The 115,122-nt window shown below is 36.9% G+C and overlaps 2 protein-coding genes across 3 annotated transcripts; both read right to left on the reverse strand.

The window, feature by feature from the left end:
- Nucleotides 1–13,736: 13,736 nt before the first annotated feature.
- LOC128556012 (circumsporozoite protein-like) lies at nucleotides 13,737–14,204 on the reverse strand. The gene has a single exon (XM_053539896.1). The coding sequence runs from the start codon at nucleotides 14,202–14,204 to the stop codon at nucleotides 13,737–13,739; it is 468 nt and encodes a 155-aa protein (XP_053395871.1).
- Nucleotides 14,205–30,816: 16,612 nt separating this feature from the next.
- LOC123523770 (stimulated by retinoic acid gene 6 protein-like) lies at nucleotides 30,817–89,908 on the reverse strand. 2 transcript variants are annotated; one of them, XM_045301417.2, is made up of 18 exons: nucleotides 89,765–89,908; nucleotides 79,010–79,145; nucleotides 78,108–78,193; nucleotides 77,737–77,870; nucleotides 75,869–75,989; nucleotides 73,384–73,444; nucleotides 68,393–68,527; nucleotides 63,690–63,775; nucleotides 63,210–63,318; nucleotides 61,381–61,456; nucleotides 60,295–60,370; nucleotides 59,514–59,595; nucleotides 58,648–58,696; nucleotides 39,618–39,735; nucleotides 38,131–38,247; nucleotides 36,913–37,076; nucleotides 36,059–36,244; nucleotides 30,817–35,301 (listed from the first exon to the last, which is right to left on the reverse strand). In XM_045301417.2, exons 1-18 carry the CDS (start codon nucleotides 89,824–89,826, stop codon nucleotides 34,955–34,957), a joined length of 2,145 nt encoding a protein of 714 aa, XP_045157352.2. In that variant the 5' UTR covers nucleotides 89,827–89,908; the 3' UTR covers nucleotides 30,817–34,954. The 2 variants fall into 2 exon arrangements, with proteins under 2 accessions (XP_045157352.2, XP_045157353.2); XM_045301418.2 differs by lacking the exon at nucleotides 89,765–89,908 and adding an exon at nucleotides 89,477–89,639.
- Nucleotides 89,909–115,122: the final 25,214 nt, after the last annotated feature.

Below are 115,122 nucleotides of genomic sequence, written 5' to 3' on the forward strand. Positions count from 1 at the left end.
TTTGTTGTTCGTAATTGTGCCTTAATTACCAGTTACTTGTCGATTTATAATCCCTCAGTCTTACGTGCTCTGTTTTTAAGGTGTGCTGTTTGCTTAGATAGAAATTATGAGCTTTTGCCACTGAAAATTATTATGTTTTGAATAAGTGCTTTGATATGTGTATACTTTTGCACAACCAGTTTAATTAAATCATTTAGGTATAATGTACTGTGTTATTCTTCAAACTATAGTTTTAGGTTGATCAATCTGATTTTGATCAAGTAACCAATTTGTTATAAACTTAAACATATGAGTATTGTGCTATTTTTTAACCTGTCAAATGCGCATACATTGCACGCTCTGTGCATTCGATATTATAATATTCGGCCCAACTTCGGTGTTACCCGTATGTTTTTTTTTGGAAAGACATTTTGGTTAAGTGTCCAAATTTCATTATTCGTATTTAAAGTGAAAGATGTACTCGTTGTTTGTATCTGTGGCCCAGTGGTTACAGCAAATGAGTCAAATACTGGAAATCGCTGGTTTTGAAAACCAGACAAATAATGCGAGTTAAATAGCTATTGTACTTTTTAGGTTTTCACGACACATGGGCCGTACTCATAAAGCATCTTAAGTATAAGTAAAAGAAATTGATTATTTACTTACGTATTACTTAGGTTAGACATTTATTTTGCTTAAGTATATTTTTTATTCATAAAACAACTTAATAAGCAATCGTTGTTGCTGTTTTCTTTTCTTTCTTTTTTTCTTTTTTTTTTTTTTTTTTTTTTGGTGTGACAACATGCACAATTATGTTTAAAGTGCTTTTATCTGAAAACAACACTTTAATCGTACTCACCACGCTATTTTATTTTTCTGACTTAATTCATTTCTTACGCGTGTTAAGTTTTAGCTGTTTTATGACTAGAACTGAAATATTTACTTAGACTTAAGTTGAAATCACCACAAACTTAAGTAAAGTTTTAAACTTAAATCAAAACTTTCACTAAAGATGCTTTATGAATACGACCCTGGTTTATGCAATTAAGGAAATATTAATATGTTTTATGTGTTGAAACATGACTTTGCAGAAAACTTGTAAACTCAGAAGATAGTAGGGTACTATTTCACACACTGATTTCATGTTTTAAATTCAGCCTTGTCTCAATTTGATCACTGTTAAGAAATATTATTGTGAACTAGTACCAGTGAGAGTAGCTTCTCTTAGAATACATATTAGCATGTCTGACTTAACATTTTGTTCAGCATATAATTTCATGCTGTGTTTCAAGACATAAATTGTATTAAAATGTACATACAATATACTGTTGCGAAAGAAAAAGTTCTAGCTTTTATTCCAAATTAGGCATTTTTGTTTGAAATGTTAGAAATCATTTACCGATATTTATGTAATTATTTCATATATCTAATATAATATTGACAATGTAGTATATGTTTACCACTACTCTTTGTTCATACTGATACCTTTTTCTCACTATTATTCTAGTGATGTGAGACAATTGACTGGCAGTATCGCCAAACAGTTTTTGTAAACATACACGTTTTGTTACAAGTATTAACACAATAATACAGTTCATTGTAAACTTTCTACTTAGGAATATTTACACTTGTGACAATATCATATGGTAACATGCATTAGAAATCTAATCAAATTCTTCTCAAATGTTGTTTCTATTTGTAATTTTAACAACATAACCATTAACATTGAATAACTTAAAAAAACTACTATACTGACTTTTTATTGCTAGTACTTGTTGTTGAAATAAAGTTGTTTCACTGTTTATACATTACGTTTTTTCTCAATTCATCCCTCTCTTGTTAAAGCCATCACTCATCTAACTCCCATTAAATCCTTTTGTGCCATATACTTAAAATTAGATATCCTCTTGTAAAAAGTTAAACAAATATACAAAAATATGTACATATTTACTCTAAACCATAGTAAGAACAGAAAGTAGAAAATCCTGTGTCCAAAAAAAAAAAAAAAAAAAAAAAAAAAAATTGACAAACAAGTATGCATCCTATCACCAGACTGAAATTTAAAACACTCGAAAACTGCAATACCCACAACTTAGATATTTGACATGTATCGTTGTATAGTGGTCCTCTTCTAAGTCTGTTTTAATCAGTGCCCCCTTTGCAATCGCCCACGCACTGAAATATACCTTACAGTTTGTTCAAATCATGTCCCAAAAAATCAAATTATGTTACTGGTTGAAAAAGACATTATTTACAATTATGGTCTGTGACAAGTGTGCCGATAAAAATATGAAATAAAAAACACAAACATCGAAAATGAAACCACTGCTTTCGTACTTTTCCAATTAAAAACAGCTCCCTGGTTTCTTTTAGCGCTAGAATGTATTAACACTCGTATAAAACTCTAGAAGTCACTTTTTTTTTGTAATTGATCTTCATAAAACTATGTCAAAATGTTTCTCTCGAAGAAATCAAGGCCATCTTTGATTCTAACTAATCAGGGGTTCGAATTAGGTCAAGTGAGCGATACAGGGTCCTCTTGTAAGCTTTAACGAAGAAATTTATTCAAACAAGCAACTTGACTCAGGTGAGCGATATAGGGCCATCATGGCCCTCTTGTGTTCAGTTCAGCTTTTCGTTCTTTCATGTTTGTAAGATGAAAGAGTGTTAATCAATTTACAGCAAATCTGATTTCAGGTGATACGTGTATTAAGGCATTTTTAACCACCAAACACTTGTGTCCTTTTTCAATGTCAGCTCTTATTTCTTTTGGTTTTTTTTCCGATCAATTGCAAAACATTGGTATATTTTGATGTAAATGACCGCGAGCGGGTCGATTATCCGCTTTAGTAATCATTTTAATTAATTTCCCCGCCCCTATTGATTAAGGTATTTTAATGATTGTGTTATATGTTGTATGCAAATACCTTTTGAAATAATAGAAAAATGAACAGAATAATAATTGTTTTTACCATTCATTCAGGATAGATTGCAAAATTTAGGTATATCTTAATGAAATTGACAGCGCGCCGCCGAGTTGCCGGTTATAGTACTTACTTTAATTAATTCAGCTGACCCCATTTATGAAGATATCTTAATGATTTCTGTTTTATGTTGTACCCGAATGCCTTCTGAATAATAGGGAGAAAAAAAAAAACAAAAGAAAAAATTACAGATTTTCACACATTTTAGCCATACGCGTATAGGTTTGATCGGTCCTGTGACCTCATTAGCGTTCCTGTATAGATGGTAATGGTCTCAAATGGTAGCCAGGACATATACCTACACACCTATCTAACATGTATGTACATGTCCGGGTCATAGGGGTTAATATAAATAAATCATATAGCGAACGCGGTAAGAAATTGACGATTTTCGAACATTTTAGCCATACACTATTAGGTTTTAACACTCCTCTGACCTCATTATTGCCTCTATATACATGGTAATGGTCTTCATTTGTAGCTAAGACACGAGGAAAGCGTAAGATGGAAGTAAAAATGGGAGTTAAGGTATATATTTGGAAATAGCGATGATCATCCCATTGCACTAAGCGAGCCTTCTGCTTTCTAACTCGGGACTTGGGACCAGACGACGGCACAATTACTGTCAATGAGTTCAGAGGCTCTTGTTATCACGTTTTCACTATTATAAAACAGTCCGAGTGTCCATGAGTTCAGCGGTTCACTTCTCACTATTACAAAAACGATCTTAGTGTCCATGACTTCAGAGGCTCGCATTATGCCGATGAAAAATGTCGGTTCAGAATCTCAGCTTTGGATAGTGTCTGTATGAATAATGACATCTTGTTTTAGTGGTGCTACACAGGAGCAGTCACACTTCATACTCTTAATACAGGAGTAAAGCTTCTTTTTGAAGAAAAAAAAAAAACACACACACACACACAAGAAAACGTTTCACGTTCGGGCTGGAATGACAGACAAACAACTAGTGGCTTAATGGCTTACACAATGGACCAGTTGGACGGGCTGAACGAACGCTGATAGCGGACAAAAGGAAAGTTGGTTGGTCACCGAAATAAGTATAACCTACACCATTACAAGTGAACCCAACATTCAGTAATTTTATTCTCATCATCGGAGGTGTCCTATGCGCTGTAGTGTAATGTTGGAGTATTATAAAAGGCGTTTTAACAACGGGAACATTTTAGAAGATATCTATTTTAACAGTCTTTATTCGACCGTGGCGCTCGTACACTTGTTACTTCGTGACTAGTGAGATTAAAACAAATTCGGGTAACATGTTCATGTACGCACATAGGTAATAAGAACAGGAACATCACTAATTTTCGGATGTGAAACCAGTGACTTCCCCGTTCTATGTAGGCAGGAAGAATTATTAAACATGATGTATAATGTAAAGTATTTTGTGAAACGAAGAAAGAGCACGTTACAATTATAAATGATTTATTGAAAAAATTACAAACAGTACCGGTTTACAGCAATGTCTTTTAATGCAATGGACAATACCCTTATTGCTACGTGTTAAAAAAATATTCAACATCTATACCTTCGTACAGACAATTTTTGAATATAGTTTGTTCTGCTTTAATGCCAGTTACAATGACTAAAGCGCGGCAAAATGTAACAGATACACGTCTTCAGTATAACACATTTATTTCTCTACACTTTTTCTTATTAACTCTTTGTTGCTTTTTTTACATCTATACATTTGTCCAGACAATTTCTGAATATATTTTGTCCGGCTTTAATGCCAGTGACAATGACTAAAGCGTAGCAACTGTAACAGATACACGTATTCAGCCTAAACATCAATTTTATGAAAACTATTGTAAAATAGTTCGTTTCTCCACATTTATACACGTTTTAACTCTAATCGTAATTATATACTATGAAAACTATTTTTTTGCCATATCATATCGATTTTGTCCACACAGTTTTTCATTCCATTTTGTCCTGCTTTAATGCCAGTTACAACGATTATAACAGATACACGTTTTCTGTACTAACACGTATTTAACGAAAACTGATGTAAAAATATGTAACATTTCTAAACGCGTTTAATGATCTACCAGAGTTCGATTTTGTTCAAAATGTATACACGTTTTAACTCCCAAACATATATACTATGAAAGCTACTGTAAAAATTACTTAAGAGTTCTAACTATGTTTAACGATCTACCAAAGTTCGTTTGTCCACATACAAATTTCTCTACACTATTTTTCAATATCTCTCTTGCTTTCTTAACCTTTTTATTCAGCCCTACTCCTTGGATTCTTCTCATTTCTTTGCATATCAGATCGATTTCATTATGCACAGTTGACAACATATCTTTGGTCCACAAATCTCTCTTCAGGCCAGCTTGGAATATCTTCTCTCTTGCAGGCCTCCCTCTAGAATACCCAAACCCCGCACACATACTCTTAATGAGCTGCAGTTGTCCAAATTTTTGCACGTTTTAACTCTAAACAAAATACTTGTCCACATACAGATTTCTCTACACTATTTTTCAATATCTATCTTGCTTTCTTAACCTTTTTATTCAGCCCTATTCCTTGGATTTTTTTCCACCAGCCAATTCTGGACTCTCGCCGATTGAACTTCTCCTTTCTTTGCATATCAGATCGATTTTATTATGCACAGTTGACAACATATCTTTGGTCCACAAATCTCTCTTTAGGCCAGCTTGGAATATCTTCTCTCGTGCAGGCTTCCCTCTAGAATACCCGAACCCCGCACACATACTCTTAATGAGCTGCAGTCCTTCACGGTTTTTGCTCCAGTCATAACGAGGTCTTTTCGACGACTTTTCCTCTTGTGTAGCGAGGTCAACAGGCTTCACCTTTACAGTGAAAAAAATTTTTAAAAAAATTAATGGTGTTTAACTGTAATGATTATACAATCAGCACAATCCTCATCATACATATTACTACTATCCTTTACAAATAACAATTTGCAGACTTGAAACAAATATTTACAGTATGTATAACGTAGGAAAGACAGAGCAAAAGATATATGGAGAAATAACTGAGATATATCCCTTCTCAAGATGTGATTACATCTGTAAGAGAGAATTAGACATTTCCAGGAACATGAATTTTGATGAAATAATACGACATGAAAAGTAAATACTAACTTTAAATGATGTAGGCGTCGTGGCATACGTAGACACACTCTCTGTCACTGGAGAATCCTTTGTGAATGAACCTGGAGATGTGACGGTGTGTGATGGCCCCGATTGAGGAACACTGTGCATGAGGTTCATCACTTGTTTCCACCATTCACTACTGGGGTTTTCTTCCTATACAGAAAACTTCACATAATCATTCTTCCGTTAGGTTTTTCCAATTATTACATAAATATATAAATATATATAAGTCCAATCACAAGCAAACGTATATATAAAAGCATTAGAATAATTTTTAATTCTTCTAATTATCAATGCTAACCCTAAAGTGTAATTTGCACACCGAAATGAAGTACATATAACAGCAGTACTTGCATGATTTACTCATGAACTTTGGAGGAACAAAGCTGCAGATAGTTGACAAGCAGCGACATAGAAACGTAATTTATTTAATACAAGCCATTTCGAGCCTAGCTGAAATACACTGATCCCTAGCTAGAGTTCAGTTCGAATTTCGGCTTTGTGGTAACAAAACATGCATTCAGTAGTCATGTAGGCCAAGTGATTACAGTTCAAGCAAAAGATGCACAGGCATATAAAAAAAAAGGCCTTACCTTTACAGCCGCAGCACCTGTAGTAATTTGTTCTTCCTCTACCTCTCCCTCTTTGTCATTGTCTTCCTCCTCGCTGCTACTAATCACAGCCGCTTCCAATTCATCGACTTGAAAGCTTGCATCCTTCGTTTCTTTTCTTTCATCCTAAAACAGAATGATTTCAATAACAACGTTAACCTATTGACGATACTAAGTCATTAACAGGAACATAAACATTTGCAAACACACACACTGCACATAAGCGAAAGGATTGCAGGACATGTATCCGCCGGTAAGAAGTGGATCATAAAAATATAAACAATTGCTTGAAACCTCAGAGGCCACTCTTGATGTTGAAGAGGTCAAATGAAAACCGGCTCACAAATGTATGGAAACCAAAAATATATTTTGCATCAATGCAAAATTTAACATATTTACTATTTCATTTACATTTAACAATGTAAAACGAAAATACACTTACAGAAAGAACATTCTTTATTTCGTCCAGTGATTGCGTTATTGCTCTAAGCTCCTTCAGTTCGTCTTCTCTCGTGGCACAGGCGCAAACACACCTTAGAGTAACGGTATCCATGACAGCTAGTACTAGAATGTCTTCAACAACATATTCAGCAGCATCTTTTATAGACGCCGTTAGCCGGTGGCTAACTCTTGGAAAACAACCGTAACCCGGTGGCTAATGGTTTTGCATTGGCCAGTAGCCTGTGGCTAATGGTCTGCCTTACCCAGTAGCCCGTGGTTAATGGTTTGCCTTAGCCGGTAGCCGGTGGCTAATGATTTCCGTTACCCGGTAGCCGGTGGCTTACGGTTATCGTTAGCCGTAAGCCAATGGCTAACGGTTGTTTTACGTCAATTAGCCACCGGCTAACTTAGCTTATAAAAGGTAAAAGCTGAAATTGTCGTTTAATCAAATCATTGACGAGCGGTCATAAGTACAGTTGAAATTGTTGTTCAAAGTTTTCATTCAAACAAATCTATTAGTGGAGGTCATGACAGGATACATTTACCATAAAGTGTTTTTGTCTGAATCCAGGCCGTCGGGCAGCAGAATGCTGAACACTTCTTGAAGGAATTAAATACAACAACAACAACAACAACAACAACAACAACAACAAAACAACAACACGGACACGTATATTTTTTTTTTTTTATATCAGTGCTGCTGAATTTGTAGTGCACAATTTCTAGTTCAACCAATACAGTTACTCCAGAGTGTTGTAGTGCAAAATGGATGAGATGGACAAGTTTAGAAACTATCTGAGGCCGCACTTGCATAGCATGGATCCAGGAACGTTGAGAACCGTTATGCAGTGTATGCTATTCCGTACAAACCCTAACCCCGAAGGTAAGAAGTTGTATACTTAGCTAGCGATAGTGCTTTAAATTATCATTGCACATTTATTACACTGACTACGATGATATATGAGTATTGGACCATCATATTGGACCATCTCCGCTGTAGTTGTGTTATAATTTTATTGCCCAATTTATGAAATTGTTTCGGAAATTATACGGTTTTAAACTGATAATTAGACCTTTCCAACGTAAACGTAATTACGAAACGGAATACTGCATCCGTAAACTTACAGGCTAACTTGTGGTGTATGGGAGACTACTTCATCCAATAGTAATGCTATGGTAATATGCTTTAGACCATAACTTGCAAAAAACATTTACGGATTCAGTAATCCGTTTCCGATTTACGTTTACGTTATAAATGTCAATTAGTAAACTGAAAATAGTGCAGCACTGTCAATGTTGAGGTTCGGATACACTGTTGGCAGCCACAGCACGGCTCATTTATTCCGAGACTGAATGATGTTAAATATATTATAAAGTAACGGTTTCCTTTGCTTACACTTTGTTGCGAATAAAAGTTACATGAACTATTCTTTACTCCATTTCAGACGAATTGCGCATGTTTGCGTTCACGACGTGTGGGCAGGAGAATGCTGAGGAGTTCTTGAAGGAATTTGAAAAATACCACGGAGACATAAATGCCTTCCTACACAGAGATAGCTACATTGGTATTCGCGCAAGTTCAGCTACCATGTTAGACAGTAAAGCGTTGCTGCTATACGAAACTGATGTAGATGGCGTTGTTATTGAATGGAATAATATTGCTGGTTACACTGAACCCATAGACCATGTGCAACTGTTTCCGCCTGTAAATGTGCGAATGAAATACGCGCGTCCGTTGTTGAAGAAACACTTGCCCTTGCACCAGTACTGCGAAAGTGCAATAGAGATGTTCCGTAAAAGTTTCTCACACCAGCTGTGGTTTACTAATGGCTGGTCTACTGAAATTGCATTTATTCCAAATCATGATTGTACCGCTGCATATGAGATGCGAGACATTACACGAAATTCGTTGCGGATGTTGCAGGCAATGAAAGATAATATGCAAGAAGAAATGACACAGTATCGCAGACAAGGTACTCGCATGAACACTATCGTAAAGAACAATCTACACGATTTACGAAGGATGTTTGTTCTCCCAGATGACAGAAAGCATGTTTTGCGTGCATTACATAACGCGATAGAAGGCATCCAAATGAGGCTGCCTGGTTTCAGGACATTGGTCTTCACCTACCGATTCGGGGAAAAAACACGGTCGACTGTGAAATTGCCAGTAACAGACGACGACATAGCCAGTGTGCGAAGCGTGACCGTGCATGCAGCCGTAAACATCCGCGGCAATCATCCGAATGAACGTGAAAATGCGTTAAATCTATTCTGGAGTAGGGATGGAGTAAATGCTTTAACTGGCGGCTACGGTGGTTCCAGCAAAGCCTACTCGTTCACGGAAAGTTGCAATTTCCAATCGGAATTGGGGAGGCCTATACTCCATAAAGATCTCAAATCAGTTTGCTATTACCCAGATGGTATACGGTTTGTACAGTTGTATGCGGACACGCCGCATCGTGTGCCAAAATGTCGGATGCATGCCGTGTCTGCTGCAATAATTAATGCTGGAGGAGTATTAAGCCATTCTACACTGATTTCGGAAGATGCACGAACGTACATATCTGAGATGCGTAATAACTTTGAAAATCTCACTGACTGCAGCTGTCGTTTAGAAATGGTAGTTTGTCTCCCTAGAGTCAAAAGCATTGTAAAAGCGGACGAGATAATGAGTGTCGATCAAACGACTCAGCTTGTGAACCGGTATCCTTTATTCACTCCCTTCAATGATGCACGATTAGTGCCAACCCTCCGCGCCATCGGGTTACATCTGGTTGATGAGTTGCAAAGCCAGTTTCAGCAGTTTCGTGAAACGGGAGAAAGTAATGCCGTTTGGCAGGTGTATCAGAACGAGATTGCAATTGAGAAATTGATATTCGGTAGGCCTGCATGTAGCAAGTCTAGGCAGTACGCGATAAATCTTGGACCCGGAGTGGAATACGCATCCCGTTGCAAGACGGATTATCAGGGATTTCTCACTCTAGAGGAAAGCACTTCGTGTTGCGAAGACGAATGGACGACCCCTCCGTTAGGTATCTATACCGGAAGTGAGATTGTTGCTGGTCAGCTTAGTCGAATGTTTGGCATGTATGATAACATTGGGTCGAGCACAGTTGTGATCGGGGAAAGACTGTTACATGTGCTTTTGAAAGACCTTCACGTTGTTGGTAAGCTTTATGACGGGTTTGGTGAGTTTCTTTCACACTTGAAATCTCGTCAGAGTATACCAGTCCGATATCGTGTGGTCGGCGGAATCTCGGGAGAGCAGTTTACCGACTTACTAATGAGGCCGACTCGTGGACAATACCCAATGGTGTTTGTCCGTTTGAGGGAAATGCTAGTACAAAAGGGCATTGACGTTAAGACTGCTCTTATGGAGGGAGTGAACAGAATTGGTCTGCGGTTCGTACCTGCCGTGAGGCCATCTGTTAAGGGCGATATGGTAACCTTATCTTGGACATTTGCTTATGGTCTATGGCGTATCGTTGATGCTAGCGAAGCTCGAAACGATGTAGATAGGTTATGCGAGGAGATGACGCCATTGGTATCGCAAGAGATGATTCAGAGAGACCTATGTCACGCATATACAGTAAGAAACAAGAGATTCTCTTGGATGCGGACAACTATCGAACGCCTCAAAGATGAAAATTTGAACAACAACGAGCTAATCAAAGTACTATCATTTGTGTCTTGTGTTGGACTTCTCATGATGTCATTGTACGTGGATTATGACAAACTTGAACAGTTGAACAAAGAATTGCCGATGAACCAGTATAAATTGAGGGATTTGGGAATTCTTCACAAATTCGAAGTAAGCTTCTGCAATAAATTCCGATTATTTCGGCTTCATCCGGACCTTTCCAAAAATCTAAGCATCCAGGACAGCGAAAAAGTGATGCGAGCCGACAATAAAACGCCAGCACAGCCATTAGTGGAGATGCCGGTTGAACCTTACAGTGTACAGGCACCATTGAATATGCCTGACGAAATGGACCCTCCTGAACAGTCTGATCTAAGTAGGAAACGTAGACACGAACCAGCTTCCAGTATGCGGAAATGGTCGCCTGCTGAGTTGAGTATTCTAGGAACTGTTACGTCACGCTTTTCTGATAAAACGGTTATGGAACAGTATCAAGAGTATAGGAATGAGTGTAGTCTTATGGAATTACCTGATCGTAACTTTGGGAGCTTTAGGATGAAAATTAGATACCTGCGTCAATAAAAACCCCGACTTGTGCAGTTCGCAGTATTCCGGATGTCATGAGATTATCAAGAATTGATTTTCAAATTCTGAACTATATTTAAAGGAACCGTTCACTTACGCTTTCCTAATATAACGGTAGCGAAACAGTAACAAGAGTACAGGAAACAGTGTCGTCTTATGAACATACCTGATCGTACCTTTGGAAGCTATATGAACATTACATACATGCGTGAGTAAAAAATACCGACTTGTTCAGTAAATCGTGTGCCGGATATTATACGATTTTGAAGGATTGCTTTTCAAAAATTCAACTGTAACTGGATCAGTTTTATTCAATAATTTCTGATAAAAAAAAGGATGTAAAGGATTTATAGTTTATGAACTCTTGGAAAGCTCTTATATATACAAGTTTCCATTTAAATCACATTTGGACTTATACCAAGCATCATGAAAGTGGCCAATCTGTATTTTCTTTGACTTTGTACATTGGTGATAATATAAAGCGTAGCAAAAAGCTGTGAATGGAGTTGTCAAAACAGTTAAGAGACATGTTTACATGACAAAACATCTATATAAAAAAAGGAAGGACAAAGTTTCATTAAGCATTATATACCTTACGTATGTAACGTATTCTTTGTTTCATACATCAATGCTTATATTTATTCTTGTATGTAATCTTTCTGCAACAAATTCATAAATCCATTGATGACATTTATCTAAAATTTGCTTATATCAAAGTTCGTTCTTTGAGAAATTGGTCTTTTTCTATTATTTTAGGTATATTTTTAATGTGTAAAGCAAAGAGCAGATTGTAGTAACACATTAATATCTTGACCGCAAGTCCAGTTTCTTTCAAACAACGTATGGTCAATTATTGTTTATATTCGTTATAGCATTCTCTTCCTTTAAAGAACATTATCTCGTATTTTGGCTGTCTGTTTTAAACCTTAAGCTCACTGACAGCATTATCATTCTTAGGAGTTCAATAACAGCTATAAACTAATTTCGTATCTTACACTTAAGCAAATATCTCATTCAGCTGTACAATTTTTTCTGCTTACTACCTTCACTTCTGATTAATACCGTAACAATAAATAGTGAATTGCTACTGTTAAATGCTTGTTGAATAAACGCATCATTTAAACTGAGGCAGGCTTTTTTATTATTTGTGGTTAGGTAAAGCAGAAGTATCATTTGGTACTTAGTCCTTGTTAAACGTGATTCCGGATTCCAGTAGATCTTTTCTTGTGTGTTTCAGTAATCAAATTCAAAACTGTCATTACTGAGCGAGTCTAGCCTCTCATCAATTTCGTTCAATGATTCCAGTAGATCTTTTCTTATGTGTTTCAGTAGCAATTCCTTACCTACTTTATCGTTTTCACACGTGGCACAGGATTCACCTATAATATTAAACAAAGTCTTTTTCAACGGACAGTGACTTTCAGCATCACACTCGCTGACCACTATTGATGCAGCAACCGTTTTCCTGACTGCTTTACATTTCACGCAAGCACATTGCCGGGTATCATGCGTAGAAATGGGAGGATTATCACGACCTCCATCCCAATACGGGGCACATTTCCCTGCTGGAGGCGACAAGTGACCTTTCGAAAAAATCTTCAGCACCTCCTCGCCCATATCAACCGCTTTATTCACAATGCCATTTAGGATGCGTGATACGGCTTCACGTGATTCATCCATCTCTGAAACAGAGTAGTACGTTAAGCTCACGCCAAAAATACAGAAACAAGTACATAAGCATAACCTTCCATTTCATTTTGTTTTGGTGGTATTCAGTTGGGGTTGGGTTCTGATTCAAGTTCGGTTTTGCTTTTGGGTTTGACGGTTTCCGTTGGACTTAGGTTATGAATCGAATTTCGGATGGGTTTGTGTTTGTGTTTAGGCTTGTGTTTGGGTTTCCGTTTGTATCTTTAGTTTGGTTCGGTTTGGTGCAGTATCAAATGACCTGGTGTCTTGCTCAATATACTGTTTGGTTTGGGCTTGAGATTACGGTTTTGAAAGGGTTTTGGTTCGGGTTTATCGTGGTTTGGGTTGGATTTTGGGTTTTATTGCGGTTTGGAATGTCATTCATCTTTAGTTTCTGGTCTGCATTTGGTTTGACCAAAATAGTGGGTCTGTGGTAAGGGTCATTATCAGTTGACAGCTCAGGTTTCCTTTTGGTTTGGATTAAGTTTACTTCGGGTTTGGTTTACATTTGACAGTTTGGTTTCATGTAACGTTATTGTTCATGATTGGGTTTCTGCTTCGGGTTTGGTTTGTATTGGTGCAGGGTGTCTCGATCAATTGACTGATGGGTTTGGGTTCGCGTTTGACATTAGCTTTCCGTTTGTGTTTTGTTGGGTTTGGATTACAGGGTTTGGGTTAAGGTTGTGCTTGGGTTTGGGTTTTCATTCCGGTTTGGATTTGGATTTGGGTTTGGTTCTGACTTTGGTTCGAGCAAAATAGTGGATCTGGGGTAAGGGTCATTTTTAATTGACAGTTCGGGTTTAGTTTGGGTTTGGATTAAGTTCACTTCGGGTTTAGTTGGAATCAGAGAGTTTGGGTTAGGCTTTGGTTTTTGTTTGGTTTTCACTTGAGTTTGGGATTGAATTTGGGATGGGTTCTGGTTTGGGTTTGTGTTTAGGTTTGGATTTGTGTTGAAGTGTGGTTTGGGTTTGGGTTTGAGGGTTTGGGTTTGAGTTATGTTTCGGATTGAATTTGGGTTGGGTTTAGGTTTGGGTTTAAGTTTGGGTTTGGGTTTTTCTTCGGGTTTGGGTTTGTCTTTGGGTTCGGTTAGGATTGGTGCAATATAAAAAGCTCGTGGGTCTTCATCCATTGACTATTGGGTTTGGGTTTGAGTTCGGGTTTGACATTAGATTGGTTTTGGGATTTAATTCTGGTTTGGATTTGGGCTTGGGTTTGGCTTAAGTTTACTTCGGGTTTGGTTTGGATCTGTGAGTTTGGATTTGCATTTGGGTTTTCTTTGGGTTTCAATTGGGTTTAGACTTGAATTTGGGATGGGTTTAGGTTTGACTTTGTGTTTAAGTTGGGATTTAGGTTGAAGATTGGATTGGGTATGGGTTAAATCTCTTCGGTTTAAGTTGTGTTTTGGAATGAACTTGGGTTGGGTTTAGGTTTGGGTTTAAGTTTGGGTTTGGGTTTGGCTTCGGGTTTGGGTTTATCTTTGGGTTTAGTTTCGATTTGTGCGTTATCAAAACGTAGGGTGTCCTTTTCAATTGACTATTGGGTTTGGGATTTAATTTTTGGTTTAGGTTTGAGGGTTTCGGTTTCACTTGTGTATGAGATTGAAATTAGCCTAGGTTTAGGTTTGGGTTTAAGGTTGGGTTTGGGTTTGGGTTTGGGTTTCTCTTTGGGTTTGGTTTGGATCGGTGCATTATCAAAACGTAGGGTGAACTGGTTAATTGACTTTTGTGTTTGGGATTTGGTTTTGGGTTTGGGTTTCAGGGTTTCGGCTCCTGTTGTGTTTGGGATTGAAATCTGCCTAGGTTTAGGTTTGGGTTAGAGGTTGGGTTTGGCTTTGGGTTCGGGTTTGGATTTGTCTTTGGGTTATTACGTAGGGTGTCCTGGTCAATTGACTATTGTGTTTGGGATTTAGGTTTGGGTTTGGGTTTGAGGGTTTCGGTTTCAGTTAGGTTTGGGATTGAAATTTGCCTAGCTTCAGGTTTGGGTTTAAGTTCGGGTTTGGGTTTGGGTTCGGGATTGGGTTTGTCTTTGGTTCTGGTTTGGATTGATGCAATATCGAGAGGTCGGGTGTCTTGATCAATTGACTATTGTGTTTGGGTTTGACATTAGGTTTTCGTTTGTGTTAGGTTTGGGTTTGGATTATAGGGTTTGTGTTTAGGTCTGACTTTGGGTTGTGTTTGGGTTTGGGTTTTCATTCCGGTTTAGATTTGAGTTTGGCTTTGGTTCTGACTTGGGTTTGAACAAAATAGTGGATCGATCTCGGGTAAGGGTCATTGTCAATTGACAGTTCGGGTTTTGTTTGGGTATGGATTATGATTACTTCGGGTTTGGTTTGGATCTTAGAGTTTGGGTTAGGCTTTGGCATTTGTTTGGGATTCATTGGGTTTCACATTGAATTTTTGATGGGTTTAGGTTTGGGTTTGGGTTTGATAGTTTAGGTTTGAGTTGTGTTTGGGATTGAATTTAGGTTGCGTGTAGGTTTTGGTTTAAGTTTGGGTTTGGGTTTGTGTTCGGGTTTGGGTTTGTCTTTGGGTTCGGTTAGGATTGGTGCAATATCAAAATGTCGGTTGTCCTGGTTAGTTGACTATTGGGTTTGGGTTTGGGTTTGACATTACGTTTACGTTTGGGGTTCGGTTTGGGGTCGGGTATCGGTTTCGATTTAAAATCAGGGTTGGGTTTGAGTTCGGGTTTTCATTTCGGTTTGGATTTGGGTGCCAGTTAATAGTCAGTTGACTATTTCGTTTCCGTTTGGGTTTGACATTAGGTTTTCGTTTGGGTTTGGGTTACAGGGTTTTGGTTTACGTTTGACTTTGGGTTGGGTTTGGGTTTGGGTGTTTCTCCAGTTTGGTTTTGGGATTGGGTTTCGGTCTGACTTTGGTTTCAGCAAATTAGTCTGTCTGGGGTAAGGGTCACCGTCGATCGAAAGTTCGGGTTTGGATTGGGATTGGATTAAGTTTACTTCGGGTATGGTTTGGATCTTAGAGTTTGGGTTAGGCTTTGGCATTTGTTTAGGTTTCAGTTGTGGTTGTGATTGAATTTGCGGTGGGTTAAAATTTAGGGTTAAAGTTTGCGTTTGGGTTCGAGTTTGGGTTCGGACTGGTGCGATATCAAAAGGTCGGGTGTCTTCCTCGATTGTCTATTGGGTTTGGGGTTTGTGTTTGACATGAGATAAACGTTTGGGTTTGGTTTCGGTTTGGGTTGGCATTTGGGTCCGATTGAAGTTCGAGCAAAATTTCCGGTCTAGGGTAAGGATCGTGGGTTTGGGTTTTCTTTCACTTTCAAGGTTTGAGAATATGGTGTAGTATCACACGTCATGTGACATATGGCATCTATTTTTAGCTCCAGAACGCACGTGACCTTATGACGTATTCTATATGCAATGAGACTACTCGGGTACGCACGAACGGACGGTGAGTTCGTTCGGACAGACCTACGGACGGACAATGGTCTCACAAGTGCCATTTTCATCCCGAAAACGGGTTCGAGCTCTGATTTCCTATATAAAAAATGATTAAAACAATCGAATCACCATTGCTACCCGTCATGCATGTACACTCATTAACACATGCGAGCAATTTTAGGCATATTGATTATATTTCTTTCAGAAATAAATGCAGGAGGTATATAAATGCATTTGTGCTCGTAAGATTCCGATAAATAATAAACTTCTCACCTATTAATTCATGAAAGTATCCATGTAAAAACAATTCTAAACTCGAGCTGTATTTCCTTGTAAATAAAAAATGGCGTCTTCTCTGTCAATGACTTTTTGAAATCAGCCAATCAGAGAGCGCCATGACTTGATCATGTGAATTCAGCCAATCAGAGTGCGCCGTGACCGTAACACGTACTCTATATGCAACGAGACTACTACGAACGCACAGACGGACGGCGATGTTCGCTCAGGCAGACAAACGGACGGACAATGCACGCACAAGTGCCACTCTCGTCCCAAAAATTGGGTTCGAACACTGATTTCCTTTATAAACAATGAGTTAAGTAACATTGCTATATGCTACTGCTCGTGCATGTGCAGTCAATAACACACATGAACAATTTTTTCCCTATTTATAATATTGATTTCACAAATAAATGCAGCGGACAAACAGAAACATCTTTGCTAGTAAAATTCCAATTAATTATACATTCATTACCTTTCCATTAATGCAAAAAATCCAAACAATTATACTTACATATTTCTACTGCATTCGCTAGGTAACAAAAATGGCGTCTTCTTTATCAACAACTTTGAATTCAGCCAATCAGAGCACGCCATCGCATGAGGACATATTTTACCGATAATGCATTTCTCGCGCATGCGCAAACATACTTCCGTGAACGCTTTTATGCACGGAATCTTCCTTTCACTAATACCCTAACCCTAACCCTAACCCTAACCCTAACCCTAACCCTAACCCTAACCCTAACCCTAACCCTAACCCTAACCCTAACCCTAACCCTAACCCTAACCCTAACCCTAACCCTAACCCTAACCCTAACCCTAACCCTAACCCTAACCCTAACCCTAACCCTACCAACCCTAACCCTAACCCCTAACCCTAACCCTAACCCTAAACCCTAACCCTAACCCTAACCCTAACCCTAACCCTAACCTAACCTAACCCTAACCCTAACCAAACCCTAACCCTAACCCTAACCTAACCCTAACCTTAACCTAACCCTAACCCTAACCCTAACCCTAACCCTAACCCTAACCCTAACCCTAACCCTAACCTAACCCTAACCCTAACCCTAACCCTAACCCTTAACCAACCCTAACCCTAAACCCTAACCCTAACCCTAACCCTAACCCTAACCCTAACCCACTATATGGGATTTTACGTTAAAGGCCTAGCCTCTGTATAGGAAACCCGAGGGCCTCTATACGGGATAAACACTGACCCTAACCCTAACCCTAACCCTAACCCTAACCCTTGAAATTTTTCTACAAGTCATAAAAACTGTCAATGCGCATGTCCAATCTATATCACGTGATATTTGTTTACATTTTTCCTCAAAACTCATTCCCCAGGTAGTCATTTTGCTCCTACCCTAACCCTAACCCTAACCCTAACCCTAAACCCTAAACCCTAACCCTAACCCTAACCACATACCTTTCCTTGATGGTATGACACCTACCCATCCTTCCCATCCGTGTTCGTAAAAGAGCTGCAAACCTACAATGTGCTTCAACATTCTGAATTCACCCTTACTGTAGCCAGCCAGTCAGTCAGTCAGTTTCACATGTTTCTTTAGGAATGATACAATTGACAGAGGATAATCATTGGTAAAAAGTTAGTATAGAAGGTGTATACTAAGACGAAAAAGTCTTATACATAACTGTTTCATCAAAGGCACCTGGTCCCTCTGCACTTGCATTACTGTCAGCATTACCTTAACATAGGAAGTGGTATCATTGGTCGCCACCCAACTCATTGTTGCCAGATTTGCTTTTAATTCAGTTAAAGAACTAAAGTAATAACTAATAAGCAAGAAAGCTCAGGCACCTAGTCCCCCGGGTTCCAACCCGTATTAGCTGCACTGCGGCAGGGGTATCATCGGACGCCACCCGACTCTTTGTTGCTAGGTTTGGCTTCGTCCTCCAATAATTGATTGCAACTATCTCAGTGTTTGTTTATGTATTCGGAGGCACGCATTAACCTGAACACCTTCTATGGCTTGGCCTGACCCCTACGGCTACCCCAGGAACTTGGGAATGGTCTTAAATGTAGCCAGGACCCCCAGCTACACAACCATGTATCATATAGTTATATGTTATCGTCATAGAGGCTCGAACCAGGTCGAAAACCAATAAAAATCCTTTAAAAAAGGCCAATATTACAAGTTCGAGCACTACCTTAACACTTTCTATGGCTTGGCCTCATCCCTACGGCTACCCCAGGAACTTGGGGATGGTCTTAAAATGTAGCAAGGACCCCCAGCTACACATCCATGTATCATATAGTTATATGCTATGGTCATAGAGGATATATCCTTTTCATACTTGCGACTTTGATGACAATTGTTTACATGTTTTCCGCATGGTCTAAGCTCTATGGCCATTGCATTTACCAATATAATACATCGTTCTATAGCTATGCCTCCTGGCTATTCGTTCCCACCAAGTTCCATATTCTACACCATCCCTATGTGTCAAGGCATCCCCTGAAGGTGACCTGCAAGTGCCGACACTATGAAAATAACACTATTTTCACGTGTTTCCTATGTTCTGCACCTAGTTCGAGCACGTACGACTACGTCATCTTCTCATGTGATACATGCTTAAGTACATGTTGTTCCCTGCTATCATTTCATACCAAGTTCGACACCCTGCAATAGCACCAATAGCACCAAGTGTCCAGGCAGTTCAAACATAATATATGTATAGTAGGACACACTTAGAAATTTCACAATGTCAAGTTTCGCCTAAAATCAAACGCAACTCAATGTTTACCACAGTATATCTTAACAACGCTCACTTATACGATTAATGTCATCTCAGCAAACTTCTTCAAAAATGTTACAGCTACAAAATGAAGGTAGAAGCGTCTCCATATCTTTATCAATGACCAAATGACGGCTAAGTGTCCAGGCAGTTCAAACATACATGCATCGTACGACACGATTCATTTCACCGTTTCAAATGTCAACCAAAATGTTTAGTACATAATATCTTACAACCGATAACTTATACGATTAATGTCATCTCAAGACAGTTCTTCAAAAATGTTACAGCTACAAAATGATGGTAAAAGCATCTCCGTATATTTACAAATTATCAAATGACGGCTTTCCAAAAGCATGTCAAATAGCAAAAATTGCAACAATTTTGAAATTTTTCTACAAGTCATAAAAACTGGCAATGCGCATGTCCAATCTATATCACGTGATATTTGTTTACATTTTTCCTCAAAACTCATTCCTCACTTTCGTCATTTGGCTACTACCCTAACCCTAACCCTAACCCTTTGCCCCCCAGTTGAAATGGCAGATAGGACATTTGCCCCCCCCCCCCCCCACTTCTTACTTTTAGAATGGACATTTGCCCCCCAATATTTTTGTCCTATGTGCCAGTAGATATACTGTGTTTTATGTTGTTTAATTATCAAAATTAATCTAAAAGGCAATTTTCAGTAAAAAAAAGTATTTTATTGATAAAAATTTGATGAATATGTTAATTACATTCAGGTGTTAAGGTAAATAATAGCCTATTATTGAGTGATAAAAGTGCTCATAACAATGTTATAATTTTTTAATTTGTGCAATGTTTTTAACACTCAAACTTGTTAATTTTGCAATTATATACTAGAAAGATGTAAGAAACAAAGACATTGTTATCTACAATATGATAATTATCTTCTACTAAGTTCCTAAAAAAAATCACTAGGGGACAAAAATATTGGGGGGCAAATGTCCGTTTCAGAAATAAGCACTGGGGGGCAAATGTTCTATCTACCATTTCAACTGGGGGGCAAATGTCCAGCAGTCCACTTTTTTATTGGGGGGCAAATGTCCTGGGGGGGCAAATGTCCGGATCCCGCTCAGGATCCATGCTTTTCGCTAACAGTTTCTCTAATTCCAATAGGCTTTGAAAATGAACAGGATGGATCCTGACCAGACTGCACGGATGCGCAGGCTGGTCTCGATCCATGCTGATCGCAAACCCACTATGTTGGTTTTCTCAAGGCACGGCATTATATTTTTTTTAGATATATGGAAATTAATGGTGTATATGCTACGTATACTGACAGACTATAATGTTGCGGAAACACATGAGAATTAGATGTTTTAAATAATTTTTACGATAAAAAATGTATATTTAACGCGCATTAAACACTAAACCCTCCATTGCGTTATTGGTAACGACAGCGGAAAACTTCTTTATTGCCGCTGCGGTCAGGGTTCGTTTCCCGGCGCGACCATCTTTTTTTCTATAAATGACATTTTTTTAATAGTTTATAGAAACGAAAATTCCTATTTTAAGTTTCATAATGTGACAACTTCAGCTTAAAAGGTATCCTTGATGAACTTATAATTCTGCTTTTTAATCGAACCTCCTTTCAGTATTTTACTCCGTAGATGTCATTTGTAGAATTTTATCGTCAAGTATATCCTGTGCATTTAAGGAATATTGATTAAGGAATATTAAAGCCGGTTTGCCTAGGGTCTATATATTTCGAAAAAAAAACTGTGAGAACAATAAACATCTCGCGGGAAGGTCTATCTTTGCATGTCTGCCGTTTTTCTGTTACTCTAGCCAGGCCTGTTCACGTGCACGAATAGACATGCGCTCGTGCAAAACCAATCATTCTGAAAACAAAGTGGTCATTTGTTAGGAATGAAATCGAGTATGTCTGTAAATTCGATCTTCAAACATTCAATCAAACTAGTACTATTTCTTTCATTTTACCACAGATTAGACATGTATACACTGTTACATAATTATTATCGAATATTTAGCAACTCTAATATGAAATAATGTAAATTATATTGATACCCTGATATTATTTATTATATTTTAGTAAGGTTAATCTATGAGATTTGGATAATTTTAAATCCAGATTTACAGTAAGTTTTCTATTTTCATACTTTAATACAGGATTGCTGAATTAAAAACCGAGATGCATTATATTTATTTGAACATAAAGATATGAGACGTTTATGATGAATATTTTACTTGTCTAAGAATATTATACTGACCGCGAGATTGGAAATTCTGGAAACTCTTCAGACTGTTTAACCAAATATTAAAACGTTTAGAGGCAAATATATCGTTCAGAATTTGTTCAGTCACAAAGTTTAAAGAGATGTTTAAAAAATTAAATAAAAAAAAATAAAAAAAACGCGACTGTTATGCATTCTCATCCATCAGATGTTCGTCAAAATCCCGGGGAACCACGGTAGACCTCTGGTATGCGAGAATGCTGTTTTGTCACTCTGATATATTTTATCCAAACTGTACAAAAGATTCATTTTGAATAAGTTCTAACACGGAGGACTGCGTAATGGCGGACAGGTTAAGGAACACTAATTTAGCATAGTTTACGTTAACGCTAGCGTTGTATTAAATTATACCGTGGCTGTAGTTTTGACATTTTGGTAGGAGTAAAATCAATGGGGAAGTGTTATTTAGATCCCATTACCGCACTTTATGTGCTTTTGAAGTTTTGTGACAGGTAAAATCTCTCTTGAAAAAAGTCTCTCCCGTACTTATGTTATTACTGTATGTCAGTTTGAAGACAATCCTTCAAAATGAGGTGAGGATTGGCCGGACAACGTGTGACGGCACTATGAACACCATGCATTTTATATTAAATATAATTTGGGAGATAGATTTTAACGTAATATAACCATAAAATGCAAATAAAACACTGTAGATAACTTGTATTAAATATCAACAGGCACATTTAATGATATCTAATTTCTTTTCGCGACGAAATAAGTGTGGTGCGTTCTGACACTTAATGATGTCGTCATCCCTGCCCACATGTCATTTTATTCGTCATCATTTTCACATCATTTAATAGATATAATTATCAGTATCTATGAATTGCAAGAGTCCATTTTTTATAACTTTTAATGCGTGCATTTTTTTATTCCAGGTTGACACAAGAGTTGTTTACTGGAATCAGAAAACGGGACGACTATTTATTTTCACGATAAAGAATATCCTTATGTATGAAGTGTCTACTAGTTTGATCAACAGATGCAGACAAACAGCCCGGATGAGCCATTCGTTCTCAGTGACATTCGTAACAACAGATAAAAGCTTATACTTATTGAGATCAGAAAACTGAATATTTCCATGTGGTTCATCATTTGTAACCTGCTTACATATCGTGTTCCAGCACAGAACCAACATGCGTCTTTTTAACGCGCTCGTTTTGAATACATTTTCGGACATTAGGAGGGGTGTACTGCTCTTCTTAGAAGACGGCAAATCGAAAAGCCTATAGCGGTAATCAACATTCATGGGAATAACGAAAACATGTACAGACAGTAGTAAAAGAAGTGATACTCAACTGATTTGTTGAGTCAACGGCGCAGAATTAAATGTGCGAATTGCTAGTTTTTCAATTAGAAATGAACATAATAATATTAAGAAATGCTTGATGTTATTGATTACTCACATTTTAATTCTGCTTATTTCATTTGGACAAGAAATGAAAATGATTCATAATCGTTTGAAAAACTGATTTAAAAAGTATTTAAGTTGAATAAAATGTTAGTTTAATCTGACATGTCTCCAATTATTAACAATATGAATTTTTTCTCATACCCTGTCTTTGTCTTGCTTTTTTCTAACATACCGTATTCTGCTGTAGGTATCACTGACATTCTATTTGTCATTTTTCAGTGTGTGCCCATATACGAAATCAGTTCACATAAAAGAAAAATACGGAATTTGTATACTACACATAGTGCATATACGGGAAAAGTGTGGTAAATGTATCTTTTAGAAATACTGGTCCGTGAATTCCCCGAATACGAAAACCAAATTCAGTCCAAATGTGACACAAATATGGAATCTGTATACTCAGCATATCTTGCATAAACGGGGAAAAACCTGGCCCGTATATCAAAAACTACAGGTTCGTATATCCCCGTATATCAGATGCAAATACATTCCGTATATGACACAAGTACGGGATCCGTATATTGCGTATACCATGCATATACGGGACTAGTCCGTAGCCCGTATATTAAAAAATAGTTTCGTATATTCCCCGTATATGACACAAGTACGGGATCCGTATATTGCGTATACCATGCATATACGGGACTAGTCCGTAGCCCGTATATCAAAAAGTACAGTTTCGTATATGCCCCGTATATGACAAAAGTACGGGATCCGTATACTTAGTATATCATGCGTATACGGAAAAAATCCGAAGCCCGTATATTAGAAAATACAAGTCCGTATATGCCCCGTATATATGATGCAATCACAGTCCGTATATGACAAAAATACGGGATCCGTATACTACGTATATTCGGAATATACAGGCTCGTATACGTGTTCTGTATATTCTAAAATACGGAAAATATACGGGAAAAAAGTCTCAAGACCCTTTGAATACCTAAAAATGAAACTTATGTTAAAGCAGGACATGAATAAACACCATTTCTAGGGATTTTTTAAAAAAAGTTCGTATATTGCATATATACGGGAAATATACATTTGTGTATATTCGGCGTATACGGGATCCCGTATATGCATGACAAATATACGGACTTCCCGTATACTAGATGTTCCGAATACGGGATCGTATATTAGGTCCGTATATTTTGTAATATACATCCCGTATACTCCCGTATTTTCGAAATATACGGGACCGTACACTCCCGTATATTAACCCTTTTATCGCAGTGTTAACCACAAAGTGGCCACATGTGAATAGTGATGATAACGTGACAGTAAAATAGTGATAACGCGACAGTACGGTGATAATAACATAACAGTACGATGATGATAACGCGCTAGTACGATATTGAAATTGCAAAATTACGATACTACGATAATAAAAACGCAATATCACGACATAATGACTGTGAAAACGCAATACTATATCGCATTATCATCATCGTACAAGACCTTTCTAACTTAAACTGAAACACAAACGTAAACAGAAATCAGGGACTTTCTCAACTGTACTGGACTATGATAAACAAAGTAACAACCACCATAAAGACTTGAGATTTTTATGCATAAGCTGTTACATTTTTTTGCGTCTCACCAAACAATAACAATAGTTGAGACATATTCGATTTTAATGCATAGAATGGCAAGTCGACTTATATTTCTTTTCTTTTTTCCTAAAGCATCTTCAACGAAGGTCCTATATCATTAAATCATTCTATTTATCTTGCGAAAAATTGTCGACTCTCTCTGAAGTTACGTTTTTTTCTTACATAAAAGATAGGTAAGAGTAGATTTCCCGGAAGCACTGAGCGCAGCAAACGCAACCACACTCGTACATTACAAAGTAGATCCGCCGAATAGAAAATGTAGCGGAAAGATATAGCAGATTTTTTTAGGATTATTTTGCGCTGGCAGGATCATTCTAAATTGATGTAACAAAGAAAACGATCTGTATTAATCACAATTAGAAATAAATTATAATTGAAAATTACAAGTATCGACTTGTTTTATTTTCTGAATTAATTTTCATTTTTTTACTTTCCCGCCAATATTTGTGTGTCTAAGTTTGGGAGGGGGGTGGGAGAGGTCACTTCGATTTGCATTTGTCCGCTTTACAATCCGTGCGTCCGAATGTGTGTTTTGGGGCTTTATGTGGGGTTTACCCTATACTCTCACCTCGCCTCCCCCCTAAAGGAATTCTCAGTTCTCCTTTTTTTTTCTTGCGTTCTTTTATTATATATTGTAGTATCCATACCCCAATCCCCTGATGACTCGTACTCCCAACCCAAGGTAACATAAAAGTTAACCTAATCATGCATTGTCAACAACTAACATATGACGTACAGTGACATGATGTTGGGGCACCAGTATGCTTTGGACATATACATGTCTAGAATTTGGTTGTGAACGAAATCTGTGTACATTCCAGATTTGATTGAAATTAAAGGTTTCACATACGCGCGTGTATAAGTGCTTTTATTTGCGCCAGATGTTTTCTTCAGTAAATTAATAAATTGCAAAATAGTTCATGCAGTTTAATAAAATGATAGTTCTTGATGCAGAGGCTCATATTTTAAGCAACGTCAGGGCAAAGGATGAACGCTCTCTGATTATGTTACATCTTTACATGTTTGTCTAATAATGTTAGTTACAATGTTACAATGTTTACAATGCAGTAAAGATCAAGAAAAAAATTGCTGCACAATGTTATAATAGCGGACACATGTCGATTAGACTTTAGAAGTTAGGGATGAAAATGTATATACCTATATAATTATGCAATAATACAATGTCATTATGTATTCAAACATTTCTACATGTCTGATAAATCTACGTAAATACAGTTGTTGCCAAAGCACGCTTTGTCGCTCCGAAAATTGGTTAATCCTAAGGATTTTTGATCTTGTCTCGCAACATTTTCAAAAGTTAGCAAAATAGGCGCTAGAAGAAGAATAAATGCAAATGGATGCTTTCGTAAGTTGTCAAAACTTCAGCACTGACAGTTGACATCTACAGTCTACTTAAAGTATATACCTTAAACGAAACATTGTTAAGGCCTTAGGTATGCACGTGTGCTACGAGGGTTTACTAATCAAACGCAATGCACGAGGAACCTACATTTACCTTTTGCCACAATGACGTGGCGAAGATATTGTCAGTTCAGGTAAGACTAGAACTTCTTAAAGAGCAACTATAAGCCCGTCACTCTAAGAACCTGACATGAAGGATTTTGTTAATATTTGGACGAAGTGACTGAAACTGACACTATCGCTATTCATTTTAGCTAAAATTACTGTAAAACGTGTATAGCTTTCCGGTCAATCTCGTAGCACCGGGTAATGGATTTCATGACTTTGCAATCCATATCTTACCAGATTCAGGGTTATTTCCGCCACATCACTGCAACAAAAAGTCAAATTGAGCCCGCACTTTCAACTATGAATTACGCAAAAAGTTTCAACAAGATTCCAAAACATTATCTGGGAACTCAGTGCCACTAAAGGCGAGGATTATGTTTAGCCCTAATGCAATGAAATGAATTTCATAATGGTAATTATAAAGAAGAAAAGAACAATACATTGCTGACTTATTTTAATGTACACGAATAAAAATTACAATGCATTGCGGAATCATATACTTAGTAATGAGCGTTAATTATAAAGCTCAACTATTGACACACGAATGTGTTGAGAAAACCCCCAATTATTTCCGAAGTACGCATTCAGTTTATGAAGTCCGCTTACGTTAGAAAGGTCTACAATAGTATTATTGCGTTTTCGTTATTGTAGTATTGCAATATCATCACCGTGTTGTCACGTTTTTGTTATCGTAGTTTCGTGATATCGCGTCTTCATCATCATATTATCGAGTATCGCGTTTCAGATCAACACATTCAAAGGCGATGGCCCTAACGGCATTGCGTAGTATTAAACAGTCCACGAAAATAATGAACAAGTGCGGCTGTCAAAGATAAGATAAAATAGTTCTCGAGTAATTGGTGGACTGCTTAATGCAAGAACCAACTTAAGGTTGTGACAATCGGCAGTTTTCGTTCCTTTACGTATTCTCCATATGTCATTTCTGCATTCTCCGCTTTTTATATAAAATGAGTTTCAGTTATGGCGGAAGGATACCAAAATCGAATACGGAGAACACGTTATTGCACGGAAATTGCCAATTTTCATTACAGGTCCATTACTTATTCAGATATGATAAGATACGCTATATCTATCACAATCGTTTGCACGACGTCAGTATAAATAATCTTCAATTATTCCTATTAGCGTACAAAAACAACACAAAGAGCTTGAAGGTTGATAGGAAAAGGCCGCGACTTAACAAGTTTAGATTTATGGAAATTAATATAAAAAGAAGAAATATCATTAGCCTTATTGCTTGGCGACTTATAGAAAATGTCAAAAAGTAGAAACTTCTGGTATAACTGATAGTGAAGATACTTGCAAAATGTAGACATTTCTTCGTTTATAGTTAATGGATAAGTGTTGCGAATTGTTAATCGCTATCCCGTGATATTGTTGGAATTACAAGCAACTAGATGTGATTATGCAACTGTCTGTGTGTTTGCCTCTTAATGTCATTTACTTTTCTACATATTTGCTGATTGTTCAGGCACGTATGATTATATATGGGTAGGGTGTTTCTTAATCTACGTTTTTGCTATTCTATTCTATCTGCTATTATATTGCTTGAATGCGCTCTATGCTTCCGAAGAGTCTTTTTACAGATCTTATTAACTATCACAACAGTAGTCTTTAAGAGACGCGTGCCGGCTGAAAAAAGTCTCCACGTACTTTTGCTCAGTGGCTGGTACTTTCTGATAATTGAGATTATTCATTTTCTCTAAAATAGAAATCCGCCTAAGCCGGTGCTAGGAAGCGGGAGGGCTGTTGCACATTTCATTACCTCTCCCGTACAGATTCAGTCAAATCGAGTCTGCTATTATGTTGCTTGGTTGCCTTTTTATCTTTCCAAAAGATCTCTTTGCAGATTTTATTGTTTGTGTCTAACATCTCCGTATTGAGTGGTGTACTTTCTTGTGGATTCTTTTACTGTGGCTTTTCATGTTTGACTTTGTCCTTTTTTTTTATATAAATAACTTATACTCTCGAATTACATTTGTGGATAAAAAGTGTATGACAAAATGAATTTTAGACTGTTTTGATTTATGGTTATTATTGTTGTTGTTGCTGTTGTTGTTGTATTTAAGGTATTTTCTAGGTATAAATGATATATCTGACCCAACATTATGCCGCCGTCACGGAATTTCTAGCAGGAATAGATTATTATTGAAACTGTAATAATTTTTGTTTCAAAAATGATCACTATATCTGTAAGAGTGTCAAAACCCATTTATATCTCACACACTGTTCATATTGATATCATTTAGAAATTGTCTTATCTGATTTTATTTTCTAACTCCAAAAAGTGCTTATAATGTCACAATCGACTGTAGAGGTTCATTGAAAATACACAGTATCTGTTAATTATGCTTTGATCTTTGAAGCGACCCGACCGCAATATTTTCCCACTAAATTTCTTTCTCTTGCGGGCCTAATTTGCGATGCATGACTGGCTGTTTGTGGTGCTCTATACTGCTGGGAAATCTGGTCTTACCATTTATGTTTTCATTTTACGCGGGTCGTGAATCCAGTCCTCTAAACTGTCTTTTCCGACGGCAGTTCCATTCCAAACTTTTACAGATTTGCCTTCAAAATATTGCCGCAAATGAAGGAAATATCAATTACAAAACCATGATATCGCAACATATCTTTATAGAAAATAATAACATCTAAAGGTGTTCGGAATGAAAATGAACGGCATCTGTGAGTCCGTCAGATGAAAGCTGTCTTCACGCGCTTTTCTGCACGGAAAAGATAATTTTTCAGATTTTTATAGAAAGTTCCGCAAAAGAGATATTTTAATGAATTTATCTGATACCAACCTAACATGTATAAAAGCTTTCCTGACCACTATTTATTAATAACAGTGACTATATAAAACTACATTTTAAGCTGATACAGTTTAAGATGAATGTCTGGTACCTGGGTAGCCATAGAGGTCAGAGCAGATCTTACAGGGTAACCAGATAGTCTTCTAACTTAGAATATAACACCGTTTTGGCCATATTTGGTTAGGGTTAGGGGCTTCAAGCAGAAAGCATGCCAAAACGGTGTAATATTCTAAGTTCGAAGACTACAACGAATTTTAGCAGTAAGATCTGCTCTGACCACTATGGCTACCCCAGGTTAGTACCAGACATTCATCTTAAACTGTATCAGCTTAAAGAGTAGCCAGAACATATAAAAGTTCCAGACTGGAACGTATAGCCGTACTAATATAATTATGTACGTTTAGGTATTTCCTTCAGTTCGAAACCAAGATCGGGCACATTGAGTAAATTTCAGGCAAGGTTAAATACATTTGAGGATACAAAAATTAAAAGGTAAGCGTAAAGTTTCTGAAGCACAGAGCACAGAAACACCGCCGGAGCCATAGATCGCGAAGCAGGCCCGCCACAAATAGACACTGTAAAGGAGACACTATCATACGTTACGTTCAAGTCTCAGCGTGCGTTATACCTACACTTACCATAAATATAGCTGTTTTGGTGTATAGAAATCAATATTATGCCTTCCAAGCTTAGAAGGTATAGTGGCGAACGGGGAGAGGGTGTGAGGTACTGGTCCCGGCTAAGCAGGCTTGACACGAACCGGCTAGGATGGCACCATTGTATCGTCGGACTAAATAAAGTACCTGTAGTCATTTTGTCCTTGTCATAAAACTTCCTTGTAATATTACCGAAATTTGACGTATGACCGTTGACGTATCTTTTTAAGTTTGTCCCTTGACGCTAACCGGTGAGTAACGAGAAGCTTCGTTAAAGTAAAACTAACGAATACGTAGATGTGTTGGTTACGACATCTTGGGTTAAAATTCTTACCGAATGTGTTGTATAGATGTTATGCTTGATGATAATTGTGTTTTATAAACAAATACGATAGATCTGCTTAAGGGAAATGCGACAGAATATATCAATACTAATTACTTAAGTGTCTATACCCGCTATATATGATATGATATGACAATCTGACATTGCCAAATTTGGCACAAAGCGAACATAAAGAGAAGCTAATAGAAGCATACAAATAGGTGTATTGAAGCATCCAACTGCTATTCGCTGGTATGAAATGTTATATAATTTTGCATAGGAAAAACGATCAGCGTCAGCACAAAGATAATTTGACCGTGATTTTTATGTGTTTTTGGGCTTAAATTACTGAGAACAGTTATGCGCGGTGCTATTTTATAATCTTCTATGTGCCAAATGATAACACTGAAACTGAAATTCAATTCAACATCTTTCTGCAAAGATGACATAAAGTGAAGCCGATTGAGATAAAAGAATTTGCTCACATGAACACACACTTCAAATTATTCAATATTTTCTTTACTAATCTCAATTAATCATCCAGCACAAAACGGGCAATACACTTACTGTTTTGGTACTGCGCTTTTAGGTAGTCAATATGTAACCACACAAACACAAACTAAAACCTGCATGCATGAAAAACAACACAAAAACATATGAAAATTTACTTGATTATAAATTTGATAAGCCATGATGCAATTGTCGTAATCAGAATGCATATCCCATTCACACAATACACAGTCATACTTAGAGAAAACGTAATTAGTAATTAAAATGGCATTATGTGCATCTTACCGCATATAGTGTGTTTTGGTAAATGTTTTATAAAAAATATTTTTGGTTGGTGTGCATTTAAATTTGTTAAATTAACGATAATGTCGCATAATTATTTGAAGTTGGTGCTTTAGATTTAAAGAAATCGGACTAATAAAATAATAGTTCTTTTCTTCAATCTTCTAAGAAGTGTTTCTCCTTACCTATAGGTTGATGTTTCTGAAGTTGAAGGGAGGCAAATCCTATGTACAGTTTAACTTTTATTAAAAGAGACTGCCCCAGTCAAAATAAGAAAAGTCGTATTTGGATTTGTTTTCGTACAAGTAACAGGAAGTATTTTGTACATTGGATTAAAAGCTGTAATTTCCTCCACCTTTTTTACACATACATCTATTTCAGCTGGATTTGTACTTTAAAATGCGCATAATTCCTCTTTAAGTAAAACTGTGTTTGTAGTAATTGATTTTAAATCAAGTGCAAGAAAGGACTGTTTGATAAATATGTTACCTAATAAAATATATACTCAAACGCAAAAGAAAGTGTGCACTCAGGTTTTCTTCAACTGAAGTAGATTATGTTGTTTGAAGTAGATTATTTTGTCTAAAAGTATGTCATGTTTGGTGCCAAAATTTAGTGCAGGTTATGGCCAATTTGATGTGTTTCGATTATTTTCAAAATTTTGACATTTATGGGGGTATGGAGACGCTTAGGCCTAACATAACAGTAGAATGACGTCGCGAGGAATTTTATTCCATTCATGAGTAGCGGTTATCATCCGAGGTCTGCTGGGTCTATGGCGTACAGCAACTCGGCCAGTTTGCTGAAAATGCTGGTGCAAAGAATTATGACATTACTTTGGCACCCAAACGTTCTGCTGACGTAAATAACGTTGTCACCCCGTTGAAGCATTGTTAATGCTTCAATTCGCTGAGTTTCACTAAGTCATGGCATTTTATTACAGCACAGATTTGAAATCTAATGTGCTTTTCCTTTCACAAAATGTATAAGAAAACTGACAAACACGTTTTTGTAGACATGTACATTTCCTATGGGCAGCACGTGCAAATCGTACAAAATTCCACTATCGCTAGTTATCTTGACTCCACCCAGTTTTTATCGTAAAATTGAAGGAAGGTCAATAGTACATGCTTCGAGCAAAGTATGTTGCAAATTGTAGACGGATACTTATTTTAGAACTGAGAATATTCAAATTTAAAAAGTGCACACTTTCTTTTGCGTTTGAGTATATATAAAAAATAGTTATTGTTGAAGAATATAATTTAGAATATAGTACTACTGTTTGCAGATCAAATTGCCCTTTCGTCTTTTCTTAAATCGATAAACTTGTACCTTTACAGCGATGCTGGAGCTATTTTTGGATCTCGTCTATACAGGTAACTCCGCCTTTCCGATACGAGTAAAAATTACTGAATGAACTTGTTTACATAGGCTGCCTGACCGAGAAGGTGTTTAACTGGATTGTAACAGATGTACTAGAACTAATCTTCATTTAAAATTTAAATGAATCTTGCCACAATGCAAACTACATTTAGGTAGCGTGGATAAGAAAAAAAGACACCCTCTTGTACATTACAGGCCTTTTTCTGCCTAAATTTTAGTACCTTTTGCTGCATACTTTTAAATAATGTACCTCGTGTTTAGTTTTTTAACAATAATTATAAAACGTGACTGACTCGAGTTGTTGGATTCGCTCATCGTTGATTGAAGGGCATAAATTCGATTCCCGGAACCGACCATGCTTCCTTAATTGAAAAAAAGTCGGCAATTTCTTACGGAATATGTGAGTCTTAGTCTAACTAATTTGACGCGATCCTAGGAAACAGTTACGAGTAGTTTTCTCCACTCGAAAGAAATTGTCGTCGCCAGATTTGGGTTTAAATGCTGATATTGTTGCGAATATAAGATAAATTCAAATAAAACTTACATTAATCAAAAGGTAGTCCAAATAATTTTACTCAAGAGTTGAGTTTCAGATTGTATTGAATATCGTTATATTTTTTGACTGGTTGATATCCCCTTTAGGTAGACAACGTAATATATCAAAATGTAAAATCGGTCTACTCGAGGTCTCATTATTTAGACTAATCAAAAGTGGGATTCAATTCCTCATTAATTTATGTAAAAGTTAACATAATTCCCCTTAACACGATTAACGTTACATATAATGTGCAAGCGATAAAACCAATAACTTTACATGACGGTGTACTGTTATTCATCCTCAATTATTTTGGTCCTTTTAGAGTGACCGTCACAAATACATGTATACAACAAACTAAACGTCGAATATTTTGACTTACGTGTGTCTATAACTGGTTCTTTCCATGAACGAAGACAAGGCTTATCAACTGCCTGTATGTAAATAACTGAAATAGTATTTAAACGACTTCAAATAAATAGGCCTAGTAGATAAATTCATACAAGTAGAAGCTAAACCCCACCAAAAAATAAAATAAAAAAGTAAATCTATAATCATGGAGCTGGATTTGCGATAGTTAAGCTACGGAAGACTCTGCAGAAGTTTGAATATCAAATAAATCAGTTTTATGGATATGACAATTAGATCTACAAGTGTTGCGTAACTGGAAGGTTCAATGATATTTTTCTATAAAACCTTATAGGCCTATACCTTGCGTGGATGGAAATTTCGTCGATAATAATTGTCATAACAAACAAAAAACGCTGTTTTCATTTGAACGTAGTTGAAATATTCAACATTCTACTTTTAAAACATATCTATTTATCACCTTATTGCACTTTACAATGTATGCAAGTATAGAGTCAGCGCGCGCGCTTTGTGTGACGTAAAGATAAAGAAAAAAAAGTTTTACGACAAGGTGAATGAATAATTTCTTGCGGATGAGGCGGGGTTAACCTGTCAGGATTACTCCAAAAATAGCTTCAGCTTCACAGTTTTTGTGACGTAAATGTACAACTCTATCGATCTGAAAAATGTTGAAGGGGCAATTTGATCTGCAAACAGTAGTATATATTTATACACAGTAACATACTTTCTAATATCTGGCAGCTGAATATTATTTAACATAAGTGCAGCATCTACTATTTCATACCTGTGCAATTGAGCGAAGCATACAAATATTAATTAAAGTCCAAGTTTGTATTTAAATCAATCATTTTGTTTATCTCATTCAATGTGAACAAAGTGTGTCTGAAAAGGCTGCAATTCTGAAAACAGAAATATAATAATGTATTTATGTATGGTGTCCCTAATTCCAATGTATCTCTGTTTATAATCACTGTGATAACAGAATTTATTTTCTAATTTCTGTGATAAAACAACAACAATTTGACTTCTCAGAATGCTGAAACTTTTTTTTTATATGTTTTCGTGTACATTGATTTAAACTACATTAGTCTTAAGGTAGTTTTACACGTTTGATAACCCGGAAGTGATGGCGTAACGTCATTTATCCGGAAAACGTAGAATAAAGTCTGGGTTCAGCGTACGGAAATTAAAATCATTTTATGAATTAATCGAAACTTGTGAGTAAATTTATTACAATGGCACTGTTCCTATATTTCTTAAGTCAAAATATGATATTAAAACATATGACACGTCAAACAATTCAAAATAATGTCTTGAAATTAGCGTGAAATATCCGGTCCACTTTAATCATGGTCAAATATCTCAAAAATAAGCACACGGACCTATATATTTATTTCACCAATTTATAGGTCATGTGTTTATTTATCATTGTGAGAAGTTTCATTAAAATCTACATTGTAGAAAAAAATTTATTTGCGAAAATGTTATGAAAGTTATGATTTTCCCATAGATTCCCATTATGAAATATTGCGTGAGGTTCAAATTTTTCAATTCAGTCTAGCAAAAAATCAAGCACACGACTCTATCATTTTTTTTTTGCTGATTTTTCTAAAATTTCGATCCAAAAGTGCAGAACTACCTTAAGGCAAGACGTGAATGCAAAAACTCAAATACTTATTATCTTGACAGCTACATAAATTCTACAACATTTTACAATTCTCTTGCTACCTCTTCAACCATATCATTAATCAACAAAGGCAGACCGGTGTAAATGACAAGCACTGACAAAAGTACAATCAGAGCCATGAAATTGATCACAATATTTGGCGGGATCTTAAATTTGTATCTTTTACAACACTTTATAGAAAATCCCCAGGTATCCGCTGATAGGTCTTGATCTACAGTAGCTGTTTTAGGAGAATAGGTGATGTCTGTAAGCTCTAGAGTAGCTCCACGCGGAGATTCATTCTTAGATTCATGAATTCGCGTTGCCATTAGTGACGGGTTTCGAATCAAAGTATATGCAAGCCACCATCTCCTCCTTGCTCTGCTGTTTCCTAAAAATAACAATTCCGCGAGAATACGAGATGTAAGTATTTTCAACTTGAAAACGTTATCCGAATTAGCTGTTCGCTGTAAGTAGAATTATAAATAAAATATATTGTACGGTTAGTATAATATCAGTGGAATTCAACAATAACATTGAATGAAGAAATTATCTGATTTAAAAACATTTATTATTCATATTATCATATGTTTTGTCGTGTGGGATCCTGAAGTTCATTCGATGCTTTTCTTATAATAGGGTTCCGCCAAACCAAGGCTAGCTGGTGTAGGGGATGTTGCATTTTGCGTTTACTCCAACGAAAATCTTAATCAGCTCCATAGAGCCTCCGTGGCTAAGTGATTAAGGTCGCCGATTTGGAATCACTTGCCCCTCACCGAGGTCGGTTCGAGCCTCACCAAGGGCGTTTGTTTTTTTGAGGAAGCCATCCAGCTGGCTTACGGAAGGTTGGTGGTTTGACCAATGTGCCCGCCCGTGATGAAAGAATGCACGGAGGTGTCTTAATTCACCATCAAAGATGGAAAATCGCCATAGACATAATTTATTTCGGTGCGACGTTAAACCCAACAAAAACAAACAGACAGGTCGGCCGTTGTTTTGCTCAGTTGCGTTTTGTATCTAAAAGATGTTATACCAATATCGTGCTACGAACAGCAAGTTCTTTCTTTCTGTCTTTCAGGATTCTGTTACTAACGCCGTAAACGTAAAATTCAGTTTCTTGATTGAAAACTTTTACTTTCAATACTTACCCGTTTCTATAGGAATATGTGCAGAAAAGCTCAAATTTCCATATTCAGCATTTTCTACTGCGGACCGTAACGGTTTTCTGTCCCGTCTGTCTTCCACATCAGATTTCACCAGAAAACAGAAGACGCGCATGATGGGGTGATTGTGAGATACGTCTACCATTATCATGCCGACGTAATTAACATAACCTAAAAATAAATTCACTGTTTTAAATAGAAACAAGTGATCAAACATTTGAAAATTATTGTAAATGTATATAACAAGAATTTCTAAAACAAAGTGGTATACTGAGTTCCAGGACGTGTTTGTTTTATAACTGCAAAAGTAAATACAATGCACTGCGTTAGTTACGCAGTAGTCAACTGCCTGAGAAACAGAATTATTATGTTTTTCATTATATTAAAGCTAATATCTGTTTTAAAATCTTGATATATATTATGTAAATCTGGCATTTTGTAGACCTGGCATTATGACCTGGTATTATGTAAAACTGGCACCTTTTTCATCAACGTTTAAAGTCTGAAAACTATACTTTAAAATGCTCAGTTTTCATTTTCTCTCGCACTGTCAAATATGCATAGATGACAAGGAAACTTGGCGGCATCTACTGATGGCTGAGCAACATTTAAGTATAGTATAAATATGCTATAGACAAAGTTATGGCAAATATTTAAGTTGTCGTTTCACATTTTAAGTGTTGATGACTACGGAGACATTTTAAAGTCAATATAGACGACTGAGTCACAGTCATATGAAAAACTTCTGATAATTGAAATACGATATCGTTACCAAATAATGTTTGAATATGTTTAAAAATCGAATTATTCTAAATCTTTTACAATAGAAATACACTAACATTTATCCATTGCTTCATAACCTCGCATTAGCAAACTTCTGTCCATCCGTGGAATCAAAAACACACCAAGAAAGGCACCGACCAAAATTCGTTTAAGGAAAGCAAACAACCCAATACTGGCATTGAGAAAAATCATGAAGAAACTAAAGACGTCGTAAGCATTCCTGAAAATACAATATAGTTGTCAGAAAGAAAAAAACTTAACACTTTGTGAACATTCCTGAAAGTACAATATAGTTGTCAGAAGAAACTTAACAGTTCGTATGTATTCCTTCCTGAAAATGCAATATAATTATCTGAAGAAACTAAACACTTCGTAAGCATTCCTGAAAATACAACATAATTGTCTGTAGAAACTAAACATTTCATAAGCATTTCTAAAAATGCAATACAAGTAAGTATTTCTAAATATACAATATACTTTTCTAGCGAAACTAAACATTTCGTAAGCATATCTGAAAATACTATATAAATGTCTGAAGAAACTAAACAAGTACAAATACAATATAATTCGCTTAATAAACTAAAAACTTGCACAGACATTCCTGCAAATACAATATCATTGTCTGAAAATGCTAAATATATCATGAGCATTCTTTAAATACAAATAGAATTATTTGAAGATGCTAAACTCGTCGCAGGAATTCCTGAAATACAATATAACTGTAACAGATCGTAAGTATTTCTGAAAATAAAAATATTCTTGCCTGAAGAGCTTAACACCTCGTACGCAATCCTGAAAAAGGAGTATAATTGTCTGAATTGCTCAAAACGTTGGTAATTCAGAAAACAAAATTATAGCTATCTGAAGAGATCAACTCGTCGGAAGCACTTCTTATAGATAGGGATATAATTGTCTGAAGAGCTTAATACTTCGTAAGCACTTCAGACTATACAAATTAAATTGTCTGAAGAAGGTGGACATATTTGACTTACAGCTAACATGTTACATGTTATTTAAAGCTTGCACTGGTCCTCTTGTTTTAGTTATAAGCTTAACTATTACATGTTATCTAAATATTGCAGCTAGCATACATTCCGCTTGTTTTAAGTAATGGGTGAAATATAATCTGTTGTCTAAACAATTGGGAATATATGACTTACAGCTAACATATAACATGTTATGTAAAGCTTACAGTATACGCATATTCATGATATTATGTATAGTAAAGATTGAACATTTATGCATCTTGATAGTAAGTAACAACTAATCATTACCTATTATCAACAGCCAAAGGCCTGTACTTGTCTTCAACATCAAGTTTCGGTTGAATGAAAAATCGACCAATTAAGAAAACTTGCAGTTTGAAAATGAAGATCATACAAGCGGGATAACTGAAAACAAAGAAATGTATATGAAAAATAAAATTCGTTCAAAATACAAGCTGTAACTTGCTCAAGAAATACTCACAGATCATATAACACATATCATTTTACTTGGCGTATGCGTGCAGGGTCTTTCTTCACTTAAAGACATTATATATATATATATATATATATATATATATAGAATATGAGAAAAAATATATGTTCAAACAGTGTCAAAAGTTTAATTATAAACCCGAGCGCTTTCGGCTTTTTAAAAAAGCCTTTTTCAAGGGTAGCATAAATCAAAACAACACAGCAACGGCGTAAATACCGCCTGTATAGTTCGATATATAAATGCTCAATGAACATATCGATCAACAGAATTAAATCACTTCAGGCAATCGGACATAGTTTTTAATTAACATCGACCACAACATAGATTTTCTTTTTCCGCTACCTTCTCTGTTGAAAACGGCGTTAAACACAAAACCAATGAACGAAATCCTCAGGAAAAATACAGGGAACCAATCAAAAACGCTCTATTTTTATAAAACCACTATTTTTATTTATCACTCATTCTGTTGATCGATATGTTCATTGAGCATTTATATATCGAACTATACAGGCGGTATTTACGCCGTTGCTGTGTTGTTTTGATTTATGCTACCCTTGAAAAAGGCTTTTTTAAAAAACCGAAAGCGCTCGGGTTTATAATTAAACTTTTGACACTGTTTGAACATATATTTTTTCTCATACTCTATAATTTTATCTTTATGTTCTTGTATCCTTCCGGGATCCAGTGTGTTTGAAAGGCATTTCGTTGATGTTTTTTCTTTAATATCTCACTTATATATATATATATATATATATATATATATATATATATATATATATATATATACCTTTACCAGCTGACCAATATATATGCCCGTCCGCTTAGCTCAGTAGGTAAGAGCATTGGTCTACGGATCTCGGGGTCGCGAGTTCGATCCTCGGGCGGGGCATATGTTCTCCGTGACTATTTGATAATCGACATTGTGTCTGAAATCATTAGTCCTCCACCTCTGATTCATGTGGGGAAGTTGGCAGTTACTTGCGGAGAACAGGTTTGTACTGGTACAGAATCCAGGAACACTGGTTAGGTTAACTGCCCGCCGTTACATGACTGAAATACTGTTGAAAAACGGCGTTAAACCCAAAACAAACAAAACAAACAAACAATGACCAATATGTTTTAATAATCAGAAAACAATATATTAAATATGCTATTACAAAGAGTCTTTTAGATTACATTGTATATACATATGAACTCTTCTCCTTACTCTTTCCTTTTTGGTTTAACGGTATAAATATATCAATGTCTATCAAATAGCTAATAAAATGATAGTTTAATATACATGAGCCACTGGAACTGTTTCCACATGTCGTCAAGTTTCTCTCTCTGACCAAGGAGTTTGATAATCATCATCATTAACGCTAATGGTACATATACCAGTAGGAAGCAAAACACTGTACCTGTAATATCATAGATATACCGCTATAATCATCATCATTAACGCTAATGGTCATACACAAGAAGAAATCAAAAGGCAAAGTACTGTATCTGTACCTGTGATGTTATAAATATACCAGTATAATCATCATCATTAACGCTAATGGTACATCGCCAGTAGGAAACAAAATGCTGTTCCTCCAATATTATAGATGTGCCAGTATGATAATTTTCATCATTCACGCTTATGATTTTGCACATTTTTGTGTGTCTTTTCATGTCTTTCCACGTCTTAGCAGTGTTTAACATGACCGGTTGAGAAGATAGATATAAACACGTGTATCATTTATAACTGATATGGTTGAACACATGATTATATAGTTCCTAATTTGATCTGTCAGTAAATAAAATGTTAGCATTTTTGGACTGGTAACTGTTTACTCCTATTGAATGATAAATGTGTTTATATCGCAGCGCTTAATTGGCATGTTTTCTTATCTTATATTATTATTATTATTATTATTATACCAGATTTATATAGCGCCCTTTTCATGATCAATTTCACGTTCAAAGGTGCTTTACATAGTTCAAATGCAGCCACACAGGGCGCATAATTCATCCTCTACTAGTACAGACACAGAGCGATCTGACCAGAGGGACAGAGTAGGACAAAGCCCCCACGACAGAGAGATCAGAAATCAGATACAGGCTTGTCCGGCTAACTTAGCCTAGCTCGTTGCGAATAGACAGCCTGGTTCTTTAACGTGTCCAGTATATAGCACTGATACACGCAAGGATTGCCTGGGTTCCTGACCAGTACACCTCTAGTTGGGTGGGAAACACTTAAAAGCGTTTCTGAAAATTCTCGAGTAGCTGCCGGGGATCGAACCCCGACCTCAGGATTGGAAGGCCAGTGTGCAAACCACTGAGCTATCCGTCCAATCTTATATCATGTGACGCCGATGAATAGTCAGTACTGATCTTCATATAACACTTCGACCTTCGTAAATATTTGTTAGTTTGCCTGGTCATTATCGTACAAGTTATCTTTAGATGGGTTTTTGTGAACACATGTGTACCTGTGCCTCAAAGATATGTGTACTGATGCCTCGATTTAACCCTAGTGTATACCTTAAATTTTCAAAACAATCTGTAAAAAGATCCATTGGAAACAAGGAATGCAACCAAGAAGAATAATAGCTGACTCGGTTTAATTGAGTTTGTTCATGAGAGGTAATGAAATGTTCAACTACTCTCACGCCCCATAGCACCGACTTAAGCGTAAGTCTATCACACATATGTTGAATGAACTCCATGATCCCAAAGGACCAGAAACTATAACAACACTGAATCCAAGTACGGGGAGACATTTTACAGCCGCCACACGGCACTTAAAGATTGCTGTTATTATAGTTAATAAAATCTGTGAAAAGATCGTTTAGAAGAAAAGAATGCAACAAAGAAGAATAATGGCAGATTCGGTTTGACTGAGCCTGTTCATGAGAGGTAATGAAATGTGAAACACATCTCACGCCCCCTAGCACCGGCAACTTGTGCTCAACAGGGATTTTTTTTTATTTATCTCAGGCAAACAATGTCATAAAGAATAAATGTGAAGTTTGCTGACTACAAACGTGTTTAGCATCTCCAGTTCTCTTCAGCCAAGGCTACTGACCATATGAAGACAATATCTGTATCTCCATCCTGTGTTTACCCCTGTCATTTCAGATGTTAGGACAGCTTTTGTATATTTTGTGACCTTAAAATTATCTTTACGTGTCGTGTTCATACGTAATTTTAATATTCTGTTAATTTACTTTGCTTCGCAGTGTTGATGTGATGTGGGTGTGACTAGGATTGCGGTCTGAAGTTTAGGATGTAATGTGTAACTCATATTAGAGTATGTAGCTCAGGATGTGACTTGTGGCCGGTTCGCGGTGTGTAGTCAGGATGTGACTTGTGGTCCGGTTCGCGGTGTGTGCCTCTGAATGTGATGTAAGGTTTGATTCGCTTTTGTAGCTCAGGACGTGACGTGTAGCTTGGTTGGCGCTGGGTATCTCAGCATGTGACATGTGGCTCGGTTTGCGGTTTGTAGTGCAGCATGTGATGTGTGACTCGGTTGGCGGTATGTATCTCAGGATGAGATGTGTGTGGCACAGGATGAAACGTGTTGCTCAGATAGTAATGTGTTGCTCAGGATGTGATATGCCTCGGTCTGCAGTGTGTAGCTCAGGATGTGATATTTGGCTCATTTTGCAGTGTATAGCACAGCATGTGATATATTCCTCAGTTCGCGGTGTGTAGCTGAGGATTAGATATTTGGCTCGGTTTGCGGTGTGTAGCTCAGGGTGTGACGAATGGTCTGGTTTGTGGTGTGTGTGACGTGTGGCTCGGTTGGCGTTTTGTAGCTTAGGATGTGATATGTAGCTCGGTTGGCAGTATATAACTCAGGATGTGTAGTGTTCCGCGGTTTATGGTTTGTAGCTCAGGATGTGACGTGTTGCACGGTTTACGATGTGGAGGATGTGACTTGTGGCTTTGTTGGCAGTATGTAACTCGTGATGTGACAATTTACAGTGTGTAGCTAAGGATGTTATTTGCTGCGCGGTTTAATATGTGTAGCTAAGAATGTGAAGTGTTGCGCGGTTACCAGTGCGTAGCTCAGGATGTGACGTGTGGCGCAGTTTATGGTGAGAAACTCAGGATGTCACGTGTTGCGCGCGTGTAACTCAGGATATGACTTCCTGTGCGGTTTATAGTGTTTAGCTAAGGATATGACGTTTTCCGCTTTTACGAAAAGTATCCGAAAAACTTTCGTAACTTATTTATTTATTATTAGAATGAAAATTCTAAAAGTGATACTTTGATATATTTTGTACATAATCAAAATGACAAAATGATACAAATTGCACTCTTGCAAAATCCAAAGTCATTATGGTAACGTTGCGTAACGTTGGGCGGGGCAAACTACCCATGACGGGAATATGGCATTTAAAAAGCCTTTCTGACACCTCTAAATTTTACATCTTTTCGAAATATTTGCCTTTGCATGATACACAATTCTGCCATGTCAAAGAATGACTTGAAATGCTCCTTTGAAATTTTACGGAGTGCTTCCCGGACAACGGTGGGCAAGTCATCAACATCATTAAACCTACTGTCGCGCAACTCTGATATCAAGGTCGGAAAGAGCCAGAAATCGCACGGTGCTAGATCCGGCGAATATGCAGGATGCTTCACTGTTTGTTTCAATTCCCAACTCTCCCAGTGTTGCTTTGGCGACCACAGAGGAATGGGACGTTGCATTGTCGTGATGTAATAGGAATTTGCCAACAAGTTCCTGTCTTTTCTTCTTAACCGCTCGTACCAGATTACGTTTGATAACCTGAAATTGAGATAAAATTATCGTACCAAATGCTTTTATCATAGCATCAAATATTTAGTACAGCAATAAAATACATTTTCATATATACATGTATCAACATTCAAGTTCTACAATTACCTTCGACTAATAATTTGCTGTGACCGTCTGCCCAGCTGGTACCGCATGACACAGAACAACGCCTCTCAAATCAAAGAAGAGGATGAACATTAGCTTCCTTGTTTAGCGGTTCACTAAGGCCTTTACTGGTGATGGTAAATCTGGATGTTTCCACATGCATGAGTCTTTTTTATTTTCTGGGTCATACACACTAATCCATGTTTCATCTGCAGTATATATTGAGTTTGTGAAACGGTAGCCATGGTTACGATGCTGGCTAGAATATGACTTGGCGTCTTCTATTCTCTGATTATTCTGTTCAAGTGTTAGAATTCGAGGAATCCATTGAGCGCATATCTTACACATACCGAGTGTACTGGCTGTTATAGGGACGTACAAATCATCTAAACACCAGTAGAGTTTAACCATTTAATTACACATCAATTGGTAAGAAGCTGAAATATACAGAAAGAAAGAAAATATTTAGTATATGCGTTATGAAAAACAAATGTGAGTATGCAACTAATTTATATAGAACGAAAACACATTGGTTCGAAAAGGTAAGAGGACGAATGTCGACCCAAAAATAAATTCGACAAGGGATTCTTTAATATTGGTCGAAATTTTATACAGTAAAGTACGGGAAATTAATATCTAGTAATAAAAGAATAATAGAAAGTCAGAAACCTACACCGTGGGGGGGCTACAAGACCGAAACAAGTTGAACATTTGAATTAGCGCCAGGAAAATCGTCCAGCGAGTAAGTACAATGAGCAAATAAAATAACCCAAAGTTCCGAAACAAAGGTAAAGCCGGTAGGCAGAGTTTAAACAAAGTTACTTCCCTGTGTACACACGAAACTAAAAGGAGCCATTTACAGCACACTCCCCGTCTGATATGGTAACATATCACTACATATTCTAAAACAATTGGAACGAATAATCTGAACAATATTGAAGAAACATTAGCCAAAGTCAAAATTCCAGAACGTAGCAACATGTTAAGGAATAATTAAAGTTCGACAAAAATGTTCAAATTTAGTAATATCCGAAAAAGACAAAATCTCAAGTACACCCACATATCTGTGTTATACAACATTACGTAAGGCAAAGACATAGTAAAGCCTTATACTTCACTGAAATGACTAACAATACGTAACAAATTCCAAGGTTAAGTCTGTATAAAATATATCAATACAAATCTAATGAGTACGATACTTAGGCTTCTAAACAAAGGCAAAATATACATGTACATGTAGATACCTTAAGACAAATGCCTTAACCATTCCACTAAGTATTCAATCGTCTCTACTATTCTTAAAGACAACAACGTAAATAAGCATTTTCAAATAAAAAAAAAATAATTTCTCAAACGATATTTTATCATGAAGTTTAGCAGCAAAATATTAAGTCTCCAAAAATACTTAATATGTGTTGTCCGACAAGCTACACAGGTACATTACATACCATTGTCAGTGGTATATCAAGTAACTTTTTAGTTTAAACCACAAGATTACTGAAAAAATATACTAATGACAAGTGAATAACTATATTCAAAAAATAAAGTTAACTTGAACTTGACTAGGCAAAACTTGACTAGACAAAATATAATGATAAAAACTTAATACAAACATATTAACAAATCACCAAACAGAATTTCAAATTGAAATTACGCCTTATTCCGCTAATCGTTTCAACAGACAAATACAACCCCTTTTTTGGTTATATCACACAACTAGACGAATGTTAACATCACTTATCTCCTTTAACACTCTGAAACAATATCTAAGAACTTATTCATTGCACAACAACAGTACAATTTCCGAAATTGGCCTTGTTAGTACAACATTTTTCATTTCACGACGCATTCGTACACTCAGTTTTCTCACTCTACCATCTTTACTGGGGAAAACTTCTTCAACGATTCCTAATGGCCACTGGTTTCGAATCACTTCAACATCTTTGACTAAAACAACATCTCCTACATGAATATCTTCCACATCCTGTTGCCATTTTCGTCTAGGCTGGAGACTCTGCAAATATTCGTTCTTCCACCTTTTCCAAAATCTGTCTGCAAGAACCTGTACGCGTTTCCATTCAGTTCTGTAGATGTCCGTCAAACACATATTTTCTAAGTCAGGAGTACTGAAGTCAGCCTTATGGGTCAGTATTGAGGAAGGGCTGAGGACTTCCGGTTCACTACTATCTGTCGATATAGGCACTATGGGTCTCGCGTTCACGATAGCACACACTTCCGCCATGACAGTTGTTAGAACGTCGTGAGTCAGAGTTTTACAGGATGCCTCCGACAGAATAGAATCTAAAATGCGTCTGACTACACCAATCATCCTCTCCCATGCTCCGCCAATGTGCGAATCATGGGGTGGGTTGAATACCCATAATACGCCTTTCTGTTTTAATAAGTTGTTCACACAGCCGTCTTCAACGTTGATGACATTCACGTTAAGATCCGTCGTGGCTCCAACGAAATTTGTGCCTCTGTCCGACCTGAACAGTTTGACGTTCCCATGTTGAGCTATGAATCTTCTTAGCGCGTTCATAAATGCAGAAGCTGACATCTCTTCTACTACCTCTATATGAATTGCCCTGATCGTGAGGCATGTAAACAATATACCCCATCGCTTACTCTTAGCTTTGCCACCTCTGGTTCGACGAGCTGTAAGGTTCCATGGTCCGAAGGCATCGACTCCAACGTAAGTAAACGGAGGTGCTGGTTCTAAGCGATCTTGAGGCAAGTCACTCATGATCTGTTGGGCATGTTTACCCCGGAGTTTTCTACACTGGACACAACTATGTATGATACTGGAGATCAGACGTTTGGCTCCGACAATCCAGTAACCACTCGACCTAAGGGCTCCTTCTGTCAAGTGCCTGCCTTGGTGTTTAACATGTTCGTGGTAATGCCGTACAAGTAGAGTTGCGATGTGATGTTTCTTTGGAACAATAGCGGGGTGTTTCTCATAACTAGTCAAGTCGGACCTTTCTAGTCTACCGCCCACACGTAGAACTCCTTTGGCGTCAATAAACGGATTTAGTGTAGCTATCGCACTTTTCTTTGGTATGGACTTTCCTGCATCTAGGCAATGATACTCTTCTGAGTAAGCTTCCATCTGAACAGACCGGAGGATCAGACTTTCAGCTCTATCTTGTCGGGTAAAGTTCATTATTTCTTCATCAGCTTTAGACGACGATTGACCGCTAACTACGTTCACTCTTCCTTGTAGGAATGAGATAGCACGCTTAATACTAGCCCAACTAGAGAAACGTTCGAACCTTTCAGTCTCTAACATACTGCGTTCTATGTTCTGTTCAGCGCAGGTTACTTTAGACGCTGCGACATTTACGCGAATTTCCTGATCTAACTCTGGGTTAACCAAAGGAAAGTCACTATCTTCTTCAAGATGCATCTGAGTAGGACCCTTTAACCACTGACTTTGAACCATATTTATCGCTGCAACACCTCTAGTAGCCCAGTCAGCTGGATTCAAGTGAGTTGGCACGTAATTCCATTGTTCCGGACAAGACAAGCTACGTATCTTCTCTACACGATTACTAACGTAAGTATAGAACCTCTTTGTCTTGTTATTAATGTATCCTAAAACTACTTTACTCTCAGAGAAGTATTTTACTTGATCGAAGTTTATGTCTATTTGTTCTATGTCAGGATACTGGTTATATGACCCAGGGAAGTGCCTACGCCTTTAGTATCTTGAACAATGGTTTGGGTCCAATCGCTAAGGTGACTATGTCTTAGACTAGCTGACAAACGATGTAGAATGTCCTTTGTTAAAACGTAGAGCTGGTGAGACCAAATATCTCAGATATAGAATTTTCCTCTGGCTACCTTGCCTAAATGATTCGTGTACCAATGATTCGTAAATGATTTCTTATTATGAGCTAGACAATTTCAGGGATCAGGCAAATCACTAAATGTTTCAAACTAACAATCTTCAATTAAAAATGATTAGCTCAAACTCCTATAGACTGGAAACTCTATACTTGACTGGTCTTTTTGTTGAAGTTCCCGTCAGACAATGTCTTTGAATCAACAACATACGAGTCCTATCGCATAGATGCTCGGCCTCTGTCTTCTCAAACTCTGTAAGATTGCCCTGACTCCTGGATGCTCAGCGCCTATATGCTATCATATATAGCATTCAACTACCATATAGGTATTATCCCCGATGCCTTGGCTGTACTTCGCCAATAATGCTGAACCGTCTATAAGCTGGAACTCTCCTACTATCTCAGTAGATTACCAAACTCTGGGTCTCTGTCTCAGCTTCCCGATGCTCAGCCTATATATGCTATCGTATATAGCATTCAACTACCCTTATGCGCTGGCCCTATAGCTAGAAACCTTATCGAAATTCTGCTACTCTTCTTTAGTCTACGAACTTCTATTTTTTTCCTTTTAATAATTTATCCGCCCTGACAGTGTAGTTGCAATAACTTCCTTATCAAGGTACTGGGATAAATTATTAGTTGAATCCTCGATGTGTCTTCTTCAACCGCTGGATACCGAATGCCTTCTCCGTCATCCATCTACCTATTTATACCCCAGCAGACGTGCTATTTTTAGAACTTGTTTCTGATTGGTCCAAATTTAAACATAGCCTTTCACAACGAGTACTTGCTCTATCAAATATCTGGTTCCCTTTAACTTTTGTATATGACATAATGTGTGATGCTGGGACCCAGCTATCCACATAATGAACCAAATCAGCCACAAATGACCCAAATTCTATTATTTACAGTAATTCAACAATAATTATAGCAATGCCGACCTGAAAAGGGAGTCAAGCACTATCTGTGCTTATGTGTTACGTTATCAATATATTAAATATACAAATTATTCTGACATTCTAGAATAGTACTAGTAGTCTCGACAGCTAGCACAGCTGCAAATAATTCCAGTCTTGGTATCGTATGTCCGCTAGTAGGTGCAACTTTCGCCTTTCCCATCACAAAACTAGAGCGATCTTCGCCTTTAAGGGCCTTGCAAATTATGTAAGCTGACGCAGCGATTGCTTTCTCAGAAGTGTCGCAGTAGACATGCAGTTCTATCCTAGTTGCATTCTCTGGGGACACAGGTAAGTACTGACGCGGGATCTCTATGGAATCCAAACTTTTCAACGATTCCCTCCATTCTATCCATTCACGTTGTCGGTCAAATGGCAGCTCGTCATCCCAATCGTAATTTCTAGACACCAAGTCTCTGAGTAACAATTTTCCTTTAATGACCACCGGCGCCACAAAACCAATAGGATCGTAAAGACTATTCACCGTCGATAGTATTCCACGTCGTGTGAAAGGCTTGTCAAAACATCCTTTAGTATATCCCAAGATACGCCTATACTATGATGTAGACAACAATCTTCATCACTTCCTAATTCCAAGGACTTGGAATTGTTTCCGAGGTCTCGTGTGGGAAAAGAAGACATGACCAACGGACTGTTAGACGCGATCTTATGGAGTCTTATATGGCCCTCCTCTTGTAAAGTAGACTGCGTCTTCTTCATCAGCTCAACTGTTTGCGTTGCTTCAGGTTTAGACGTTAAAGCGTCGTCGACGTAAAAATCTCTGTTGACAAATCGTTTGACATCCTCATCGGCATGTTGAACCGCTCTCCTTAGTCCGTATGTGGCAACTGCTGGGGATGAGGTATTGCCGAAGACATGAACTTTCATTCTGTATTCGATCAGATCCTTGTTGACGTCGTTATCTCTATACCAAAAGAAACGAAGGTAGTCTCTATGATCTTCATGGACCCTGAACCTATAAAACATTTGTCCCACATCTGCCGTCGCCGCAACTTTGTCTTTACGGAAACGCAGGAGAATTCCAAGCAGGCTGTTAGTCATGTCGGGACCGGACATAAGTACCTTGTTCAACGATTGACTTTGATACACTGCCGACGCATCAAACACCCCTCTTATCTGACCCGGCTTCTTCGGGTGATAAACACCAAAAAGCGGCAAGTATCAGCACTCACGTCCTTGTTCAATGGCGGGTGCAACTTCGGCGGCTCCAGTATTCAATACCTTTGTCATAAAGTTACTAAAATGTTCTCTTTTAACTGCATCTCGTTTGAGACGTCTGTCTAAAATCTGGGCTCTGTGCCAGGCTTGCTGTTTGTTGCACGGCAGACTCGTTCTGTCAGGCTTGAAGGGTAAGGGAGCAGTGAAGTAACCTTCATCATCTTTAGTCATTTCTTGGTCCATCACACCAAGGAATTCCCTGTCCTCCCACGGAAGTCCAGGTTTATCGTCTTCACGGGTGCGTATAAATATGTTGCAACCTTCGTTAACTTGTTGTGGAAGAGTGGTATGAGAAGTAAAAAGTTTCTCTTCCTTTACGTTCAAGTTGTTTTGGCAAGGTCGAAGACGTGATGACCTTCCATTTGGTAACACATATGTCCTACGAACGGACACATCAGGAACGTGCGTCTTACCCAAGCAAACCTCGCCTACAATAACCCAACCTAAGCATAACTGTTGAGCGAATGGCATACCACGGTCTCCGGTAACTTGGTTTATCACGTGATGGATCTCTGGAACATCTCTACCGATTAAGAGTTGCACTTTGCAGTCATCATTGAGCTCTGGTATCTCGCTGGCTAAATGTAGTAAGTGTCTGTAAGATCTAGCTACGTCAGGTGTAGGTACCTCAGATGATTCGTGTGGAATCTCATCACACTCGATGACAAACGGCAGTTCCATATCTGTTTCTCCTTTCACAGAACGTATACGTATTTCTTTAGATATCCTTCCCATTCTTGATGTACGACCCGAGCATGACGACAACGTATACCCTGTAAAGTTTGAATCTGCACACAACCTATCAAACAATGCTGTTGTTCCGAGAGTTCTATTACTCTGATCGTCTATTATAGCGTAAACTCTAAACACATCACTTTTTCTCCATCTTTTCTGAGCGGCTCCCCGCCGTCACTTTTGGCAGCAGAATTCGAACCAGAGCCTTGTGAAATGTGCATCGCAGTATTGTGTGGTTTTCCACATTCATCTTTTAGGAAGTTTATCTCCGAGACAGTGTCATAAAGGTCATACATCAGTTTGTAATCTCTGGGGCCTAACTTTGGGAATGCTTGAAGCCTACTTTTCAGAGCTCCTTCTACTCTTTCTGCAGCGCTAAAACGCTCGTCGAGGCGCTCCCATATCTTAGAGCGGGCTGACACTGCGCTGCCAGCACATGACGCCCTGATGCTGGTGGCTTGTCTTGCAGATTCTGGTTCCAGCCATTTAATAATCAGGTCCAGTTCCTCAAATGCAGTGACGTTAAGTTCGTTCATAACTGCTTTAAAACTCGTTTTCCACATCAAGTAGTCCTCATCATATTTGTATAGCCTATTCAACAGTAGTTCTTTCTTGAGTAGGAATTTACTGAAATCCTCTACATTTCCTTGCCTAAAAGACTGTGGTGGAGGCGCAAAACCTGGAGGTAAAGGAGGTGGAGGCGCGAAATCAGGCGGCAAAAGGTAAGTTTGTGTATTACTAACTAGAGGTTCTGATTGTTTCGTTATTGATTTTTTATTGTCTAGAACAGTTTGTCCAAAATCTGCACTTGTAACGAAGGGTGTCGTTTCCTTTGTTTGAGACTGGCATGTCACCGGATCTTTATCATCTGTCACTATTTTTCTGACTGTCTGGATATTATGAGTCGTCACATTGTCAAACAGTTGCTGATCAGGTTGATCCTGAATTTGCGTGTTAAGGAATTTAGACACCTTTTCTTCGGACGTCTCTACAGTTAACTTTGATATTAGAGATCGATTTCTTGTTTTCGAGCCATTTTCGTACGTCTCAGACCTTGCAATGGCCATTGCTGCTCCTTCCTTTTTTCTTAGCAGCAATAGTTCTGTTTGCAAATCGGCTTTCCTCCTTTCGGAAGCGGCTTTCCTAATCGCATCCTGCTCTTCTAAGTCTGCCTTTTGATGCATTAAAAATGCTTCTTTCTCTGCGAATGCAGCTCGCGCTTTAGCTGCTTCTGCCTCTGCTAACATTTTATATCTCAAAGAAGTTGATGACCGTGATGTCCCTACTGCATCTGCAGACGATACTACGCTTTTAATGTCACTTCGAAAGGTAATCTCATGAATTGCCGAGTCAATGTTTTTTATAAAGTTTTCACCACTATTCTGGATGGACGCAGGTCTTTGTCAGATATATCAGTATTTGTGATATTGGAGAAATCATTCCACAAAGGCTTTAGTTTATTGTAATATTTCTCAACTCTGTTGTTGTATTCTTCCATAGCTTTTTCAGTCAACTTTTTTACACGGGGCATCACAAGGTTCCGACGTCTTAACTAGTCTTAACTAGTCTCTGTTCTGTAGCGTTGAAGAGTGTCGGGTCTTCTTAATGTACTGGCTGTTATAGGGACGTACAAATCATTTAAACACCAGTAGAGTTTAACCATTTAATTACACATCAATTGGTAAGAAGCTGAAATATACAGAAAGAAAGGAAATATTTAGTATATGCGTTATGAAAAACAAATATGAGTATGCAACTAATTTATATAGAACGAAAACACATTGGTTCGAAAAGGTAAGAGGACGAATGTCGACCCAAAAATAAATTCGACAAGGGATTCTTTAATATTGGTCGAAATTTTATACAGTTAAGTACGGGAAATTAATATTTAGTAATAAAAGAATAATAGAAAGTCAGAAACTTACACCGTGGGGGGCAAGTTGAACATTTGAATTAGCGCCAGGAAAATCGTCCTGCGAGTAAGTACAATGAGCAAATAAAATAACCCAAAGTTCCGAAACAAAGGTAAAGCCGGTAGGCAGAGTTTAAACAAAGTTACTTCCCTGTGTACACACGAAACTAAAAGGAGCCATATACAGCACACCGAGCTCCCTAGTAACTATTGAATATCCATCTAACACCACGAGGTTGCATATATTAAGAAAGTCAGCAGTTTTTTCACACACACGGGTTTATTTACAAGATCAACCATACTAAGAATTGCTCAAGGTTTCAATACATAAGCTTCTTAAACAGTTTTTGTCCCGCGCCAGACTTTTAAATGTTTTGTACTTCTAAGCCAAAAAGTTCTATAATATAATAACCATTTGAGCCGCGCCATGAGAAAATCAACATAGTGGCTTTGTGACCAGCATAAGTCCAGACCAGCCTGCGCATCCGCGCAGTCCTGTCAGAATTTTCTGTTCGATTTCAGAGCCTATTGCAATTAGAGAAACCGTTAGCGAACAGCATGGATCCTGACCAGACTGCGCGGATGCGCAGGCTGGTTTGGTTCCATGTTTGTCGCAAAGCCACTATGTTGATTTTCTCATGATGTGGCTCATTTCTAAATCTTCTACATTTTAACCCGCTCTTTAATCCGAGCCCAAAACTGAACTTAACTGAACTATTCAATTATCCGATCCCATTTTTGTAAAACATTTCTAATTTCCTGACCGTCTCTCTCTTTAATTAAGTCCTCCCTTCTTCATTGTTCCGTCTTCCCTAATTTCCTGAGTATTTATACCCTTTTCACGAACTGCAACGCAATAGCATGTTTACAAGTATATTTCAAAATATTTGAAGAAAATTCAAAAACATGCCAATCAAAACGTCCATTATGTACTCATATAAAAGTTAACAACAAATGTAGAATCAATCATCATTGGGTATTTTCGTAAATAAATTACTGGTACCGAAACAAACAAAATAATTAGGGTAATATCTAATAGACAAAACATTCAATGGTGATTCACTTTGCTAGAGTAGTAAACACCAACAACGGCCTAAACATGTAAACAAAATGAGTAGTATTTGAAAGAATCTTTAGAATTTTCCACCCAAACAATAACAAATAGAATAAACGCAATGATTAATTTACTGAAAACTGACCTGCGAGTTATGATTGTGTTACAGACTGTCGAAGTGCTAAGTCCAACTTTTAAACCTATGTCTCGTAAGCCTTCTATCACTCTGCAACAACTCCTTAATTATGTCTTTATGTACTCTTTAAAAACACTTGACATGTTTCGCGAGTAGCCGAATTTGACCTGCTCAACGTCACCCGGCATTGCTATAGTGACAGTTGATTTTGCATTAGTGCAATTTGTATCATGTTTTCTTTTGGATTATGTACAAATATATCAAAGTATCACTTTTGAAATTTTTATTCTAATAACCATATAAATAAACAAGTTATGAGACTTTTCCGGATACTTTTCGAACACCTCTCGTAGTTAAGGATGTGACGTGTTATACGGTTTACAGTGTGTGGCTAAGGATGTGACGTGTTGCGCTGTTTACGGTATGTAGCTCAATATTTAAACATATTTTATTTCAAACAAATTCACATGAATACAGCAAAGAACTTTACATAAACAATGATATAATCAATTTGAAAAGGGATACGATCGAAAGCCTTGCTTACAGAGGTCTTCTCCCGACTGAAGTTAAATTACTAATACATGTACATCTGATGGTTAAGTATATAATATTTTAAATATTATTTTAACAACGATCAAATGAATTTTCAGAAGAAGTATGAATGGAAAGACGATGAGGTCTGATTTGGATTAACGAATGCTAGAAGCGAACCTAATATGTTGTCTCATGGAACGTGTCTACTATCCCTTATGAAATTTTGAACAGCGGGAAATATTTCATTGTTGGTGTTTTCACTAAGATTTTTGGATCACCAAGCAACAATGTATAGAGCGTTATTGTACATAGATTAGAGATTTTTTGGAACACAACGCTATGACATATGTGTAAAGTGGACATTCAAAACAGAAATGAATACTTTCTATAAGACCACAATGACAGAGAGGTGAGGGAGAAATGATTTTCCCTCGGAGTATTGGTGTAGGAAACTGCACTTGTTGCGTCACCGAACATGTTGAATTTGCCATTTCCTCGATCCTATGTAGAAGTGTTTAGGTGTTTTGCGAATGTTACCATGCATTCTAATGAAGATATAGAAGAGGAATTTGTAACTGAGGAGATAAATCATTCCATTCTCTTGAAGCTAATTGAAGAAAGGAATTATAGTAAAGTGTACGTATTTCCTGAATTTCGGCGGCGTTTCTCAAGTTGTATGTAGCAGTGCCTCCCGCACAGTTTGTGAAACAAGCAAAGAGAGATGCACAGGAGTAAGACCATGTTTTATTTTATACAAAAGAATCAGTTTGTGATGTAATCTACGAGTGCCAAGTGGTTCCCAGGGAACCTCTGTTTGAAGGTTATGAAATGAAACAAGCTGCGTCCTTACAGACACAATTCTTGATGCTTCGTTCTGAATTTTGTCAAGCTTCTGTTTTTCGTATTGTGTGCAGTTGCAATAAACCATATTGGCATATTCGAGAATGGGTTTTATAAAGGAAAAATAAATGATTTCGAGAGATTTTCTGTCAAGTTGAAATTTATGTTTGGACATCAGATGTATCCTCTTCCAGGCTCGGTCTTTTATGTGTGTAATATGATTATGCCAGTAACCACCCTCAGAAAGATGAACTCCAAGGTGTTTATGAGATGTTATAGTTGATATTTGTTGATTATTAATGAGAAGTGGTTGATGAAGTGGTGTTTTTTTTTGTTTTGCGTGAGATAAGCATTGTTTCTGACCTTGATGGGTTAAATTTTACGAGCCGTGTATCTGCCAAGACTTGAGCGGAGATGCAGATTGGTCAACTACAATGTGAAGGCTAGTATTATCAGCAAACATGTTCATTCTAGCACCAATATCTTCAACGAAATCGTTTATATACACTGAAAAACAGAGAAATCCTAAGATTGAACCCTGTGGAACCCCAGCATGGAGAGAACATCAGTTAAATTTGGCACCAGGGGGAATAACAGCTTGATGTCTATTTGAGATATAGTTAGAGAACCAAGACAAGAGAGAACCATCAACACCAGCTTTACGAAGCTTCAAAAGAAAACCATCATGCCAGATTTTGTCAAATGCTTTAGTGATGTCAAAAAGACTGTACGGATTTCAAGACCATTGTCAAAAGCTTTGCAGAAAGCGTTATATAGGTACGTTAATTGGTTGACAGTGGAATCTCCTGGTTTAAACCTAGATTGCAGGTGTGAAATAACATTGTTGGCATTTAAGTAAGTGAACAGAATATTATTTTTCAAAGACCTTTTCAACACAACAAAGAAGAGGTATACGGCGATAATTGTTTTGCAAAGCTGGGTCCCCTTTTTTGAGAATTTCACAAACATGAGCGTCTTTAAAGTTCGGGTACAGTGCAACGTTGCAAAGAGTGATTAAACAAGGAACACAATGGATATATAATGGCCGAAGCAGTGTCTCAAAGTATTTTATTATTAATTTTTTTGATCCAGTAGTTTTGTTTGTCTCAAGTGTTTTGACAGCATCTTCAACATCTTGCGGAGAAACCGATATTATTAAGAATTTGTTTCGTGGCTTCTTATAGTAATTGTGAGGTTGTTCTTTGTTGGCTTTATCCAGAGAAGATTGGATGCAGAAGAATTCACTTAAAAGATTAGATTTTGATTGGGGATCGAAGACTAGTTCATTTGTCCGTTCGTGTTTAAGTACATGGCTCATGATGTGCTGTGTTGCGCGCTTTATGGTGTGCAGCTTACGATGTGACGTGTTGCGCGCTACATGACGTGTAACTCAGGATATGACTTGTTGCGCGGTTTATAGTGTTTAGCTAAGGATGTGACGTGTTGCACGCTTTATGAATGTGTCGCTCAGGATGTAACGTTTGCGCGGTTTATAGTGTGTAGCTAAGGATGTGACGTGTTGCGCACTTTACTGTGTATAGCTCATGATGTGCCGTGTTGCGCGCTTTATGGTGTGCAGCTTACGATGTGACGTGTTGTGCACTACATGAGTGTAACTCAGGATATGACTTGTTGCGCAGTTTATAGTGTTTAGCTAAGGATGTGACGTGTTGCGCACTTTACGATTGTGTCGCTCAGGATGTAAATTTTGTGCGGTTTACAGTGTGTAGCTAAGGATATGACGTGTTGCGCTCTTTAACGTGTGTAGCTCTGGATCTGAAGTTTTGCGCAGTTTATGATGTGTAACTCAGGATGTGACGCGGTTTATAATGACGTGTTGCACGGACCATGATGAGTACCTCAGTTTACAGTGTGTAGCTCAGGATCAGACGCTTTGCGCAGTTCACGGTATGTAGCTAAGGATGTGACGTGTTGCGCGCTTTATATTATAATTATTATTATACCAGATTCATAGAGCGCCCTTTTCACGATAAACACGTTCAAAGGCGCTTTACATATAGAAACGCAGCCACACAGGGCGCGAAATTCATCCTCTACTAGTACAGACTCAGAGCGATCTGACCAGAGGGACAGAGTGAGATAAAGCCCCCAGAACAGATAGAGAGAACAGATTTAGATACAGGCCTGTCCGGCTAACTAGCCTAGCTCTTTGCGAATAGACATTCTGGTTCTTTCACGTGCCCGGTGTATAGCACCGATACAAGCGAAGCCGTCTTTCCTGGATGGGAAGAACCAGTACAGGCCTCTTAGTTAGGTGGGAGACACTCAAGAGCATCTCAGAAATTTTCAGTGCTTGGAACGGGATTCGAACCCCGGACTTCTGGATTGACAGTGAAGCGTGTTACCGCTAGACCATCGATCCACCATGGTGTGTAGCTCAGGATGTGAAGTATTGTGCGCTTTGTGGTGTGTAGCTAAGGATGTGACGTGCTGCGTTGTTTATGGTGTGAAGTTCAGGATGTAACTTGGTTGGCAAATCAGGATATGACTAGTTTCGCGGTTTAGGGTGTGTAGCAGAGGATGTGACTTGTTGTGCGGTTTACTGTGTGTAGCGAAGGATGTGACAAATTACATTGTTTACGCGATATAGCTCAGCATGTGACGTGTTGCGCAGTTTATGGAAAGTTGCTCAGAATGTGTCGTGTTGCGCAGTTACGGTGTGTAGCTCAAGATGTGACGTGTTGCGCACTTGATGGTATGTAGCTCAGAATGTGACGTATTGCACACTTGATGGTGTGTAACACAGGATGTGATTTGTTACGCGCTTTATAATTTGTAGCTAAAGACGTTACGTGTCGCGCGGTTGATGGTGTGAAGCTAAGGATGTGACGTGTTGTGCGCTTTATTGTTTGTATCGAAGGATGTTACGTGTTGATCGGTTTATGGTGTGTAGGTCTGGATGTAATTTGTTGCACTTGATGTGCAGCTAAGGATGAGAGTTGTTGTGCGACATACGGCGTGTAGCTCAGGATGTCATATGTTGCGCGGTAAATGGTGTGTAGCTCAGGATTTGACGTGTTGCGCGCTTTATTGTGTGTAGCTTAGGATGTGACGTGTTGTGCAGTTTATAATAATTAACTCAGGATGTGACGTGTTGCGCGCTTTATTGTGTGTAACTTAGGATGTGACGTGTTGCGCAGTTCATGATGATTAATTAAGGATGTGACGTGTTGCGCGGTTTACAGTGTTATCTCAGGATGTGACGTGTTGCGCGGTTTACCGTATGTAGGCTAGGGTCATACGTTATAGTCGCTTTACGGTGTGTGGCTATGCATGTGAATTGTTGCGCAGTTTATAGTGTGTAGCTTAGGATGCGATGTGTTGCGCGGTTTACGGTTTGGAGCTCATGATGTGACATGTGGCTTGGATGGCGGTATTTAACTCGGGATGTTGCGCGATTTATGATTATTATCTAGGGATGTGACCTGTTGCGCGCTTTAAGATGTGTTACTCTTGGTATGACTTGTTGCGCGGATTATAGTGTGTAGCTCAGTATGTGCCGTGTTGCGCGGTTAACGGTTTGTAGCTCAGAATATGACGTGTTGCGCAGTTTACGATGTGTAGCACAGGATGTGACGTGTTGCACTGTTTACGGTGTGTAGCTGAGAATGTGATGTTTTGCGGTGTGTAGCTCAGGATGTGATGTGTTGCGCTGTGTAAGGTGTGTAGCTCAGGATGTGGTGTGTTGCGGTGTGTAGCTCAGGGTGTGTTCTTAGGCTCGGATTATGGTATGTAGCTCAGGATGTGACTTTTGGCTCGGATTGCTGTATGTAGCTCAGGATGTGACTTTTGGCTCGGATTGAGATATGTAGCTCAGGATGTGATGTTTAGCTCGGATGACGGTATGTAGCTAAGGATGTGATGTTTGGCTCGGATTGCTGTATGTAGCTCAGAATATGAGGCTTGATTCAGATTGTGGTATGTAGCTTAGGATTTGTTGTTTGGCTTGGATTGCGGCGCATAGCTTAGGATGTGATTATTGTTTCGGATTTCGGTATGTAGCTAAGGATGTGTTGTTTGGCTCGGATTGCGGTATGTAGCTCAGGATGTGATATCAAATACCTCCAGGCTTTCTGATTTTACTGTATTATTAAATTACTCTCTATAAGAGACGAAAGATGTAATTTACACAAGTTTTCTTATTTAGAACAATTTACTTACCCCAAAGCATTCCAGTAATCGACGTACCGATAAATCTCATCCCCTGAGCCTGCAAATAAAAGCAAAAGCATTTCAGTTATGATGCAAAAAAGAATTATGCAAAAACACTAATACAAGTATTGATATTTTCTGATTTGCTGTAAAGTTAAACAAAAAAGGAAAACAATATTGACAAAATCTACTACAAACAATGGTTGTCATGCGAACCTCTGCACAACTGAATCCTGAGCTGTGGTAAATCAGTCAATAAACCACACGAAGGCACTTATTATTTACAGATTGTACCGTCCAAATAACAATTTGCTAACAAATTAAACACGCTAAATGGTATGATCACGTATGCTTTTTTCCGAAGCTTTTGACTTAATGATTACTTACCATGTAAAGTTTTTGTAATTAATTATCAAGTGAACATTTGCTAATCACTTAACGAAGGATTATTTGGTGATTATTTACCATGTAAACATTTGACAATGGCGCCAAATTAGCAATGGCGTTCGAACAGTTCCATCCCTCAACATGTAAACATTTGGTGATAACTTAACATGTAAACATTTGGTGGTTATCTACCATGTAAACATTTAGTGATTATGATACATTTTAAACATTTGGTAACAGCTTTTGTGCATTCCGATCACTTACCAAGTAACATTTGGTGATGGCGTCTGTACATTTAGATCACCTACCACATAAACATTTGGTGCTAGCGCCTGTATGTTTGTATTACTTACCATGTAAACATTTATTGACGGCGTCTGTACATTTAGATCACTTTACACCTAAAAATTTGGTGATTGCATCTGCACATTTATATTACTCACCATGTAAACATTTGCTGACAGCCACTGTACATTTAGATTACTTACCATGTAAACATTTGGTGATGGCGTCTGTACAGTATTTGGAACGAAACTTCTGTCACCTTTATACATGAGTAACATATCTCGCCTGAAACGAATAACAAAACATAAAGCAAACATGAACTAGCTGTTTCTTCTGACCTATCACATGAAATGTTGTTTTTACAACTCATAATGGTTTGTCAATTAATTTGTTACCAAATCAGACATGAGCATCATCATACTTGTAGTTCATAAAGAAGAGATAGATATTTCTGATTCCACACATTATTGTTGCTAGAGTAGCAATACTATACCTGTAGTTCTTGAAGAAAAGATTGATGTTTCTGATTCCACACAACATTGTTGCTAGAGAAGTAATAAAATACCTGTGGCTCATGATTGAGGAAAAAATACAAGATTCTGATTCCATACATCATTGTTGCTAGAGAAGCAATAATAACCTGTAGTTCACGAGGAAAATATAGATGTTTCTGCTTCCACACATCAAGAATATGCTATAATAATATACATGTAGTTCATGTGGAAATGATGGATGTTTTTGATTCTACGCATCAGTGCTGCTATAGAAGCAATAATATAAATGAAGTTCATAAGGAAAAGATAGATGGTTTTATTCTACACAATTTTGTTGCTAGAGAAGCAATGAAATACCTGTAGATGTTTCTGACACCACACATCATTGATATCGCTAGAGAAGCCGTAAAATACCTATGTTTCATGAATGAGGTAGAGATACAAGTTTCTGATTCCATACATCATTGTTGCCAGAGAAGCAATAATATACCTGTAGTTCATGAGGAAGAGATAGATGTTCCTGATTCCACACATCATTGTTATTATTGTGGCAACAACATTCGCAGCTAAAACAAAAAAGGAAAACACGAATATTTAAGATAACCTCTATTCAAGGCATTGGACCCATAATGAATAAAGGTGATTTCTGTGTGATTACATTTTTTTCCTCCGTAGGGTTGCTCGTAAGAGCTACATTAACAGTCGGAGAATGCCGAAGAATGCCAAAGAAGCATCGGGAGATTACGTTATCCCACATCTGGGTCCGTTACCATAACGTCACATTTGATCAAAAGACAACATGGGCTACAAGTGCAACAAGCATGTTATCTAGTTACACATATACTTACCTGGGTAAATTTACCTCCTGGTAAAACCCTTTAGATACTGGATGCCTGGCAATGGAGGTACCAGTACAGTTTTCACGCCTTTCGTATGGCGCGGCCAAGGATCTTACCCCAGATATTCTGCACTCAAATGCTGAGCTACTGAGACGGTTGTAGGGAATACATAGTCTTTTATTAAACACGTGAAATGTAATTTCAACAGCAAATTTTGTTTGGCCTTTTTAGGAAATCTAATTATTTTTCAATTGTTTATTTTGCTTGCAAACGATTTGTTTGTTGTTGTTTTTTTCTTTTTCTGTAGGGTTTAACGTCATATCGACACAATTCTATGTCATAGGGCGATTTTCTAGCTTTTCGTTTTGAAGGAAGACCCCTGATGACCCTCTGGGCATTTTTCATCACGGGCGGGCCCCTTGGTAGAACCAACACCCTTCTGTAAGCTAGCTGGATGGCTTCCTCGCATGAAGTATTTTACGCCCCCAGCGGGGCTTGAACCCACATCAGTGAGGGGAAACTGATTTGAAGTCAGAGACCTTAACCACTCGGCCACGGTGCGTTTTGTTTGAATAAATTTAAGACAAAAAACGACATGAGCACTTGAGATTTAGCATAAACCAACCACTATTTAGCAGTCTCCATAGATACAAAATATAATATAATAAATACTATTACTCTACAAAAATGACAGAAATCTAATCACAAATCATTTTAGATGTCCGTATTTACTTTACCCTGTAAAAGATCCACAAAGTCTGGGAAGTAATATTTAGCACGAATCTCCATAAACTCTGCACAGTATAGACCAACCTGCCAAAAGAAATATAATATATAAAAGAATAGTTTCCATAAGTGACATTTGCGTTACTTTGGACACATGCCGACATATAAGAAATTACACTGAGTGGTCAACCTGTTATACAGATGCCCCCATTATTAGAAAGATTTGCTAAAACACGCCTGTGACTGTTGCTATAACACGCCATTGACTGTTGCTATAACACGCCTGTGACTGTTGCTCATTTACAGTTGGTTAAAGAGCATGAGCAAAGACCACTGAAATATTCGATTTCTGTCTCATATTGGAGGCTAAAATCATTTTTCAAAATAACAAATAGAAATTCATAATTCGACGAAACCTGGATATGTTTCCAAAAATAAAAATAAACTAACGTTTAAAACTGTTCAAATATGACCAAGTTAGAATACTTTACCTGTCCTAAAACTCAAATTTTGTCGTTTTTATCACATTAAAACAGCACTGGCCCCAACAATGTGAATTGCTGGCATAACAGCTACAAGGAGTAGGACTTACGTGACAGGAAGGAGACATAGTTACCAAGTTCAACTTTACACATAACATGAAAGAGATTGAATTACCGTGTACAACATAGCATTTGACAGGTAAGACACTGACTTACCATATACAGCATTACAAATAACATAAAAGAGATTGTGACTAATCGTTTACAAAATAACACATGACATGAAGAAGTTGGACTCATTATATACAGCATCACACATGACATGAATGAGACTGAGTTAACAAGTATAACATAACACATGTCATGAAGGAGTTGGACATATCATATACAGAATCAAACATGACATAAAGAAGACTGCCTTACCATATGCATAATGTAACATAACACATGACATGAAGGGGATTGACTTATCATATACATAATACAACATAACATATGACATGAAGACGATTGACTTAACATGTACAACATAACACATGTCATATACTATATAATGCATGACAAGAAAGAGTTGGACTTATTATATAAAACATGACACGAAGGAGTTGAACTTACTATATAATACGTGACATGAAAGAGTTGGACTTACCATGTACAACATAACACATGACATGAAGGAGTTGGAGTTACTATATAAAACATGACATGAAGGAGTTGGACTTACTATATCAAACATGACATGAAAGAGTTGGACTTTATATATATAACATGACATGAAGGAGTTGAACTTACTATGTAATACATAACATGAAAGAGTTGGACTTACTATATACAGCATAATACATGACATGAAAGAGTTAGACTTACCATGTACAACATAACACATGAAGGAATTGAACTTACTAAATAAAACATGATATGAATGAGCTGGACTTACTATATCAAACATGACATGAAGGAGTTGGTCTTACTATATTAAACATGATATGAAGAAGGTGGACAAACTATATCAAACATGACATGAAGGAATTAGACTTACTATATAAAACATGATATGAAGGAGATGGACTTACTATATAAAATATGACATAAAGGAGTTAGACTTACTATATCAAACATGACGTGAAGGAATTGAACTTACTATATAAAACATGATATGAAGGAATTGGACTTACTATATAAAATATGACATGAAGGAGTTGGACTTACTATATAAAACATGACATGAAGGAATTGGACTTACTATATAAAACATGATATGAAGGAGTTGGAATAATAATTTACAACAGTAAAACATGACATAAAGGAATTGGACTAACCATGTACATAAAACAACATAACATATGAGACAGACTTACCATGTACAACATAACACAGGACATGAAAGTTGTAACCATGACAGCAATAGGAAATCGGAAGCCTGGTACTGGTCGCATTATCTTAGACTGTATCTTTTGCTTCCAGGTTCTACAGATGGCAAAAAACAACAAAATTATGAAATATACAAAAATTAAATTTCATTTAGGTTCACCATTTCATAAGGTATGGCTGGTCTAAATACCTTCAATTTTTAAATTGGGTATTTTTGTATTTTTACATAGAATAATGCTTGTAAGTTGTTTATTTCTGTCTTTTGGTATTCGTTTGAGATAATGGTAAGAAAATATGACAGAAAATATTTTCTTACCATTATCTCAAACGAACAGTAAATTTTTTTCAAGGTGTGATTTATATTGGCCAGTATGAATTCAGAAGCACTGAACTGCCTATACGCTCCTTAAAGATACATTTCAAATATAAACAAGTAGTTACCAAATCAATAAAATCTATATGCATACCTGTCTTTAGTTACATTCTTGCAATGCCTGTTGACAAGATGTTTCACATATGTTAAATGAAAATTCTTACACAGTTTTACTTGATCCTGAAAGTACATTATATCAATTAAGAGGAAATTATCTTATCTAAACACATATACAGTTCCTGATGTTTTGATATTTATTAAAGTGGTATAAGATCAGATGCTAATTGTATAATCAATAAAGTGCAAGAAAATCCTTCGGAAGTGTAGAAAATAACCAAGCTGGAAGCATTGAACACCACCAAAGTAAAAGCGTTCGCCGCGTCCAAGTTGAAAACGTAGAAAACGATCAATCTCGAAGCGGAATTCGCCGAACAAGCTGGAAGCTGAAAGCTTAAAACGTAGAACACGACCATACTGCAAGCGTACAACTCGACCAAGCTGAAAGTGTAAAACAAGGCTTGCTGGAAGTGTACAACACGACCATGATGGAAGCGTAGAACACGATCAAGCTGGATTCATAGAACACGACCAAGCTAAAAATGTAAAGCACGACCAAGCTAGAAATATAAAACACGACCATGCTGTAAGCGTAGAACACGACAAAGCAGAAGGTGTAGAGCACGACCATGCTTGAAGCGTAGAACACGACTACGCTGGAAGCGTAGAACACGACCATGCTAAAAGCGTAGAACACGACTATGCTGGAAGCATAGAAAACGACGAAATTGAAAGCGTAAAACACGGCCAAGCTGGAAGCGTAGAACACGACCATAATGAAAGTTTAGAACACGACCATGCTGGGCGCGTAGAACACGGCCATGCTGAAAGTTTAGAACACGACCATGCTGGAAGCGTAGAATAAAACCAAGCTGAAAGCGTAGAACATGAACAAGCTGGAAGCGTAGAACACAACCAAGCTGGAAGCGTAGAATAAACCGAGCTGGAAGCGTAGAACACGACCATGCTGGAAGCGTAGAACACGGCCATGCTGGGCGCGTAGAACACGACCATGCTGGGCGCGTAGAACACGACCATGCTGAAAGTTTAGAACACGACCATGCTGGAAGCGTAGAACACGACCACGCTGGAAGCGTAGAAAATGACCATGCTGGAAGCGTAGAACACGACGAAGACCATGCTGACAGTGTAGAACACGGCCATGCTGAAAGTGTAGAACACGACCATGCTGGAAGCGTAGAACACGACCATGCTGGAAGCGTAGAACACGACTATGTTGGAAGCGTAGAAAACGACCAAATTGAAAGCGTAGAACACGGCCAAGCTGGAAGCGTAGAATAAAACTAAGCTGAAAGCATAGAACACGACCATGCTGGAAGCGTAGAATAAAACCAAGCTGAAAGCGTAGAACACGACCATGCTGGAAGCGTAGAAAATGACCATACTGGAAGCGTAGAACACGACGAAGACCATGCTGACAGTGTAGAACACGGCCATGCTGAAAGTGTGGAACACGACCATGCTGGAAGCGTAGAACACAACCAAGCTTGAAGCGTAAAACACGACCATGTTAAAAGTTTAGAACACGATCATTCTGGAGCGTAGAATACGACCATGCTGAAAGTTTAGAACACGTCAAAGCGTGATGCGTAGAACACGACCATGCTGAAAGTGTAGAATACGACCATGCTGGAAGCGTACAATACAACCAAGTTGAAAGCGTAGAACACGACCATGCTCTTTTTTTTTTTTTTTTTTTTGGTTGGATTTAACGTCGCACCGACACAAGATAGGTCATATGGCGACTTTCCAGCTTTAATGGTGGAGGAAGACCCCAGGTGCCCCTCCGTGCATTATTTCATCACGAGCGGGCACCTGGGTAGAACCACCGACCTTCCGTAAGCCAGCTGGATGGCTTCCTCACATGAAGAATTCAGCGCCCCGAGTGCGGCTCGAACCCACATCGATGAGGGGTAAGTGATTTGAAGTCAGCGACCTTAACCACTCGGCCACGGAGGCCCCCACGACCATGCTGGAAGCGTAGAAAATGACCATGCTGGAAGCGTAGAACACGACGAAGCTGGAAGCGTAGATCACGACCATGCTGAAAGTTAAGAACATGACCAAGCTGGAAGCGTAGATCACGACCATGAGACAGTGTAGAACACGGCCATGCTAAAAGTGTAGAACACGGCCATGCTGGAAGCGTAGAACACGACCAAGCCTGAAGCGTACAACACGACCATACTAAAAGTTTAGAACACGATCATTCTGGAGCGTAGAATACGACCATGCTAAAAGTTTAGAACACGTCCAAGCTTGATGCGTAGAACACGACCATGCTGAAAGTGTAGAACACGACCATGCTGGAAGCGTAGAATACAACCAAGTTGAAAGCGTAGAACACGACCATGCTGGAAGCGTAGAAAATGACCATGCTGGAAGCGTAGAACACGACGAAGCTGGAAGCGTAGGTCACAACCATGCTGAAAGTTAAGAACATGGCCAAGCTGGAAGCGTAGAACGCGACCATGCTGACAGTGTAGAACAAGGCTATGATGAAAGTGTAGAACACGGCCATGCTGGAAGCATAGAACACGACCAAGCTAAAAGTTTAGAACACGATCATTCTGGAGCGTAGAATACGACCATGCTGAAAGTTTAGAACACGTCCAAGCTTGATGCGTAGAAAACGATCATGCTGAAAGTGTAGAACACGGCCGTGCTGAAAGTGTAGAACATGGCCATGCTGAAAGTGTGGAACACGACCATGCTGGAAGCGTAGAACACGACGAAGCTGGAACCTTAGAACACGACCAAGCTGAGAGCGTAGAACACGCTCATGCTTAGAGTTTAGAACACGACTATGCTGGAAGCGTAGAATATGACCAAGCTGAAAGCGTAGAACACGACCATGCTGGAAGCGTAGAAAACGACCATCATGGAATCGTAGAACACCACCAAACAAAAAGCGTAGAGTAAGACCATGCTGAATGTGTAGAAAACGACCAACCTGGAAGCGTAGAGCGCGATCACGATGGCAGCGTAGAACACGATCAAACTAGAAGCGTAGAGCACGACCATGCTGGAAGCGAAGAGCACGACAAAGCTGGTAGCGAAGAAAACGACCATGCTGGAAGCGTACAACACGACCATGCTGAAGCGTAGAGCACGAACATCCTGGAAGCATAGCACACGACCAAACTGGAAGCGAAGAGCAAGAACATGCTGAATGTGTAGAAAACGACCATGCTGAAAGCGTAGAGTACGACCATGCTGAACGTGTAGAACACAACCAAGCTGGAAGCGTAGAGCGCGATCACGATGGCAACCTAGAACACGATCAAACTGGAAGCGTAGAGCACGACCATGCTGGAAGCAAGGAGCACGACCATGCTGGAAGCAAAGAGCACGACCATGCTGGAAGCAAAGAGCACGACCATGCTGGAAGCGTAGAGCACGACCATGCTGGAAGCAAAGAGCACGACCATGCTGAAAGCGTATAGCACGACCATGTTAAAAGTGTAAATGCTGGTAGCGTTAAAAAGACCAAGCTAGAAGCGTAGAACATGACCATGCTGGAAGCGTAGAACACGACCAAGCTCGAAACGTAGAACACGACCATGCTTGAAGCCCCGTAGATGATCAAATTGCAAGTGTAGAACACGACTATAAAGTTGGGTGTGAAAAAAAAACAACCATGCTAAATGGAATTTTACATACTTACTGCTACAGGAACTACATATGCTTATAATGAAACTAAAAGTACCTACATATTCTCCAAATAACCGATCCTTGTAAACTATGATACATCATTTAAAAAATATTTTACTTTTTTTAAGTTGGCAAAGGATATATCTTCTGTGAGTAAAAGACAGAAAGACAAACTGGCAGACGAATAGACGAATAAACTAACACTTTAATAGTGTGCATATTCTACATAATGCCATCTATATATGTTCATGTTTCCTGAAAAAGGGCGGACCGACAACGTAAAACAATATTGTAGACGTTTTCCACACTGTCTTCTATGCACGTACCCAGTTTCATGGAAAAAATATCTCTTGTGCTTTTTAATATATCGTCACCATAGCAACCACATTTGTTGCTCTAGAAACACAGTTAAAACAAGCATATTTCCATACTGACATTTACCCATGGTCCAAGTTTATGAAAAATATCTTATCTATAACGTTATAGTATGGCAGGATTCAACTTTGGCACGTATTGCCATATTTTTAAACAATTTGTTGCCATAGCTACTATATTTGATGCCAACTTTCCATAGGAACAAAAATGTACATATTCTGTATATTGCCATCTAGTTTCATGAAAAAGTACAGTGTACTTCCAAAGTCATCGTAGGATTCCATTTTGTGTAACGGATGGACTGACGAGCAGACGTGGGCAAGTCATTACGTCCCTCCTGTGAAACACCCGTGAAGGACCAATAATAGCAGACTCGGTTTGATATTCACAGTTTTATTTTGTGTTTTATATTTGTTTACCTATAGTTTGACGTTTCTTTTATCAAAATTAATGATATAATGAATTCTCTGCAAACATTTTGGACAGCGGCCATCACTTTGAAATTTGTCTCTACTTGAGAATGAGGAAATACCATGAATTATACAACATTTATAAATTAAAAAACGGCATGGTAAAAGTTGTTTAAATTTTGCATACAAGTCTTTCCCTGGATACATTAGATTACTGTAACATTATTTTGAACATTTGAAATATTCACCATTAGGTGGGTCATACCTTAAATGTTCTTACCTCATGGCTGATTTTGTAGACTCCTTTCTTGAAACACTTGTAGAGCTTCCAGCAGAACTTTAACACTACCAAGAAATCACAGGTAGTTACCGGCATTTCTTGTATTAGAATGTGGGCTGCGTAATTCACATTCCTCTGCATCAAAGAAAATTAAAATAATAATCTGAAGTATAGCTGGGAAATATACAACATTTCAACGGTAATAGAAAAAAGAAGATAATGTCACTAAAGTTTAGTTTACAATTAAGGTAATGGAGCCTCATTGACGTTCGGCAAATTACGTATAATCCGAATGCGATTTCGGCATTTTCCGGTGTTTACAGAAAGTAAAGTGTACATTAAGCTACTGTACTTCCGAAGAATACCGAATCGCTTAACGAGAGTACGTAATCACACGGAAATTGCCGAGTTTCATTATGGGTCCACTACCTTAAGGTCAAGAAGGCGCGTCATCTAGCGGAACGACAAACATTACCCTTGACGACGCCATGTCTTAGCGTTCTAAACGTTGACGGTAAACAGCCTGTATGCTAAAGATTTCATTTTGCATCCAGTTTTTCGTCATATTTAAACAATAAAATATCTACTTGTAGTTCATAAAAGGAGTGGATGTAACTACTGCCTACTTTAAATATATTCTCTGTTATAATCTTTTCCATCAAATATAGAATGGACGCCTTAAAGCAAAAATATATATATATATTTATGATAAGAGTAAAAATATGGCTAAGATTTTGTCAGCATTTGACCATATTCATATTTAACACTCGGATCAAAACTTCCACCGTTTTTATAAGTATGTGTATTTTTTTTCAAATTTGAATAACGTTAATATTATAGTTGGATATAGCCGCTAAATCGCTGTAATTTTAAACTTAAGCTTGAAACAAAACCTGGTGATATGTATGGAACAGAAGTAGGACAAGAACTGCATTGTCCTTTCGCTGTTTCGCACATCCGATCTTGCTATTTACATATATGTATTCTCATGTTCACATGCTTCCTTCTGACATCCCATTTTGCAGTGTTACATGACCATTTGTGCGTCTTATGTTTGCGTATTCCTTTCTGACATTCATACTTGCTTAATTGTTTCATTTTAATAACATGGTTACTTCTTCATTATTCTATGACATTATGATTATCTTGCTTTCAGTCATGCTGCAATGTGACATGCATCACTCGGTGTATTAGCTTCTTGTTAACCTAGACACTCCTTTCCCATATGTTTATGTTGTCTATGTGCTGATGATATGGACAGAAGTGGATCCTGGACGGGTTGAATATGCTTACTCGTACGCATGAACAGCTAACAAAGTTTAAGACATGCGAGCACACACAATCTCCCTTGTCACTATGCAGAATGCTGCATAGCACTAAGCATAATGAGGTTACCATAATGTACATCTCTTATTATGATACCTGAGGGCGCTTTTATCTTCGTGCTCGGAAGCTTCCGCTAAACCACGGAAAAGATACGACACTGCGCATTTTGGCTATGTGTCCGGTGACCGGACCTAACCTGTTTGATTTGTCTAGGCGTCCGGTAATCAAGTTTGAAAAGGCCTGTGTATCATCAAACGCGTGTTATTTATTGCATTAAGTCAATTGAGATATCATTTGTTTCTAAAAAGTAACATTAACATTAAAAAACTATAACATTCATCGACTGTTTGACAGGCAGCTACGTTTACTATCCATTGAAAATCTCCCTTTTAATTGTTAAATATGTTATAGAAAAGAAGTTACGGTACTGCGGATGATACGGCGTTGGCCGAGTAACCTTTTAGTCGTAAATTAAAACCCAGCTGCTGGCACATTTTTTGGGGGGTCTCTTTTTAGTTTTTAATGATGATATCTGTTGGTTTATTTTATTCAGTTGTACGAAAAAACGAAAAAAAAAAATCATACAGATGAAACATGAACTTTTAATTTTTACTTAAATGGGTTCTACGTAGCCTAAACATATTTCCTACTACAATTTTATCAAACAATTTTAATGGTATTCCCGTCAGATGTTTTTAAAAATGGAATGTCAGAAGGAAGCATGTGAACATGAGAACCACAAATGCATATATGTAAATCCCAAGATTGGATGTACGAAAGCATAATGCAGCTTTGCCCTAACTCTGTTCCATAGATGTAAATGAACTGAAGTATAAAATATGAAAAATCGGTGCCGTTTCTAAACTTTTACGCAATAATTTAGAACCCAGGTCCCCCGAAACATGACCGCTCAGTCTCTTTTTTGAAATGGCACTATCAAGAGAAAAAAAAAGAAAAAAAGAAAAACGGTAAAAATTTAATATGAATAAACAGAAGGGTAGTGATAACAATGAACTAATGCGCTTTTTATTTTAATCATATTTGTTTCATACATAAAATATCTTTTTAACACAGGCAAAAAAGTATTGTGGTCGGGTTACCAGTTATTTCAACATCGGCGTATTCAGCCTTTCCCACAATGTTAACTTTCATCTTTTTAAATGAACATTTTAAACCATGGTTAACAAATATGTGCAAGTCAGATTTTGAAATAATTCCAGTTTTTAAACTTCAAATACAAATGACCCTGTGAAAATAGCCTCTTGTCTAATTTACCCAGTCAAAAATTACCCCCACCCCTCATGTCGGACCGAACGGCACAATAGTTCGCCCGTCAATCGAGCGATCATAGGTTTGTCGTCCGGTTCAGTCACTCTGTCATTGACTAATATTTTTCAATGGGACAGTTGTAAGTTACTGTGGAAAAAGAGTTTTATGCTTGTAAAAAAATAAAATGTTGACGAAAAATATATCATAAAGATGAAACATGGTAAAACCCAAAAACAATAATCATTCCTGGCTAATTCTGACTTTTAAGTTGGTCGAAATATTCACAGTCAAAACGACATGAAGTTAACCTCAGACGTTCAAAAAGTAGAAAAATAAGTCATTGCACTTATGCATTTGATAACCATTGTGTTGGGTTTACGCCGTTTCTCACCAATTACGTCACGGCGGTCTGCTTACACAACCTGTCTTTATAGTTTCTAACCAGTAGTCACTCTCCGTAAGAAATTGACAACTTACCCACTTCATGGAGCGCTGTGGCTAGTCGGGCTCGAACTGAATATCCACGGATTCAGGAGAAAATTGTATTGAACTATTTATGAAACAGTTGAAATAGGCTTTAATCAAATACGAACAGTTATTTAATAATGAAACAAGCCGTAAAATAAAGGCTGCAATTAAATCCTACAAACATACAATGTGAACTTGGTTGAAAAACGCGGGGGGAAAGACGTAACGTTTTAACTGTGTCAAGACTTCCCAGTTTTCATAGCATCGTAGCGTGAAAATGAACCCGGTAGTCAAGGAATTTTATAATCTTATTTTATTCAAAAACATTTGAGGAACATTTTCAGAAAATTTAAAAAAAAAATCTATGGAGGAGAGAACGAGCAGTAAGATGTTTAATAAAAAAAATCCTTTTTTTCATAACGTTTTTGTGTGTAACATGCATTCAGATTTACAAGTGTGACAATAAAAATTGGAAAGAAATCGGAAAATGACTTAGAAAATTAGAATACGCTTTAAATAAAATTCATGTCGTTGTAAACTTTTTTTGTGATTAACTTATTTCTCACAAACAGTTCTTTCTGAAATTTTGATGCACAAAATATGCGCGTGGAAGGTGTGTGTGTGGGGGGGGGAGGGGGGAGGGGGTAGCGGGTTAGAGGAAAATTTTAGACACTACAGCGAAAACGAAGTCGGAGACCCCCGTATTTTTTCTCTCATTTTACAGTAAAATAAATTCATATGATAATTCATATGATAATTTTAGTTTTTAAAAAAGTCTGTGGGACAGTTTCTACACACTACTTAGTCATTCCGCTCGACAATAATTTCGTAAAAAGATTTTGGAATGATTTTTGGTTGCGGGTTTATCCCGCTACCAAAGTTAAGTGTATTTCTGACAATCATGTAGCATCTTTATTTGATTCCAAATCACATCCAAAGGATGTTCATGTGCTATATAAAGTAGTCCCATTCATGAACAATGCGGATGAATTATCAATGATTAAGCAGTTCTTATTCATCCTCTGTCCATTCACACTGGCCATTTAGATTATATAAGATCTGTCAATGATTAGGTATTCCAGCCCATGGTTACATCACTGAATTCCAGCTGTTCATGTAAGGTCAAGCAGAGTTTATCTTAGATATGAGGCACATTAGTATTTGTTTCTTATACATGTATATTTATAGACTGCCATTTAATATGAAAATAACTCTAGCAAAACCCGCAACCACCAGACATCTCAAGGCTTTGATTGCATAAAGTAAGCATTCCTTCGGCGAATAGTCGGAGTACATACTTGAAGATTAAATCACCGTATAGGTTTCAATGTGACTTTATATTAAATGGGAAAAATACTTTTTGAATTGAATGGATGCCCCGAAACTAAATTAATCGCCGTAAAACCTGCAACGTCATAACTATTTAGGTCTAGGCTAAAACGTGATTTTTCGACGCCATTTGTGTAAAAAGTGTGCATTTGACCTTTTTAATAATTGTACGTCGGGTGAAGATCAGCTTTTGTTATAATTTTTCAAACATGTTATCAAAGATGTTTTTGAAATACCCGCTCAATACGCCTTCTTTACCTTAAATGATAATTATAGTAAGACAACATGATAATAGATATAATACGATTATTTATCAAATGTTAATATCATGTGAAAATGTTAATAAACTGAACTAGTAATGATGATTTTTCGTCCCTAGACACGATTAATTATTTGATACAACACCTGCTTTTAATTTTGTCTGAACTGGCCTGAAAATGGTCGACTCTTACAGTTCGGATATAAAACATACACATGTAACTAAATACAGTGCATAACCTTAGTAATAAAACAAAACTGCTTTTTTTCCTTTAAGGTCAACATAGAAATAGCTACTTATAAATATCACCTAAATATTTATTTTACAATGTATTCCTTACATCCGGGTACTTCACGAAACATCTTCCAATCTGAATGCTTTGGAAGAGCTCAAAAATAAACCTGCAAGAACAAAACAAAGGTGAACAAAACATATGTGTGTGTTTACATCTTTATCATACTGAAAAGTATCAAATTCAAATTTAAATACACTGTAATTTGTATGTAAGTTTGCTTAAAATACTTATTTTACACATGCTACAACTTGTACAAGATCTAGATTAAATCAAAAGTGAGAAAAAAACAACTCCAAAACAACAAAAAGACATGACTTTTTTTATAATTTTATCACACGGAATTTAGATATAGGCTTACTTGCCAATTCATCAATAAAGTCTAGTCGGCTACCATTACCAAATGAATTAGCTGTTATTTTGCATGTATTATTAAACCACATTTATATAGAGACGACCCAACCCCCCGAGAGAGAGAGAGAGAGAGAGAGAGAGAGAGATGTCTTTTATATATAGACTTAGCCCAGCCTATTTCTTTAACGCGTCATGTGTATAGCACCGATACACACAAAGTCGTCTTTAAGAACCAGTACTGACCTTTACGTTAGGTGGGATACACTCAAGAGTATCATTCTCAGATATTTTAAATGTCTGGACCGGGATACGAACCTCGAACCTCTAGACTGACAGTCAAGTATGTTACCACTAGACCACCGAATGTACATGTTACACAAATTGAAACAAATAGTAATCAGATTTTGAACAGTTAACTCCCTGAGGCCGATATCATAACATACCAGCTGCGGCGGGATAAGAATCACCACCTGACGTCGAAGAACATTATCTAACCTTATCATAATCACACTCGCATACAGTCAGTTGAAATCATGCAGGGAAACATTATTAACTTGGGTGTAAATTGAAATATACTTACAAAATATTCGAAGTTTGAACAAATATTTTTTATATCCAATTTCGTCCGTAGCTTATATTCAAATAGAACAAAATTTTCACTTCGAAATATTCATAATTTTAACACACCTACTGCGTTTAATAGATATTTGAACATTAAATTCCCATAAATAGAAATGCATCATTAACACTGAATATTTACATCAGCATTACATAAATTTACACCCGTTTTTGTGTGAATATCAGTGGTTTATTTTGATGTATAATCTATTTCTAAACATGTACACAAATGTTGTGTGTCACGCGCTGAGACAGTTAAGTTGTAATATTTACATCCATCTTTGAATAATTATTAAATTTACAAACATGCGTTTATTTCCATATACTTTTTTGTATTTTATGAAACATGCTTTGTTGTGTTATTTTTTGTCCATTTGTATCGTATGTAATGTAAGTGTACCAATATTTCAGCCTTCTAAAACTTTTTCTGACCATTCATTTGTCTGATAATGGAATCGCATCGTCGGAATCATCATCCGACGGAACTGATATTCCAGAATCAGCATGATAATAAACAAATATTTTCTTCATTTTAAGAAAGATCTCTGGCCGACGACATTATTTTACTCTTTTGAAATACAGTATGAACGAAACACAGCGGAGATCGTCTTTTTATTTCATTTCCATTACCGCATAGTTACAGACATTTATTTTAACAATGGAACTAATTATTAGCACAACTAGTAATTATTACATCAAAGAAATAATAGCCAGTATGCAAAGTAATTTTGCTTTTGTCAAGATTATCAAAAATTAACAAGTACTTATCGCAATCATCATGATCTCGGTGCCGCGACTATACTCGTCAATCGCCGTCCTGGGGAGTCCTGATAACGCGCGTATAGTCGCATATCGACGCTACAGGGGTAGAAAATATAACGCCTATAGTCGCATTTCGGCCCCAGGGAGTTAAATCTAAACTTTATTGACTGGCAAATTTACTCTTTGACTGTGTTCCCTGTAATTACTGTTATATAAACTTTTAATCAAGATATTCTCCTAACACATTACATTTAACAAGAAATATCTTTAAAAATGATGGTCGGCGAATTGTAACAAGGAAAGAATCTGAATAAGTCACAAAAGCAAGAAACCTTTTCATATACAGACGACATTTGTAACAAGGAAAATCTTTTAAAAAGCACTTCTCTACATAAAAGACTCTTATCACACCATTATTCATGTGATACGCAGACCGTATTCAGCTCTTTCTTTAATTTGATATATGTTGGTATTTGAACAGGTTTTTATCATATTTATTAAACTTACTTATCATTTTGAGATATATCAATATTCTTGCTAAATATACTGAGCCAAAGTTAGCTTTAAAACTGTGAACAGCGTCGTTTAGGATAAACGCTTTGTCTACATTTCACTCAGCGTAGCACAATCAACAGAGTGAAAGAAATTGACACTCTCGTCCAATCAGGAAGAGTCTTGCATAAATCTTCCATTTTGATAAATTATCTATAATGCGTTATCAAGTAGTTTGATTTGTAAACTGAAGTCACGTGGCATAGGTAACGAAAACGAATTTAGACGGCGTCGCCGAAAAACTTACCATCCTATGGAATAAAGAAGTCCTGTGGTGGCACCAACTAATTTATGTCGGCTTGTCATACAGGCGAATAATGGGTAGCAAATAACACTTGTCTCCAGACATAAAATATATACCAGAAATACTGAAAAATATAACAAATAATTCCAGACATAAAATATCATAAACTATGTATCATGATAAACTATTCTTGCATAAAAACTAATTTTTTCACTGGATCCGCCCATGTATAAACGGGAGAAAAATCGTGTGCAAACAAGGCAATTCACGTGCTGTTAATACATGATTTTTATTTTTGAAATGCTTTGCCAGGGACGTATGTATGTATTTTTGCGCACACTGATATTTGCCATCTGCGTCTTGTTTCTTCCATTACAACCTCTTCTTTTAGCATGATAGATACAATGTAATCCATAGTATGTTTAGCTGTATCAGTTTCCAACCCCAAACGTACTGCCCCCATCAATGTACGCACTAGCTTTTCTTAGAGTTCACTCCCTTTACAAGGCGTCTGTTCAGCTATTGTAAATAACTGTGAATAAATAAGTATTGCGTGTAACTTGTGCTACTGCTCGTTTTTAGGTATTATATTTATGATTTTTGTTAGTATCAGTCGGTACGAGTTTTCGCAGAATTCATATAATAAACCTTGAAAGCTAGTCATTACCCTCGTACTCATCCGTACTCTAAATGTGTTCGTACTCAAAATAATTCGAATGTAAATTTATTATTCTTAAAATTGTATTCCTGTTAATCAAATTTTTAAGTTGTATGCAAAATTATGGGTAATATAACGTTTGTAATAACTATAAATAAAAATAAGATGCTCAAAAACCTTCAAATCACGCTTTTGGTAGTGTTGTTGATATGTGTGCCCTGGTTATGGATATTTAAAACATGTTTACTGTTTCCAAGAACAACCGAATGGTAACTAAAAATGTACCGGAATCGTAAAGTCATCACATATGAAAACAATGCATTAAGTCGTCGTGTAATGTTTTTTATGCAAAAACCTTCGGTCTCGGTCACAAACAATCCCACGGGCTTCTGCAGACGTTAATACACAAAAAAACGTGTATTATCCCTACAATCTAGTGAGATGCAGGCAAATCCTCAACCAAAATATAAGTCGAGTTGTAAGTTTGTGTTTTGAATTCTGCTCTTAAATCTTGCTAATTTATACTACTGTGATTTCACTTTACTTAATCAAGTCCACAAGAAGATCATTTAACAGAAACCCCACGAAATAACAACAGACACGGCTTGATCAAGTATGTTGATGTGAAAGAAAAAAACCTGCACCACCCCTTACGCCGCACTTGACACAGATACAAACACCGACACACAATTATGTATGATGCCTTTCTCAGTTGAAGATAGAACGTTGGAGGTTGAGCCTAGAACCATGATTTTGTACTTTAGTCACAAACAATCCCACGGGCTTCTGCAGACGTTAATACACAAAAAACCGTGTATTATCCCTACAATCTAGTGAGATGCAGGCAAATCCTCAACCAAAATATAAGTCGAGTTGTAAGTTTGTGTTTTGAATTCTGCTCTTAAATCTTGCTAATTTATACTACTGTGATTTCACTTTACTTAATCAAGTCTACAAGAAGATCATTTAACAGAAACCCCACGAAATAACAACAGACACGGCTTGATCAAGTATGTTGATGTGAAAGAAAAAAAACCTGCATCACCCCTTACGCCGCACTTGACACAGATACAAACACCGACACACAATTATGTATGATGCCTTTCTCAGTTGAAGATAGAACGTTGGAGGCTGAGCCTAGAACCATGATTTTGTACTTTAGTAAAGTGGAATTATAATCTCTCATATCAAACATATGAATGAATTCACTCACTTTTTGCCCAGATTGGCCAATCGAGTTCATCTGATAATGTTTTTTGTGCTACCTGTATAATGTTTCCGGTCACTGAACCAAATACAAACATAACACCCCAACGGTTACTTGGTTCGTCAAGAAAACCTAGCGGCCTGTAAAGATATGTGAATAATTAAGTAGTCAGAGTATTCATAAATATAATGTTGTCAGATTACCCAAAAAGTGTTCGTCTAAAAGGGAAGGAAAATAAAGCATTCTATTGGCGATTTAAAAATGGTAAAATAAGTAAATCGAAAAGTAATACAGAGCGGTAGAATTTTCTTTATCTTATAAAATATGTGAGTTTTGTAAATATTATTTAGAAAATTAAACATATCTTAAAAAGTTACCGAACAAGAGCTGGTCGGCCGCCTAACAAGTCCGGTTTGACGGTTTTTCGCTTTTCAAGGAAGGAAAGTAGTATCATTATCCCTACCTGAAAAACAATTTGTTACAACTGCTAAATAAAGCTTACTGATGAAAAAAGTGTGATAATGCATATCTTTTCGTGTTTAAATACAATATATAACTTCAAGAGATAGAGGTGGTAATGCATCTACGCTTATGTTACATCCGCAGTAATTTTAAGTGTTCAAATGAAGATAATTTAATATTTTAGTTTGAATATCATACACACTAAATGGCGTCTTTAGTCTTTTCACCGGTGAAACAACGACGCAATGAAAAAGAGAAATGACGAACTAATTGACAAAAGCATCATATTTTTGCGAGCAGATAAAAAACGACAGAACGTAAACACAACGTTGTTATTGGCAGAAATAAGCAACCATAGCTTTGAAAGCTGTCCGAAAGCAGTCTGCCTGTCCGACCTGAATCAATCTTAGTGTTTACCTTGCGTGTATCAGTGCTATACACTGGGCACGTTAAAGAACCAGGCTGTCTATTCGCAATGAGCTAGGCTAAGTTAGCCGGACAAGCCTGTATCTGATTTCTGATCTCTCTGCCGTGGGGGCTTTGTCTCACTCTGTCCCTCTGGTCAGATCGCTCTGTGTCTGTACTAGTAGAGGATGAATTATGCGCCCTGTGTGGCTGCATTTGAACTATGTAAAGCGCCTTTGAACGTGAAATTGATCATGAAAAGGGCGCTATATAAATCTGGTATAATAATAATAATATAATAATAAAAGGGATGAAGGCCAAACAACACGCGCGGTATATATTTGCATAAAAACATTGTACATGTATATTTATATGTCTCTAAATAAGGAAATTCAAACAAATAACAACTTACGGCTGGGATGAGAAACCAGTGTATATATTTAGTTGATATAGTGGCTCGGAAAACGTTGTCGTTACAATACTGTAACATTTTATCCTCGACAACCGACATTGTGCTTTTGTTATTTAGGTTCCGTCTGTATTTGTTCCTACAAAGTAATTAATGAATATATAGTAAGAGAAACAAAAGACATTGGCAACAGTACCAGAAAACATAGGTAACCACATACTTGGTGAAAGTATCCAGGGAAAGGAAGGTTATTGACTTCTTATCACTGCGTTCGAAACCTCGAAAGGGTGAAAGGGTTCATTCATGCGAGGAAGCCATCCAGCTGGCTTACGAAAGGTCGATAGTTCTACCAACGTGCTTTCAGTGCGATGTGGTTCAGCAAAAACGAGAGACATGAAAACAGTAACCAGACACATGTTGCGTCGGAAAAAAACCACTATGCAGAAATATAAAAGTATATAAGATTCTTTAACTGGTGGTAAGTGCACATCGGAAAATCCGGCTCGAGGGTAACTGCTTTTTGCGGTAACGAGGTTCTGCCCAGTTACCGCTTAAACAGTCAACCAAGAGCCGGATATATCCATCTGCACCTACCACAAGTGATTGACTCTTTTTCTTGCAAGCCATATTCAACAAATAATAGTACAAATAAATTCAAACAAATGATTTTCTTATAGTAGCGTATTAATAAAGCGTGTGAACTTTACGTACGAAAACAGGAAGAACGTCATGACGTTAAAAGACGAAAAATAGGTAATAGTTCAGATTTTATTTTATCATCTGCGGTGAAACGTTGTGTTATTTCCGTAAAATGACGTTTTTTGAATCGAGAAATATGTTATAAGAAACCAAGAGAAACTATTAAGGTATTTTATTTTTATTGTGTTTTACGTAAAACATTATTATCACTACTCAAATCTTCTGTAAAAATGTAGTTCGCTATACGTCATTTACATCACGAGAGTCATCTAACACAACAGGGTGTAAGATGGGGTTTTCCAGCACCCTTAAAATCACCAGAAATCCCAGTCTAGTATGTAAATAAACAGATATATTGATAACAGTGGTCAGATACATGATAGCAGTGACTAGACATATTGGTAAAAAAACATAAACTAGCGTCAAGTTAACTGCAAATAGGGACAATGATAAAAGTAATCAAAGACATCTGTAGATAACTAGTAACCAGAAACATTGTAACATGAACCAGACACATTTGAAACTGTATCCAAGTAATATCAACATTGGACATTGATAACAGTGACCAGAGATATGGTAAACAGTTACCGGCCACACTGGTAACGGTACTCAGAGCCATTGGTAACAGTATCCAAAGACATCGGTAACCGTTACCAGCGACATTGACAATAGTTACCAGAGATGTGGTAACATCAAACAAATACTTGTGCCAGTAACTAAACACATTTTATCAGTAACCAGAGACATGGTTACGCACATAAAGGAATAGCAACAGATCCGAGAGACACTGGTAACATTAACCAGGCAACAGTAACCGAAACACTGTTGCCATAGACATAGTACCAGTAACGAAAGACATTGGAAACAGTATCCAAAGTTCCGAAATCAGAGACATTGGTAATAATAACTAGAGATATTAAAACAAAACCAAAGAAATTGGTAACGGTAACCAGAGAAATTGGTAACGGTAACCAGAGAATTTGATAACGGTAATCAGAAACATTGATAACGGTAACTAGAAAAATTGGTTACGGTAACCAGAGACGTTGAAAACAGCGACAATGAATATGGTAACAGTAAACACAGATATGGTAAGAGATATCAATGACGTTTGTAACAGTAACGAGAAACATTTGTAAGAGTAATCAGAGACATAACGATAACAGTAACCAGAGACATTGGTAACAGTAACCAGAAACACACGTAAAAGAAATCAGCGACATTGGTAACGGTAATCAGAGACATTCGTAAGAGTAACAAGAGACATCGGTTACAGTAATCAGAAACACTCGTAACAGTAATCAGCGACATTGGTAACGGTAATCAGACACATTCGTAAGAGTAACAAGAGACATTGGTTACAGTAATCAGACACTGGCGATAGTAATCAGAGACATTGGTAACACTAATCAGAGACACTGGGAACAGTAACTAGAGATATTGGTAATGGTAATCAGAGACACTGGGAACAGTAACCAGAGATATTGGTAATGGTAATCAGAGACACTGGGAACAGTAACCAGAGATATTGGTAATGGTAATCAGAGACATTGGTAACAGTAATCAGAGACACTGGGAACTGTAACCAGAGATATTGGTAATGGTAATCAGAGACACTGGGAACAGTAACTAGAGATATTGGTAATGGTAATCAGAGATACCGGAAACAGTAATTTGACACATTGGTAACAGTAATCAGAAACATTTGTATCAGTTATCAGAGACATTAGTATCAATAACCAGAGACATTGATAACAGTAATCAGACACTGGAAACAGTAACCAGAAACATTGCCAACGGTAATCAGAGACATAAATAGTAGTAACAAGACATATTGGAAACAATAACCAGAGATATTGGTAAGAGTTACCAGTGATATTGGTAACGGTAATCGGAGACATCGTTAAATGTAAACAAACACATAGGTAACGGTAATCAGAAAAATTATCGGTCACAGTAGTCAGAAAAATTGATAGAAATAACAAGAGACATTAGTAACAGTAATCGGAGACACTGATAAAAGTAACCAGATATATTGGTAACGGTAATCAGAGACACCGGTTACAGTAAACAGACACATTGGTAACGGTAATCAGAAATATCGGTAACAGTAATCAGGGACATTGATAGCAATAACAAGAGACATTAGAAAAAATAACAAGAGACATTGGTAACAGTAATCAGAAACACTTGTAACAGTAACCAGAGATATTGGTAACGGTAATCAGAAATATCGGTAACAGTAGTCAGAGACATTGGTAACCGTAATCAGACAAGGTGACAGTAACCAGCGTTATCGGAGACATAGGTAAGAGTAATCAGAGGCATTGGTAACAGAATTTAGAAAAACATTGGTAACAGTAACAAGAGGCATTGGCAACGGTAATCAGCAACATTGATAGCAGTAACCTGAGACAATGGAAACAGTAATCAGAGACATTGGTAACAGTAATCAGAGACATTGGCAACAGTAATCAAAGACATTGATAACAGTAACCAGAGGCATTGTCATAGTAATCAGACACTGGTAACAGTAACCAGAGGCATTGGCAACGGTAATCAGAGTTATTGATAGCAGTAATGAGAGAAACTGGAAACAGTAAACAGAGACACCGGTAACAGTAACCAGATACATTAGAAAAAGTAACCAGAGACACTGGTAACAGTAATCAGTGACATTGGAAACACTAATCAGTTACATTGGCAACTGTAACCAGAAACATAGATAACATTAACCAGAGACAGTAGCAACGGTATAAAGAGACATTGATGGCAGTAACAAAAGACATTGAACACAGTAATGAGACACTGGCCACCGTAACCAGGAACATTGATAACAGTAACCAGAGATATTGGTAACAGTAATCAGAGTCACCGGTGACAATAATTATAAACATTGGTAACAGTAATCAGAAACATTGGACACAGTAACCAGAGATATTGGTAACAGTTATGAGAGACATTGGAAACAGTAATCAGAGACATTGGTAACAATAATGAGAGACGTTGGTTACAGTAATCAGAGACACCGGAAACAGTATCCAGACACATTGGTAACAGTAACATGAGACATAGGCATCGGTAATCAGAGATATTGATCGCAGTAACAAGAGACATTGGAAACAGTTACCAGAGACACCGGTAACGGTAATGAGAGACATTGGAAACAGTAATCAGAGACATTGGAAACAGTTACCAGAGACATTGGTAACAGTAATCAGAGACACCGGTAATAGAAACCAGATATATTGGTTAGGGTAATCAGAATCACCGGTAACAGTAATCAGAAACATTGGTAACAGTTATCAGACAAATTGATAACAGTAACCAGAGACATTTGTAATAGTAACCAGAGACACTGGTAACAGAAATCAGAAACATTGATAACAGTTATCAGAGACACCGGTCACAGTAACCAGACACATTTGTTACAGCAATCAGCGACATTGGTAACAGTTATCAGAGATATTGGTAACAGTAACCAGAGATATTGATAACAGTAACCAGAGACACTGGTAACAGTAACCAAAGGCATTGATAACAGTAATCAGAGACATCTGTAATGGTAACCAGAGACATTTCTTGTATACCAGACAGGGATGTCCGGTATTTTTACTGGTGCTTGAAAAGTCCATCTTACACGGACTCTCGTGCTGTAACTGACGTATTACGAACTACATATATGTAGAAGATTTATGTAGTAATTCATATTTTGTTTCAAAAAACGTAATAAAAGTCCAAATCTTGTCAGTTCATCTTTGTTCCTGATAGAATATTTCTCGATTCAAAAACGTTATTTTATCAAAAATTCATAACGTTACTAATTAATAATAACTGATAAAACAAAACCGAAACTAAACATTGTTATTTGTCTTTGAAACGTCATGACGTCTGTCCTGTTGTTTCGTTGAAATATTTACAAGTATCACCGTCACATATATAATATAAGTTGCCGTTTTGTATATGTCTTTTCAGTTATCATCTGTTATTGCAGATTTGGGAACTAATTGCACTTTTATATTATATATAAATGAAAGTGTTAGGATGCTCTAAAATGTCTGTGTTGCTATGGGGTTACTTCTTGTAGTGTAAGGAAACACGCTAACTTCAGTAAGAATTCTAGGTTCAAATCCTAGCAGGAAGCCCTGGCATACAGAAAAAATTGTATTAACTACCAGTATTTACTTATTTCTGTAGAATGTAATAATTTATTCATTATTAGCCTCAATATTGACAGCTCGAATTTTCTTTGTCTCTATTTTTGTCATGTCTGTGTTGGCAGAAATGGGGGGAAAGCATCTATATCAGAGCACTGCAAACAAACAATATTTTTTATAATTTTTATTATTAAAAAAAAAAAAACATTTTATTTTCCCTTTATAAGTCATTTTGGTTTTAATTTATATGCACTGCAGGCAAAGTAATTTTTGAAGATTCATATTTGAGGAAACTTAGGAATGCATAAGAGTATGTAGTATATGGAAAATAGTGGAATACTTTTTTTTCTTTTTTTTTGCAGCTGAGACATAAAAATTATTTTGGATGTTCTATGATTTCTTGGAACTGATGCCAGTTGTATAAGAATATGCCTATTTTTCATTTTAAATGCCATATATAACATGTTTCTTAAATGAGATTGACCAAATGCAAGTTTTTCATTGGAGAACACCAGAATGTGTTGACCAATCTGTTACTTATGTAAACAGTTAATATATACTCTGAGTGAAATTTAAAGGTTGTGCAAAAATGTTTTCAAAAATTATATATTTTCCAGTTTGAAAAAAATGCTTGCTACACTCCACACTCCATAATTGTAAGAATATAGGAAGAGGCCTGGTTTCACAGAAATCTAGTTTTCCCCATTTTTTATTGAATAGGTATAAAAGACTTTTTACAATTACTCAGAAAATTATACTTCTTTAAGCCCATACTTTGCTGTTTGTCCTTTCCTGACATGTGCTTTTTTCTTGTATATCATGGTTCAGCACAGCAACATAAAAGTAAATTTTACCCAAAAGTGCTATTTATTCATACAGAAAAATCTCAAACAGATAGTTTTAGTTAATTTTGATAAAAACATTTTTTCCAGAGTAAATAGCATTAAAAAATTCCTGATTTGAAATAACACTGAGTCTCCAAATTTCACAAAAAGGAAATCAACTTATATGTGAGATCTAAGCCTTTGTATATGAGAAATATTTATTTGGACTTCCAATTTACAAAACATTGTGAGTTTTTTTGTCATTAATTGTGTATTTTTGTACAATTTTGTTTTGGTATACACTTTGAGAAATAATATAGATAACCATAAAACATAACAGCTTTTCTCTAAATTTCCCACACAATAATTTGTTGGTACAGACTAATATACAGTACATGATAAATTCAAGATCATATACTTGCATATTAATCACCAAAATGTACATTATTGTCTCAATACATTTTTATAACAATTAAGGGATCTCACACCATGAAATGTGACTGTCCTCATTGCATTATGTACCTTAATAAAATTATTGTTGCTTTTCTTTATCTTAAAAATGTACAAGTACCAAATACTTGTGATAGATAGTTTAAAAGTACCTATATAGATGTATTATAGGTAACAAACTGAAATGAAAATAACTGTAAATATACAAAAACATTTTTTTACTTTGACATATTGACTTACATTCTGTCTAGAGACAGTTTTATTAAATCTTTTAGATATGGCCAAGTCATAATTATTAAATGAATAAAAAAAAATATAAAAAAAAATACTCTTTGAAGTGATAGTCAAAACTGCAAAATTTGTTCAGTAGTTATAGCTGTGCTGTAAGTGCATTCTCATTGTGATGTTTATTGGGGGAAGCATGGGCTGATCTGAAAGGGGGCAAAATACAAAAAGCATTGATTTTTGACAGCCTAAAATTAATACATCAATCATTTTAGACAGCAGTTCAGCTGGCTTCACTGAATCACTCACAGAACTTTATTTACATTACTCTTTATTATTGCTGACTGTCAAAGTAAAAAGCCATCACCTTAGTCAAGTTGCTTATATAGAAAATTTACTTGTGACATTTTGTAAAAAAAAACTCATGCTCAAACTGACTCAAATATAAATCAGTTTGCACCATTTCAGGTATGCTTACACAGTGTTCCAAGGGGTCACATGCTTGGAATCCTCAAGAAACTTTGCAACTTCATAAACCAAAATACTGAATGTGGCCCTTATAGCAGGTATCACATTATGATAAACTGCATTCCATTGAAAATTGTCAGTCTTCAGCCTTCATGTGACATGCACATTCCTGTAGTGAAGATGCAAGACACATAATGTAAGCTATGGGTGTATTTGATCATGACTAGTGATTCTAGTTGTGAGTGATTTAATAGTACATGAACATTTAATTGGCATTTTATGCAAAATATTTATTTTCAAGTGAATGGTCATTCAGTAGTGAAGACAAGTTATAACTGCAAGTCTCTGGTTTTGTTTTGAAGGAGACTGGGGAGGGGATTTATTGCAGGTGTAAATGAAAATAAATAAGGGTTTTGTCACATTTTGGCAAATATAATTCATGATGATTATAAATGTTGGGAGACTGTTTTATGCATGAACAACCTGACAAGCTTGGACTTTGCACATTTATCAATGAACTTATTTTGAAAAGACAAGACTTGTAAATATCTAATATAATAAATTTTATTGGACAAAATTCAAGACTGACAAGAGTCAACATGTGTTTCTTCAATCAATTCTTCGAATAGTCGAATCTTTTTTCTTTTTTTTGGGGGGGGGGGGGGGGGGCTAGAATGCACTTTACTGCTAGGACTTTAAAAGGCAGGACTTGCTTGTTACAATCATTTAAATAAATTGTAACAATAATTTATTCATTAAAGAAAAAAGAAAAACGGGGCTGTGGGGGCCGTAGGAAAAATGGGGTGTATTTATTAAATGTGCGTACCGGTAAAGTGCAGGTGTCCCTTTTTGGGCAGCATTTTCTGGTAGTTTCAGCTTTTCTTCATTTGTTGAACAAAGACATTATTACTTGAGGCATAAATTGTGCTTTTCTCTGATGATCATGCATAAAATACAACGAAATGAAGTACTTTCGTCATAGAAATTCAAAATTTTCCGAATGAATCGAGGGAAAAAGTTTTCATGTTGTTGTTGTCGATATTTCATTCTTTATTTACCTTGGAAACAAGGACACGATTTCATTGGCTGGTAAAATCTAGGACACTATCTCATTGGCCGAGCTATTCAGGTGCTCGACTGGTATATATTTTGATTACGGAATCAGCTTTGTTAAAATATTATTATACGACGCAGTCTGTAAGCCACAATTTTGGCTATTTTGCTTAGGGTGGCAGGGGAGCGGTTTCGTAGTTTGGCCCCGGTCGATTTTCTGTATAAACAGGACAGGGTAGATATAAAGGCATATCTATCTTACTGGTTATTTATCATTGTTAATTCTTTAATATATCTGGGGAATGAGGAACGGTTAATGATTCTACATGGCGGGTGTTTTAAAATTCCTAGCTCCGTACTTCCGGTTGAGGCTAAAACATAAACATCAGAACAAAAAGTCGGCCAGACGCTCGGCTGTTATCCATCCACTTTTTTTCAAGTGAAAATTAGGGAAATAAAGTGGTGGTTGGGAGACACATTCCACACCACCTGGGTATGCATCTATGTTCGCACTATACATATATGCTACGAAATTGGATTTAAAAATACAAAATGGATGAATGGCAGAGTTCAAAGTGAGGCCCGGTTAGGCTAATTTTGGTCTATAAAATTTGGGTGATTTGGCCAATTTTCACTACATCTGGCATGGAAAGCGACAGGTGCATAGGACCGGAGAGTCGTCTTTATGTAGTCTATAGTATCTGCAATAGTCCATAGTAGTTTCAAAGAAAAATAAGCAAAAACGAGATTTCTATGGATATTTCAACACTGGTACCCACACGTCAATGTGGAATTCGCAAATCTGCACTCCCCTGCCACCTTAAGGAAAATAGACACATTTTCAAACCACTCAAATATTGACTTTTTGCATGTATTTAAACCCATTACGGAATGAACTGTAACCTATAGTGGTTTTTATTCATTTCTGAGTACTAAATTCGGCCTAGCGAGTCCCAAAATGGCAGTAGGTGGCCATATAATAATGAAGCTAAGGACCCCCAGCCAGTAGGATTCGTATCATAAAACGGCCAAAAGAAGAAATTAGTGCCTAAATAATGACTATTCATGCCATTTTGTTTAAAAGCAACACATGTGTCTATATCTAGCAATGCCATTAAGCTATATAGTGGCTGGAGTGGCCCCAAAGAGGATGGGGTGGCCTTTAAAGGGTGTCCCGATAGGATAAGTACGGTAATCTGCATTTGTATACCAAAATTATGTTAAAAGTACATGGTTTTAACATTTGAAAGGCATTAAAATGTAAATATAATGTGAAATTAACTTTAAAGGCAGTAAATAGTTTTTCGGGGTTACTTTGATTCAGAATGCAAATTTTGACTGAGTTTTGCATGGAGGGGTGGGCACTTTTGTTATGCTTATTCACCGGCTATCTTGCAAGGTACGGCAACACTTTTTGTTCAGTTGATATCACTATAAGTGTCTTAGGATTCAGGACAGGTTACATTTTATTTTATTTAAACATCTTAAAAACTTAAGGTGGCAGGGGAGCGGTTTCGTAGTTTGGCCCCGGTCGATTTTCTGTATAAACAGGACAGGGTAGATATAAAGGCATATCTATCTTACTGGTTATTTATCATTGTTAATTCTTTAAAATATCTGGGGAATGAGGAACGGTTAATGATTCTACATGGCGGGTGTTTTAAAATTCCTAGCTCCGTACTTCCGGTTGAGGCTAAAACATAAACATCAGAACAAAAAGTCGGCCAGACGCTCGGCTGTTATCCATCCACTTTTTTTCAAGTGAAAATTAGGGAAATAAAGTGGTGGTTGGGAGACACATTCCACACCACCTGGGTATGCATCTATGTTCGCACTATACATATATGCTACGAAATTGGATTTAAAAATACAAAATGGATGAATGGCAGAGTTCAAAGTGAGGCCCGGTTAGGCTAATTTTGGTCTTTAAAATTTGGGTGATTTGGCCAATTTTCACTACATCTGGCATGGAAAGCGACAGGTGCATAGGACCGGAGAGTCGTCTTTATGTAGTCTATAGTATCTGCAATAGTCCATAGTAGTTTCAAAGAAAAATAAGCAAAAACGAGATTTCTATGGATATTTGAACACTGGTACCCACACGTCAATGTGGAATTCGCAAATCTGCACTCCCCTGCCACCTAGTGGTTATCTGATCCAATAATTGGAAGCCATTTTGAATGGGAACCAATATTTGACAGGGAACCAGATTAACGTTTAACCAGCGTCATAATTACGACGTCTAATAGACGTCACACTTAGACGCTGTTTTCTGTAGGAAAGAGATGGGGAAGATGAAGACTTATTTCAGTACGGAAGCCTTGTAAAAAGTAGTACCATAGGTAGTTTAAAATGTTTTAAAAATCAAATGCTGAATTCTAAGTGTTTTCAAGTTACAAGAATTGGTATTTTTTCACATTAATACTGTAGAAAAATGGATCCCCGCCATATCCCCACCACGAGCCCCCTATGAAATACTATGAAATATCTACAGAGTTTAAAATCTCATAACCTGACCTTTATTTCTCGAGTTTATCTATGCTACTGGTTCATAATACTCAAGCATCATAATTATGGTAACTTCTAAAATTTACCTGGTGTTAAAATCAATACAGTCAGCATCACAAAAACTGATAAATCCAACACTGATTTTTGGAAAGAAACATCAAATAAACGGGTCGCAATATTTTCCGAAAATAGTTGTAACAGATACCTTTTTAGTTAATCGTAAAGCGTATGGAAGACTGGCGTGTAATGCAATGAAATACTATGAAATATCTACAGGGTTTAAATCACAAAACCTATTCTTTATTTGTACAGTTTATCTATGCTACTAGTTCTTAATACTCAAGCATTATAATTATTGTAACTTTAAAATTTACCTGGTGTTAAAATCAATACAGTCGATATCAAAAAAGTTGATATATCCAACAGAAAAGTGCATTAAACATACGGGTCGCAATATTTTCCGAAAATTGTAATACTTCTCAGTTAACCGTAAAGCCGTGCAATGCAAATTTCAAAGGATATTTGAAATCTGATACTACTGTTTGCAGATCAAATTGCCCTTTCGTCTTTTCTTAAATCGATAAACTTGTACCTTTACAGCGATGCTGGAGCTATTTTTGGATCTCGTCTATACAGGTAACTCCGCCTTTCCGATACGAGTAAAAATTACTGAATGAACTTGTTTACATAGGCTGCCTGACTGAGAAGGTGTTTAACTGGATTGTAACAGATGTACTAGAACTAATCTTCATTTAAAATTTAAATGAATCTTGCCACAATGCAAACTACATTTAGGTAGCGTGGATATGAAAAAAAGACACCCCCTTGTACATTACAGGCCTTTTTCTGCCTAAATTTCAGTACCTTTTGCTGCATACTTTTAAATAATGTACCTCGTGTTTAGTTTTTTAACAATAATTATAAAACGTGACTGACTCGAGTTGTTGGATTCGCTCATCGTTGATTGAAGGGCATAAATTCGATTCCCGGAACCGACCATGCTTCCTTAATTGAAAAAAAGTCGGCAATTTCTTACGGAATATGTGAGTCTTAGTCTAACTAATTTGACGCGATCCTAGGAAACAGTTACGAGTAGTTTTCTCCACTCGAAAGAAATTGTCGTCGCCAGATTTGGGTTTAAATGCTGATATTGTTGCGAATATAAGATAAATTCAAATAAAACTTACATTAATCAAAAGGTAGTCCAAATAATTTTACTCAAGAGTTGAGTTTCAGATTGTATTGAATATCGTTATATTTTTTGACTGGTTGATATCCCCTTTAGGTAGACAACGTAATATATCAAAATGTAAAATCGGTCTACCCGAGGTCTCATTATTTAGACTAATCAAAAGTGGGATTCAATTCCTCATTAATTTATGTAAAAGTTAACATAATTCCCCTTAACACGATTAACGTTACATATAATGTGCAAGCGATAAAACCAATAACTTTACATGACGGTGTACTGTTATTCATCCTCAATTATTTTGGTCCTTTTAGAGTGACCGTCACAAATACATGTATACAACAAACTAAACGTCGAATATTTTGACTTATGTGTGTCTATAACTGGTTCTTTCCATGAACGAAGACAAGGCTTATCAACTGCCTGTATGTAAATAACTGAAATAGTATTTAAACGACTTCAAATAAATAGGCCTAGTACATAAATTCACATACAAGTAGAAGCTAAACCCCACCAAAAAATAAAATAAAAAAATAAATCTATAATCATGGAGCTGGATTTGCGATAGTTAAGCTACGGAAGACTCTGCAGAAGTTTGAATATCAAATAAATCAGTTTTATGGATATGACAATTAGATCTACAAGTGTTGCGTAACTGGAAGGTTCAATGATATTTTTCTATAAAACCTTATAGGCCTATACCTTGCGTGGATGGAAATTTCGTCGATAATAATTGTCATAACAAACAAAAAACGCTGTTTTCATTTGAACGTAGTTGAAATATTCAACATTCTACTTTTAAAACATATCCATTTATCACCTTATTGCACTTTACAATGTATGCAAGTATAGAGTCAGCGCGCGCGCTTTGTGTGACGCAAAGATAAAGAAAAAAAAGTTTTACGACAAGGTGAATGAATGATTTCTTGCGGATGAGGCGGGGTTAACCTGTCAGGATTACTCCAAAAATAGCTTCAGCTTCACAGTTTTTGTGACGTAAATGTACAACTTTATCGATCTGAAAAATGTTGAAGGGGCAATTTGATCTGCAAACAGTAGTATGATTATTGACACTATTTAAAATGTTAGCTGTGTTACTTAGTCAGCGGCCCGTTTATTATTATTGTGTAGCATAATAAAGACTTGCAACATCTGTCTACATGCAAACAAAACGAGGTATATGCCATATTTCCCTGTGTATTGATGAAAATCGGACATTTTCTGATGTACATGTTGCTGATAACGATCTTGGAAACTAAAGTAAAAATGTAGTTTTTACTCAAAATTATTCGAAAAGCCAAGGGACTGGTCATTTAATAGCTGTGTTGCACCTCAAAATGGTAGCAACGCATTTTGGAAATCACTACCTAAATTCGGTCTAGTTTTGGTAATCACTACCAAAATGCGTTATACTTAACGCAATTTGGTAGTTTACAAAAATAAAGTACCAAAATGCGTTGGATATGTACACATCCTACGCAAAACGGTATTAATAATAATCTCATGAGTTATAAAAAGAATATTCTGTTACAAATGGACAATATTATTTCTGAAAGAGTCAAGATGGATCTTAGTCGTTCAACCGATTTTGACCTTGAAATAGAACGGCCCTAGATCAGCCAAGCAGGACCATTGGGACACACGTGAGAGAGGTCAATGCAACTCTGACTTTGACAAACATCGAGAGATACTGAAGGAACTTACATTGTGTTGTCTAACTTGTTGAAGATAGGGTAAGTGCGGGGTTGGCATGCCCTAAATGCGTTTAAACCCCCAGTTTCCTTTATATAGGATACTGACCGTTCCAAGGCGGTGTCTCTATTTTCAACTGGTTGTTTTGTCTGTTGCGTATATTTTCTTGTTTGTTGTAAGCGTTTTTTCCTCCTCCTCATTTCCCCTATTGCCCCTCCTTTCCCTTGCATTTACGCTACTTTTGCATCTCCTCCCCCTTTACTTTGAGTAAGTTTTCGAGGCTCCCCTTTGTTTTAGCAGCCGGAATCCTAAGACGGTACACGATTGTTTTTGTTTTTTCTACTTGTGTGGGTGCGTTTGTATGCCTGTGGGTCTATAACGGTGCCCTTCTGTTTCCTTATGTGTTGCTTGTTCGTTTTTCTATGTTATTCAGTTAGTCGTGGTTGTATGTTTATCTTTGGTACACGAGTGTCTGCGCTATCGTGGTGTACGTTGTACTGTGACTGTTATTAAGGAACTTGGCATTCCCTTTGTATATTCGTCCTTGTTCAACTTTTCCCTTCGGTTCCTTCCCCACCCCCACCCCACCCCGCGGCCCAATTTTTCCCCTTACCATTTCCTTCTCCTCATCTATATTTAGCATAAATTAATATGTACTTGTTGGATGTTTGAAGCAACCCGTCTGAAATATTTTTCCATTACAGCTTCTTTTTGTTATGGGCCTACTATGCAAATGCGTGGCTCTGTGACTGTGTTTGTGGTGCTCTGTGCTTCCGAGAAATCTACCCTTACCTCTAATCTTTTGGTACAACTGTTTGCAACAATTATTTGATACGTCGTTCGCATGACGCTGGGACAGGTTTAACAAACGCCCTTAAGTAGAAAAGGTCACACAAGAAGAATAAATACCCGTATGTAGGAACGGACGTCCGTCCGTCCGTCCGTCCGGAGCCATATCTAAGAAGTGGTTGGGAATATTTAAATAAAACTTCATATCCTTGTTCATCACTATGAGGTTATGCTGCCCGTCAAGTTTTAGTTAGATTGCCCAAGTAACACCAGATTTACGGCCCTTAGAGTTTTCTAGTGTGAACTATATATGGTACTATAAATATTATTATTATTATTATACCAGATTTATATAGCGCCCTTTTCATGATCAATTTCACGTTCAAAGGCGCTTTACATAGTTCAAATGCAGCCACACAGGGCGCATAATTCATCCTCTACTAGTACAGACACAGAGCGATCTGACCAGAGGGACAGAGTGAGACAAAGCCCCCATTTCAGAGAGATCAGAAATCAGATACAGGCTTGTCCGGCTAACTTAGCCTAGCTCGTTGCGAATAGACAGCCTGGTTCTTTAACGTGCCCAGTGTATAGCACTGATACACGCAAGGATTGCCTGGGTTCCTGACCAGTACACCTCTAGTTGGGTGGGAAACACTGAAAAGCGTTTCTGAAAATTCCCGAGTAGCTGCCGGGGATCGAACCCCCGACCTCAGGATTGGAAGGCCAGTGTGCAAACCACTGAGCTATCCTTCCACCAAATATGGCAATTTCTGCCTCATAACTTTTGATATATTTGACCTAGAACTATGAAACTTAAACAGAATTTAGATCACCATAATGTTGTTGTGCATACACAATTTCGTTTGGATTTCTTTTGTAACTTCAGAGTTATTGCCCTCTAATTGTATGAAGATCCACATATTTGTACGTAACAAACTTACCATTTGGTAGAATTTCATTAAATTTCTTTCATTCTTTTCCATGAACATTTATTATAAACATGTGAAGTTGTTCACGCACACCTGGTCACCCCCTTGCCTTGGTCACACCCCCTCCCCTCCCAACACCCCCCTCCCCCCGCCCCCAATAAAAACATTCCTTATTTTAGATTTTGTACAAACTTTCCATGAATAGTTAGTCAAGCTGTACCTCCACCCAGTCATGCCCACCACCGATTATGCATCCCCCCCTCCCCCCACCCTCCCCCTCCCCCATTTTTTCATTTTTAATTTTCCATCAATATTTATAATCAACATGTGAAGTTTTGTTTCCTCACCCGTTCACCCCCCCCCCCCCCCCACCCCACCCCCACACCCCCCTCATATATATATATACTCTGTTGCAAAAGAAAGTGTGCACTTTTTAAATTTAAATATCTCCAGTTTTAAAAAAACGTATCGATCTCAAATTTTCAACATACTATGCTCGAAGCGTGTACTATCGATTTTTTGAAAATTGTAGGCCCTACGATAAAAACATGGTGGATTTAAGGTTAAAAGCGATAGCGTCCTTTTGCAAGATTTGCACGTGCTGCCCATGGAAAATGTACATGTCTATAAAAACGTTATTTGTCACTTTCCTTATGCCGTTGGTGAAATGAAAAACACATTAGATTTCAATTCTATGCTGTAATAAGATGTCATGACTAAGTGAAAGTCAGCGAATCGAAGCATTAACAATGCTTCCTCGGGGTGACACCGTCACTTACGTCAACATGTTGTCCCACCCTGCCCTCTCACCAGATATGAACCGTATTGAGCATATTCAGGACGAGATTGGTCACAGGTCAGGTCGAGAGGAAGTATAAACAACTTGAATAATCTTCAAAACGCTCTTACCCAAGAATGGAATAACATTCCTCGTGACGTCATTCGACGTTACGTTAGGTCCATGCGCGACCGCATCAATGCTTGCATCAATAGTAGAGCTGGTCACACACGATATTGAAACAAAAATGTCTTTGAGAAATGAAAAAAATGAAAACAAATTCGAAACACAGGCAGTAATTTTTAGAAAATCTGATAAGAGAGAGATTTGCAACTTTTGTTTTTAACCCTTGTTGTCTTAGAATCCCTTTATATGACAAAATTTTGAAAACAACCGATGCATATTATTATTATTATTATATTATGATTATTATTATTATACCAGATTTATATAGCGCCCTTTTCATGATCAATTTCACGTTCAAAGGCGTAGTTCAAAATTTAACGTATAGTTCAAATGCAGCCACACAGGGCGCATAATTCATCCTCTACTAGTACAGACACAGAGCGATCTGACCAGAGGGACAGAGTGAGACAAAGCCCCCCACGACAGAGAGATCAGAAATAAGATACAGGATTGTCCGGCTAACTTAGCCTAGCTCGTTGCGGATAGACAGCCTGGTTCTTTAACGTGCTCAGTGTATAGCACTGATACACGCAAGAATTGCCTTGGTTCCTGACCAGTACACCTCTAGTTGGGTGGGAAACACTGAAAAGCGTTTCTAAAAATTCCCAAGAAGCTGCCGGGGATCGAACCCCCGACCCCAGGATTGGAAGGGCAGTGTGCAAACCACTGAGCTATCCGTCAAATTGGTATAAACTGCCCTTAATTTTGGTAAAAAAAATAAAATACTTTTGGACGAAACAATACATAAATTGACGCACTTTCTTTTGCAACAGAGTATATTTCCATTCCTTTTTTTAATGTTCAATCCTTCAACATGTGAAGTTGTAACCGCACAAACCTTGCCCCCAGCCATGTTCAAGATATCTTACTTGATTGTGTTCTCATCAGGACATCTGTTCTTTTAAGTTCAAATGTACATGTTAAACAGCCAAACCACTCAAAGACAATATTTCGTTCCAGTTAAACTTCAAGCTCACATTTCAAATAAATGCATTTAATTTTAAAAGCTAAGCTTATTACTGTAAGCATATTCCATTCAAAGTCATTTCTTTAGTCAGGATCAAAGTAACATGTATTTATCATGTACACTTTAAACATTTGTTTTCTGTTAAATTGATTTTGACTTATGAAATTATTTGCTTCCTAGTAGTATCCTTAACTTTTTGCCGTATATATTTTTTTACCATTCCTCGCCACAAACCCTTTCGGCGGGGGATAGTAATTCATTGAATTTGCTTGTTTTTATATCAAAACTGTTTCTCTGGATGGTGAATCTGAACCCCTTCCTCACCATTTCTATAGGAGACATTCCCTCCTTTTATCTCTATCTCTCTCTCTTGTGCGTAATGTCAAAATGAGCACATCCCCTGATTTAGAAAAAAAACTACCAAAATAGGTTCCATTCCATTCCACTCTTCAACTGCTTGAAGGATTTTAAAGAAACTTGGCACAAAAGTTCTTTAAATTTATCTAGCAAAAAAGCCGATAACAAAAAAGTTACAAAATAACCTATTTATAGTAACATAAAAGGGAAGTAATTCAATAAAAATTATTGTAAGTGAACAAAAAAGGGATCTGCCAAATATAAACACGAGCACCGCAATGCAAAGCAACATAAACACAAAACAAAGTCATGTGACTTTTGATCCCTAAGTGTGACCTTGACCTTGAAGCGAGCCATGCGCTCTGCACGTCGTCTCAATGTGGTGAACATTTGTGCCAAGTTTCTTTAAAATCCTTCAAGCAGTTCAAGAGTTACACATCGCACTCGAAACAAAGTTATATGACCTTTGACCCCTAAGTGTGACATTGACCTTGTAGCCAGCAATCCAAAACATGCCCTCTGCACGTCGTCTCGATGTGGTGGATATTTGTGCAATATTTCTTTAAAATCCTTCAAACAGATCAAGAGTTACAGAGCGGACACGAAACAAAGTCATATGAACTTGAACCCTAAGTGTGACCTTGACCTTAAAGCGAGCCATCTGATACAGGCGCTCTGTACGTAGGCTTGATGTGGAGAACATTTGTATCAAGTTTGTTTAAAATCCTTCAAGGGGTTCACGAGTTATATTGCGGGGTCGACACGAAATTGCTAACGGACAGACGGACGGACGGACAGACAGACAGACAGACGGCCAGATGAACACCTGAGGTATAACAAAATACGTCCCTTTGGGCGTATAATAACAACAAAGGAATGGAGACGCAAGATATTACGTTTTCTACAGTTTTCGCAATGTTTTACCTGCTGACCTACATTTTGATCCCAGCTAACCCAGTTTAGATTTTTTCATGTCGGACGACGACGACGATGGAATACGGATACATTGCGATCAGACTAGCTCATCTTTTCAATTTTGTCGCAGATGCGCAACTTATAATATTGAAGAACATTTCAGGAAAGTGTTATGACGTTAGATCAAATACTTTTTGCGATATGTATAACAAAACATTTCTATGGCGAAAAGACGGACGGACAGACAAATCCAGATCTTATCCTGTGCGGTTACATAATAAGCCAGAACTTATCATCATTATAGGTATGTTTTCCTACCACACATAAATTAAAATAATCATGTTGAGACGGTCCCCTTGAAAAATCGATCGTCTTAGGTGTTCACAGTCCACGTAGACTTGATTCGCAAATGTCTATTATAAACAAGACCAGGTCGACATACTCGTTTTGATTTTTACTTGTAAAACAATCGCATTGAACTTGTAGACGCATTTAAATACTTAGGTGTATATTTATATAAAAACGGTAATTGGAATCGTATACAAAAGAAAATTGCTCAAAACGGTTCGTATTCCTTCCACAATCTTTTTGGATTATGTAACCAGCTGGATCTACCAACATCTCAGAAGTCTAAACTATTTGATTAATTGATTGCTTCTACGTTAAATTATGCTGCAGAAATCTTGGGTAATCATTCAGGACCGGAAGTTGAACTTTTACACACACAACGTTCTACGAATTTAAGTGCGATCTTCGGGCAACTTGGTAGAGTTCCGATGAGTATCAACAAAAACCTTATTGCGATTAGATACTGGGTTAACTTGTTAATACCTGAAGAAGACTCGACACTTTTCAAAACTTACAAGATGTTAAAAATCGATGTCGACCAAAACAATACATATAGTAAATGCAACTGGCTATTCAAAAATCAAACATATACTTACTGAGTGCGGTCTGTCATATATTTGGCAAAGTCAGTTTTATATCCTAATTAACTATTATGCTATAAATCAGAGAATACTCAAAGAGATTTTTTATCAAAGCTGGTATGGATGTATTAATAACTCCCGACGTTTAGAAATATGAAGTATTTTGAAACATAATTTTGAGTTAGAAAAATATCTAGACTTTATAAAAGAGAAAAAAAATATAGTTACTTTAACAAGATTTCGAATGTCGTCTCATGATTTGGCTTTTGAAAGGGGTAGATATACAGATATGTCAAAAAGTGAAAGAATTTGTAAAAACTACAACTTTGGACAAATAGAAAATGAATATCACTTTTTACTTACATGTAATAAGTACAAGGATTTAAGAAACATTTGAAACACTACTATTATACATGGCCTACAGAAATTTACCAGATTCTAAAACAGTTGTTAAAGGTTTATCGAAATATCTATATTTTGCAAACATACGTAGAAAATGAAACATGCTGTCAATTCCGTCGTATGAATTCAGTCCAACCTATATTTAACCATTACTCTGTAGTTTATACTTCTTTTTAATTCGTAAATTTATGTCTTCAGTCAATATACACTCATGTTTCTGCTATAATCATATAATCGTATGTTTAATGTAATTCTTAAGTATTTGAGTTGAGTGGAGCTGAGTGTATTATGCATTAATACTGAAAATCACATTTCTGCTTGGTTTGCCTTTTAAGGTTTAAATGAATCTGCTAATGACTAGTAATTTTAATCCATGTTGAACGTGTCACGTGTATGCGCCTTTATATGAACAAGCGTTTTCAAGATCGGCGCAGTTCGCATTACTCAATTTCAATCTTTCAAAATATTGCGGTTCAATCATTCGCTGGCAAGGCCTTTTTAAGTTGCATATAACATACATTTTCCTTTTACAAAAATATCCTTTTTTAACAGCTTTTACTTAGTGTGGAATTATGCGCGTTTTTCAAGTTAAAATCCAGTCGAAGTAGATGTGTGTGTAAAAAGGGTGGAGGAAATTATAGCTTTTAACCAAATATACCACACTTTTTCAGTTACCAGTGCGAAAAAAAAATAACTTTCCATATATGACTTTTCTTATTTTGACTGAGGCATCCTTTTTAAGAAAAGTCAAACTGCACGTAGGAGTCGTTTCCCTTCAACTTAAGAAATATGTACCTATGGGTAAGGGAGATCACTCCGTAGAAGAATGAAGATAAAAACCAGTAAAAATTGTTCTTTGTTTCATATAAAATTCTGCTACTTCAGAATAATTTTGATACAGTTTCTAGATTTTTACTCCGTCGTAGACCTATTTTCTACAAGATATCCATACATATGCTTCAAGAAAACGAAAAAAAGGTGTGTTGAACAGTGAAATCCAAGTCAACTGAAGTCAGGTACCCTCATATTGCCGCACTTCAGAAAGCGGTCCACAGAATATACACCCTACTTACGTTTGCAAGTAAACAACTCAAAAACATGCGAAAATTAGCATAAAAAGTGACTTATTTTATGTAAAATAATGCCCATTTGGCCCCCAGTTTACGCGCAAATGCGCGAAAAAATGGAGTGAGTGAGTTGGGTTTTACGGCGAATCAACACAAATGAATAGGATCTTTTTATTAGGGACTTCTTTCGACTACACAACGGAAGCACATTCTTGACCGAATTACTGCAATATAGCCAGAAAAGAACTATTAAATTATTTTTTTAGTCCGATTTCCTTATTTCCTTATTTCTAAAGCATCAACGCGGCATTATCGTTTATTTAACACATTTAAATTATATTAAACATTCACCAAATACACACTATGTGCAGTTAGATGAGCATGAGTCAGACTGGACTGGTCCGGACTGGGCTGGGCTAGTTTAGCTTACAATTTTGACAGAAGATCACTTGTCATTTCTATCTGGTATCCTGTGAAGAAGTTATCTGCATCCATCTTAATACAGATGTTAAACTTAAGATTTTTAATAACATTATCTCAAGCGATCGAAATAAGATGTCGTGAATTCGAGATAAGATGTCGTGCACTCGAGATAAGATGTCATGCATTCTAGATAAGATATGATGTCCTGCGTTCAAGACATTTTATTTAATACTAAATCGCGATGCACGATGGTACGATGACGAAAACGCGATGGCATGATGGCACGATGATGAAACAACGATGATACGATGGTGAAAACGCGATGTCACGATGATGAAATCGCGATGGTACTTGGTGAAATGTCGCTGTAATATCGCGTTTTCATCATCGTACCAGCGCGTTTTCACCATCGCACCATCGTGACATCGCGTTTTCACCGTTGTACAATCGTGTTTTCACTATCGTGCCAGCACGTTATCATACCGGCGCGTTTTCACCATCGTACCATCGCGTTTTCACCATCGCGTTTTCACCTTCGTACCATCGCGTTTTCACCATCGTGCTATCGCGTTATCACCATCGTACTATCGCGGTTTCACCATCGTACCATCGCGTTTTCACCATCGTTCAATCGCCTTCCGGTTAGAAATGTTAGTTCCTTGCACTTGTATTTTTGTCAACAACAGATGAATGTATCTTAATGTAATTTCTGAGAAAAAATTTACCATTTAGATTCAGATGTTTTACCAAATAATTTACAAAATGTTCGGTGCTCAGTTCATTAAACCTGTGTAAAATCTTCAAGGTCTCGTCCTTTGTATTTTATGTATGCATGAAAGTAAATAAAAAGCTGGGTGTAATAGTCACATGATATTATTCAAACTCAGCTTATTCTTGTTGGGATGTAGAAGGTATATAGTGCAATGTGAAAATGAGATTTATCAAGCCTGTATATTACTGACACAAATACTGTACCACTGCGCATGACCACCGGAAGGCGATGGTGCGATCGTGAAAATGCGATGGTACGATAGAGATAACGCGATGGTACGACGGTGAAAACAATATGACACGATGGTGAAAACGCGATGGTAAGATGGTGAAAACGCGATTGTACAATAATGAAAACGCGATGACACGATGGTGAATACGCGATGGTACGATGGTGAAAACGCGATGGTACGATGGTGAAACCTCGATGGTACGATAACAAAGCGCGATATTACATCGACATTTCACCATCGTACCAGCGCATCATCGCGATTTCATCATCGTGCCATCGCGTTTTCACCATCGTACCATCGTTGTTTCATCATCGTGCCATCGCACTATCGCGTTTTCGTCATCGTACCATCGTCCAACGCGGTTTAGGATTCACTAAAAGTTACGATTGTCCAAACGGAACACCGTACTATTTAGACAAGAAGCTATGTAAATTGTCCTTTTTATACATGCAATAATAGTAAGCCCGTCCATGGAGGAGCCGACTTAAACACTTTTGGTAGAAAGACACGTTATGTCAAATTACATGTTTTAAACTGCTTGTTCGGTTTTAGAATAATTGCAAACAATAATTGATCTTTGTATGTTGTGTATGGCATTGCATTATGTTGAAACACTTGGCCGACATAACGTGACTTATTTTCTCTATGTTCAAATTATATGATCTGTGAAAAAGGATTACCGCTTGCTTTAATATGTGTTTTTATATATATATGCCTGAGCTATGAAGGTCGAGTGATCAGTCTAGAAGCCTCACGACTCTTTTGTTGTTGTCATTGTTTTAATATCTCAAGCGCTCAATACATTATCTCGAGCGCAAGACATCTTATCTCGATTGCATAACATCTATAAATCGACGCACGATATGCAATACAACGCGCGACATTAGGAGGCGAGGCGAGGCGCAAAACGACCTTTGGCAAAGATACTATAGGAGTCCTTTGGAATCTGTAGTTCAGACCTGAGATAATTTTAGTACTGTGGCGAGTACCGAGTCAAGCTTCAAACTTTTAAATATCAAATCAATAACGTATGTTTAGCGTGGCGACAGTGAAAAACAAGCATGCAGTTCAGAACAGTATGCCATTTCTAAGCCCTTCTCATGGTCCACAAAATGCATACTCACGCATGCACGCAAACACTCGCCTAATCTTATACCAGGTTCAATATTATTTAAAGTAATATCCGAGCTGTAATGGCTTTTGAACTTTCCATAGTTATTTGTTTCTTCTTTTATTGTACAACATTTAGCATTGGTGTTGCGACAAAACGGTGAACAAATTCTTGCGACATATAGCGTTAAAGGTGCGAAATATAGCGGCAGATGATTTTGCGACATTTAGCTGTGATTGAGGGTATAGCATTAACCTTGCGACATTACACAGTGATGTGACATTTACTGGTGCCACAAGTGTCTTTGATTCACTCCCACGACGTCAAACATTTGATAAATACATTTACGTTTGGCGGAAAATTGAAAAGTTTCACGAAAAAAAACATAAAGCTTAACAATCTTTGCCTTTTTATTACTTTTATTCGTTGAGTTATACGTTTACGAGCAGTTTTGAGTTACACGTTTACGTGCAGTTTGACGTCATGCTTTATTCTTGATATTAACACGACCCGATTCATTTACCTATTAAACGAAGAAAGCTGAAAATATGAAATCGTATAACTTCGTTTTTACATAGCTATAAACTATAACTTAAGGTACATAATTTAAACATATCTAAACTAAATGATCATATTCATGCTAATAATTTAGTGGTATTCGGGAATTATTAGATTTATTGAAACAATATCAAAATATGCATATCAATATTATTTTATATCCTTCAATCAAACTATGTACTTTTCATTAATGGATTTTTAGCTGAAAAAAAACGATTGTCTTGCCAGCTTTAATGTTATATCAAAACATACTCACATTAACCAACTTACAGCAAAACTGTTTCATATTATATGATACGATCCTTGCAATGAAAACAACAGCATACCGCCTCCTGTATGGTATCAGAGATTGTAGACACTCGAAGTTATATCAATTTAGTACCCTGACACTTTGTTTTGAAATTCAATATTCATAATGATATCGGTCGGTTTCAAACATATTGCTGTAAATTAAATAGAGGATATTCGGTTGTTGTTTTTTTTCAGTGTAATATCGAAATACATCGTCCGTGAAATCAACACGATTAAAAACTACGTTCAAATATCAAATATAAACACGATTTACGGCTAAGAGGTAATGGAAATGGTTTAATGTATTTGTTAATTTATTTATAGAAATGTCTTTACCATTGGACCCGTGACCTCTAGAGTTCTCCGAGGTGCAGTACTCGACAATCTACTCTTTCATCGCGGAATCCTCACGTCGGCTCCATACTGCAGCATCACATTCATCAGAGAGAATCGGACCAACTTCCCTTAATATCAAGGCACAATGTTTAAAGACAATGGTCAGGGCAGTACTCTACTATGCTGCAACAGTATGACGCCTATATACCGCAAACCAACTAGATGCAGTTCAACAGCGAGCTGCAAGATGTATCAAAGGCGACTACCGTACAACCTCAAGCACAAGTCAGATGTTTTCTGGACTCGGGCTGCAGTCCTCACCAAACCAAGCTCTACATGCTTAATCGCGTAAGTTACGGGCTAGTGGGCATGCTATTTCATAACAGATACCTTCACCCATCTTATCAAGTAACAAGATGACATGCCTCTGCTTATCACCACTCATTCCCTTCCAGTATTGTGGAATAATCTCCGAGTCCTGCTAAGAGCACAGTACTTGAAAGACTTCAACAGAGTTGTTGCGCAAGTAGACTAGACACACACAAACTTTATTATCGCTTTAAGCTGCACATGTTTTGCGCCTTAGAAAAAAGATATGTCTGCATTTTCGTCAAAGTTGTATCCCGGCCGACTGATGTATATATGAAAAAAGCTAGGATTTGCAAGATCGTTTCTGTGTGAAGCCGTGATGTTGGTCCGACGAAACGTGATGACTGTCCAGATATTTCATAGTCTTTGTGGCTTGTGATCAAGGTCGTTATATAAAGACGTCAGGGAGACTAGCCTGTAGATTTCAGGTATACTGCAGAAAGTTTATGCTGAGCGTTATTCGAAAAAAATGAAAATGTAACCTTCCTGCCAAGAAGCAGCCTTTAATAGATTAAATGAAACAAAAGTTTATTTTTCATTCTGCACACATTCTGTTGCATACAAATTTTTTTCCAAACATTTCATTTAATCAGAGAAGACAGTTTCTGTTGCCTGTAGGAGTTTGATGGATCATTATAGCTGTAACGTTCGATATTTTCACATCTCTATTAACAGACATTATTCCACTCTTCACATTATACAACCACAACACTTGATAGTTCAAATCGGCGACACTGGACATTGATTATCTTGGTGTTTAATGAACACTATTCACAATTCAAAGTGATTTTTGTTGAGTGTATTATCGACATGTATAGGATATCGACCGACTACAGGTCTTTCCGGCATATAATAGGAAATACTAGCCTATGAGCAACATGTGACACTGGGAGCCCGTCGTGGGCAGGTCTTTCCCACAAAGTTATGACTATGTACGACGGAATGTGGACCATCCATTGTTGACATATTACACTCAATCGTTTTTTATTCAATACCCGACTGTTCATATAATTTAACACCTTCACCTTTATATGCTAGTTATACATGTTAAGTTTGGTGTGTGGGAATAGCCCTTGTTCTTTACAGTAACAAATACGAAGTAAAAAAATAATATAAGTGTTGAAATGTAGAAACGGGGCGTCAAAAGATAAATTAAAAGGCTACAGATAAAGTTAGTTCGCTTTTTAAATAAAAATCCTACATTGCTTTGAATATTCATGCTTTAACTTTGTAAACTGATTGTCCCTTCCAGCTATTTTCAGGAGCACCAAGACGCCTGCTTGAAATGAATTGATCAAGTAAGTAATAAGCAACTGTGGTGTTAAAATTAGCCTTGCTAATAGATGTAAAAATCAAAAACTAAATGTTTAAAGTTCGGCTCTGCAAAATGTTGAATTGCAGCTTGGGCCCCAAGTACAGTTTATGTTTTTTTTTATTGGAGATGTTGTCGAAATTATGATGTTCTAAACTCGAAATATTAACTGTTTTGAGTATTGAGGTTGTTTTCCCCAGGATGACGTGATCCCGTGTGGTGGCGGATTTTGCATCGGTTGTGGCCATTGCCGCGTGCCATTTGGAAATTGGGCTGCTATGTCAGGGGTTAGGATTTATGATTCTGGTATGGGTGACCTTTGACATGCTGCCCTTATTTCCACCATAAAAAAAAAACTTTTCTATTACCAAGAATCAACATGACATATTTTGAAAGAGCATTGCAGGTATAAAAGCTATCTGTATATAGTAAGGCCGTTTGGAAGAAATCTCTTTGCGTAGAAGTTTAGCATGTTTGAAAGCTATATCACGTTGAAACAAATAGCAGTTGACGTAAAAGAGCTAGGCTAAGCAGTGTTTTGAAAGCTAGCTCTATAGGCAAAGATTGTTTGAAAGAAATAGTTCTAGAACATAAAGATCCGGTGTAACGTTGTAAACTGACCCCCATAAAATAATGGCCCCCGGTCATTATTTTATAAAAAATAACGACCCCCTTTCTATAAAATACTGACCTCCCTTATAAAAAAATGACTCCCTGATTTTATCTATAAAATATTGACCACCCCCACCCCCCACCCCCACCCCCGCACACACACCTAACCTATTACTAATATACTGTATATCAATTCAAGTCACTGTCGTGTTTCTATTACTTATATTTGTTGTTGTTGTTGTTGTTGTTTCTGCTGCTGCTGCTGCCCCATCTACAGCTGACACAACAGAAGTATAACTTGGAGGCCCCGCTAAGAAATAAACGTACATCTATTGAAAAATGAAATTTAAAAGGGTTTTCATTTGAATTATCATTATTGTATTAAGGAAAAGTATTACAATAATAGAAGATATACCTAAGTCGATTTAAGGTTACTATAGAAATAGAGAGAACCGATATTTAGGCTAGAGGATAATTAATTAGTCATCTGAAATGATTCTGGTCATGTTTTCTTGATAGAAATTGAGATCATCCTTTAGAAATAAAACATTAACGAAAATAGAAACATTTGGAAATATATTTTATATACTGGTTCGTCATCGATTTTGGGCCTTTATATAGCCTATTTTACGGAGAAGATTTGTTTCTTTGCCTCTCTAGATATGGCATTTGATAAACACTACCAGAAGAGGACCAGACTAGAAAGATTCACATCATGTGCTATCAGCGATTTGACGCTAATGACATTTTTACTGGTCACTCATTCTAATTGTTTTTCCTCCCGAGCATGTTGTGTATACATGTATTTGATTTTTTTTATGTCGTTACAAACATTATTGCATATCAGCTAAAATATTTGTTGATAAATACTTACCACTTTTGTGAGCCTCGGTGGCGCAATGGTAGCGCGCTTGCTTATTAAAGCGGATAGGTCTCACCAAAGGGATATTGTTTCGCTGTATCAAACCTTTGCCAATAGAAACAGATGACCTAATGGAAGGGGATATATAAAGGAATCCTTTTGCAACTTGGAAACCCTGCAACGTTCAAGGTACACGGTAGAACATACTTAGAACATAGATCACGAAACTCCTGCTTTAAAGGTGCATGACTTTTTGTTTAGAACATGTTTTAGCTCTAAATCTTTTTGTTACCTATAAAAGTTTCAAGTATTTCAACAGGCTTACGTATTATTTTTCCAAGATTTTTCCAAGATTTGGTGAGATAGTACCTTTAACAGCCTCGTATCTTTGTGACATCGCATTATATGCAAGGTAAAACGTATAATTATGTTACGCATACATGTATATAATTATTAATTTACCTTCTGCACAATGTAGTGTAAGCATTCTGGAACTTATAGTAATGGTGGTTTCGTCCGAAATTTTAGAGGAAACATCATTATGTTATTGCATCCTACATGTTGCACTAATTTTGCGATAGCATGGGCTCGCGGGCTCATTACGAAACAAGAGCTGTCAGTTGACAGCGCGCTCGACTATTCGACTATTCTCAGTGCTAACCCGCCCGCTGAGCTCAGTAGGTAGAGCGTCGGTCTACGGATCGCGGGGTCGCGAGTTCGATCCTCGGGCGGGGCGTGTGTTCTCCATGGCTATTTGATAAACGACATTGTGTCTGAAATCATTAGTCCTCAACCTCTGATTCAAGTGGGGAAGTTGGCAGTTACTTGCGGAGAACAGGTTTGTACTGGTACAGAATCCAGGAACACTGGTTAGGTTAGCTGCCCGCCGTTACATAACTGAAATACTGTTGAAAAACCGGCGTTAAACCCAAAACAAACAAACAAAATTCTCAGTGCTTGATAGTATAATATAAGCTATGAGTAAAACTTTAACATTACAATAAGCATATTCTAAGTCGAAAAGGGGCCATAATTCAGTCAAAGTGCTTGATAGAGTTGCCTCCACCTTTTTACAGACTGGGGTCATGATGGTTAACAAGTACGCAAAATATAAAAGCAATATCTCAATGGACTTTAAAAATATTAGGGGTGGTACGCAAACTTTAACATTACAATAAGCATATTCTAAGTCGAAAAGGGGCCATAATTCAGTCAAAATGCTTGATAGAGCTGTCTGCTCCTGTTTACAGACTGGAATTATGATGGTAAACAAGTATGCAAAATATGAAAGCAATATCTCAATGGACTTTGGAAATATTTGGGGTGGTACGCAAACTTTAACATTACAATAAGCATATTCTAAGTAGAAAAGGGGCCATAATTCAGTCAAAATGCTTGATAGAGTTGTCTGCTCCTGTTTACAGACTGGGGTTATGATGGTAAACAAGTATGCAAAGTATGCTAACGGCGACGCCGGGGCGAGTAGGATAGCTCCGCTATTCTTCGAAAAGTCGAGCTAAAAATGCTATTGCCGGTAAAATAGTTCATTTTCTGGAGTGCTAGATTATAAAAAGGCAATTTATACGTTGAAAAGCGCAGTGTTTTATGCCACCCCTGAAAGTGATGTCAAATACCCTTGACATTCATTATGGCACCTATATGTCGCTCATATATACCTCCAAAAATAGGCGAAACGGGTGTGGGGTAGCCCAGTGGTTTTATTACCTGTGACGCTCCTCGTCGTTAGAAATTATTCACATTTCAGTATATTGTTGAACTTTGGATTTTGGGTATTTTTTGTCACTTTTCAAGAGCTTTTAAGTAACACGTCTTGAGCAATAATTGTACCCCTTTGTAACAGTCAAAGCCATTGCACAATATGTTAACTAAGTTTCTGTTATGATACCCGTCACGACTTATAAGAAAAATGTAACAAAGGGCCATAACTCCCGAAGAGGTATAGCAAATCCAATTTTTTTTCTTCCTGAACAAGTAGGCATCGGTAGTAGTAATCCCTGAAAGTTGAATCAATTCCGTCGAATAATGAATGAGGAGTTGCGGTCACAAAAATGTTGCACGGACGCACGCACGGACGGGTGCAATTACCATATTCTCCTCCGATGCCTATCGGCGGGGGATAATTATGTTGTAAGTGTACCTTAGATGGGTTACAGTTAGGGTTTGGATTAGGGGGTCGTTATTCTATAGGGGGTCACAATTCTATGTGAGGGTCATTTTTCTACGTGTGGGGGAGTCATAATATTATGACCCCCCAGGCATATTATTATGACCGGGAGTCACATTTCTATATAAAATAATGACCAGGGGGTCATAATATTATGACCGGGTGGGGGGGAGGGGTCATTATTCTATGGGGGTCAGTTTACAACTTTACACCGGCAGTGTTACAAAACGAAAAATAACTGATCCCCATGCAATAAAAATTTTGACCAATCAGAAATAGTAAAATAATTTGCTTCCTGGTGTGTCGTATGGTAGGGAGCGGTTGTGTTTCCGTCTATTGAATTGAAAAAGAGAGCTTTTTTTTTTTTTTTTTTTTTTAACATACTTTATTTTGATAAAAATGCAGAAGTTGTCGTTTTAAGGATAACATGGTGTAACAGCAAAATTTCATATCTTGTAACTGGATAGTAATATTTAAATGAAATTTGATCACTTTAAAGGCATTCAAAATTTAAAAACGTTTCACCGAGAAATTTTTCGAATTTTATCATTTTTAGAGAGATAATCGGTATTGAAGTTAACATTGATGCTTATGGGAAATATACAATTTCTTTGATTATGAGAATCTGAGCTCGAGTTTCGAGAAAATTTTGCGGTAGAAAATCACATTGTATTATTCTGATACAAATATCAAAAATAAATCTAAAATTCGCCGAAGGAAATATAGAAAATTATTTTTCTAGTTTTCAGGGCAGATAAGTCATGAAAAACCAAAATTATCAAGGGAGATAATCTAAAGGAAACTTTTGAGAACTTTTGTCACTATGTAACTTGTAAATATGCACCTTATTTCTGTCGTTTGACATTTTCAAAGCTTACATTATCAAGTTGTATGTACGCTTTTGGTGAAATTGAAGCCTATTACGTGTAGTCTTCCTTAAATCAGACACACGGATTCGCAGAACGGTAGAGTTTGCTACAGAAGAATATTTGTGCCAGATGTGTGCTATTTACCAACTCAAAATTACGACTTACAAATCTAGAAAGTTCGATTTAGTTATCTACCAACTCCACGTGTATATACAGATGTATAGGTCAAGGTACCTTATGCTACACCTCGGAAACACCGCACAGCGTTCGCTTTTAAAATATAACATTTTGGTTTATTTTAAGGTTTAACTTTAAAATATTTAATTAGCGAGTGATAACTCTTGCTATACATGTTTACTTACTCTTGTCTGTAATTACCTTTCTTGAAAATGGTTAGAATAAACCAGTCCATAGTTTTTGAGTTATTAAATTTCATTGGTCATAGTTCTGAATTACATTTTGTTTCGTACTTTTTGATTGGTTTAGTCTTGGCGCATTAGACTGTATTTCCCCGCGGTTTCTGACGTAGTGTGAGGCCAGTCCTTTGTTTAGAATTAACTCTTTTCTTCACTGTTGTTTTTGTCTTCGAACTGATCACACGTTCTTTTTCGAAAAACCCTCCCACCCTCCGCTAACTTACAGCCAAATAAATATATATTGTTCTTCGTTTACAGTTATTAATTACTTTCTGTTTACATAAATATTTATATAATTTTATTTTTAATTAAATTCATTCTTGGATTACATGTACATGGGTGTGTGTTCATACAATCATGAACTCTGTATCAGAGATGAAATGTTCATATATTCAGTATTCATGTGCTAATGTGATATACAGTGGAAAAAGGATGTGTTCATGAACTCTGTTAGGCGCAGAGATGACGAGTAGTGTAGTGTCATGAACTCTGTTTCAGAGATGAACTGTGTTTGAATTGTCGTGATGTTGATATAATGGTCGTGATGTTGATATACTTGGTATATCATATAACAATATGGTTAATGTTGTTAATAAGTAACCTGCCGTATGGCGGTTTTCAGTATATATTTATATAATTGATAATTAAATTGATACACGTGTGATTATACTATAACATTTTAACTCTGTTTAAGTCTGTAACGTTTTCGGCCTAGTTCGAGCCCCAGATACGGTCTGAAATGTGTAGTAGATAGATCATTAGTAAATGTTCAATCATAATGCCTGCATCTAATGGATTTCTCTTTCTATAGTCTGAGGCTAGGCTTTCTCTGGCACTGTTCCTCTGGTCAGACTGCTCTGTGTCTGTACTGGTCGCCCTGTGTCTGTCTAAAAATAAATGTGATGTTGATAAGGATGAATGTGATATTTATTAGGTTATGTGATAGTGTAAACTGTATTTGGTTGTTGTTGTTGTTCAAAAGGCCACATTTATAATTAAGATTAAGATATCATTTGTAATTTGCCTCCTTCTATAAATAAAGATGTTATTATTATTATTATTATTGGTCGCTCTGTGTCTGCACTGGTACGGGATGAATTTGGCGTCCTAAGTTTTATGTAAAACGCGTTTTAACGTGTTTATCATGTTCAGGGCGCTATATAAATCATATATAATAAAGTAAGTATCTACATGCTGGATACAACAAGGGTATGTTTAGGTAGATGTATCCACTACATTTTTACAATCTTGGAGTCAATAAACTGACATCCAAGTAACCTTAACTTTTTGGATTTTTGCAGACGGACAGATGTTCACATTTTGCGGATAAGGAGGCAAGATACATACGCAACTCAAAAGTTTGACTTACTAGCCCGAAAATTTGAGTTACGTATCTCGAAATTAAGAGTTTCTTGAGTTGAAATTTCGAGTTACTGTGTCAAAATTTTGAGTTAGTATTTAGAAACTTCGAGTAAATGTATAAAATGCACATGACACTAATGCTCTTCCGAAGAAAGCAGTATAGAATCTAGTATAGCATCTAGTATGAATAAACGTTTTTATTTTAATATATACTTTTTATCAACATGTATTGATTATTCTGGTGGCTTGTCTAATGTCTAGTCACCTCGTAAACTGACTTATTTACATTATTTGTAATTCATAACAGTTGAAAAGTGCGTTTTGTAAAAGAAGACTACTTTACTATTTACATCATGTCAGGATACGAGTTATATGACCCAGGGAATTACCTACGCCTTTAGTATATTGAACAAAGAAATGGGTCCTATCGCTAAGGTGCCTATGTCTTAGACTATCTGACAAACGATGTAGAATGTCTTTTGTAAAAACGGATAGCTGGTGAGACCATATATCTCGTATATAAAACTTTCCTCTTGCTACCTTGCCTAAATAATTCATGTACCAATGATTCGTAATTTTCAATTATGAGCTAGATAGTTTCAGGGATCAGGCAAAAATCATTCAATGTTTCAACTATCAACAGTCAACTCAAAATCAGCAGCTTAAACTCCTATGGCTGGAGATACATTACTTGGCTGGTCTTTGTGTCGAAGTTCCCTTCAGACAATGTCTTTGAACAACAACGTACGAGTCCTATCGCATAGATGTTCGGCCTACGTATTTTTAATTAAAGCTGCAACTCACTACGATTGCCCTGACTCCCGAATGCTCAGTGCCTATATGCTATCACTTATAGCATTCAACTACCATATACTAGTAGGTATAAGCCTGATGCCTTGGCTGTACTTTGCCAATAACGCTGAACCTCGTCTATAAGCTGGAACTCTCCCATTTTTCTCAGTAGATTACCAAAACTTAACTCTCTGCCTAAGCTTTTCGATTTTCAGCCAATATTTGCTATAGATGTAGACAAAGATTATATGAATTACAGATCTGTTGATAATAATAGAAAAGCTAGGAAAAATCTGTACAATATAAGGAAAAATTTAGTTGATACATTTAGAATTATTATGGTGATGAAAAACGTTTACTTGGAGCGGATAATTCTACACAGCAAGGTAGACTTGACTTTTCTAACATCAGAAACTTGCTGTCAAAAATTAAGGAGTCTTCTATTGAATTCTTACGTCTGATCACTCTGTTGTATGTTTAGAATTGGTATTCAAGAATTAAACATGGTAAACCATGGAAATTTAATAATTCATGCTTATGATAGAAATTATTTAAGTGTATAAATGATAAATTACGAGTTAAAAGCATACTGGTTCCCTGTATAATGTTTAGAGATGTACTTAATATAGAAACATTATTCAGTTGTTTAAATGATCATTATTTCTGAACTTTGTTAATGGAAATTAGGGAAACATTGCATACTCAAGTTATAAGAAGAAACAGAGAGTTTCACGTGAAAAAATTTTAGTAAACAAAATTAGAAAATATAGAAAAGAACTTAGATGAGATAACAAAGAGATTGTTGAATTTACAAATGATTGCAAATAATAAGAGCAGAAAATTAAAAGGATATGTAATAAGATCAAGAGCAAGTTATAGAGGGTGAAAGCCTTCAAGTTATTTCTGCATCTAGAGAACAGTATGTACAAGCAAGTTATTCCATTTATAGAAAAAAAAGATGGTACTTGCTGTCAAATCAGTCAGATATTTTAATAAGCTTGTTTTTTTTTAATAACAGAATCTAAAAATGTTTAGAAAAGTTGTATGATAAGAAAATACTTAAAAGTATTACTGTTAAGAAATTGTCTAGAAAAGCAGATATTAGAAGGTCTTTTAATTATAGTGAAAGTCAACACCTGAAAAATACAAATGAAAGTCTCCAGGTTCAGATGGAGTTACTGTAGAATTTTTAAAGGTTTTTTGGATGAAACTTGGTCATTTTGTTGTAAGATCTATTGATTATGCATTTACTATTGGTTCCCTATCTGTAACTCAAAAACAAGGAATAATAACATGTATCCCAAAAGAAAATAAGCCCAGAAATTTTTTTAAAAAACCTCAGACCTCTTACATTGTTAAATGTTATCTATAAGTTAGCCTCTGGATCTATTGCAAATAGACTGAAGTCTGTATTACCAAAACTAATAAATCATGACCAGACTGGTTACTGCGTGATGTAATGAAAATAACAGAAGAAAGAAAGATTCCTGGACTATTAATTACAGTAGATTATGAGAAAGCATTTGATACATTATCCTTTAATTTCATTGAAAAAGCTTTCGATTTTTTTAATTTTGGAACCACATTCAAGGAATGGCTTAGATTGTTTCTACATAATACTATGACTGCAGTACAACTCAATGGATTCCTATCAGATTTCTTCAAAGTAGAACGAGGCTGCCGCCAAGGAGATCCAATTGGTCCTTATATTTTTATATTGTGTGCCGAAATAATTGCTATTAAAATAAGAAATTCTGAGAAAATAAAAGGTATAACTATTGATGAAGTTGAGTATAAAATATCTCAATTTGCTGATGATACTTCACTCTTGTTGGATGGCTCGGAAGAGTCTTTACATGCTACCCTAGATATGCTACATGAATTTTCATTTTATTCTGGTCTAAAAGTTAATTTTGAGAAGACTGATGTTATATGGATTGGTGCAATGAAATACAGTACCCGATCTATAAAGACAAAGTACAAACTATCTTGGGGTACTACAAGGTTTAAAGTACTTGGTATTATTTTTGATGTAGATCTTGATAATATGATAATGCTTAATTTCAATGATAAGTTAGAAAATGTTAAAAGGATGATATCCTACTGTAACAGAAGATTACTTTCTCCTACTGGAAAAATTACTGTTGTAAAATTATTGTTAGTTCCTCTCTTTACAAATCTGTTTATAATTTTGCCAACACCACCTAAAATGTTTATGGATAATTTAAACAAATTGTTATATGACTTTGTATGGAACGGCCCATATAAAATAAAGTGCTCTGTTGTTGTCAAGAATTATGAAGAAGGAGGGCTAAAAATGGTGGATATTTATCAATATGAACATAGTATGAAAATGTCATGGATAAGAAAAGCTTTTAATGGAACTGGAAAGTGTTATGTGTTGTTAAAATCAATATTTGACTTACATAGAATTGTTAATCTTGGACATTTGTATTGTGAAAATATAATGAAAAGGCTAGGAAACAAATTCTGGTGTGATGTGTTAAGAAGTTTTATCTCTTATATGGATAAGATGCCTGTTGAAACTGTAGATGAAATTCTTGAAATGCCATTATTTTATAACAGCTGTTTTAAAATTGGTAACAAAGGTGTATTTGATAAAAGTATGTTTGATAGAGGTTTTAGATTTGTTAAAGATTTAATATCAGACAATGGTGAATTTGTAGATATATCTTACTTAGAACAGTGTATTGGTAAAAGGTTAAATTTTGTATTTTATGAAGATTTAAAAAGTACTATAAAATCCTATTTAAGAACATGTAATATTAGAATAAGTGGTAATTGTAGTTGCTATGGACCTGTTGTCTCTTGTTATGTTTCAAAAGTTTTATTTTCAAATATGGCAAATAAGCATGTGTATAATGTACTGATTGCAAACAATGATATACCTACTAGTCAAGTTAAATGGAACCAATGTTTTAATAATATTGAATGGAAGTATGCCTATAAATCTGTATTTCTCATGACAAGAGATTCTTACATTCAGTGGTTACAATTACGTATACT

Source organism: Mercenaria mercenaria, chromosome 3 (assembly GCF_021730395.1).
Source record: "Mercenaria mercenaria strain notata chromosome 3, MADL_Memer_1, whole genome shotgun sequence".
NCBI classification, from domain to species: domain Eukaryota; kingdom Metazoa; phylum Mollusca; class Bivalvia; order Venerida; family Veneridae; genus Mercenaria; species Mercenaria mercenaria.

Bases quoted from the DNA above. Each gene is read 5' to 3' on its own strand.
- LOC128556012 (XM_053539896.1), bottom strand. From the start codon at position 14,204: ATGGATGAAGACCCACGAGCTTTTTATATTGCACCAATCCTAACCGAA.
- LOC123523770 (XM_045301417.2), bottom strand. From the start codon at position 89,826: ATGCACTTTTCTGTTGGATATATCAACTTTTTTGATATCGACTGTATT. The intron at 58,697-59,513 runs GTAAGTAATCTA...TTTTATTTGCAG, and splicing joins CATCACCAAATGTTTACATG to GCTCAGGGGATGAGATTTAT. The intron at 39,736-58,647 runs GTAAGTAAATTG...ATGATATTACAG, and splicing joins GATTACTGGAATGCTTTGGG to GTACAGTGTTTTGCTTCCTA.